General features: G+C 36.2%; 13 protein-coding genes and 1 long non-coding RNA gene across 24 annotated transcripts; 6 read left to right on the top strand and 8 right to left on the bottom strand.

Annotated features, from left to right (window-relative positions):
* The first annotated feature begins 7,436 nt into the window (after window positions 1-7,436).
* Window positions 7,437-11,543, top strand: LOC112050090 (uncharacterized). 4 transcript variants are annotated; one of them, XM_052883072.1, is made up of 5 exons: window positions 7,437-7,551; window positions 9,038-9,232; window positions 9,921-10,018; window positions 10,807-10,971; window positions 11,338-11,543. In XM_052883072.1, the coding sequence occupies exons 1-5, from the start codon at window positions 7,452-7,454 to the stop codon at window positions 11,383-11,385; spliced, it is 606 nt and encodes a 201-aa protein (XP_052739032.1). In that variant the 5' UTR covers window positions 7,437-7,451; the 3' UTR covers window positions 11,386-11,543. The 4 variants fall into 4 exon arrangements, 2 of the variants coding, with proteins under 2 accessions (XP_052739032.1, XP_052739031.1); XM_052883071.1 differs by having other exon boundaries at window positions 9,909-10,018; XR_008251038.1 differs by lacking the exon at window positions 7,437-7,551 and adding an exon at window positions 8,723-8,737.
* Window positions 11,544-12,053: 510 nt separating this feature from the next.
* LOC112050089 (glutamate receptor ionotropic, kainate 2) lies at window positions 12,054-18,500 on the bottom strand. Of its 2 annotated transcripts, XM_024088234.2 has the most exons (16): window positions 17,977-18,500; window positions 17,590-17,685; window positions 17,300-17,443; window positions 16,931-17,040; window positions 16,469-16,625; window positions 16,023-16,231; window positions 15,660-15,845; window positions 15,376-15,528; window positions 14,840-15,277; window positions 14,488-14,711; window positions 14,133-14,270; window positions 13,835-14,033; window positions 13,434-13,665; window positions 13,195-13,307; window positions 12,914-13,072; window positions 12,054-12,294 (listed from the first exon to the last, which is right to left on the bottom strand). In XM_024088234.2, the coding sequence occupies exons 1-16, from the start codon at window positions 17,981-17,983 to the stop codon at window positions 12,112-12,114; spliced, it is 2,748 nt and encodes a 915-aa protein (XP_023944002.2). In that variant the 5' UTR covers window positions 17,984-18,500; the 3' UTR covers window positions 12,054-12,111. The 2 variants fall into 2 exon arrangements, with proteins under 2 accessions (XP_023944002.2, XP_052739030.1); XM_052883070.1 differs by lacking the exons at window positions 16,931-17,040; window positions 17,977-18,500.
* A 586-nt stretch (window positions 18,501-19,086) lies between these two features.
* On the bottom strand, window positions 19,087-22,992 carry LOC112050091 (apolipoprotein D). Its single transcript, XM_024088238.2, has 6 exons — window positions 22,802-22,992; window positions 21,471-21,625; window positions 20,829-20,896; window positions 20,594-20,745; window positions 20,272-20,446; window positions 19,087-19,933 (listed from the first exon to the last, which is right to left on the bottom strand). The coding sequence occupies exons 1-6, from the start codon at window positions 22,916-22,918 to the stop codon at window positions 19,800-19,802; spliced, it is 801 nt and encodes a 266-aa protein (XP_023944006.1). The 5' UTR covers window positions 22,919-22,992; the 3' UTR covers window positions 19,087-19,799.
* A 6,129-nt stretch (window positions 22,993-29,121) lies between these two features.
* LOC112050093 (farnesol dehydrogenase) lies at window positions 29,122-38,362 on the top strand. The gene is made up of 7 exons (XM_024088242.2): window positions 29,122-29,283; window positions 31,475-31,608; window positions 34,323-34,488; window positions 35,797-35,938; window positions 37,331-37,460; window positions 37,736-37,861; window positions 38,076-38,362. The coding sequence occupies exons 2-7, from the start codon at window positions 31,477-31,479 to the stop codon at window positions 38,118-38,120; spliced, it is 741 nt and encodes a 246-aa protein (XP_023944010.2). The 5' UTR covers window positions 29,122-29,283; window positions 31,475-31,476; the 3' UTR covers window positions 38,121-38,362.
* On the bottom strand, window positions 38,129-48,813 carry LOC112050094 (uncharacterized). The gene is made up of 4 exons (XM_024088245.2): window positions 48,650-48,813; window positions 45,026-45,160; window positions 42,396-42,557; window positions 38,129-38,324 (listed from the first exon to the last, which is right to left on the bottom strand). Exons 2-4 carry the CDS (start codon window positions 45,143-45,145, stop codon window positions 38,172-38,174), a joined length of 435 nt encoding a protein of 144 aa, XP_023944013.1. The 5' UTR covers window positions 45,146-45,160; window positions 48,650-48,813; the 3' UTR covers window positions 38,129-38,171.
* On the bottom strand, window positions 38,867-42,389 carry LOC112050092 (uncharacterized). 2 transcript variants are annotated; one of them, XM_024088240.2, is made up of 7 exons: window positions 40,991-42,389; window positions 40,498-40,866; window positions 40,084-40,149; window positions 39,950-40,012; window positions 39,726-39,806; window positions 39,590-39,649; window positions 38,867-39,094 (listed from the first exon to the last, which is right to left on the bottom strand). In XM_024088240.2, the coding sequence occupies exons 1-7, from the start codon at window positions 40,994-40,996 to the stop codon at window positions 38,960-38,962; spliced, it is 780 nt and encodes a 259-aa protein (XP_023944008.2). In that variant the 5' UTR covers window positions 40,997-42,389; the 3' UTR covers window positions 38,867-38,959. The 2 variants fall into 2 exon arrangements, with proteins under 2 accessions (XP_023944008.2, XP_023944009.2); XM_024088241.2 differs by having other exon boundaries at window positions 38,976-39,094; window positions 39,586-39,649.
* An 8,097-nt stretch (window positions 48,814-56,910) lies between the features above and the next one.
* On the top strand, window positions 56,911-59,540 carry LOC112050095 (uncharacterized). The gene is made up of 3 exons (XR_002887129.2): window positions 56,911-57,752; window positions 57,934-58,098; window positions 59,413-59,540. It is a non-coding gene; the product is annotated as an uncharacterized LOC112050095 (long non-coding RNA).
* A 1,466-nt stretch (window positions 59,541-61,006) lies between these two features.
* Window positions 61,007-73,879, bottom strand: LOC112050114 (zinc finger protein 568). Of its 3 annotated transcripts, none has more exons than XM_052882824.1 (10): window positions 73,710-73,879; window positions 72,036-72,167; window positions 71,025-71,148; window positions 70,175-70,269; window positions 69,615-69,704; window positions 68,899-69,017; window positions 68,032-68,186; window positions 66,668-66,816; window positions 65,285-65,332; window positions 61,007-64,961 (listed from the first exon to the last, which is right to left on the bottom strand). In XM_052882824.1, the coding sequence occupies exons 1-10, from the start codon at window positions 73,743-73,745 to the stop codon at window positions 64,896-64,898; spliced, it is 1,014 nt and encodes a 337-aa protein (XP_052738784.1). In that variant the 5' UTR covers window positions 73,746-73,879; the 3' UTR covers window positions 61,007-64,895. The 3 variants fall into 3 exon arrangements, with proteins under 3 accessions (XP_052738784.1, XP_023944035.2, XP_023944036.2); XM_024088267.2 differs by having other exon boundaries at window positions 71,025-71,154; window positions 73,710-73,878; XM_024088268.2 differs by having other exon boundaries at window positions 71,025-71,088; window positions 73,710-73,878.
* Window positions 73,880-74,584: 705 nt separating this feature from the next.
* On the top strand, window positions 74,585-87,654 carry LOC112050078 (5'-AMP-activated protein kinase catalytic subunit alpha-2). Of its 2 annotated transcripts, none has more exons than XM_024088216.2 (7): window positions 74,585-75,101; window positions 75,274-75,579; window positions 76,173-76,472; window positions 77,689-77,884; window positions 81,977-82,103; window positions 82,680-82,799; window positions 83,558-87,654. In XM_024088216.2, the coding sequence occupies exons 1-7, from the start codon at window positions 74,844-74,846 to the stop codon at window positions 83,814-83,816; spliced, it is 1,566 nt and encodes a 521-aa protein (XP_023943984.1). In that variant the 5' UTR covers window positions 74,585-74,843; the 3' UTR covers window positions 83,817-87,654. The 2 variants fall into 2 exon arrangements, with proteins under 2 accessions (XP_023943984.1, XP_023943983.1); XM_024088215.2 differs by having other exon boundaries at window positions 76,173-76,475.
* A 345-nt stretch (window positions 87,655-87,999) lies between these two features.
* On the bottom strand, window positions 88,000-96,272 carry LOC112050072 (polymerase delta-interacting protein 2). 2 transcript variants are annotated; one of them, XM_024088205.2, is made up of 7 exons: window positions 96,094-96,272; window positions 95,729-96,008; window positions 94,511-94,555; window positions 92,215-92,392; window positions 91,226-91,389; window positions 90,460-90,665; window positions 88,000-89,483 (listed from the first exon to the last, which is right to left on the bottom strand). In XM_024088205.2, exons 1-7 carry the CDS (start codon window positions 96,180-96,182, stop codon window positions 89,366-89,368), a joined length of 1,080 nt encoding a protein of 359 aa, XP_023943973.1. In that variant the 5' UTR covers window positions 96,183-96,272; the 3' UTR covers window positions 88,000-89,365. The 2 variants fall into 2 exon arrangements, with proteins under 2 accessions (XP_023943973.1, XP_023943972.1); XM_024088204.2 differs by lacking the exon at window positions 94,511-94,555 and having other exon boundaries at window positions 96,094-96,270.
* A 769-nt stretch (window positions 96,273-97,041) lies between these two features.
* Window positions 97,042-99,904, top strand: LOC112050073 (short-chain specific acyl-CoA dehydrogenase, mitochondrial). Its single transcript, XM_024088206.2, has 5 exons — window positions 97,042-97,200; window positions 97,279-97,659; window positions 97,736-98,151; window positions 98,227-98,469; window positions 98,713-99,904. The coding sequence occupies exons 1-5, from the start codon at window positions 97,164-97,166 to the stop codon at window positions 98,854-98,856; spliced, it is 1,221 nt and encodes a 406-aa protein (XP_023943974.2). The 5' UTR covers window positions 97,042-97,163; the 3' UTR covers window positions 98,857-99,904.
* Window positions 99,766-102,003, bottom strand: LOC112050083 (actin-related protein 2/3 complex subunit 3). Of its 2 annotated transcripts, XM_024088223.2 has the most exons (6): window positions 101,845-102,003; window positions 101,670-101,765; window positions 101,405-101,578; window positions 100,795-100,987; window positions 100,472-100,533; window positions 99,766-100,011 (listed from the first exon to the last, which is right to left on the bottom strand). In XM_024088223.2, the coding sequence occupies exons 2-6, from the start codon at window positions 101,673-101,675 to the stop codon at window positions 99,916-99,918; spliced, it is 531 nt and encodes a 176-aa protein (XP_023943991.1). In that variant the 5' UTR covers window positions 101,676-101,765; window positions 101,845-102,003; the 3' UTR covers window positions 99,766-99,915. The 2 variants fall into 2 exon arrangements, with proteins under 2 accessions (XP_023943991.1, XP_052738736.1); XM_052882776.1 differs by lacking the exon at window positions 101,845-102,003 and having other exon boundaries at window positions 101,670-101,835.
* Window positions 102,004-102,160: 157 nt separating this feature from the next.
* LOC112050115 (coiled-coil domain-containing protein 86) lies at window positions 102,161-104,736 on the top strand. Its single transcript, XM_024088270.2, has 2 exons — window positions 102,161-102,471; window positions 104,356-104,736. The coding sequence occupies exons 1-2, from the start codon at window positions 102,284-102,286 to the stop codon at window positions 104,654-104,656; spliced, it is 489 nt and encodes a 162-aa protein (XP_023944038.2). The 5' UTR covers window positions 102,161-102,283; the 3' UTR covers window positions 104,657-104,736.
* A 2,533-nt stretch (window positions 104,737-107,269) lies between these two features.
* On the bottom strand, window positions 107,270-126,713 carry LOC112050099 (signal peptide peptidase-like 3). The gene is made up of 10 exons (XM_052883023.1): window positions 126,538-126,713; window positions 124,207-124,338; window positions 119,963-120,120; window positions 119,342-119,461; window positions 118,868-119,050; window positions 117,322-117,484; window positions 116,899-117,035; window positions 115,660-115,775; window positions 113,758-113,916; window positions 107,270-113,177 (listed from the first exon to the last, which is right to left on the bottom strand). Exons 2-10 carry the CDS (start codon window positions 124,275-124,277, stop codon window positions 113,100-113,102), a joined length of 1,185 nt encoding a protein of 394 aa, XP_052738983.1. The 5' UTR covers window positions 124,278-124,338; window positions 126,538-126,713; the 3' UTR covers window positions 107,270-113,099.
* Window positions 126,714-127,160: the final 447 nt, after the last annotated feature.

Here is a 127,160-nt window from a genome sequence, read left to right as displayed (position 1 = left end):
ACAGAACATGTTACCAGGTGATTTTCCTGTTTACGATCGGCTTGTTATTCTAAGCATACATGACCTACACAATTAAATAACTCATATCTTCACATAGTACCATACTAACACATATTGGAGTCGATGAAGGTAGATTTTGGGATTCACTTGAGTGCATCAAATAAGCCTAAGGTACCATTCATGCTGACCACCAAGTACGAGTATGAGCCCTCGATAACGTTGATCGCTTAGGGCAGCCAAAAAAAACTATTTCAGAAATACTCAACGAGCACGTCAGGTAAGGTTAGGTTAGCTTATAGCTAAAAAAAATTTAATAAAAAAATTCAACCGACTTCCAACTCAAAAATTAGCCTAAACTAAAAAGCAAAAAATAACATCTTACCTATGTGCTACCTTCTGATCAGTTTGAAGGCGGTGCCAAGCCAGTGATGTTTTAATTTAAGCCGTTTAAATTACAAAATTTCTGTGGTTCTTTCAGAAACGGCTTTAATTAAAACATGACACTGGATTGGCACCGCCTTCAAACTGATCAGAAGGTAGCACATAGGTAAGATGTTATTTTTTGCTTTTTAGTTTAGGCTAATTTTTGAGTTGGAAGTCGGTTGAATTTTTTTATTAAAATTTTTATTTTTTAATTTTTAGTGTTAGTACACCTACTGAGTGTAACCAAAACTGATACTAATAACCTTCGAGAAGTTCTCTTCATTGTCCTTCGTCTTCAATACCAGACCCTTAATTCAGTCACAACCCATCTAGGTGGAAAGTTCTCAGCAATACAAATTCATAAAGTCCCAATAAAGGTAGCTACTGTGAACCGTCGAGGAGTTCCCTTAACTCTCCTTCATCTTCGTAACCAGACCCTCAATACGGTCACAACCCATCTAGGTGGAAAGTTCTCATCAATACAAATAAATCTAGCCCAAACAAAAGGTACCTGCTGTAAATCGTTGACGAGTTCCATCGTCTGTTTTTCGGCTTCATCATCAGACCAACTCCAGACCTTCATAAAATTGTAGTGCTTTAAGATACCTTATGGAAACATTAACAAACGCACTAGCCGTCCCTGCGATTTTCGAAAGTTCCCCTCGATTTCTCCAGGATCCCATCATCAGATCCTGACATGAAAAAAATGGGACCACCCTGGAATCAAACCCTTCAAAACAAAAAAAGAATTTTCAAAATCAGTCCACAAATGACGGAATTATCGCTGGACATACATAAAAAAAAAAAAAAAAACCTACATACAGCCGAACGTAGAACCTCCTCCTTTTTGGAAGTCGGTTAAAAAGTGTGCCTGCCGAAAATTTGACAATTTGAGTGTATCTTATGGGAATGGTAAGTTTACAAAGTTGCAAAATAAAACCCCTGTATTTCTGTTATCTTTCAATGGTGCAGGAATAGCAACCCCGCTCTGGAAAGCACAGTGTTGCTCGTCCCCCCACTATGAGGACCGAGGATATCAAGGTGGCAGGAAGCCACTGGATGCTGGCGGCTCGAGACCATTGTGTCACGCCACGCCACGCCTGATCCGTCCACCAGCCAGACCACTGGACCAATTAAGAAAATCTCAAGCCCAGCCGGGGATCGAACCCAGAACCTCCGTTTTGTAAATTCACTGCACATACCACTGCGCCATGAAGGCCGTGATATATTATCAAAAATTATATATAAATATAATTATATCTAAGTATACTTATACATAAATATATAACCTAGGCAAAAGCTGTGATAGCCCAGTGGATTTGACCTCTGCCTTCAATTCGGAGGGAGTAAGGTTCAAATCCGGTCCGGGGCATGCACCTTCAACTTTTCAGTTACGAATATGTGCATTTTAAGAACTTAAATATCACAAGGAAAACATCGTAAGGAAATCTGCATATCAGAATTTCTTCATTTCTATATGTGTGTGAAGTCAGCTAATCCGCATTGGGTAAGCGTAGTGGACTATTGGCCTAACCCCTCTCATTCTGAGAGGAGACCCGTGCTCAACAGTGAGCCGAATACGAGTTGCTAATGATGATGAAGGTGAACCTAGGTAATAAAAACTTAATTTAGTTAGTATATAATTTTTATTATTTTAAAAATCAATACATTATGATCACTATGTCATAGGTATATACATTCGTATCTATATTCGAATCTGTGTTCGCTTGTACCTACTTACCACTTAGAACAACAAATAAATATGTATAATTCATGCCTTACCAATCTGAGATTGGGATCAATATGTATTTACAAAACCACTGTTTACCGGGTAATCAATGCATCGCCGATGTATTAATGCTACTGGGCGGAACCATTAGGAAGACAGATAAGTAGAAAGACACCTGCAAGCATAAACATTGAAAATCTATACTAATAAATAAATTTGAATTGTCCGTTTGTTCCGACTAATGAAGCGGCTGGAGTTGCAGAAGAAAAAAATGTTGGCAACTCTGCTAACATTTTTTCAAAAAAATATACCTAGTATTTTTTTAGATTAGGTACTTATGCTTAAATAAAATACAGTAGGTATAGTTTTGTATGGAATAAGCATATGGAAATTTATTTAAAATATATATATATATATATATATATTTATTCCACTCTGAAATAAGTCTTTTTCACATTTGATTTTCTTTAAATTTCTGAAAAGCAAAAGCAATTTCTTTGGAATGTTTGGAGCTCACTAAGATAGACAAGTTCGGATTGCTAGACGCTATTCATCTATCAAAAACTAATGTTTAAAGTTTAAAAATGTAAATTTTTTAATAGTAGTGAAATCTCCGTTTTATCGTCGTCGGAGGAAATCCGACTCCGGTCCGGCTGAACCAATTGAAACGGAACTTACACAGATAGATAGAGGAGGTTATTGAGCAACTAAAAAGCTACTTTTTATCCTGGAAAAATCCAAGATTCCGTGGAAATCTGAATTTCACACTAACGAAGTTGCGGGCGTCCGCTAGTTTCTTATTATTTCTGTTTGTTAGCCATGTAATTATTGAATACATACAAAACTATTACTTAAATTTCTTTCATGATGTATAGATGTAACTTATTTATTATAACTAGTTATTCAGTTCAGTCGTATGTAGATAAATAGGTACATGCTAACAGTATCCGTACCTACTTACTTACACTCAGGTAGGTATGTCATTACAAATACCATTTTTCCATCCCATAATTCCCGTAAAAGAGGATGTTGTCAATCAATATACATATTAATAAAATTGTAGTGTAGTACAAAATTGTAGTATAGTGTCTTTATACTAGCGGACGATCGCTACTTTGCCACGTGAAATTTAGTTTATTAGAAATTTCGCGGAAATCATGGTTTTTTTCGAGATAAAAGTTGCCTAGGTAAGTATATGTTCCCTCAAACTCTCTCTATCTTCACGTGAAAGTCCCGTTAAAATTGGTTCAGCCGTTCTAAAGATTAGCCCGAACAAACAGAAAGACAGACAGACAAAAATTTTAAATGTTCGGTTTGGTATCGTGTAAATGAGTATAAGCACTTGAGCAAACATAACTATCTTTATCAATTTTATTTATACATACTTAATTGTTATATTGAATGATGGTGGAATCCTTCTTTTTAGATAATGGAGACCAAGAAAGAGAAATGGCTGATTGATAAGCCGTTGGCCTATATACTGTGGGTGTCGCGGTTGTTCGGAGTTGTGCCTTTAAGCTTCCAGAGCACGGGATCCGCCATTTTTGCTTGCGTTTCCCGTCCGTTATACTTCCTTGGGTTCATATTTATAAGTGCCCTCAGTCAGTATATTTCGTATTTATACATAAAGTAGGTAAAAGTAAGTAGGGACAAAATGTTGATCATCTGCGCTAGTATCAAACCAAAGTGTGAGACGCGTACTCCGTGGTTGTCCAGTATCTGTTCTCTGCATCTACAGCAGTTCGATACCCACAGCTGGAAAATATTTATGTTTTTTTTTTTATTCTTTACAAGTTAGCCCTTGACTACAATCTCACCTGATGGTAAGTGATGATGTAGTCTAAGATGGAAGCGGGCTAACTTGTTAGGAGGAGGATGAAAATTCACACCCCTTTCGGTTTCTCCACGGCATCGTACCGGAACGCTAAATCGCTTGGCGGTACGTCTTTGTCGGTAAGGTGGTAAGTAGCCACGGCCGAAGCCTCCCACCAGCCAGACCTGGACAAATTAAGAAAATCTCAATCTGCCCAGCCGGGGATCGAACCCAGGACCTCCGTTTTGTAAATCCACCGCGCATGCCACTGCGCCACGGAGGCCGTCAAATGTGATGAACATAGGTGTGTTTAGTGTCTGGGTGTGCATTATATTATACAGTTCAATTTTAGAGAAACGAATATCTTAGCATTCCATTCACCGAGCACGTGCCGGGTCCATCGCGTGGTAGAGAGAAAAGCTCCGAGCAGAGTCCTGGACTGTGACTACAGGATGTAGGGTTAAGGAATTCCTTGACAATCGATTAACACTCCCCGCCTCCGTTCGTATTGTTCTCCCTGCGTAGCCAAATTTGGTAACATCTTATTAGAGCAGCTTTGGATACCCGTTCTTATATAGAACTTGTTGCAGTTCTAGAGAGGCCAAGGTCCTTAAACAAGTTATAGAGAGGTTTTGCTGGTGATCCTCTCGCACCTTCTTCTACGGCGTATAGATTAACTACATAGCCATCTTTAGTCAATTCATTTGTTAGGTCATGATATTTATTCACTTTTATACTGTGATCCTTCGGAATGTTAGTCTCCCACGGCACAGTAAGCTCAACATGTACTATACGCTTAGTTTGTTTGGAAAAAAGGAAAATAACTGGTTTAGATCTTGAATTAGGATTTTACAATATTTTTCATACATATCCAGTAACAAAGTCCCTTCAAAGTCCAATCAAGTGCAGAACCTAGGATTGAATAGGGTTTACAATAGGAACTGGATTTTGAGCCTGCTTTGACGAAGTTAAAGCTAATTTAATTAATTTAAGTTAAGTTATTATATGTATATGTAAAAATCAGCTATCTTAGTACCCATGTAACGTGGTAGGTCCGTCCTGCCCTTTTTGAGTCTAGACGAGCATGCCTTCGGGTTAACCATCGGCTCCTAACAGCCTCCATCGTTATAGAGGGGATTCAAATGCAGGTTGGCGAGCATTTTCGTGAGTGTCATTTAAATCTTTTATATTATATTGTAAATTGTGCTGTTTTATTAATTTCCGCATACGACTCTAAAACGGAAACAGATATCGATGATAAAAAATATGGAAATAATCGTATAATGAGCATAGTGAATCATTTTGTCACTATGATCACAACGTGGTATGGAGCCTACCGCGGCATGTCTAAAATGAAAAGTTACCTACATTGCGTTAAGGAAATTAATGAGGTACTTTATACATAGTAATACCTAGTACCGACCTACGTTACTCATGCCATATGCCGCCCACTGTTGAGCTGGAGTCTCCTCTCAGGGGGAACGATCTCCTCCAACTCTGGAGTAACCTTGTACGTGTGTAAACGTAATTTTTTTTATAAAATTAACGCCTACATAATGAAAAAAGACTGAATGTGCGTCTTTTTAGTTTCTGCAGGAGCTGTCATCGAGAAATTATAGAAATGAAATTAGTATAGTATTTAATGAAATTAGTATATATCTCTAATATAATATACCTACCTAAAACTTATAGGCAATATTGTTTATAGGTGATTAATTGCTTATTAAATAATACCTACTACTTGTTAAATATGTAACTAGCGGGCGGCCCGCGACTTCGTCCGCCCTTAGACCTCCTTGATCCGGCCGTGTCGCAAAAACCGTTCTTAACGGACATCTAGTCGCTACCTACCGCCACAGAATACATAAAAGGTACTACCGCTAAGAACGGATTTTGCCATCAATCTAATTTATTTTCATTTCAAATGAAGGGAGGGAGTTAATAGTAGAAGTCCGCTAAGAACGGATTTTATGACAGGACCAGATTCAGTGGCGTAACGTGCCTTTGAGGGGCCTTGTATCAAAATTAGTTGATACAAGGCCCAAATAAAAAGTAAAAAATTTTACAAAAGAAACATTAATGAAAAATATGACAGTGACTTACTTAATTTATGTAGGATGTTTCCAAATTTTGGGCGCATGCTTAACTCTGGAAAAAAGCTTGCTTTTTTACTTTTGTCATTTCTGAAGTGTAACTCTATAGGCAGTTTATTTTTATATGTTTTTTTTTCTGGGAAGCACCAGATTCAGTGTGATTGTGGATTACATTTTACTAATTTTTGCTTTCACACGTAAGGGGCCTCTGTAGTTCAGGGGCCCCGTATCATTGATACGGCTGATACGGCGGTAGCTAAGCCCCTGGCCGGATTAAAAGGTCTAAGGCGAAGAAATACGCAGCATCCGTAATATTTTTTTATTTCCAGATTAAAAATAGCCTCAATTACAAATACTTGGGTTCTACAGGATTGAAACAATGGCATGCCATTTTTATGATAACCATGATATTATTTGAGATTTGGATTTTGCCGCTGACAGATTTTTGGAACAACAATGATTGTATGATTACTCAAAATATTAATTACTCTTTTAATTTCAAACGAAAATATTTATGTGTAACCACCAAACGCCCGGGACTTTATTCGCGCAATTGTGTAAACTTTTACCCTGTTTTGAAATCTATTACATTTTACGTTTTCTATATAAGTAACGATAAAGACAATGTAGGTATACTACACATTTTCGTGAATAGACCTTGAAAATTTTCAAGTTTCACAAACATTTTTAATCTATACATTTACTAAACCTAAAATATAATAAATTCTATATCAAAAACAAAATATTATATTTAACTTAACCGCAGTCAAAGTATTTTTAAAAACTTGCTTGAAATAATTGATTTTTATTTGAGTGAAATTTAAAACTTTATTTAAGCATTTTTTTATATTTATCTAATAGTTCATGTATTACAGGAACTACTGGTCTGATTTGAAAAATTCTTTCAGTGTTAGTTAGCCCATTTATCGATGAAGGCTATGGTTTTTTTTATCCCCGTATTCCTGCGGGAACGGTAACCACGCGGGAGAAACCGCGCGGCGTCATGTGTTATATTTTATAATTATGATCCTATGATGGTAACAGACAGACAGACATTCTTACTTACGCATTGAGTTTGCGACATTCCGATAAAAGAAATAATTGGATAGAAGCAGGCGTTACTTTGCGGAAGTTCATCATGAATATATAATAATTTATTTATTTTGCTATTATCCGCGAAAAGCCGACGTTTTACACGTTGTAGAGTCAACATCTCCTGAGGATGCTCCGGTTTCGGGGTGAAACGTACGTAGAGAGTATTTTGTCGCATGGATTCGTCGGCTTTTCGCGGATAATAGCAAATTAAAAAAAAATATTACATATTAAAAGAAATAATTTCGTTTCAGTGTTCATCACGTTGATAGATTTCACCCTGTATGGATGTCTGGAAATAATGATGTTGCACTTTATTTCTGTCGCGTTCAATATAAACACATGCTTTGTAGCTATCAACAAATGTCTAGAGGATGCTCTAGCACAGATAAGGCGTGAATGTTAGTTACTAAATTTTAATGACTATTATTAACTATTCATATTGTTTGTATAATCTTTTTCTTATTTATTTAGGTATTTACTTAAGTATCCTTTTTTATTTTTAAAAATGTTTATAAAATACGTAAAACACTATTGAAAAATGTAAAACCCAGTGCCCAATCAATCGGTGGTCAGGGCTCCAATATGAGGAAGCTCCTCAAAATAGGCACGAGAAGAGATTTAAAAAAGGGCGAATTTGTGGGGTTGGTGTAGGCTGAAGAGTAAAGTCTAATGTGATTTCTGGAGCTGTTAAACTCTAATTATTATCTTTAACTGTAAAGTAAAAAGATGCAAAACTTGGAAATATGTTGCCTTTTCAATCGATAAGCTGCTCCTTTATTAAGAAGTATCTATATGCCGTCCTCCTTTATATACTGTATTTAATGGCGTAGCTATCAGGGGTTTAGTAGTTTAGGTTTAGGTTTAGTAGTTTACAAGTTTAGGTTTATGCTCCGGGGCCCTCAAGCTTAGGGAATCCTTGAATCCTTACGAGGAAATCGCAATAGAACTGAAAACAGCTGATGCTAAAGTAGCTTAGCATTTTTATGTATTTGAAGTATTATATTTCATATTTTACTGAATAAAACCTAACCAGTTTAGATTGTTATGGGGCCCAATTGTTTCGTTTGCACCAGGGCCCTTGTTTACCTAGCTACGTCACTGACTGTCTTTGGTATCTTTGGTCTCTGGACCCTGACTAAACAGCCCTATTCTAGACCAAATTAGACGCGGATAGTGGAACTGGATAGGTCATAGACTATGCCGAAAATATGACATCGCGATGGAATCTTTCGAATGTAACTGTAGAGAAAACAATCGATAGCGCGGTAAACCAAAAGAAACCGGTCCATATACCAAAAAGGGAAAAGCTGCCCCCTGCTTGCATCGCGCTTAAGTCAAGGATTTGATGCGCTTGGAAAAAATCGTCTTGGCTGATCGGCTCTGTGTACTTGAGGGTGTAAAGAAAGATCAGAGAGGCACACTAATTTCACATAATCAATATTTTATACGTATTAACGTTTTGTTTAACAGCAATCAACAAACGCTCAAGCCCGTTATCAAGGAATGCAATCAGTTACTCATATCTTCCAGTTACTTCCATCAACAAGGCTATCGACTTACTTGGCAATGTAAAAATAAAACAAGGTAAGGTAATTACCAAGAAAGTATTTTTATATTTTGGTGTTATAATAGATAAAGTCAATTCAGGAAATAAAGTTACGTTATAACTTCCAGGTTAAACCATATATAGTTTTCCAATCGTCTTTATGCAACTCCACTGTTTGTAATCATTCAGTAGCTTTGACATCTTCCATCTTCCCACTCCTCTTTTCCTTGCGATCTTGCCGATCATGATCATCGGCACGAGAAACCTATCCTGTCCTAGGTACAAGACCTTCCGCTTATTGATGTCTCTAACTAGCCCGCTCTCTATGTGTGTTGCAGATATAAAAATCACTCCAACGATCCGACTAGCTCGAGAAGTACGTAAGATATCGAACTGCTTCGTTCGAACATGTGACGTAGTTCGAGACCTCAACGATAATGATAACTTCTTTCTGTTGGTCCATCTCATTGTCCCTACTATTTATTTAGTAATAACTATCAATAATATGAGACACGCTTTAGTTAATGAGACAGGTTAGTCTTTTACCACTATTGTTGACCTCATGCTTGCAATATACAAACAACTGCAGCAATCGTAAGTATCTACATTTATCATCATCACCATCACCATCACCATCATTATCATCATCACCATCATCATCATCATCATCATCATCATCATCATCATCATCATCATCATCATCATCATCATCATCATCATCATTATTATTAGCCACGATGGATCTCTACTGTTAGACATAACCCATAGGCCTTTTCTATGGATTTCCAAACACCACGGTCTCGAGCCGCTAGCAGCCAGCGGCTCTCTAAAACGCGATTTAGCCCAAGGGGCAGTTTGGAGCTCTTATCCATTCAAGGTAATGCGTTATAATGACCACGCTGCGTATTTTATGGGTTGGTCGTCGCAGAGTTTGAACGGTGTCGCAGCTTCCCGACACCGGCCTGTGCCATTTGATAGTATAGCCTGTGAAAATGGTGATACCGCCATTCGTCCAGAGTCTCATCAGTAATTATTCTGAGTGCACTACTGTTTGTAGTGAAGTTGACTGTTGGGGAGGCTGAGTAGTCCTAGCCCCCCCTCCCTCCCGACTCTCTGTGCCTATTCTATGAAGCGGACCCTATATCGAATGCCTGCTTGTTCTGTACTATGTTATGTTATGATGGAACTTTTTTTATGTGTCTTAAGTAGGTAATGTTTTAGATACCGTTCAAACTGTCATGCTTGAAATTATCTGGTTTCTGTGTCACAACTATAGAGTTATACTGCTCGTGCAACCCTGCCATCGTATTAAGGAAGAGGTAAATATTATCTTACTTTGTTTTCCATATCAGTTCGTTATACCTTAACAAAGAAAATGTTATATATTATCTTATCGCAATCTCCTCAATAGCTCCATGGTAAAGGGGTAGGGCCCAACTACGTGCGGTCTTGGATTCTATTCCCGCCAGATTGACTATAGGTACGGATGATGACAAGGTTTCTATATTATAATGATTTTTATGAGACATTTGGGTAAATTAAAAGAGGTCAATATTAACTAACTAACACATTTCAACAAAACTAAGATTGTTTGGATGTTAACAAAATAGGTAAATGAGATTATAAAATTTCAAAATCAATCAATTAATGTAATTAGATGAATATTTATAAATTTTTAACTTCCTTACATTCAATGCGACATTTACCATTACATGAAGTATAAACTAAAAGCACAAGTAACAAAGATATTTGTAATTTTGTTTGAACGCCCATACATATTTAACTATCTCTCAGCGACGACATTCTTTCGAGCCATTTGCGAGTAGTCTAGCATTTTGGCAATGAGCTATTAAGCATGGCAGCGCCACAAAATTGACCCATTAAATCCCTGTAGCTTCGAATGATCGCAGATACCCTGTTACTTCAACAAAATTGCTTTTAACTATTAGCATACTCTTAAGTTAAATACAATTTTATAAAAACTGTCATCATCCCTATTGTAGCACCTCTTTAAACACAATCTTTCTGGCTTATTGTAGTTGCACGAAATTATTGGTCATAAATGTAGAGAATAAGATGCAAATACTCTTTAAAAAATATATTACAGGTATTACAAACAAAGCTATTGGTGGCTCAGATTATGTGCGAGGTAACTTGTGAGGCTGATCCACTATTTGAGGCATCGGATACTTTTCTCAAGCAATTGCTCCTCAATGACGTCTCTTTCTCAGTGATGGGAATCTGTTCAATCGGAAGACCCATAATATCCTCAGTAAGTACTAGAAGAATGGATGTAACCTTCGCTTTAAATAGTCACTTTCGAGATACCATGTTGATTTGTTCATCAATCAACAACGTCATTAATACGTGCCATTTTGTATGGGGCGTCATTCAGGGATCCGAGGCAGTGCCACAAATCTGACCCTTTAAATTCCTGTAGCTCCAAAAGTAATGATCGCAGATATCCTGTTACTTCTAGAAAAATCTTTACTATTAGCATACCTACTCGTAATTTATTTGCAATCAAAAAAACTGTCATCATCCCTATTCTTAATCTTTGTTTCGTCAAGTAATCAAAGTAAAAACATTATTTATTATGCTAAAAAGCTAAAAATGATTTTTGTATTTTGTATGACAGGTAATTGGTGGCGCTACTACACTGTACGTAGTTATGTTGGAACTGTAATTACCTAAATATCTAAAGCACAATGTTTTCAGTGATTTTTTAAAAACGCAAACCAAATGCAGATCACGTCTTTAGTATGTCTACATGATGTCTTTGGTATTTCATAAGGATATTTTTTAACACTTCAGTGTTTTGAATAAATTCCATTATGCACTAAACTGCGTTATTATTCCTTTTTTTATACCCACGATACTGCTCGTGACCCTCGAATTCCTCTTACTTAAGGGTAAAATATACAAAACCGTCGTTTATGTATACGAGTATAGGTAGACCTGCCGTAATGTATGGATTGGAATGTTGCGCGGTAAAAAGGACGTATAGTAGAAGAATGCATTGAATGAAATGCTTATGTTGAGATGGATGTGTGATGTGACAAGAATAAAAATTGAGTATATAAGAGGAAGTCTGAAAAGTGACGAAAATGTTGAAGAGTAAAAGGTTAGCTTGGTATGGATAAAAGAATGCGGAAGGATGAATATTACCAGAAGAATATTGAAATTGCAAGTGGAAAGATATGAGAGGAAGGTCAAAAAAGAGAGATTAAAAAAAAAATCTGACCCTAATTAATTGGGATAAGGTCTCAGCAGATGATGATGATGACACGGCTCGTTTCAACATTAATATAAATACGAGTAAGTAGCCCCATAGAAAGATTGCTATTACAACAATTAAAATTTAATGTATTTTTATTGAAATATTTCCTTTCTAAATTATAAAGTTAAATATCTATTTATTAAATACATCAAGATGAAATAAGTCTGCTGCTGATCTGAGAACTGACGACGCTCTCGATGCTATGTTTGAATTCGATGCCGACGATGACGACCGGTCGTGTTGCACAGGTTTCTCCGTCTCCCAGAAACTTAGAGCGAATGTGAGCTCAGCCCAAAAAGCCTCAGAAGGTGTCATCTGTGAATTATACGAAAACATGGTAAAACATGGTTTGGGACTTTAAATTAGATTTTAGACGATTTGTAGAAGGCAAGGCCACGGGGAGATAAACTGTACCTTCTACGTAAAGCAAGGTCTACTACGTTTGCAACAGTCACGCAATCTGCTCACCGGCATTGCCGGTATCAAGTTCGTTAATGTGGACGATGATGTCTACGCCGCTCATATACTCGATACGCGTTCCATGTTGAATCTGTTATAGTACAATCACCATATGAGGTGGTCGGTGGAGATGATGTTACGTCGGAGTAAAGCCGAAAAGCGTTTACGAATACAAGCTTTTTATAGTAACAAGATTTATATAGTAGGTACGACAAATAATACGGTCATACATAGACGGATTGAGTGATAGGGTAAATGATACAACTGTGGACCCGGCTTACATCTGTGAAACTTCTGAAGAATGCTCTGTGGTTTAGCTCCTTACAATAAATGTTTGTTAAACATCTAGATCATCAACATCATCTTAAATGTCAGTCTTCTATTCAGTCAGTTGGCTATTCTTTTTATAAACGCTAGCTTCTTATGGTTAGGTATGTTATATATAGAACCTTGACATAAATATAACTCATCTAACCTTTTGTTCAACAGCTACATCTCTAACATGCCAGAGAAACTCCAAGCCTCCCATAGCAGCTGCCATACCACACCCTATCCCCAGTACAACAAACACACCACCAACATTGTCCACACCCAATTCAGCGGCACTGGCACCTTCTTCGGTAGCTTCTTCTGTCTACAAAAAAAAAACAAAGTTTACAAAACCATGCTCGCACGAGTAATCTACCAGTTACATATCAATTAAGATAATGTTTTGTATATTGCATGTACAAGAAATGTTAAATGCAAATCACTTACAACACATGCTTCATCTTCTGGCACTTTCCACCAACGGTTTTTTAGTTCTACCAATTTCCCACTTTCTGCTAATTTCAATACTGCATTATCAACGGCTGTACGATATGATGATGCTAAAACAAGCCCTTAATTAAAACTCTGTAGTTATTAGTTCTATTTCATTACGAAGGATAATACTTTTGCAAAATAATTTAAAACAGCAAAAAAATTAAAATTGAAGGTCTAATAATAATACTTACAAAATGGCATAGCAATTCCAAATCCTTTAGAATCTAGAAGCCCACCGACTTGCATCAATTCACAATGCCTTTCGAGTTGATATTCGATCGCAGCGGATTCCATCAAGAACGCATAAGATCTTTTACCTTTTTGAACTCTTTCGAGTCCCTCATCATTACTTGCAACAAAAACTGACGGTCGTGCAGACTCCATTGCTGCCCACATTTTTTGAAAAGTAGAGACATTTGAACGCTGAAACGCAACTCGAAAATTATTAGTTAAATTTAATTATACACAAGATAAAATGTTTGCAATTTAAAAGAAACTAAAACTAACTAACTAAAAAGCTACATTAAACAGTGCATTTTTAGTCAAGAATAAATCAAACCCAAAGTATATAAAATAAGATATAATATCGCACCCTAAAAAACGAAGACGTAGAACCTCCTTTTAATGTACCATATTTAATTTTTGTCTGGCTAGCTAAATCTTCTACGCTCTTAATTGAGTCATCCATAGCAGCATTGGTAAGAAAAGCAGCAAGATTAGCTGTATAAGACGAACACATAATAAGTGCGAAGAACCACCACATCCCACATACCCATCTTGTAGAATAGCCCCTGCAGTGAAAATAATCATATTATTTAGGTACCTAAGTAAAATGAACACACTTTCGAAGCGGAAAAGAATTATTATAAACTTTACTGTAAAACCATTACTTTGGTAAAATATCAGATCCTTGTGTCATAATCGATCCCATAGTCAGCCAGCAACAGTTTTTGATATGCCAAATATTTTCTAGTTCTTCTGGAGATTTGTCGCAAGGATGCGGATTCTCCCAATCATTTGGCGCCAATCTGCAAATAAACATAAATACATAGTTTACTATAAATACATATTCACATAGAAATAGAACTTACTACATAGAACACTCACGATAGTTTAAATTCTGAAATAGAACTTATTATATATACTTATTACATTTAAATAGAAATAGAAGTTAAGTGAAAAGAATAAACGATAAATTTATTCGTCTAGAATGTAAATAATATGTAGATATTATATGAACATTACCTAGCTAAAATGTGTAAGAAAAGGGAAACCATCAAGTACGCGGCAGCCATGTAAATCCAAACATCTACCGAAAATGGTTTCAAGAATGAAAAGAGTTCAGGCTCTGGGGGTGCGGCCTTTGAATAGAGAATGCTAATTCCTAGCGTCATAAATGGAGTCGTGAAATCCACGGCAGCTCTTCGTTCGTAAGTTATAGTTAAGTCACAAATTGCTAGGTCAGCTTTCTGTAAAGTATGAGTAAAGAAAGCATAAATTTTATTGATAGATAGTAAGAAACTCGCTCAAATCTAATGAACTATAAGATAATTATGAAAAAAGCGCGCATGGAATCAAAAAGAGCAAACATACTTACCCTTTCTACAAGGTGACCTATTAAACCATCCCATTTTTTAGTCTCTTTATTATAAGCACCATACAAATTTCCTGGTACGATTTCAAACTCATAATTAAGATGCAATGTTTCTTTTAAAACCTCATGTATAAGATCCTTCGAGTATCCCTCGTAACGATCATTACCAACTAATACTTCGCCCTCTTTAGGAGTTCTTTCAATAAGGTACGGAGCTCCTAAACGAGATACAACTCTAAATGTTTTGTTCTGCCATTTTTCCGCTAAAAGGTCAGACACTTCACTAGGGGTTCGGGCATATTTAAAACCCTCTTCTGGATTCCATTGAGCAATTCTGTTAAACCCGCTGTTAGAAAGTTCCATTATTTCTACATTGAAATTTATTCTTTCTCCAGTTGTATTGTCGACCGATATCTGTCCAGTTATACCTGTTATTGGATTCTAGAAAAAATTAAATCATAAATAAAAAAAAATCATTTAATGACTGCCTTCAATAATTTTTTGTACAAAACTAAAGCTATATAACTCCGGATATTTACAGTTAACAAGTGGTTAATAAAATCTTCGCCAGCCTCCCATTGGGTATCAGAACCACATTCTATTGATTGGGCCTCTATTTTGAATTCATCTGGTGCACTTTCTACTGCATCTGTTATCAATCTCGCTGCATCGCTTGCCAGAGCTGCTTCCACCTAAACATTTCAAAGCTTTTTAAACTTTAAATGTCTAAAAAAATGTTTATATTGTATAACCTGAAGAATTGGCAGAGAAAATTGATTTTATAATTATCAACGATTTTATACCAACTAAATTCAAAACTTACTGTTATTTCATGAGTTTGATGTGGAATTTTTACATCAGACGTCGTTCTTGCCTTCCAATCTGCGAGGTAAGATCGTGTTCTCGCATCAGAATGATCGAATATTCTCAGACATGTGACGTTGGATAATCCATATCTTAACTCCTGAAGATCCAATGTATGTGCATCCAATGATATCAGGACATAACTCTGGATAAATAATTTACTATTTTTAGTATTACGATAGTTAGCAAATGTATGTATATACCTACCTAGTCAAAATTAATATTTTATTAAAGATATCCAAACACTTTAACCAACGGATTCAGCTATTATAGCTTATACTTGTAAATGGAAATAGATAGAATACCTAGATTAATATCTTACCATATAATCTTCAAAGAAATTTACTTCGAAAGCTTGCCGCAGGTAATGTAGGATTCTGTCAGAGGGACAGTCTATAACTACTCTGGATTCACCATAAGCTTTTAACGCCTTAAGCAATTGGCGATTGTCTTCGCCGGGCTTCAATCTACGTGCCACCCACTTTTGACTCTGATCAGCATGTTTCAAAATCTCTTGTAGTCTTATGAGCCCTTAAAAAAAGCTATCTGATAAACTATCAAGTATAAAAACAACACTTGTAAAATATACCAAATCTCACAACTCAGTTGTTCTTCCGTAAAAAGTTGTGAAATCCAATGTTGAGATACACAGCACTACCAATTGCCAGTATTATAATTTCTACAAACCACCTTTCTTTATTCTTGTTGTCGTGTTCACTTTAAATAATGGCTTGTGCAAGTTTGCAGTGCAAGATTAGGTTATCTTACCGTGATCGTCATCATAGAGTAGTGTAAATCTATCCCAATCATTGTCCTTGATAAACAAGGCGACAGCCTTCGATAGAGCAACTGCTTCCGGATACAAGTTTATGCCAGGGGGAGACGGTCTCTCTAACCCTCTAGGATGAGGCGGACGCCACACGGCCTTTAATATAAAATAGCAGAATTCGTACCAATATATGACAAGAATTTGCTAATAGCTCAAATAAGGGACATGCAAAAATATTACAATTATTAACTTAGCAATAATTATCGAAATAGCTTTACAAAGTGGGTGGGAAAGACTGACCCTTTGCCACTGATTCTTTCAATGAGTTTTTTGGCTTTGTGCAAAAAATGAGCTAGCCTTTCTGTCTTCCGGTGAGGCCTTACTAGTCGCAGTAAATTAATTCAGATAAATATTTTGTAACTGCGAAAGTTAAAATATCCAAAAGAAATACAAAGACTTACTTGAATATGAGGTACTTTTACAGACCGACATCTTGCTTCAACAGCAGAAGTCGAGACAGGATCAATAGGTCCGTAAATTGCTATCACACCGATTTCCAATAATTCGCATGCTATAAATATTGATAAATATTAGGAATTAGAAAACGGCGAAGGAAAAACATCGTGAGGAAACTTGCATACCTGAGAATTTTCTTAATTTCAATAAAGTCTCCAATCCGCATTGGGCCAGCGTGGTGGACTATTGGAATAACCCCTCTTAACCCAAGAGACTCGTGCTCAGCAGTGAGCCGAATATGGGTTGATAACGATGATTAGGAATTAGCAGATTGTAAACTTCAATATATAAGGATGCCTTATTTCTAGTTTTACCGGCTTTTGACGCTGCGAAGCTGTCTCCATAAGGAACGTACACAATTTTCATTGCAAAATTATATCGCTCACTCTCCATTGAAGCTCGTGCGAGAGCAGAAGCAAATGCTATTTCAGTTACAGTGTTTGGTGGAAGGATAACACCTGAAAATGTTATTTTATAATTTGAAGAGACTGTACCAGAAGATTTAAAAAAAACTGGTTCCAGTTTGACTGCAACTCCGTAATTTATGCAAATATTGTACCTGACCATACAATGAAATTTAGAAGTGCTAAAAATATAAGCTTACCGACATTCACGGGTATTTTAAGCGTTTCAAAGTTTCGAAATGCACAATTCACCAATCCAAAGGTAAATAATGTCGCAAAGACAGATATACGAAACCCTGAAAGAGTAATATCAATTTATATTGGTATATTTAATGAGACTAATTTGAAAAAATCTAATTAAATTGTTTGCCGAAATAATAATTTAAATACATATACAAATTAGTTTTTTTTCTTTATCTTGGAAAAGATTATTACTTAGAGTTTTTAAACGTGCTTTTATTACTGCTTGAAATTGTTCATGCTCTAATAATCTAAATTATTGTCACAGGTAAAGCCTTTCCAAAATCTACGGGCCTTAAAATTAGGCCCATAAAAAAGATCCTCATATAAAATTGACCTAAACTTACCCAACATTTTGAAAATATATACACACAGAAAAGTTGTAGCAGTTACCAAAACTTATTAATCCTTTACGTTTATGTTACAAACATGATTTGAATCAGTTATATTTTAAAACAAATTGTATTTATACAGGTGCTAGATTAGAGATCAGCTACAGACTGGGTCAACTGTTTGTGATCGTGGCCAAGCCGTCTACTCTGTCTGACGTGAGCATTAACGATGCCAAAATTTATTTAATGCTTATAAATAAACTGCAAATAAAGCACATTTAGGTGAATAATTTAGATAGATTTCGTACCCATTTTTGTATTTGGATATGCCTACACATCTTTCTTGTGTGGCGAACGAACTCTTTCGTTCGCCCACTTTAGGTTAGGCCATCTACATTCACATTCCAGATTCATTTCATATTTAGAATTCCCTCGACCGCGCATGCGTGGATATATTGTTTCGCCCATTCATTACATCTTTACCGTTTCTCCTCTCCACACCGCTTCATCTATTTGTTAACCTTTTATTTTATATCCTTTTACAATTGTTACAATCAGTAAAGTGAATAAATACCTATACCAATCAACATCGTCGTCTTCATAACTATAAACTAAAATATATAACCTCAATGGCGATATTGGTGACCCCGACGTGATATCGTTTTTTTACGTGATTTCATACTTTTATTTTTCTCGATCATAATAATCAATCTTTAAATTAATGGCTGAACTAGCATTTGGCAATAATCCAGGTCAGCTCTGTAGTTCTTTATCAACGTAAGTATTTATACTATCTAATAATTGATTACCTATCTACATTCATTAGCAATTTCTCGATATATGTTCCATGTAACTTCATTTTATTAAAAGCAAAATGTACAGCTTTACAACTGCTTGCCTTAAATTATAAGGAATTCTTATATCTAATACTAATTCTTTAGTTGATTTTACTGTAGCCTGGAAATGTAAAATAATAATGATGAAGACCAATAGTAATTGTTTATTTTTCTCCAATATCGTCTACAGCTTTATCACGATTTAAGGAAAGACATATTATAGTATACTTTAGCATACATCTCTGAATTAACTGAATAGAAATTGGACATAATAAATAATACAACCTGCTGGTATTTTAATATTTTATTGATAACCTAGTGACTTTAAAAAAACCGACATACTCAGACAATAATAAGCAACTTATGGATTTCATAGTATAAATAAAATTATATGGTTATGCATCTGTTCTTTATTATACAGGGTGATTCGGTCTTTAGTGCGGATATTTTTTTTCGTGGTTCTGTATTATTAATAGAATATAAATCTACAAACAGTTCGATACATTTAATGTAATTTTTTTTTAAATTTATGTCTCTAAAATAACAAAATAATGTACATATTATTACTAAACAAGATATATTCAGCTTAAAAGTGATCTGGTGACGTCCTTTAGGTATCAAACGAAAATAAAATAAACGCACAATAGGGTGACCCTAAAATTCTGTTCAAAAGTAAATAACTTTAGCTAACGATAATTTTGTTATTTTTGAGTTAAAAAAAAAAAGAAAAAATACGTGATCATTAAATTTTGTTTATGTACAAAATATAAAAATATCCGCACTAAAAAAAATTTCTTCCTGTATCATGTTTAATCTAAAAACCGCCTTGTAGTTATTCCTGTCTTTTGCTTTCATTTACTTAAATGAAGTTCACTAGTTATATTTCACTATATATACATAACTATTTATTTAATAAAATAAATGCTCTTGATATTTGGCACTAAAAATATCATACTTTACTTAAAGTGGTATACTAACAGTGGTACATTAATATTTGCATGTCTAAGGTAACCATTCCGCATCATTATCGTAGTTGCGAATAGGATTAGAAGGTGTTTCAGTTAGATCTTCCTTGCTGCTGGCAACTTTGTGGTACACCTTCTTGCCTGCATCCACGACATACTCAACGCCATCAGCTGAAATTTTAAACTGAATATTAATAATAGTTCCAACAACTGTTTCGTTAAGCAATTTACGATTATTAGTCACTAGTTTATTGATTTATTTTGTTCTCTCCACGAAAACCGATGAAACCAAGCGGCAACACACTCAGTACATACTTTTCACTTCAATATTCGAGCAGGAAATGTTCAATGTTGACTCTTCAAAATTCAAATATCAAAATCAAAATAAACCTTGAGGAGGAACCCTGGATTTTTCGGTAATACGTGAAGAATAATAATAACACAATAAACCAATTCATTATTTTTCATATTCATAGATGGAATGTATAACTTAGATAAATATAACCTACCAATAACTCCACCAGTTTTTCTGACAGCTTCGCCGATATTATGTGCCGAGAAAGTATTAGGATCGATATTGATATTAACTCCCTCTGTGCCGTTGGGATGCTTCGGGCACTCGCTTTGTGAAATTATAGATAAATCGTATGGATCTACTCCGAAAGAGGCTAATTTTGTGCGCATCTGAAAAATTAAACAAAGTCTTAATATATTAATCCTTTCAAACAAAAATACTATAGTCGGTACCAGTTCAATATTCTACGTTACTTAAGCAATATCAATGAAATCAAAAGTACTTTATAATTTCTCGTGTTTGTCGTAACTTCTTACCTTATCGACGTACATCTTATCCAGTTCTTTGGTTCTGGATAGTATAGTGGCCGAGCGACGATGGGCAAAAGTCAATTTTTGACAAGTGAAAACCGCAGCGTAGGTGTTATAGTCAGTCGCCATTACTGTGTAGCTTGCTGATCCAGCAACACCTGAAAAATTCGAGAACAAGTTATTAACTTCATTTTTTTTCTAATTTAAGAATCATATAAAATATAACTATAAATCTTCTTACTTAGCGGGAATCGTACTTTCATCCGAGCGGGTACTGATTGGTCAGGAACAGTTAACACACCTGTATATCTGTCAACAAGATGTTTCAGTATCATAATATTGTTATCAGTTTTCATCATCATTATCAGCCAATGAACAATCAATCAAAATTCAAAACAAACAAAGACATAAATCTCTGACAATGATCTCAAAACAACACAGTGCCGAGCTGACAGCATCCAGCGGCTCCTCGCCATCTTATATCGCTATGTCATCTTTCAACATTTCCCTATAGGGTTCGACAAACACTGTTTTTTTCGTGTTCGTATTATCAATTTATTCAAAGAATCAATACGTTTTTATTTTAGTGAAAAGAAAACCATGCTTTGGTAAGTCATCCTATTCATATGTGAAAAAATTTACATTAATTCGGTTTAAATTTTTAGAGATCTTTGATTAACAAGTGAAAAACATTAAATTTCAATACATCATCAGATACTTTTTAGGCATTAGTACTGTGGAGAGTATAGTATTGATTAAAGTTATCTAATACAAATAACTTAAAGTAAAATTGAAAAAATCTTAAAATTGATTGTAAGCAGAGTTTTCATTACTTCAACTTATTTGGTTTCAGCATTATTGGATTAAAATGGAATCACCATACCTATAATCATGTTCCAAAGGTGTCAAGCCCAATATAAAATGCTGAGATACTTGTTCCAGTTCATATACCCCTGGCTCATCAGTTCTGGTGAAGTTATATGTGATGCAGTGGGATGCTGTAGACGTCTTCTGGATAACGTACCAGACTCCCAACATCTGAAATAACGACAACGAAAAATCAGAATTCATCCTTTTGTCTCATCAATATTGAGCCAACAGACATGCGGGTTACTTGACGCAAATTGTTGAAAGACTGAATCATATCAAATCAAATACTTTTATTTCAAGTGGGTTTAGTTTACTTGTAAAAGTACCATTGAAAAGAAGTTTAACTGTTTGTAGTGACTATAGCACCGGTGAAAAAGACAAATTCATGGGAGACCAACACCCAAATCAGATCGAAGATTGCCTCAACTGTATTGGTCGATTATACTGAGACCGACATACAAATCGGTTTACCTCAACAGTTGTAGAAGATGAAATACTTTTTGCATACCTAGATAGGTGGTATTATACTACCCTAACTGTTAAATTAAGTTAAGTTACAATTAGGGTCTTGGCATCCTTGTAACTAAGTAGTTACAAGGATGCAAGCACTTAATGTATGTATGATGTGCGGATGGGACTTGATAATTATTTATTAGTTGGTATCGTCATTTTTAACACAGGAGGCAATTCTAATGAATAGGACGTCCGTTGTTCATGTTAATCCTAAATATTCCCTTTCCATGTTACCTAACCATGTAACCTATCTAATTAGGAGAGTAAGTAAACTAAACTAAACGAGTAAAGTGAAATATTTTGTATCTACAGTGAACTATTACTACTGTACTTAAAAGTAATATAACTGTTATCAGAGTCAATGTCTCAGGTCAAGTTCTTTGTTCACTGACTTTACTTCAGTACTTATAGGTATCTACTGATCGTCCATTGTCTGCTGAAAGATTTATAAAATACTACATTCTTATCAAAATTGTCATGAATATATGAGGGTCATCAAAGGTACATAAATTATGAACCTTTGTGATGATAAGATCTCACCGCAAAAATAATAAATCTTCGATGAATAAACATGATATAAATACATAATTCAAAATGTGAAAGGATACTTCGAACTGTCGATACTTTCTTCATTATTAATAACAATAATTATATTATCTGTGAATACAGATAAGTATGTAATTAAGTATACCGACATATGGACAACAATATATGTATAATGAACTAATCATTGATAAACTTTGACCTAACATACGCGCTATATCTATAGACATTTTTATTCATAATTATGTTAAAGTGAACATAACAAAACAAACAATATGTGTACATTACCTGGTTCATATCAAATCCTGGCATAGGTTCTACGATAGGACATGCTCCTAAATGATAGGTATGAGAGTAGGCACTCCCGCATACAGCAAGGAGCACCAAAATCGAGAGACGAGACATTTCGAATGCTCCAATGAGATTAATAAAATGAAATCACTGCGACCGTCGCCCACAGCACTTAACATACGACTAACTAGTTGGACGAGTTGGAGACAATTTTATGTAATTGTGAACTTCCTCACTCCTCCCAACTCCAAAGTCACCACAATGGTTTAAGTGAGTAATCGGTTTCTGAGAATTGAATATTGAAGCATAAACAATTCGTAGGAAAAGTTAACGAAATAATATTATGAATTGTTGACCTCTTGCAAAATTATTATCTTTTAAGTTTTTGGAATAACAGGTTCCACAGAAATCCTGCTATCATAATGTCTATAAATAATTTAGGTTATATTTTATCTCTGAAACTTTACAACTCTTTTAACGTAGTTGTTAAAAAAGTCACCTACGCCTATACATATATTACAGGTACTCTGGTTCGCGTAATTGATCAAAAATCAGTTAGATCGCATAAAAGCAACAGAATGCACCTTTACAATCTGTGGAAATCAAATGCAAATTGAAACAAATTAACTCTGGAGTAATAGATTCTGTAACTACATCATCCAGTAGAATCCTTATGTATTGGCTATTGTTTTTACAAACTTCAGTTATTTTTTCACCTTACCTGGTTATATCAGAAGACATATTATCAAAATCAAAAATCATTTATTTCAAGTAGGCTCAGTTTACAAGCACTTTTGACACGTCAGTTGGCTATTTGTAAAGATTCTACCACCGGTTTGGAAGGCAGGTTCTGCTGAGAAGATACCGGCAAGAAACTCAACAGTTGCTCTTTTCTCAGTTATCATATTTACAACGTAGTTTTTTATATAGTCCTTTCCTTTATAGGAGATGCCACATTCGTAATGATTCTACAATATTACATGTTACATACTTGCATCATGTCGGTAACACTTATTAGTTTATTATTTTAAACTAGCGGACGCCCGCGACTTCGTCCGCGTGAAAGTCGTTGTTAACTTTCAACTACCCCTATCCTACCCTACCCTGACCTACCTCTACCCTACCCCTACCCTACCATATCCCAACCCTACCCCTACCCTACCACTACCCTACCGCAACCGTTACACAAAAATAATCCTTAAACCATGAATTAGTATTCACGCGCGATGGCTTAGCGTATTTCATGTATAACTTTGGTGTTTCTTTACCGATTTTTATGATTCTTTTTTTATTGAATAGGTAATAATGTTAACTTTCTTATTAGGGATGAGTGATGAGTGTTATAAACATAAGAATAGACAAATATAATTAGAAAGCTCCGAACTGCTAAGCTATCGGGAGTTACACGTGTTATTGTGAGTCAACCATAAAAGATAGACATATATATGCTGTAGTGTTTTTATAGATAATTTTAAGGAAAACATTTCCGTCATACATGATTTCTATGTAGCTTTAACCATTAAGGCTGTACACGCGACGGAAGCCTAAAAAATTGAGTAACTTCTCCCGTTTTCTCAACATTTCTCTTCACTGCTCTGCTCCTATTGATCGTAGCGTAATGAAAAGTATACTATAACCTGCCCAGGAGTATGTTGAACAATTGTACCAAGTTTTGTTAAAATCCGTCCAGTAGTTTTTGTTTCTATAAAGAACATAGAGACAGACAGACAGACAGACAGACAAAAATTTTACTGATTGCATTTTTGGCATCAGTATCGATCACTAATCACCCCCTGATAGTTATTTTGGAAATATATTTCATGTACAGAATTGACCTCTCTACAGATTTATTATAAGTATAGATAAACACATACTCAGTTTATATAGATCTCGTTCCTCGTATAATTCTTATCTGTTGTAATCTCCTCTTGTGTCTCAATATGAATCAAAGTTGTTACAATAATAAATGTTATGAGTGACAATATTATTCTTCCGGCCATTTTGATTCACAACTACACATACCTACTTATACGATTTTATTTGGCTTCAAAATCTTCATCTTATTCATTGTTTTCTTTAAGGAAATCTACTAAAATATCACAATTATACTATACAGTCATGAACATGTACTTTAATGCGTTCTCGTTTGTAATTAAGTTGTGTACCTAAACTTAGTAGGTATCATCATCATCATTATCAACCTATATTCGGCTCTCTGCTGAGCACAAGTTTCCTTTCAGAATGAGAGGGGTTAGGCCAATAGTCCACCATGCTGACCCAATGCGGATTGGTAAACTAAATACAGACACAATATGACAATATGATTATATTGAATGTAGAACGACAGGGTGGCCGCTCACTGACAATTTTTAGTTGGCCGATAGTTGGACGACTTTTTATTTGTGCGTGATTTAGTTGGACAGATGGCGGGCTGTCATACATCGCTATACCTATCTGTTCTATAATCAGCCGACTAAGTCGACTAACTAAAAGTTGTAATTGAGGGTTGGCTCTAAGGGTAACCTTATTTTTGTAAGATATTGATTATTTTTAGGAAAATAGAAAAAATATTGTAGGCAAAGTTGCGGCTAAAAGTCTGGTTAAATATTAATCAGTGTGCCTACAAAAGTGACGAATGAATATAATAATATATGCTAGCGCCGTGATGAGTCATGAGCAAGCTGAATGAAATACAACGCTACAAAGAAGTAGAAGGTACAAAGATTTATGTGTGAACCATGACTCACTCTAAATAACAGTACCTCAATTTGAAAAAAGGGACAAGTGCGAGTCGGACTCACCTACTAAGGGTTCCGTAATAATTCTTCGTCATAAATCAAAAACTATACCTACGTATTCATTACTAAACGACACATGGCACGATTAACCCAATTTAAATTATGTACCGCCTTTTCTTCTAAAAAGACTCTGTGTTTTTTATGATTAAATATAAAATAACTTTTAGATTTTGCCCTATACTCGTGGTATAATATTTTATGAGATTATTACTTGCCAAATTTTATAGTTCCATAGTTGGAAAGTACCTACCCTATAAATTTTGATTCTCTTGAGAGTCATATTGTTATATCGATAAATGGGGTTTTTTTTTTATTTATGTAAACTTTTTTCAACTTGATACCTCCATGCTCCATACATCCTAGTAAAGGGTCATAACACAGCAGGGGGACAACATAGTGATCCTTAGAGAGCTTTGTTTTTTTCCTTTTGAGACAGACCCCTAAAACGGTTAAGTTCAGATAAAGTAGGACATTTCCTATTACTATAAACTACCAAGTAGCAAAAAAGCAAGTCTCAAGTCAAAACAAATCAGCTAGAAAATAATCGAGCTCGTTTTAACTCTTAAATATAGATTACCGACATTATGTTTACTGATATCACTGTGGAAAAGAATAAAGAGCTTTTTAAACTTAATAATATACGCATTAGTTAAATAAAATAGGTAAGCTAGTTTATGAATAACTGACTCATTGATTATGCAAGCTAAGTTTAATCCACAGCGCATGTATGCCATGTTACCATGTGTTCCATGTATGTAATTGACAAAGATATCTGGAGATAATCGGATCTGTTTTGTCATCAATCGAGATGTGAGAACGATATAGACAACTACAGACTGCCTGAATTTACTTTTCTTACGCTTCCTGCGTGGATAACCTAAGCTGAATAGGAAAATTTTGAATATCTTTGTAGTGGATATAGAAGAAGAAATCCACACCAACGAAAGAACAAACTCTGGCTCAAACTTTTGATATGGCAATAACAATGTCTACAATTCGTTATTGCCATAAAATTAAGGAAATACAATATCAGACGGTTCACAGCGCCAGCGTATTGGGTACTTTGCCTATGGGTGAACAATTAGATGGTGTGAATTTGTTATATTTATTTCAGTTATTTAAAATTTAGATTTTATTATTCTTTTAATTGTTAGTATTAATTTATTTGTGCTTAGAGCACAAATGTCCAATAAATTTGGAATTCACGGGCTTTCATGTCAAAGGAGTAGCGTTAGACTATTTCGGCATGGCTCTCTTAATAAAAAAGGGTATAATAAAGGAGGGGAAAGGAATAAAGGATAGAATAAAAAAGGGCTCTGGCCATTATAAATATTCCTACGCTAATCGAGCCGTCAGGAATAAGTCGGAATGATGGCAAGAGACCTGATGGATTGACGCTGGTTCCCTGGGAAATGGGGCGGGCCCTAATGTGGGACATGCGTTGACATATTAGCACCGTGTCATATCAGGGAGACAGATCAAGACCGGGAGCCGCAGCAGAAAAAGCTGAAACCGGTAAGTGGCTCAAGCATGCCTCTCTGACTGAGAGTTAAATATTTGTACCTTTTGCCGTGGAAACCCTTGGGCTATGGAGTCGCAGAGCCAAAAAATTTCACCGAATCATTTCACCGCTGCTAGTTGCCTCAACTGGTGACAGAAGGGCTGGCTCATTATTGCGCAAAGGATCAGCCTGGCTGTCCAGCGTGGAAATGCAGCCAGTATACTTGCTACCATTTCACGTGGGCATGATTTGTACAGTTATTAGGATAAGTTAGCTTAAGTTCCTTATTGTATTTGTTAAAATAAACCAATATACCTACCTACACAATTATTTATGTTTATTCTGCATAAGATCAATTTTGCAGCATATGATTTCAGGCGCAATAAACCTGCGGCTTTACGTACCTACGTAATTCCCGTTCCCGTTGGAATACAGGAATAAAATATAGCCTATGTTACACGCTGTTAATGTAGCTTCCAATTGGTGAACGATTTTGAAATATCGGATTAGATGTTTAGCCATGAAAACGTACCAAACAAACTCACTTCCACATTTAAAATTTATGTATTTCTAGGCATAATAGATTCTCACAATGTGTACTCCTAAGTCGTATTGTTATTTTTACGGTTGTCAGACTCACACGAAACTATTAAAAGATCAGTAAGTAGGTACCTATGATATACGTCTCTAACTCTTTTTTCTATTCAATGTCAAGAGAACTTGACTTCGGTCTCGCCATACAGTCTAAAATAGGAGCGAGCTTGAAGGAGATAGGAAAAATTTCATTGTATCCATAACCCTGAACTGACAGTTTCTTCGTGGTATTGTACCAGAACGTTAAATCGCTTGGCGGTAGGTACGTCTTTGTCGGTAGGATGGTAACTAGCCATGGCCGATGAGGATGACTTCCAACCGACCAAATCTGATCCATTGAGCTATCTGTTAATAAATTAGTCAGTAACGGTTACCTTTACTTATCATTTAGATCATAATGTTATATAAAATGGCCAGGATTTCAAGAGAAGCTCACATACCCTTTGAGAAAATGGGTATGAGCATCTCATATCATCTCGGTAAAAAATAATTGAGGTAAATAAATTCGGTTCGGTCTTGTTATATCTACTGTGGTTCGGTTTTAAAAGAATATTCGTAGATGTTTCTAAATATTTTAACTATTTGGTTTAGACGTAAAGTAGATATTAAATCTGACACCTACTCGTAATTCTAATACATAATCCAAAAATCGTGTCTTGGTGACGGTCGTTGAGACCGTACTCCTCCAAAACGTCTCGACCGATTTAATTATATTTCTAAATAGGTAGTACAGTGCTCTATTTAGCCGCTATTTTTAACCGACTTTAAAAAATTTATCTGAAAATCTCCATTTGATCTGTATTTTTTTATGTATGTACACCGATTACTCGAAGATGCCTGGAGCGATTTCAAAAAATTTGTTCTTCTTTTAAACTGTATACTCCCCATTTGGTTCCATTGCCATCATGTCAAGATCTAATGATGGTATCCTGGAGAAATTGAGAGGAACTTTCAAAAATTATTTAGGTACCTAGTGTGTTCGTAAATTTTTCCATTTACCTACTTTAAAGCACTACGATTTTATGAAGGTCGATCTGATAATGTAGTTGTCTTAATTTAAGCCGTTTCTGAAAGGATTACATGAAACAGCACCGTCTGCAAAATCTAAATATTTATGATAATCTTTCACAGCTTCAATTAATACATCACCGGCACCGCCTTCATACTGATCAGCAGGTAGACCATATTATAATGATGTTATATTTCGCTTTTTATTTTAATGTGGTTTTGGAGTCTGTTGTATTTTTTTTATTAAAATTTTATTATTAATCCTGATTTAGATTTCGCCTTCGCCTTCGCTTTCGCCGGGCCACCTAGTGATTATATTATTATAATATTATATTAGTTCATCTTATGGAAAAGTTCGATAGTTGCCGCTACCTCCCACTTAGTTAACTCCGATGTGAAATCAGTTGTTTTAACTTTCAACAGTTGAGTGATTGTGCACACTACACAGTGGTTCTTGAGTTACTCGTAGTGGAACATTTTAAAAGTGATTTGTGCGGATAAAACTGCGTACTTAAAGTTATTAAAAATATTTTTGTTATTACTGGATTAAGTGTTGTATCTACTACTAATATAAAAAAGTAAGAGGATTTTGTATTTTATATTTAAAATCAATTAACTTTTATTTATATATTATATTGACCAAATAGGTACACGCAACATTATCCATTTTAACCATTTTCAAATCTGACATACTTGTAGATTACATGTAAAATAATTCTGCATCCCACACCAAAAATCTGACTTAAGAAGAGAAGGTATTTAAGATACCTATACTTTTTTTTTAATTTTTAATATAATTTCAAAAAAGGGGTACAATTAATTACACTTTAGTGGGTAAACAGTAAGTGGGAACACTTTTTCATAATTTCTGTATGAAACCTACGTTACAACTTGTCTCCAAAAATAACGATTTCTCTCGATATAACCGCATATCTTGAGTTCATTAACCCCAATGCTTATCATATAAAACCTTCTAAATATCGAGCGCCTTTTTGTATAGAAGGCAATGTTCTTGATTTTGACCAATAAACAAATGATAAAACTTAAAATATATTCCATTAAACATTTAAATATTTTTTAAACTAATCCTTTCCATTACCAAAGTAGGTAGCCTACATCAGTATGCTCATTTTCGTTTATCCTACCTACTTAAGTTCCTTTTTTGGATTTTTCATTTATCAAAGAAACCAGTACATTTAAAGGTAGATTACGTTTCATAATGGATACAAAACGCTTATTCCTTTGATTGTTATCTAACAATAAAAAGCGAAAGTGGTTTTGTACAGCACTTATTTATATAATAAGTACGTACGTTATTTTTCATTGAATTTATACTTATATAGATCTAAATATAAATATTATAGGACCGGAATGTTGATATGCTTCCCCTTATTTCAAAAGTAAAGTATCCAAGGTCCTACGGGTCCTGTTAAATAGTTACATAAGTTATATTCGGAAAGCCGTCAATACGGATAAAATACAGAACGATTTAGATATACAAATAGACTCTTTAGAAATATCTTAGTTCAATATTTATTTATGATAATAATAATGCGTCGCTTTCTACTACGTAGGTACCTAGTTACATAAACTCAGTTAACTATAGAAATTGTGCTTGTATTGATTGTTTTAAGTGATATTAGAGCTATGGTCCTATCCTAGATGGTGTTTTATTTAATCAATTTCAAAAAGTAAAGTCATAGGGTCACCGAACAAATATATTTACTTACTATAAATCAGTGCCATCAATTCGAAAACTTCAAAGCTCTGCCCCTGTAACCAAGTAGCACATCGATTCTCTTTCTACGATCGCAAACGCTTCGAAAACTAGAAAAATGTATGGGAATGACAGATTTTGATCACGTGACCTATCGATAGCAAATGTCATTCCCATACGTTTTTCTAGTTTTCGAAGCGTTTGCTGTCGTAGAAAATAGAATCGACGTGCCATTTGGATAAAGGGGCTGTTTATTTCACTATGCTTGGTTTACAAAAACTTTTGAAACATACAGTTTGATTATTTTTAGAGACTATGATCGGTTCGAAAGGCACGTTCTGCTTAGTAAGGTAGGCATTAAATTCAACAGTTGTTCTATTAAAATCATCATTATTTTCAATATCTATTTTATCAATAATTAAAATTATATTAATTCTATTTCTTGTGTGAAGATGAAAGCCGATCCAATTGCCTCCAAGCATCTTTGTCATTATTAAATTCATTATGGTTGGTGCCATTATAGTAAAAGATATGTTTACTCATTGATATAACTTATTCATTGGCAGGTCCATAATATCCTTATCGTCCCATTCCCTGTAAATAAATATACCTACCTAACATATACACAGAGTGGTGCGGTGTATTTCTTATAAATACAAGGTGTTGGCAAGTCCACATCCGAACTATTTTTTTTTAAGTAACTAAAAATACTTTTTATGTTTTCATATAGAGTAATTAAAATTATTTCGACTATCCATGTAACAAACGCCATGATAATTTTTTGCATTTTAAGTTTTGTAGTGGTAAGAGTGTCGATATCGACGAGATATTGCAACTGGCTGCTGGCACTCCGCACTTAGTATAAGTTAGGTCATAATATAAGGATTTAAGATCTATTAGATCTGTAAGAAATATGTTTTTACTCGCTTTACTTTTAATATTCATTTATATGTACACAATATGTTCCTTAGACATTTTGAATTAATTTTCCCTAGTGTTATTTTCTGAGCACGCTGTATTATCTTATGGCACTTAATTGACTTTTCCAACAGATATGGAACGCTGGTCAGGCAAAGTAGCAGTAGTAACTGGAGCAAGTGTCGGCATCGGTGCTTCCCTGGCTGTGAGACTAGCGGACAAGGGAATGACAGTTGTAGGTGTAGCTCGCAGGGCACACTTAATTGATGTAAGTTAGATTTTGACAGTGGTATGTGCGCGGTGTGAGCCGTGCCCAGTGGATATGAGCTCTGCCTCCGATTCCGGAGGGTGTGGGTTCGAATCCGGTCCGGGGCATGCACCTCCAACTTTTCAGTTGGGTGCATTTTAAGAAATTAAATATCACGTGTCTCAATCGGTGAAGGAAAACATCGTGAGGAAACCTGCATACCAGAGAATTACCTTAAATCTCTGCGTGTGTGAAGTCTGCCAATCCGCATTGGGCCAGCGTGGTGGACTATTGGCCTAACCCCTCTCATTCTGAGAGGAGACTCGAGCTCAGCAGTGAGCCGAATATGGGTTGATGACGATGCGCGGTGGATTTACAAAACCGAGGTCCTGGGTTCGATCGTCGGCTGGGCCGATTGAGATTTTCTTAATTGGTCTAGGTTTGGCTGGTGGAAGGCTTCGGCAGTGGCTAGTTACCACCCTACCGGCAAAAACATACCGCCAAGCGATTTAGCGTTCCGGTACGATGCCGTGTACAACCCGAAAAGGGTGTGGGTTGTCTTCAAACTACCTTGTCTAACAAGTTAGCCCGCTACCATCTTAGATTACATAATCACTTACCATCAGGTGAGATTGTGGTCAAGGGCTAACTTGTAAAGAATAAAAAAAAAATAAGTAGTTATAGTAAAGTAATACAAATCTGCAGTGCAATCCGTTAATTATGACGTAGTTACACAACGTAGTTTGGTTTTCATATATATATTTTTTTTAACAAAGTCGGATGTAATGACTTCGCTTACAGTGACATGCCGTATTATGACCCATTTTTAATAAATTTTGTCCGTTTATATGACTGACATGATTCTTTAAACCTTCGGCAAAATTTGTCGACTCAGCACGTGGATTCTTTTGTTTTGAATCTCATTGAGGAACTAACAGTTGAATGTCACACATTGTTTTTAGTGTCATCCTATGTAAAAAAATGTTATCTGAACGTCGTAAAGCATTTACGATTGAAGAGAAAGATGCACACTAGGAAATTAATCACTCATTTAATATGCTATGTTTCTCTATTAAAATTAGTATTTACTTAAAAAAAAGTTTCTAGGCGAATGTTTTGTATGACGTCCGCGTAGAACGTGTTTGTGAATTCCCTTCGATGTCATTATAAACTGATTCCAATTTCCACGGTATATTATTATCATGTTCAAGACCTCTGCCGTGGATGAATAAAAATGTTTTGATTCTACAGCGATCTCACCTAAAGTCTTTGCTGTGTTTGCACTTTACGTCTTGCATGGTAGCCTTTTAATTCACATATAATATGTAGGTACATATTATATGTATGTGTAAATCAAGTGACTGATAAGTGAGGCCCATTTGGACTTAAAATATTATGTTCATAATTATTTTTAAATCAAGAACAATTCTTACAAATTACAATTAAAAATAGCGCGATTTATCATCATTTTATTTTATATCTTACATTGCTACTATCCATTACTTACTTTCTTTTTCAATGAAAGCGGCATATCTCCTTTCATTATTTCCCTGTGAGCCCAGTATTTTTGCCAACTTATGTGTATTCTTCTACAAATTTCTTCTATGTTGTTATTATGATGAAGTGAAACTTGTTTACCTAAGTATATGTAAGTGTCTACATATACCAGATTTGCGTAGTAAGATTTTCTAAGTAAGATACACATAGTCTTAATTAAAGCTAACCTTGTGTTATTTATAATTACAAATAGGATATAAGATCATTTAAAGAATGTGATCAATACATAAGTATAAACAATAAACATTGTTGTGTTTTGTACATATTAATAGGACACGGTTATTGAATGGAATTTACTAGGAGTGTATGAACTTCGTGATTCCAGTTACTTCTGTAACATGATTATTAAGTTATTATAAGTAATACTAATAGTAATAGTAATATAATGTGTTGTTTCGTCGATTCAGCTCGAAGAATAGGGGTATACTTACATAAACACAAAAAGCTGGGAATAACAGTATACTTACGTGTACCTATATATCATTAGACATCATTCAGCTTTTTTTTAATTGTCTACAAGTTAGCCTTTGACTACAATCTCACCTGATAGTACGTAAGTGATAATGCTATCTAACATGGAAACGGGCTGACATGTTAGGATGAAAATCCACACCCCTTTCGATTTCTACACGACATCGTACCGGAAAGCTGAATCGCTTGGCGGTACGTCTTTGCCGGTAGGGTGGCAACTAGCCACGGCCGAAGCATCCCACCAGTCAGAGATCGAACCCAGGTCTTGTAAATACACTGCGCACACCTCTGCGCCACGGAGGCCGTGTTTTAACAAAACATTTTTTAAAATCTGGACTAAATAAAAAAAACTACATGAGAAAAACATTATTTATTAATCGCTATCCTACTAATAATATAAAAGTTAGTATGGATGTTTGTTACTCTTTAACGCCGCAACTACTGAATCGATTTGTCTGAAAATTGGAATGGATTTAGATTTTATGGATTAAATTATAGGCTACTTCTCATCTCGGATAAATCCATGGTTCCCGAGGGTTTTGTGAAAAACTAAATTTCACACAAAAGAAGTCACGGGCGTCCGCTAGTCAAAATACGCGAAGCGGATGACTAGATGCGAGCATTTATTTATTTTTAACCGTCTTCCAAAAAAGGAGGAGGTTCTACGTTCGGTTATGTATGTTTTCTCAATTATTGACTTGTTACAGAACCTAAACTCGGAAGTAACGGGAACGGGCAAGATTTACTCTCGACAATGCGACCTCTCTAAAGTAGAAGAAATAGATGCAGCCTTTGACTGGGTGGAGAGTAAATTTGGCGGTACAGATGTTCTCGTGAATAACGCTGGAATATTTAAACCTGGAAAGATAACAGGTGAAAACTTTATGCTCTTAGTTTCATATTTTGTTGAACAAATTCAAAAATAAAGCATTGGCAGGTCCATAGTTTCCTTACGGACCAATAAACCTTAAGTCATCGTTTCCCAACCTGCGGTCCGCGCGCCGAGTATGTGTATGGGGATCACATACTCGGCGCGCATAAACGCTAATGTCTCGTAATCGCTACGCTTACTGCACTGGTTTGAATTTACAATTTATTAGCAACATCAACCCAAATATCACTGATTTAGTTGCAATAAACCAACACCAACCTTTACATTTATTTTATTTTCATATTTTTCATAATAAACAGTTATTTTTATCTGTAACAACTAAAATAAATACCTAATCAGATTTTTTTTGCTGTTTATATTATTTAGGGGGTCCGTGAAAACAGTGCTTGATTTCCTAGGGGTCCGTGGCTGATAAAGGTTGGGAAACGCTGCCTTAAATAAATGTCATACAACACGTATAAGCCTCATCGGAGTGATCGGAACCTCAATTACTCGAGCCATGCGATCGGCAAACTTATCTGCAAATAAACATAAATTAAATTGTCCCAAATAGTCCGGGATCCGAGGACATTTGTTACAACTGATTAATATCAAGCTAATTTTTCGTGAGCATCTTCATCTCGGTGAGAAGTTCAACTTTTTTATTTACGAAAATTCTTGATTCTGGTAGCTAACTGGAAATAACCACCAACCTTCGCTTGTCGGAGAGGCACATTAAGAAGAAGAAAAAAACAGCTGGTCAACTTTAAATAACCTCGTTATTTATACAAGTTGGGAGGAGGGTAGTTTACCAAACCAGTTGCTTGCTACGTCGTCGTTATCAAGGCTCACTGCTGACCTCGAGTCTCCTCTCAGGATGAGAGGGGGTTAGGCCAATAGTCCACCTCCGCCACCGCCACTACTTAAGCGATTTGGCTAAAATTTGTAATGGAAATGGATTTTACTCTGGATTAAAACATAGGCTACTTTTTATCCTGAAAAAATCCATGGTTTCCCGAGAATTGCGAAAACTATTGATTTTAATGATATGAATGTTTGTTACTCTTTCACGCCTCGACTACTTAGACGAATTAGCTGAAAATTGGTATTGAGATATAGCATATATAGAGCATGGATTAACACATAGCCTACTTTTTATCCCGGAAAAATCTATGGTTCCCGAGGGGTTTGTGAAAAACTAAATTCCACGCGGACGAAGTCGCGGTCGTCCACTAGTGTTCATTAATGGAACACTGCAATTGACATCTGCTTCTATCCAATATAATTTTTGTGATATGCAATCATTTCAGATGCCACAGATGGTAAGCTGAGCGATGCTGACGTACTACTTACAATGGACGTCAACTATAGAGCAATGGTCATGTGTACCAGACAAGCTGTGGCGTCAATGAGGAAGCGCAATTTCGATGGTCACATTATAAATGTTAACAGGTAAATCTTAATTGCCAGGAAAGACGGAGACAATCTAAAAAAAAAGAAAAAAAATATCTGGAAAAAATTGTCGTTACTGGCAAGGTGGAAGGAATAAAAGCCGCGGGGGCGCATAGCCTGAAATTGAAAAAAAAACAATTTCAGTTCAATTCAAATTTCAATGATACACCAAGGTACACTACATAGCTTTTCATCGTATTTTCGTTTTTGTGATTATCTAAAATTGTAATTTCGACTAAATGAGCTTGACTGCACCATTTTACATTAAGTGCTATGAAATTTCAACGAAACATGATTATTTCAACGAAATTAAATAAAACCAGATTTTCGATGAAATAACGTTACTACCTCTAACTATCCCTACTATACTAATGTCACTCTATGTAAAGTGATAATAATTGTGTGTTTTCGTTGAAAAACACACAATTATTCGACACAAAAAATCGACACATAGAATAGATTGCGGAGATATTCGTAGTTATTATATCGTTGGTATCTGGCTAGATTATCATCCGGCGTCATTGCTAAGCGCTTGCCTAAACAGAATAAAAAAAAAAGCTTTCAAATTCACGCTGACGAAGTCGCAGGTATCAGTTTGTGAAAAATAATAAATTCGTTTTGCTTAAATATAAAAAAAAAACCGGCCAAAAATAATAACAACAGAAACAGATAAGCAAATGGTTTTATCTGGTCCCTGACTTTGAATATTTTAAGTGTTTTTATTTCCAATACGAACCTGCATAAAGTACTGAATCTTATGCCCTTACACAAAAAATACCTAAAAGAAATATTGAAAGGTAGGTATTACGCGTCTGATACCTAAATTAAATTACATATTATTGATATAAGTTGAAAATGACAGATATTTCAAACAAGTTGAAAATTATGTATTTTGTTTGATCCTTTCAGTTGTAAAGATACCTACTTGTTTAGACACGTCTGCAAACGATGTTTTTTTAAACTCTACTTGTATAACGTCGCCTTTCGTAGGAGATTTTTAGCTATAAATAAAATAATTTTATGTAACATGATTTATGTATAAGCACAACTCTATCCAATCAATACAACATTCTTTCAATATTGTAATAATATTATGTGCTGATGTTTCAATTCTTTAGATATTTTAACCGAAATAGATACTTTTATAACCGAAATAATTATAATAAATGCTTAATAGATAAATAATTAGCTTAATTTGCAACTTAGGCTAGCTTATCCTTAGTATTGTTTTTATAACCACCATTTGAATTAATTTTATATTAGTCAAAGTCAAAGCTGACATAACTTACCTATATACCTACTATTTTTGTTATCATCTAGGAATATTGTTTTTTAACTGATTATTCAATATACTTTCTTTTTTTACATGCGTGTTGTTTGTTGTTATTCCAGTGTGGCCGGTCACTACATACCATTCCACTCCGACTTTAACGTATATTCGAGCACCAAGCACGCAGTCACTGCTTTCTCCGCTGCACTGCTTAACGAGATGGCCGACGCTAAAAGAAATATCAAAGTAACGGTAAGGAACTACATTCATATTGCTGCCCTACTTGTTAAAAAATTGATTGGTAGCTCAAGGGAGAAAGTTTAGTTAATTTCCAACAAGGTTAGACGGAAAAAAGACCAAACAGAAATCTGTACGATTTTTTTACTTTTTCTTCCATACTTTTTAAAGTTACCAAATATGAGTTACCGTGATATTCTTTGCATGTGTCGTTATATAGGTAAAGAAATAGACGATAATAAAGTTTAGTTTGGATCCTTATATATATTGGTTGTGGTTTATGGTTTCAGAGTATCTCCCCTGGACTAGTGCGAACTGAAATGACTGTTAGCCATGATCCCAATCAGCAAATGTTACAGCCTGGTGAAGTGGCTGATGCAATTCTTTATGTTCTCTCCACACCACCAAACGTGAATGTAAGTACTGATAGTACCGACCTAGTTGTTTGAACATAATTTATAATCATAATCTAAACAGTAACTATAATCTAGTCAGGCCTCCCACATCATAGCAGAGGGATTCAGAGCTTCAAAATATTTCAAAATATTTTACTTTATCTTCGTTAACATATTTTAGCGTCAAGAATAAATGTTGCAAATTTGAATGACCAAAATAATTTTTTGATTGCAGATCTCCGAACTCGAAATGCTATCGACGGCAGAAAAGAAATTATAAAACACATAAACCATATTCCATTTCTTTATTCATTATTATGGCACTTTAAAATTAACCGGATGAAGCAGATAATACAGACGATGAGGATGATGATGAGGCAAGTCCGAGGATAGATGTTCCGAATTGAAATATAGCTCGTAAGATGTCAAGTTTCAAAGTCCATAGAGGTGACGGCCCTTCCTCTTCAGGTGTCTTCTCTTGATTCTGTAAAACGAAAATACATATTTAAGTACATACAACAACACATGTTTTATTTTAGTTAGTAAAATAGATAGAATATTAATAGATACAAGAAAGGTCGCGTTATTTGTGATTATAAATGAAGAACAAATTATATTTGTAAGGACTAGAAAAGTAAGGAAGACAGGGAATGAATAAATGTTTTATTTTATTTTATTTAATATTTTTAGTTGTAAAAGACCATCCCCTCTGATATAAGGTACAATCCTTGCCCTTAATTAATACAGGATGGCACGCATTTTGGAACACATGATATAAAATGCTGTATTGTGTCCGGCAACTTGAGGCATAGGTGCCTCTTATATTTAAAGTAATTAAATAAACATCAACAATCCTTCAAACTGGAATACTGCTTCAGGGTAGAAATTAGCACCGTAGTGGTACTTTCCTGATCAAACCAAAACAAAGAACCGTTCCATTACTAGAACTATTACTAGAAGAAGATGCTTAAACAATAAAAAAGTGGAGTAAACATTAAAAGTAATCACTGATTAAAACCAAACAAGTAGTATAATTTAAATAAGTATAATATAAAATATATAGGTATTTTCATATTATCTAGCTTCGAGTACGATAATAATGGTTCGTTCTCAACACAATCATCTCATGGGATGCGATCCTGAACTGCTTTTTGACATGTCTCCAAGTAGACCCATTATTAAACTTAAGAAGAATCCAGCTGAATCTTTCATTCCCATATTATTTTCTTCTGAATCTGCATCGGGATCACCTCCCTAAAATTTTATATTGGTGTTAATAAATACGTAAGTAACTTTATTTATTGTTTTTTTTATTTTTTATGATTTCATTTTTTAAGTACTCAAGCGATCAACCTGAAGTTTTGCAAACACGTTGTTAAAAATAAAACTGTTTTAAATAATTTTTTTTTAGATTTACAGATTCAAAAACATGCGAGCAAAGTAGCGAGTAAATAAAACTTTCTAAAATAGCCGTGGTGTTTTTGTCACGTTATCGACAAAATGCGAATGAAAAAGTGAATAACTTTCTAATTCAACTATCTCACAACCACTTTTCTATTAATTCAAATATAACAAAACCGAACGAAAAACAAATAACTACAAGGTGTAGTAACTATTTATAGCTCAAAGAGTTTTCTATTAGGTAGGTACTTATTCGTAAATCATAAAAAAAAATTAATTGCAAAGCAATTAAAGACATAAAAGCTTTTTTAAAAACGTTAATTATTTATAAAACCGTTTATTACTCACAGCACTCGTGCCTTTTATTAATTTGCTTAGGAATTTTCCAAAGAAGGCTCCATTGTTTTGCTGAAATACGACAAAATGTTGTTATTTTCGAATTATACAATTTATATAATTTTCATGGAAAATAAACACTACACACCGCACCGCCACCAGTGATTGTATCTAATGATGTCAAAAGATAGCCAGCTAATATTTCTCCTGGATTTTCTTCGCCTTCAGACTGAAAATTATATTTAATTTAATATGTATATATATTATGATTCATAACTAAAAATGTATTAAAAATTCGTCTGCTAATACTTTGAATAAAAAAATAAACAATGATTTGTATGTACAAATCTTATCAGCCATAGTCAAACTTACCAATAAACCAACAAAAAGTCCAATTCCAGAGGCAATTAGAGCATTGAGGTCGATACCGTCGCCCTAAAATATAATAAAATTAGAACAAATTTGTCAAAAACTGTTCCATTTCAAACGATATATAAAATACTTACGCTAAGATTTGCTACAATACCACTTATTGTTGCTAGAAGTGATCCCAAATCAGATTGTCCGTCTTCCTAGAATATAAATATAGATACATTAAATTACTTAGTAAATAAAAGTACAGTATGAACTGTGTGTTAAAGAATTGTAAACAGCGAATTCGATAAATGTAAATTTAAAAAAAAAATTTAAATTACTGTAACCCAACTACAAAAAAACTCGTTTAAAATACAGGTCCTAAATGGTACAACACCTTGTTTATCAAAATGTTTAGAATAGTAGACACAACGTAGTTATGTAAATATATATACAAACATACATACACATAGACTGCTAAAAACCATAACCCTTTCTTTTGCCATTGCCGTAGTCGGGCTAACTACGATAACCTTTGGAGACAATAAATAAGTTTGAGAACTTACACCACCACTGAGCCCTGCAAGAAGACCCAAGATGCCACCACCCTGACCATCTCCTCCGCCTGGAGGTTCGTCATAATCATCATCATCATCATCATCATCACCATCGTCGTTGTCAAGTTCAATAGAATCGCCATTCGATTGATTTCTATCCTCCTCATTTTCCAAACTTTCTTCAGTTGAGCTATCTTGCTCAGATTCATTTGATTCGCTTTCAGAATTTTCGAGTTCAATGTTACTTTTATTTGGAAGCGGCTTCAAATCGTTTACGTAATCATTGCCGATTTCGTTATAATTAGTAACTTGTCTTCGAATAATAATCTTGGGTTTATTCCGTTTAACAATTTCTTTTAAGAACTTCTGAATTGTTTTCTAGAAAAAATCATTATGTAAATCTGTGTTTATTAATAAGTAATACTGGTAATATGTATATTTATTTCAATAGAATATATTGTGCCAGTTTAATTAGTAGGTATATAAAGTGATGATGACTTACCTTCATCGACACAAGTGCATCGACCTAGTAGTGTTGCAAGTGCGAATAGTTAGGTCTCACTCAAAGTTCACACACTTTCCAAGGTCGTGTTAATAAAAACGAACGTGCTCGATTACAGTGAACAGGAAAATATCTGCTATTGTCACTCAGAATAAGAAATTAATCATTTCGTGATAAAATTGGTGTGTTAAGTAAATCTTAAATTAATATTAAAAATATACAGGTATTATTATTATGTAGGTACACAACCACCTTTAAGTACGAAAATAAGGAAAAAATCATGCGCAAAAAATTGGCAATGTTTAAAATATGCACAGTAAAATCAATTGGCACACATTAAAAGCACACACACAATAATTATTGTCAACAAAATAGCGTAAGGTTGCTTAGTCACACCTCTATTATGAAATATTATCATCATTATCAACCCATATTAAACTCACTGCTGAGTCTCTTTAAGAATGAGAGGGGTTAAGCCAATAGTCAATCACGCTGGCCCAATGCGGATTGGCAAAGTTCACACACGTCTCTACGTGTGTGAACTTTTACAGTTACACAGTACATTTTAAAATGCACATAGTTGAAAAGTTAGAGGCGCATGCCCCGGACCGGATTCGGACTTACGCCCTCCGGAATCTGAGCCATTCACGGTCTATCTTCATCCACTGAGCAATCACGGCTCAATTATGTTTATTGTATAACACTGCCGAGAAGCAACTCACTCTATGGTAGGTACCACTTTAGGCAATGTTATACCTTACTTTATTTACAACTAGCAAAGGTCTGCGACTTTGGTATAGCCCACCATGTGTTTTTTTTATTATATCTGAAAGAGTCTTTCCGATACAACACAACAGTTATCTACATACCTATCTCAAGTTCTTACTAAAACTTATACTTAAATCTTTCTCATAAATCACTCCATCTATTGGTAAAAATCGCACGAAATTCGGTTCAGCGGTATTGAGTTTATCCCGAATAAATGGACTGATAGACGTAGTGGAGGACTTTGTTTTATAATATAAAACATCGATCGTAGATCGTTAGATGGGCCCTGAAGCGTCACGGAATTGTCATTGGTTTCGCAAATACTTACGAATGAAAAGTAACAAATTTCTCATTTTATTCGTGTTGCGGCTTGTGTTTTTACACTTCCAAAATTATCACGAAGGCATAATTAAGGAATTAAACGAGAAAAAACTGTAAAATATTTTTAAGTCACAGCATGCGCTTGTTGCATACTAAGTTAAGATGTGCGTCACGTCTTTGAGTAATGACATAACATTGTGAGTTCTTTAATATAGGGGGCCATCTAACGATTTATATCGATGATATAAAATATATTGACAATTTTAATGCGTGTGTGCAGTTAGCTTTGAAAGTGACAATAACAATAGAATCTTACACCGGAACTACTGCTGGATCCTGGAAGGAAAGCAGTCACTAAGTTGAGCAAGCTGAACAAGTTGCTGCCGCCGCCCGACGAGTCGTTCTGGGGGTATGTGGGGAAGTCGTCATCATCATCATCATCGATATCATTGTTATCTTTAACAACTGAATCGGTATTCTGAAATCATAAACAAAATCAATCATAAGTATAAACATTGTCATCGTTATCAGCATCATCATCATCGTCGTAATCGCTATCATCAGTATCATCATCATCGTCGTAATCGCTATCATCAGTATCATCATCATCATCATTATTATCAGCTGATGGACGTCCACTGTAGTCGTCGGTTCCACCTAGTGAGCGGGTATATCAACACTCCGCGACTATAGTGCGAGGTCGCCATGTCATGTTTACCTATTAGCTAGTATGCATTTATTCAATTCACTGTATTCTGTGGGCATAATAATCGTCTTCCGATGCATAGTAACCACAAATACTATTAGGTGATATTATGAAGAAGTAAAGAATGTGAGGTTGTAGGGGGATCTCTGGATCTAATGATAGAGACCCACGTTTTGTTTTGTGAATGTTGAAGGCTATATTTTTATCCCCGTTTTCTCACAGGAATGTGACCAAATGCGGGCAAAATCGCGTGGCTGTTAGTCTGTGTAATCTGTTAGTTATCTATAAACACAGCTATGATAATAACAACTATTTTAATCTGTAAATACCTAGTTAGACCTTTCGTAATAATACCTGCAACATAATTATTATGTTAATGTCTTTACACGCCTAATGATTTCAAGGCATGCATACATCCGGTGGCAGTATTTAGTACAATCTATTAAAATCAACCTTCCTCAGAAGCTCAATGTAAACTCATTGTAAGCTAGTAGGTAGGTACCTAAGTCCTTAATAAAATCACTATTTACTACATAGGGAGCTACTATGGAAATGTGATCCAAAAGAATACGGTTTTATTGGTTTAATATAAATTTACTCTGGTTTAACTCCGAAAGTAAAATGATACTTAGGTTGGGCAGGTAGGAACTTACCTAGAGCAAGTTATTTTTTTGTTATTGACGCAGGTTCATAAAAAGTAGTTTACGTTGGATTAAGGTCACCTTTTACAAAAAAATCTTCACGAGACATGTTTTCATTTGCTGGACGTAAGTTTAAACTTGACTGCGATGAGATAACTTTTCGTTATATGAGATAAGAAATAAAAAGGTTATTTCAAGGAAATATCGAGTCAATGCTATAAATCTCGGTGGTATGATTACCACTCGGTGGCTTATTGAATGGTTAAAATTAAAAAAATGTTAAACATAAAATTAATTAAAAACAAAACGAACTTTTGCAAAACCATCGTGTGCAACTATCCATCTTACTTAAGGGCGTAAGTAATGTTATTTCAGTAAGTGGTACGAATTGAGTGAATGAAATGGTCGATGATGTCAAAATTACTATACGAAACTATCCTGTGGTATATTTAATGACCCTCAGACATATCTATGAGAGCCATCGGTATCGGTAAATGCATTACTCGTAAGTGTTATCCACTCATAAATACCAACTTTGGGTAATTCTAGTTAACCTGCCTCGTATTGTCAGGTATACTCATAAAGAGAAAGTTACGTCCTACTTTAATATTACTTATCTACCTTTATATTTTTAAATGACACTCAGTTATACAATTTATAAAACAAGGCTAACCTATAAGTAAAACTTCTTTATTAACGAAGAATATCCGAATTGCTTTATATTTCCTGTTCGTTAATATAGTCTGTTCCGCTTTATTTTTCGAAGAGAATATCAATCGGCCTTGGTTAAACATTTTCAACAAAATAATCCTGTTTAAAACTACGGGTAATCGTTACGACAAATGCTGCAGCATATACCTACTTATAATACTATTCCGTAAATATGAACTATTTTTAAACACAGTCCGTAATACTTTTGCCTTTGGGAATAGGGGGATGAAAATACGTAGTTACACACTGCCATTGGTAAAAGATTATTTTAAATCGGAATCAAAAATTAGTGATTTAGGCGTGAAAGCAGGAGCGTAGCTACCGCCGTATCAGCCGTATCAATGATACCGGGGCCCGACCTACAGGGGCAAAAAATTGTAAAATGTACTCCACAATCTCACTTACACTGGTGCGTCCCGGGAAAAAAAAACAAAAAAACTGCGAAGCTTTCACTTCATAAATGACAAAAATAAAAAAAAAACAATTTCTTCCCGGGAGCGTGCGTCAATAAACGTTACGAACGCCGTAAAAGTTGGAAACATTCCACATAGCATAGTCGTATTTATTATAAACATTTAACATGTCTTTTTAAAACTGTACTCTATATTTTGATATACGGGGCATGCACCTCCAACTTTTCAGTTGTGTGCATTTTAAGAAATTAATTATCTCCAACGGTGACGGAAAAAGATTGTGAGGAAACCTGCATACCAGAGAACTTCCTTAATTCTCTGCGTGTGAGAAATCTGCCAATCCGCGTTGGGCCAGCGTGGTGGACTATTGGCCTAACTCCTCTCATTCTGAGAGGAGACTCGAGCACAGAAGTGAGCCGAATATGGGTTGATAATGATGATACATTTACATAAGGTAATAATATAATTCACTTACTGTTAAATCGGTAGAATCTGGCGATTGTCTTTTTATTCTTAATTCACTTGTTGGAAAACTGAACGCATTGGCTATCAAGGATAGAGCCAAGAGGGCACCAACGTAGCTTCGTCGACCCATGACTTTAACTGGCACCTACAAAATATCAATTACACAAAACCAAAGCTATTGCATTAATTTTATATATAACCTAGTTAATCACTTAATTACGTTCTTAGGAATCCGAATTTGCAATTGCTTAATTAAGTGTTCCGCAAGTAACTTACAACTAAGCACCTGCCTTATGTACCTAATTGCTTATAAATCATACTAATAGTTAGAGATTTAGTTAATTTATTAATACCCCTGCAATACTTTGATGTTACTCTGTCAGTCTTTACACGGTTATTGGTCTAACGTTAACCGCAAGTAATATCTTATAACGACACAGGGTTTCCGTCCTCAAGGTATTTATACAGGAGGTTTCAAAACCACATCATCTATACTGCTTATTTATCATGAGTAGTCTCGGTTTGGGTTGCTCAGCATTCTTTTTTTTTATTATTCTTTACAAGTTAGCCCTTGATTGCAATCTCACCAGATTGTAAGTGATGATGCAATCTAAGATGGAAGCGGGCTAACTTGTTAGGCGGAGGATGAAAATCCACACATCTTTCGGTTTCTACACGACATCGTATCGGAACGCTAAATCGCTTGGTGGTACGTTTTTGTCGGTAGGGTGGTAACTAGCCACGGCCGAAGCCTCCCACCAGCCAAAAAGTTCTTATTTAGAGCTATAGGTCATTTTTATCATCAAAAACTGATGGACGTCCACTGCCAGACATTGATTTCTAAAGAGCACGGTACCGAGCCGCCAGCATCCGGTGGTTCCCTGCAACCTACCTAATTGACGTCGTCGGACCACTAAGTCCGACGACGTCAATTAGGTAGGTCTTTCTGATGCGTGGTCACCACCTTGGCACTCCAACGTATATCGGCTTTTCGAACTACGTGCCCTTCCCATTGCCATTTACACTTTGCAACTCCTAAAGATATGTGAGTAACTTTATATTTTGTGGGGATCTCATTTTCGTTTCTGATCAAGTCACGCAGAGATACGATTCACAGCATATTTCAATAAGTTAAGCTTATTCAAGCGATTTATTATTATTTTTTTTTATTTATTTTGTACCAATATTAGTAACACACAAAAGTAAAAAGAAAAACAGTGGACAAGGAAACACTTATCTCTATAAGAGATCTCTGCCAGTGACCCTTGGCAGTGGGATTTAGCATTCCGGTAAGATGTTTTGTAGTAACCGAAAGGGTTGTGGATTTTCATCCTCCTCCTAACAAGTTAGCCCGCTTCCATCTTAGATTGCATCATCAGTTACCATCAGGTGAGATTGCAGTCAAGGGCTAACTTTTAAAGAATAAAAAAACCTACTTAATTTGTTTTACCCCTCAATACAGGCTAGTTATCGGCTTATTTTGAAACCCCACTATAAAGATGTTGAATTGATATCTATCCTCGTCCCTGATGTGTATTCGATTCTCGTTTAAAATATTGTACGTTTAAGTTTAAAAATATTTGTTTTTTGAATGAAACACACTGCCTGTATATGTGGGCGTATAGTACGAAGGTCCCTGATTATCCGTACTACGGAAGTTACAGTTGCGCCACCTGACTTGCCAAACCGACTTGTCGCTTTCCGTTCAACAAATTAACTATCACTATAAGACATCCCTTTGCATTAGCAGGTATTTCCTACGTTTGTTTGTGAAAGGCAAACGGCCACGAGGTAGATCTCTAACCAGATGGTCGGATCTTCTCAAGGAAACTGGAGCCAGCACCTTTACAGTGCCGTCCAATTGGCTAGCGACCGTACTAGATGAAGGAGCAAGGTACACCGAAAGATAACTCGCCAAGGTTCGCCATTTTTGAATTTTCGAAGCGTTAGCGATCGTAGAAAGAGAATCGACGTGCCACTTTGCTACAGGCTCCGATTTGATTTTTTTTTGTTTGATAGGGTTTGTTTTCAATTTGGTCCCATTGTAATCATGTTAGGAACTGATGATGGAATCCAGGAGAAATCGAGGGGAACGTTCGATTATTATAGAGTACACTATGTTTGTACGTTTTATACGTTTGTTAATGTTTAATAATATAAAATAAAATAATAAGTATTTTAAAGCATTACAATTCAAAGAAGTTCTGGTGTCAATCTGATGATGGAGCCGAAGCACAGACGAGGGAACTCCTCTTCGATTTACAGCAGTTACCTTTTGTTTGGAATTAATTAATTTGTATCGATGAGAACTTTACACCTAGATGAAATGTGACTGTTATTAGGGGTTTGGTGATGGAGACGAGGGACTTTTAAGGGAACTCCTCAACAGTTTACAGTTGCTATCTTGTGATTGAGCTTGATTAATTTGTATTGATGAGAATTTTACATCTAGGTGTGTTGTGCCTGTAATTTGGGGTCGGTGTTGAAGACGAAGGACTTTTGAGGGAACTCCTTAACGGGTTACAATAGCTATCCTGTCATTGAGCTTCATTAATTTGTATTGATGAGACCTTTACATCTTGATGTGTTGTGACTGTCATAAGGGGTCTAGTAATGAATACGAAAGACAGCTAAGTGAGCGCCCCAAAGGTTTACAGTGATTGGGCTTGATTAGTTTATATTGATAAGAACTTTACATCTAGATGGGTCGTCACTGTCAACACAAACAAAGAAGATTTAGAATATTCATATTTCGTTTAAACGGGGATTGATGTATACGAGTAAAGATTAAAGTAGTATTTTTAAATTTGGTTTTGTTGATTCTACGTAATAAGAAAAATAAGTGTAATCAGTGTAAGAAAATAACATCGCGGTTTTATAATCAAAATGTTTAATATTGTTTTCCACTTACTCACTATCACTAAGAAAACTAAATTTAAAAAAAAAATATTAAAAAATACACGTCATCAACCCATATTCGGCTCACTGCTGAGCTCGAGTCTCCTCTCAGAATGAGAGGGGTTAGGCCAATAGTCCACCACGCTGGCCCAATGCGGATTGGCAGACTTCACACACGCAGAGAATGAATATAATTCTCTGGTATGCAGGTTTCCTCACGATGTTTTCCTTCACCGATTGAGACACGTGATATTAAATTTCTTAAAATGCACACAACTGAAAAGTTGGAGGTGCATGCCCTGAACCGGATTCGAACCCACATCCTCCGGAATCGGAGGCAGAGGTCATATCCACTGGGCTATCACTGCTCTCAAAAATACAACCGACTTTTAAATCACAAAAATGTTTCTACTAAACTAAAAAGTGTAAAATAACTTCGTATGTTCTACCTTCTAAATAAAAAAAATCAGGCCGTCTACACTTTAAAGATTTAGGATTTTCAGGAACGGTACCGCATTCATGCTGATCAGAAGATAGCACATACGTTGTTATTTTTCACTTTTAGTTTAGTAGAAACATTTTTGTGATGTTGAAGTCGGTTGTATTTTTTATTAAATTTTTTTATTGAAGTTCTGTCATGTAGGGAAGTACCTATATAATTCTATTAAAAATCAGTTTTAAATATAAACTTTGCTCTTAAAACAACATCAAGTTCAAGTAACATTATAACACTTACCTTATGAACCTTGTATTGCAAAGCTTACGTAAGACAGGACAATCCCAAAAATTACAAACACAAAATAGGAATCGCTGTGGAATTGACACTTTAAATTATTTAACAAAAAGTATTAAATAACCAAGTACAATAATGTATGTGTCACAGTACACGAACTTGTTAGCAATAACACGAAAGTAAATCGAGTTGAGGTTTTCTTGGGTCGTTCAGTGGAGCTCAAGGTCCGAAGTGGTTTTAATTATAGCGAAATGTTATTATTTTTGCGCCTGTGATATTTACGTACCTGTACGTCACATTTTACTTAATAATGTACTAAGTGATTATTATTTATTAAAGAAATCTTACCCCCTATTCTGCAAGGGAAGTAAATTAAATAATTTGTCTATAAATTCGTTATTAGTACTTCGTAAAATCAGTTGTCAATTAACAAAGAGTTTATAAATTATTATTATCACCATTATTTTAGTAATATCTATTAATACCTGACGCTTCGAAAGTGCTTGTAAACTAAGCCTTATTCATATAAATGAATTTTGACTTTGACTTTTACAGATAAATATCTAATGCAACAATATCATTACTATACACTGTTGTAGTACTCTATATCTTTACATAGCAGAAAAAGTGTTGAATTAATATGTAGATACCTAATTAGTTTAATACCTAATAATATGGTACCTACGTTTGCTTTTCTTTGTAATAATGAATAATGATGTTGCGATTGTAAATATTGAGTCACAATTAAACAGTGGTTGTTCGTCGAAGGTACCTTTGAAGGTCAAAAATTGATATAACATTTCATGCTTGCCTTTGTATTTGATAGATCATTGATAGTCCTAGATTGCCCTTATGCGTACCTTCGTTAGGTACTTCCATGAAATAAGATAGAGCTACAGGAAAATAAAAATAGATAAGTGTAGGTATTCCTATTCCTACCCTCTTAGTGCTTCATCATAATCAGGCAAAACCAGGTAAATTCCTAGTTTTATTGATATATTTCTAGTCATCTTTAGTAGTTTTGACTTCATTACATTGTTTCTGATATTAATTATAGAAAAAAGAATTATCCAAATCAGTCCAGGCGCCTTCGAGTAATTGCGTAATATACATACAAAAAATACATACAGACGAATTGAGAACCTCCTTTTTTATAGTCGGTTAAAAAATAAATAAAACCAGACAAGTGCATCTCAAGCCACGCGCAAATTTCAGGGTTCCGTAATTGCACTTTGCAGACTTAGTGGTTTTTTGGTTGTAGGAGAAGTAGGTACCTTCGATAATAACAATATCTTCTCTAGCTTTCTAGCTGGTACTAGATACTAATCATTTTTGCGCTAAGCCGCTGTCAGAAAGACAAATGGGCATGGTGAAAATAAAACAGTTCCTTCACTACGGAACCTTAAAAAGTTGTAAAAACACAAGGCCCAATTGGCTCGTAACTAGTTTTATTAGGGACTAGCGGAAGCCCGCGACTTCGTCCGCGTGAAGGTAGATGTAAACTTTTAACTACCCCTACCCTACCCCTACCCTGCCCTACCCTACTCCTTCCCTACCCTACCCTTCCCCTACCCTACCCATTAAGGCTGCACACGCGACGGAAGCTTAAAAAATTGAGTAACTTCTTCCGTTTTCCCAACATTTCCCTTCACTGCTCTGCTCTTATTCATCGTAGCGTGATGAAAAGTATACTATAACCTGCCCAGAAGTATGAAAAATAATTGTACCAAGTTTCGTTAAAATCCGTCGAGTAGTTTTTGTTTCTATAAAGAACATACAGACAGACAGACAGACAGATAGACAGACAGACAGACCGACAGACAAAAATTTTACTGATTGCATTTTTGGCATCAGTATCGACCACTGACCCCCTGATAGTTATTTTGGAAATATGTTTCATGTACAGAATTGACCTCTCTACAGATTTATTATAAGTATAGATTACCTAGTTTAAGGGCCAGGACGTCATTGTAATTCTATACTATTTCAAATAAACATTTGTTATTCTTCTTTCTTATAATACCTATCAAAAGTTTTGCATTTTTTGCAGATCATTAGGTATGGCTCAACCTGCAAACGAGTTGTGGAAGGTTGATGGCTACCTAAAAGTAATGTTGAAAGTTTCACAATATGTCGGATTAGCACCTATTCGCTTTGAAACCACACCCTCGGGGACATTTGTTCGTCTCTCGAAAGCGCAATACTACTACGGGCTTTTTGTGATGGCTATATTGAGTAAGTTTTTTACCATGTACTTGTATATGTAATAATAACATCAGTTGCTCAAGGGATTATTGGAAAGTCTACGTAGATCTTATTTGCGATATCACTAATTATTATCTTATTTATAGCTTTTTATACTGAAACAGAATCAAATGTAGGTATATACATTTTTTGTTTAACTGCTTGTCTGTCTTTAGCTAATCTTTGGAAAGGCTGAACGTAAGCAACATATACTTAGGCTAGTTTTTATCCGGAATCAATGATTTCTGTGGGATTTGTTTGAACTGAATTTAACGTGAACGAGCGTCCGCCAGTGTGGAATAAAAGAGTATGTCACTTGAAAGATGGATTAAAAAACATTTTGTTTTCAGATATTACAAACATTCTATGGATATGTTGGCTTCCTATAGTCAGGGAATCGATACTGTTACGTTTTGGCAATCACATAGTCACAATCGCCCCTATAACACTGGCATTGTTTCGCGGTCAGTGGAGAGCTAAAAACTTCTTAAACCTAATGGATAAAGTTACAAAGGTAGATAGGATTATCTACTATTGGTATTGTTAGATGTCACGTATAATCTGTATATTAGTATTTTAGGACTGATTTACAACTTTACGAGGTTTTTTTTTACTGTAGACCTGAGATGGTTTTACATTTGAACTCGATACATCCACGCGTTTCTTGACTGACAGTTGAACAACAATGTTGTTTAACCTATAAGGGTTCGGTTTTTCTTTTGAGGTACGGAACTATGCTGGATGGATAATTCCCTACTGATGCCGCCGTGTTATAGGTTTAAATTTACGTAGTTACTTTGGTTCTTCTGTGGGTCTTCTCAGTTTTGATTCGATCACGCAAACCTATCAATAGCTCGTTCATTCGCCCGCTGTGTGAGTCTGAGCTTTCTTACAAGACCAAGTCTCGTGACTAAGTATAGGTCATCACTGACAACACGCACTGTACGAAGACTTTTGTCTTCAGGCACTGAGGAATATCGGACGAAAAGACATCGTGAAGTTTACCGAATGCGGCCCAGCCCAGTTGGATTCGGCGGTTCACCTTTTTCTCGAAATCGGACCTACCTAACTGATCATAATAATGTCCTAGGTATACCTATGTATTCGTCTACAATTTCAAGTGCAACGTTCTCAACTATTGTTAGATGGGTAGAGCTATACATAAGTATAACACATTGTTTTCGTTTTAGCCATGTTAATTTTCAGGCCTACCTGTTGAGAAACTCTGCTGATGTCATTGAGCATGGTACTAAGGCCATCCAGAGTTTCCGTGAACCGCAATTCCCCTGATCGGTCACCGAACAATTAATGTAGATTTTTCGTGACCTAATAACTCTGTGTAAGAGTAGGTAGTAAGTAATTAAATAATATTTTCAGATACAGAAAGGCCAACGCACAGATTTAGCAGTTAAATATAAGGCGATGGCGATCATATATATTTTTTGCTCTATAATGATTCTAATATTAACGACGAGGATCAAGGCTAAAATTTGTATGTATAAAAATACCTAAGTATATAATAATAATCGTATCGTAATACCTACTTATACTTTTTGTACTACGGCGAAGCGAAGGGTTAATTATGATTTTAGTATACGACCCCCCCAAATAAGTCTACCTATTTCTCATTTGTGATAGCCCATGTCTTGATAGCCCAGTGGATCCGCCCCTGCCTTCGAATCAGAGTCGGATCGGTCTCAATGTATGTCTCAAACGGTGAAGGAAAAACATCGTGAGGAATCCTTTATACCTGCATACCTGAGATTTTTCTTAATTTTCTTTTTTTTCCTGTTGAGTAAGTGCCGATGGCTCCATGTGGGACCACTACGGCGTCATCGGAGGGTTTGGGCGAGCGCAGAAGCATCGCCTGATGAGACCCGAAGGCTGAAATAAAGATAGAGGACGGAACGACTCTCTAAGGGCGTCTCCTATGAGACTCGGACCTCGGCTTAGAGGGGCATTCGAGAGGGTGTAACCGTGACCTGAGTGAATCAGTCCGGACGCCCCCGAGATTGTGAGTTAGAAAAACCCACGTCCAGGTGACGTTACATGTCGGGGACCTCGTTTTCGCCGGCGAAGACGCTGTGTTGCTTGTGATTGTGTTGTCCGGGAAGCATTGTCGGTCGTCATGTCATCGTCTGGATCGTAAAGGTGGTAGACTACAAGCCCATTGACAAAAATTACCTGTGAAATTAACCAACGTGAATAACGTTTAGAAGGCTGTTACTATGACAGAAAATAACTTCGACAATTATTTATTTAAATACAAATATTAACTAAAATTTTTGGTCGGCATAATGGGGATGATGACTAGGTTTGAATAATTGATTTTTATGATACAGTCGGGTAAATAGGGTCAATGTTAACTAATTTTTATATAAAAAGCTAAGATTGTCTGGATATTTGCAAAATAAATGAAATTATAAAATTTCAAAATCTATTAAAAATCTTTTATCCGTATTAGATGAAAATTCATACAGTTTTAGCTTCCTTACATTAAATGTGTCATTTTTTAATAAATGATCTATAAACATAAACGCACAAATAACAAATATATTATTAATTTTGTTTGAACGCACATACAAATCTAACGATCATTACATTACCTACGACGTCATTAGTTCGTGCCATTTTGTATGGGGCGTTTTTCAGGGATCCGCGGCAGCGCCGCAAATCTGACCCTTTAAATCCCTGTAGCTCCGAAAGTAATGATCGCAGATACCTACTCTGTTCCTTTTACAAAATTGCTTTACTATTAGCAAACTCTTAATTTATGTACAATTTAAAAAACTGTCATCATCCCTATTATTAAACATTATTGTCCATGTTAAATAATATTTTACAATGACCTTATATCATATGGGTGTAGGGATACGGTTGCGACCCTCGGCTTTCGACACGTGCACTAGAAACATGTACAACGTTTACGGGTAAAGTATCTGTATATGTACTTACACAAATGCCGTACAGTAATAAATAACCTATATTTCTTCTGCAATTATCGAAAATTTGCACTGACTTCTTATTTCGGCACCACCACTTTTGTACATTTAAAACAAACAAATACATCTAACAGCGTTATTCCCGTTGGTTCATTTCACAGGTTATTTTTTGTGTGTGTCTATAAATTATTATTTTAAAATTTTGTTTGTAGATTCAGCCTATGCCATATACAGACTCATAGTGTATAACATTATGCTCGTTCTGGAATTACACTTCTTTTACATGGCTGTTTCAATTAACAGCAGACACCGAAATATAAATACTAGTCTCGAAAGTATCGTAAACCAAATGAATGATGGAGGTAAGTCCTGTGCCTACAGCATGAGAGCGAGAACTTTTGACTAGATCATCGTCAATTATGATAGCTGAAAGTGTGTCAGAGTAAAGCTACGTACGTTACACTACGTTAAGGTCGCCATTGACGGTCAATTATTCTCACGTTTCTGAAAAGCAAACGGCAGTACCCACGCGGCATACTATACAAGTCATGTACGCAGTGACCAACACACGATCAATTATAGTCGTGGGTGCTACAGAAACGTAAGAATAATTGACGGTTTGTGGCTAGCATTAGGCTACACGTATCGCCTCGCCGTCTACCCGGCGTCGCCGCCCGCCGCCCATGTAGGTTAGTCGGCCGCTGAATTATGTCCTGTAGGTACCTCTTTCTACCTGCTGAAAAATTTAAAAAGAAAAAGAATGGCTGAAAAACAAAAAAAAAATATGATAAAGGTGATATAGATGTCTACAGCTTGAATTACGTATACATAGTGGCATTGGCTTGGCATCGCCACAGCTTTTTTAGTTTCCGCCAGTTGTATTTAGAAAAAATATATTTGTTAACCTGGTATCCGTATGTAATTGTTAAGAGGTTTCCCATAAAATATAACAAAAGTCCATAGTTAAATAAATAGTAGGTACTTTGTTCTTACGCAAATAACACTGCCTCATTAGTGCAATGATTATTAGCTTTTATACAGATCTTACTCGTAGTAACTTTTCTTAGAAGAAATTTTCAGTAGCCGCCCGAAGTTAGACTGTTTCACCCTTGGCCCTGTGCCTCGGTGAGCCTGAAGCACAGTTGTTTTTTATTCTTTACAAGTTAGCCCTTGACTACAGTCTCACCTGATGGTAAGTGATGATGCAGTATAAGAAGGGCTAACTTGTTAGGAAGAGGATAAAATTCACACTCCTATCGGTTTCTACACGACATTGTACCAAAACGCTAAATCGCTTGGCTAAAATAGCTACGTACAACTTTGTAAAACTTCGCTTACACTTCATTAATATATTTTTTCAGGTATAACGATCCCGTACCGTAGATTACAGGTGGCTCATAGAATTCACCAACTGTATAATTCCTATGTTGGAGTTACAAAATTGGCAAATGCACTTAACGAAAACGAAAATCACTTCCTACTGTTACACGCAGCTGGTTTTATCTCGCAAATTCTTATAATTCTTGCAAATTTTATCATCAATACCGCTGACATGCTTACTTCCACAGGTTTCGTATGTTTTATTTACCTATTACTCACAAGTAGGTATTTAATATGTTTTAGGTACCTATTTAACAAAAACAACAAACGCAAATGACGTCAAACGGTCATCGTTCCTCGTTCAGTGTCGCAATAAAAATTGTGTGTTCTCAAAAATCAGTTTTCTGAAAGAAAGAAAACTTAATGAATTTAAAATTTATGCCACTGTTTCTCTTAAAATGTATTAGATTAATACCTAATAACTACTAATAACTTAACAGCCAAGTGCGTGTCGGACCACGCGCAGTCTAGGATTCCGTAGATTAAATTAACACTGAGCCCTTATAATGCACAAAAAATTAAACAATGGTGCTGTTTCAGCCCATGTTTGCAGATCTATCCACACTGTGGATAGACTATAAAAAATCATCTATTCTTTACTTTACATGTAAGGAATCTAAGGATCCCTACCTACCTTACCTACCCCATTTTTTTCTAATATTTTTAACGTAGTTATCCCTGTTAGCTGAATTTTAGTAAATATAAAAGTTGAGTGTCTCATCAAGATAACTACTCACGGAAAATTTACTTGATAATAGGTAATCAATTGTAAAAATGGGGATGATGACTAAGTTTGAATATATTGATTTTTATGATACATTCGGGTAAATAAGGTCAATGTTAACTCATTTATACAAAAAAAGCAAAGATTGACTGGATATTTGCAAAATAAATAAGATTATAAAATTACAAAATGTATTAAATATCTTTTATCGTAATTAGATGGAAATTCATACAGTTTTAGCTTCCTTACATTAAATGTGACATTTTTAAATACATAAACACAGAAATAACAAAGATATTAGTAATTTTGTTTAAACGCCCATACAAATCTAACGATCATTAATTGCCTACGACGTCATAAGTTCGTACCATTTTGTATGGGGCGTTTTCAGGAATCCGCGGCAGCGCCGCAAATCTGACCCTTTAAATCCCTGTAGCTCCGAAAGTAATGATCGCAGATACCCTGTTACTTTTTAATTTATATACAATTTAAAAAAGTGTCATCATCCCTATTCTCCCCGGATCCCTGACTACCTACTATGTATGATAGATCGCTACTTTCATTACAGTTGTACCGCTGCCTCTACTCATAGCTTTCGTACATTTCGGATGTTTTACAGTGTACCATGTGGTAAAAATGTTAATTCTAATAGAACCTGCACATGAATATGAAGAACAAGTAAGTTACCTAGATACACGTAGGTATATGCTCATTTTCCTATCTATAAAATCCTACTTCCAACTCTTATTCATTTTTCTGATTGTCTTTCTACCGAGACCCTTTATATCAGGAATCATTAATAGGTACCTGAAAAAGTTATTGAGGCAGGTTCTTGTCCAGACCTTCATAATTTCTTATATGCAGAAATTTTGTAAACCTGAAGTTAAAAAAACTGTTTAAAAAAGTGTTTGCTTCTGCATAATATAAGAAATAGTATTCTCGTTCGCCGGGTCTTTCACCACAGCACCTGATTATTATCTGTGGATATGCATATTTTGATTTTGAACATCCCGTTGATCTCGAAAGAGCTTCGAAGATTAGTTGATTTTAACGGGCCGCAGTTTTGAAGTTCTACGAAAATGATTTAACAACCAAGACTACAAGCCCTTGAAAAAATTTTACCTGTGAAATGAACCAACGTGAATAACGCTTAGAAGGCTGTTACTATATCAGAAAATAACTCTGAGCACTATGCCGCCATCTTTGAGCGGTACAGGTGAGTACGCGAATGAATGGAATTTCTCAGGTACAGATGATGAATTACGACTAATTATTATTAATGTACGGCTTTGTTATACTTATAGTGTTAAAGATGATTAAAAATAAATGTCGAAAAACCTAGTGCCGTACTAAAGTGGTGGTGCCGGAAGTCAGTACAAATTTATAATTCGTCGACAATCGCAAAAGCAATATAGGTCATTTGTTACTGTACGTCATTTGTGTAATTCCTTTTGTACACTACAGATACTTTACTCATAAACGCCGTACATATTTCCAGCGCAGGGGTCGACACTAGGTTTTATGACATTTATTTTTAATCATCTCTAACGCTATAACAAAGCCGTACCATTAATAATTTGTCGTGATTCATCATTTGTACCTGAGAAATCACATTCACTCGCGTACTCACCTGTACTGCTAAGAAATGACGGCATAGTGCTCAGTTATTTTCTGATATACCTAGTATCAATCTTCTAGGCGTTATTCACTATATTATTGGTTCATTTCACAGGTAAAAAATTTTCATAGGCTTGTAGTCCACAAAGCCTATCTTAATCAAAAGAGATATCAACTTATATCTACCTAACATATATAGGTAGGTAATTACTTACCGTCACCGCCACCGTCCTTATAAAAACCTTAAACCTCTTTGGTAGCAATTTCTCATAGCACAAATAAAAGAGAAATGCGAAGATTAAAGTATTTGAAGTAAGAATCGTTGGCATTGGTATAGTTGTAATTGTAACTGCTATGTTTGAATATTTTATTGTTTCTAGTATAAACGAACGAGAATTCTCGTGTCTCAGATTATGGTGCACGTCACCTCCGAGGGTGATTTATTACTGGAGGGGGTTTCAAAGTTTTATGACCATCTCTATTTAAACACCTGTAAGTATTCGGCCATGGGCATTCTCACTATCGACAGATCAAGTACATGCACGGTAAATATAATCATCTATTTTTTTAACATAAAGACTAAATCTATAAATGCGATCTCACCTGATGTTATGTAACGACGCAGTTTTGAAATCTTAGATGAAACCGACAAAGATGTACCGCCAAGCGATTTATCGTTCCGGTACGATGTCGTGTAGAAACCGAAAGGGGTGTGGATTTTCATCCTCCTAACAAGTTAGCCCGCTTCCATCTTAGATCATCACTTACCATCAGGTGAGATTGTAGTCAAGGGCTAACTTGTCAAGAATAAAACAAAAATGCTCTAGCGGACTAACCCCCCGGTTAGTTTAAGGCAGTCTGCCTCGGGTACCCTGTATATTAATTTAGGCAGGTACTCTTTGGTTTGTTTGGGAATGAATGGGAATGGAAATCGAACCCAGGACGTCTGTTTTAAAAGCATTATAAACTACATCTTAAATCTATACTAATATTACAAAGCTGAAGAGTATGCTTGTTTGTATGATTGAATGCTTTAATCTCTACGAACTACTGGTGGTTGGTTGATGGAAAATTATTTTTGTGTTGAATAGTCCATTTATCCAGACTATTATAGACTATTTACCACTTCTCTCTGACTTCATTCCCCCGTATCCCTGTATCACATCAGCAAGGATGTAAGGGCCCTAAATACAGTTCGCGCGGCGAGAGTTTGGCTTTGACCTTCGGATGGAGGGGATTACTGCGCATGGGTACTGTCACGCACACAATACTTTTCCTTTTTTATGTACCAGGTTGGATATTTGAGTGGGTCAAAATTCATGTATAGTGATAATAATGCTAGAAAATAATACGAAGTAGATAAACTTCTTCATTTATTAAAACTATTGATAGTTATTTTACATATTTAAAATGTTTATACAGAGACAGCAATGAAAATTCTAAATAATTGTTTTTAATAAAATTATTTATTCCAAGATACATGTAAAATTGGTACATAAGAACAAAAGAAAACTTAAAATAATTATTAAATACAGTGTGTCCCTGGATAATCTGCAACACCAAAAGGGGGTAATATTAATATTTAACAAAAAAACTTAAACAAACAAACTCAACAAATAATAACAATCGACAACAATTAACGAAAATAGCAATTCATTTGTGAACGTGATTGTACAACAGGAGTGCGCGGTACGTCGTTTCGGTGCGAGAGGCAGGTAACGACTGGAGCGCCAATCAGAGCACCGCGCACCCGCCCCGCACCCCGCTAATGCCCGTTGATACCCAATTTCTGATTTCTGCGCAATAACGGTCAAAGCCAAACTCTCGCCGCGCGAACTGTACTTTACATTATTTTTCAGATACTGAGCGCGGCTATAGCAATAGTGGTTTTGATGGTGTAAACTCAAAACTGACTATTTTTAACCATACAAAAGATTGTCGCGTGCAAATCAATAAGTTTTACTCAAAACTGGCGTGTCCTCATTGACATTTTATACACCGAGAATAAAATCGACTACAGCACCAGCACGAGTTCAAAAGAGAAAATGAAATAAGAGCCTTCCTTCACTTAACTTTCTATGTACTAGGTATTAAGTAGTATAAATAGGTAGGTACTTAATTTAAGCACACCAACATAATGTACTAGCTGACGCCGAGCAGTTTCACCCGCGTGGTTCCCGTTCCCGTAGGAATACGAGGATAATATATATAATAAGGCTAGGAGGATAATAGCTGATTGTGAGGCTTAGCAGCACGCATGTAGGATGCTTTGTTGGGGATACATGTTTTAATAATATTAGTTATGCCGATGATATGGTGTTGCTGGGCCCTACGATTGGTTCCATACGACGTCTCCTGAATATCTGTGAGGTTTATGCCAGATCACATGGCCTACTATATAATGCCAAAAAAAGCGAGCTCCTGGTTTTCAAAGCGGGTAGCTATCGGCCAAAGTATGTGCCGCCGGTATGCTTAGGAGGTGTGAAGCTTAGGGTCGTGAAGCAATTCAGGTATTTAGGACACGTCATAAAAGAGAACTTAAGGGATGATGATGACATAGAAAGAGAACGAAGGGCTTTGTCAGTTAGGTGTAATATGCTTGCCCGCAGATTTGCTCGATGTACCAAAGAAGTTAAAATAACGCTTTTCAAAGCCTACTGTCAATCGTTCTACTCGAGTGGTTTGTGGGTGACATATTCACTTAGATCACTAAATACCCTTAGAGTTCAATACAATAATGGGTTTAGGATGTTGTTGGGGTTGCCAAGGTATTGTAGTGCAAGTGGCATGTTCTTCGATGCTCGCACTGATGGTTTCCATGCTATCATGCGCAAAAAGGCAGCTTCACTCCTACAACGTCTTCGCGATGGCCACAACAGCATCCTGGGCTCAATATTGGAGAGGTTGAGCTGCCCAATAGTGGCACGATGGATAGCTATGGCTACAGGCCGTTTTTGTAGATAGATGTTACATAGATAGATGTTACTTTTATTTTTATTTTTAATTTTAATTTTTAGGTTCACTAACAATACTAACATAGTTTAAGGTAAAAAATTGTTATTAATCTTACTAACTCATCTAGATTATTATTTATATGGTTCTTGAACTGAAATAAAAATTCATTTATTTTATTTATTTATTTAATATATAGCCTATAGCCTTCTTATGGCGTGTCTGGTCGTTAGGACCATAGATGATACATTGTTAGGACCTCTAGCGTTCACATAGACAAATATTTTAAAACTGGGTTTTTCGTGGTCTAACGCTATCGCCAGCTTTATTTTTTGGTAATAAATCAATAGTTATATTCAATGTACTAACACACAGTCGCTAGTTTCTTGTTTTAAATCACTTAGCACAGTGTTTGTGTCAATTTTTTGGTTAGATGATAAATACCTTATTACTACACAATCTTGTGCTGTTCTTTTGTGGTAAAAAAAAAATAAACTCAGCTTAATTGAAAATTGTATATTTTATTATTAAGATAAGTGTATGTTAATAGAAAAATCTCCGCCACACACTCCGCTTAACAAGGCTAGAAATATTGAAATTGTCGTCTATACAACTACTTACAACGCTTCATATCCATCCAATAACTAAACCGATACTCTGACACTCATAGGAACATTTGCACCTTATACTAATATAGCTACAAGCCTGCTATCATTACGTGTACATACACAACGGCAGCCTGTCATTGCCAGAACTGCCTCATTGTAAAAGTTGGAAGTTTGTCAGCCCACGCTTCTACCTTAAGTAAGTACGAAGCAACTGTGATGCTCTGATCATCAGGCTTCGGTAGCAGGTTTTAATAAAAAAGATAACCGTTAGCAACCGTATAGCAACTATTGCTGACCATAGTGCAAATTCCGTAAATCGCCAACTGTACTTACCTATGTTAGAAACATGAGCTGACAAATTTACAGAATAAGAAAAAGAAGCTTTTATAAAATAAGAAAGGTCTGACATTCATAGGCTGTTAGTCCAAAAAGGTTTGTCTGAACTAGTGACAAAAACAACACTTCAGAGGAATGATACGGCGGTAACTCAAGGCTAATTTCTCGAATGCTACAGATAGTTTCTAGGTATAGATTCTATTTTATGACGAGGTTTCGGGTCTGCCATGTGGCACATCGGTTCTCTTTCTACAAACGCTAACGCTTAACTGGAAAGATCCATGAAAATGACAGTTTCGATCGATAACTTGATCACGTGACCTGTATACGAGTAATTCTCATATATTAATTAATTTTTGAAGCGTTCGCAATCGTAGAAAGAAGATCGACATGCCAAATTGCTACAGGCCCTTCACTGGTTGTAGGTAAGGTGACAGGAGAAGCGCATTTCTGTGTTGTTAACTTGTGAACTGAATGAAAAGTACAGCAGTTCCTTTAATTAATAAAAAAATGCAGTGATATATACGTATAGGGCCGAAAAAACATAGGCAGGAAGAATCTTTTACTAGCATTTGAGAAATTCTCATCGCCTAACTTAGCTTTAAGGCCGCCTCATTCCTCTAAAGTTCTATGTCACATATTATGATTCAAGATGGCTATTACTGTTACTATCATGCTTTTTATATTAAAAACAAGCTTTTCATTTCATCACTTAAATACGTTATTATATATAGTTTAAAAATTAAATTGAGAAAATATCAAGTGTATACAAAATGTCCCATAATTAATAGATCAAACGCAAGCGGATACAGCAGAGATACACCACCTAATTATCTCATGAAAAAACCCGGAGTGTGACCAAGTTGCATTTTTTTCGGATTTATACGTAGGTAATATTCAACAAAAATCAGATCATTAAAATCTTAATTACAGTAGCTACAGCATTAAACCTAATTCAATGTAGAAAAATTTTAAAAATAAAAATGTAATATAATATCAAGAACATATGATTTTCAAAAGTAATCATTAGTTTTAGATAAATAGGTGGTTATTCTCAAACTTGCGTTTGATCCATAAATTACGGTACATCCTGTACATTAACTTCGAGAATCGAATATAATAAAATATCTAAACTATCTTAGATATGCAGGCGATATAATAGGTAGGTACGTGACATAAAAATATTATATTTGTACATTAAGTACGAAAGAGATAATATATCTGTAAATAAACAGGTAAAATTTTGCAAATGGCTAAAAAACAAAGGACTTATGTCTTAACATCCTGTGTCACACAATAACTTTTTTTAATTATTTATTTTATTAAAAACTTCAATTGTACAACATAAATGCAGAAATGCTATTTTTAAGTTTTAATTGGCCCAAATTCTAGAATTAAGGACATCGTCTTATCGATGATGATAATGTAGGCTTATGCCGTAATATTACATTAAGGCATCGCTGCAACTGTGTGTTGCTAAAAATGATATATATACAATATACATACATTAAAAAAATATACAACATAATACCACTGAGTGACGGGTTTTGTTATATAAATAACAACAATTTACATCAGTTCGAACCAAACATAGAAACTATCTTTAAAATAATAAATAATACTTTTCCGAGACCATACATTTTCAAGCAGACTAAATTCTATACCTTATCATAGAAACCTTAATGATCACATTAATAACAATTTTCTTGTGATATATTTTAGATCACAACATATCTGACCGATTTTAAATACAATTATACATACCTTTAAAAAACGGTGTCAAGATAGTTTCGGAGTCCAGCTCAAATCATTAAAAATAGCCTAATTTTAACAGTAACCTACTCTGTAATAGGGATATACAATATACATATATCATAACGTGGGCAATGTATCATCATCAAATGTATTTTTATACCTGGCATCAACACATCCTAGGTACTACGCCAGTATCACTCCCCCTTAACAACGAAAGACATAGCATAAATATTACTCTCTTTTGCGTTTCCTCTTTCGCATCATAACAACGAAAGACAACATACATATTACTCTCTTTTGCGTTTCCTCTTTTGTCACATAGCAACGAAAGACATAGCATAAGTAGATCTTTTGCGTTTCAGCTTTCGGCCCATAACAACGAAAGACATAGCATAAGTGTTGCTCTCTTTTGTGTTTCCTCATTCACTCCGTAACAACGAAAGCCATAGCATAAGTATTGCTCTCTTTTGCGTTTCCTCTTTCGCCCCATAGCAACGAAACACATAACATAGGTATTGCTCTCTTTTGCGTTTCCTCTTTCGCCCCATAGCAACGAAACACATAACATAGGTATTGCTCTCTTTTGCGTTTCCTCTTTCGCCCCATAGCAACGAAACACATAACATAGGTATTGCTCTCTTTTGCGTTTCCTCTTTCGCCCCATAGCAACGAAACACATAACATAGGTATTGCTCTCTTTTGCGTTTCCTCTTTCGCCCCATAGCAACGAAACACATAACATAGGTATTGCTCTCTTTTGCGTTTCCTCTTTCGCCCCATAGCAACGAAACACATAACATAGGTATTGCTCTCTTTTGCGTTTCCTCTTTCGCCCCATAGCAACGAAACACATAACATAGGTATTGCTCTCTTTTGCGTTTCCTCTTTCGCCCCATAGCAACGAAACACATAACATAGGTATTTATCTCTTTTGTGGTTCCTTTTTCGCCCCATAACAAAGCAAGACATAGCATAAATATTGTTCTCTTTTTCGATCATGTGTTGACCATAAATGGGGACTTCTTTGAGACTTGTATTTAAGTTATTTTTCGCGCGTTATCAAATGTATCGCCTGAAAGATTATTTGTCAGACGACTCGGTCGATACACAGTTACTATAGCGAGACTGATACCTAAGGAATGGTTAGACTGAGATGATTACATGATGATTGATAACAGAATCCCAACAATAAAATTTTATAACACAATATTTTGTAAACTCATAAATAATTTATTAAATTCAATAGGAAAATATTACTGTCTTTTGCACTCTGTGATGGTTAAAATATCAGAAAAATAAACATTTATAAATCCTTAAGGTCTTGTTAAACGATAATATATTTTATTGCCAGTTTCTTATTTAACTATTATTATAAATGTATAATAGGTATATATAATAATTTCTTTCTTTACAACTTATCAATAATATTTAAAAGTAAATTGCACTTATAATATTTATACTTATCACTTAAAGTTAACTATCTATATCTATCTATAGATCTCTTGAATTTTCTTGAAACACACTTTAATACTCAATTAATTATTATTATTATTATCGAATAGATATCCAATAAGTACATACATATTACAGTGGTTCATTATTTTGTTACTAAAACTGTGAAATAATGGAAATTATTTTTTTTAATTTTAATTGTTACTCTCATTGAATGTCTGCATTATATATAGCTTTTATCAATGAAACAAGCTCTGCACTTTCAACTTGGGCACATATTGTGGTTCTTCTTTAACTATTTTTACCTGTAAGATAATATTTGTTAGTATAATCACAGTCAGTTGAAATATTGATTGGATTGGATTGACTGGCGACTTCGAAAATGGTTATAATAAAAAAACTTTGTGTTGAGTTGAGTTTTTTGTGGGATTTTTAATTAGAAACAAAAAGTAACCCGTAATATACAGGATGAAGTTATTTAAAATGCGTAAATTTTTACATTTTGTACAAAAAAGGAAAAATAGTCACGAATTCTGTTATTTTTTAAACTGAAAACCTTTCGCCGTACCATGCTCTTATGTCACCTCTGGGGCCTACGATGCCCTTTGACACTATGAACCAAACTTACCTCTTCATATTCCTGGTGATCAGAGACATCTAGGGGATCTTTTAAAATCTGCAACAAAATATTTTATTATTATGATTGGTTTTGTCATACACAAGAAAATCACAATGGCGAAGAAATTATCGATAAAATAATTGTAAAAAACGTCTATTAACGTTACGTTATGTTCTTATGAACGAAACGACGAACAAAAAGTCCCCAGATTTTTCGGAAAAAGCTGATATTTTGATGCGAGAATTTTCGATGGAAAATTAGGGTGCTTTAGTGATATTAAGTTAAAATAAGGCGAAAAAATAAATATTTTTGAAAAGATAAAAACAAAAAACCAAAAACTTGATTATTTAAATTATTCACCTAAATTTTGAGGTTATGTCAAAAAATTGTAAATACAAACGTTGTAGATCTTTTTATTACCTACAACTTAGTAGTTTTGCCGGAACTCAAGATAAACCATTTTTTACCCTTAAAAACTCAAGCCCTCCCACATCCCGAACTCGGATCGACCGTAATTTATTTTTCCTTTCATTTTTATCATATTGCCCTCCTTTTATAATGGGTTTCATCCTACTGTAATTATTTTTTGTTTCAAAAATTATTGACCAGACCAGGGTTGATAATGCCCAGTAGTCTGTAGAGCAACAATGGAATGAATCTATTCATACAATTTGATAATACAATATGATATCTGTCAAATCTGACAATGGCAGAGTATGGTAGGGGTAGGGTAGGAGTAGGGTAGGGCAGGGATAGGTAAGAAGTGCGCACAAGTCAAAGCGAAGCTAAGTGTTTGCCCACCGTCCCAAAACGACCCTTAAGCCGCTCCAAACATTGCAAAACCGGTTTCTGCAACAAATCACGGGCGCACCGTAGTTTGTACGCAATAACGACCTCCACTGAGACTTAGATTTACCTTCAATAGATTTACCTGAAACAGCTCTCTCAAAACTATTTCGACAGAGCTGCTATCCATCCCAACCAACTAGTGGTTGAGGCCTGCAACTACACTCCCAACCTTAACGCTAACTTCAAGCAGAGGCGTCCCAAAAACGTCCTTTGCTATCCAAACGATGACATGACGACCGACAATGCTTCCCGGGCAACACAATCACAAGCAACACAGCGTCTTCGCCGGCGAAGACAAGGTCCCCGATATCTAACCTCTAAGCCGAGGTCCGAGTCTCATAGGAGACGCCCTTAGAGAGTCGTTCCGTCCTCTAACTTTATTTCAGCCTTCGGGTCTCATCAGGCTATGCTCCTGCGCTCGCTCAAATCCCCCCGTGACGCCGTAGTGGTGATCCCACATGGAGCCATCGGCACTTACTCAACACGAAAAAAAAAAATTAACCGGGTCTGCTGGTATTAGTATAGAGATGACTGTGTGTGTACCTTAGGCGGGCGCCCGCGCCGCGGCGGGTGCTGGGCGTGCGTGTTGGCGAGCACGCGCAGCTGGTGCGCGCGCAGCAGGTGCTCGGTGTGCTCGCGCGGCGACGACAGCCGCACGCCGCACGACGAGAACACGCACGACACGCCCCACTCTGCGAACGATGCACTCAATCAGCACCGGCCCGTATAAATTTTAAAATGGAGCGAGATCCAACTATGGCGCCTCTCCTTTTTTCCTAATAATATGGAACCTATATTAAACACAAGCTTTTAGCAAAGTCTTATTATAGTGTTAATGAGTATTTAAATGATAAAAAAGCTTGGTGTTAAACTGTATTATACGTCTGTGTGGTTAGTTTTAAATAACTTTGTAAAATGGTGGTATATAAAAAAAATAAACCTTGGCTGAGTTTGTTGTGGGACCAAGGCGCATTTGGAACCCAGTTTTTGAATGATTATTATCACCATTATCTTAAGTTAAATATTATTACCTGACGTTTCGAAAGAGCTCGTAAACTAAGCCTATTTGAAATAAATGAATTTTGACTTTGACTTTGACTATACCATGAGTGTAAAGTAAGAACTGAGAATTGAACGCGAAGTACTTGACCATACTCTGGGGTGACCAATTGAAAATCAGGCGCAGTACCGTCTACGGTTGAGTAGGATTATCATTTAGGCGCTCTCTAGGATTTGGCACCTGAAGCGACTGCTCCGTTCGCCGTATGAACGGGCCGGCCCTGCGCTCAATGATTATTATTTGTCAACTATCCGATCTGTTGGACTCACATCTCTTAAGGTAGCCTTCCGTTCTTAGCGACCGCGACCTGCAACCACTGCTTAGTATGAATTTATATAGAGCATTAAACAAAGCCCGAGACCGCGTCGCGCGACTAACTTTAACGACTTTTGTTTAGTGCTCCATATAAATTCACACTAAACAGTGGGTCGTGCGACCCTGTCACGATCGCGCGTCACGGTCGCCAAGAACGGAAGGCTACCTTTAAACCACCTAAAAAGTATGGGCTCGCTCGGTAGGGTCTTCTTATAGGTGTGCGGTTCTTCCAAAGCAGTGAAGTTTTACGATATAAATTAGGTCAATTAAAAATAAAAATATTTAAATTTTAAATTCTAATTAAAATAAGGCCATACTTACACCATTTGGTTAATTCAACAATATCAAGATAACATATGGCTAAGCCTTTATCTGTTCAATTATTGGTTTTCTGTTAATCATTACCAATTGGTGTTAAAATTTTTCGATGTGTGGATTTACCTCGTTCCCCTCAAAAAAGGACAGACTGTTGGTGAGCTTGAGTGTGAAACAAGTCCAAAGGTGATTGGTCTGAGGTGGCAGATGAACTTACTGTGTTCCTCCGGCTGCGGCTTCAGTTTGACGGAGTGCTGCGCCACGTGCTCCTGCAGGCTCTTCTCGCTGGGTAGCGACGCGGAGCACAGCTTGCACGTGTGCCGCTGACTGCTGGCGCGCGTGCCGGGACTCTTGATGTAGTGTGCCTCTCGTCTGGTGATACATCACATCATATTGATTTTCAATAAATAAATGCATGTGTTACTTCACAAGTTGATTCACCATCGCGTTATTACAGGACCAAGACTAATATATATAAATTTTTCCTCGATGGACTCTTAAACTACTTAAATAATTTAATAAAATTTGCACATCTCGAGTACATCTCAATTTATAGCCGCTTATGTTATGTCGAAACTATTATAACAGATAGCGATATCAGTAGTAAACAATCCGCCAATTCAAGAAAATTAATTAGGGTAGGAATAGAGTAGGGGTAGGTTTTACAGGTAAGGAAGAAGTCCACATAAGTCAAATCAAAAGCTTGAACGGGTACGCTAGTAGTATATATTTTACAGGGTGTCCCCTAAATATTACGACATACTCTACATAATGATAGCTGACATCGAGGTTACGGTTTACGGAACGCAATATATGTTTACGGTTTACGGAAATTTTACGGTCGTCAAGTATGTCGTACTATTTACGTGACATCCTATATACGAGAGTGTATGGAGCTTAGACCTACCAAACAACATGCAAGTTAGTGGGTAAAAATACACCAAATTTTCAACTCTGGGTTGAGAATTTTTACTGAAAATTTCTTTCAAGAAAAGCTCATCAGTCTCAAAAAATTTAGTCAAAAGTTTTCACAGCGTTTTACAAATGGCTGCCACAAAGTTATGAACGGGTTTTATGATTTTACCTGTGCATATACATGTGATTTCTTTGAGAGAATCGTTCGCCGCAAACAGTACAGTCATAGTTGGGCTCCATAGGTCGCCCGCTTATATGCCTCTTACGATGTTGGTTTAGATTTGTTACCTGGAAACAATTATTTCCTTTTATTTCCTTTTATATTATGCTTCACTCAGAGGTCACTCTTATAATAAAAGGACGCACAACCATGTAGAAAATTTCACTTAAAAACTGGCCAATTTTGCTTTGACAATTTTAGAATGATTGTTAAAGAAAATTATACAAAAAATATACATTATTATAAAGGCCTTTAAATATAGTCCAATATTCAATAATCCGAAATTTAGAGCTAATTCAACCTTAATGATTGAGTTTAAGGTTGAATTTGAAAAAGGAACTACTTGAATTTAGTGCCAAGAACTTGTGTTTGGCACTCATTGAGTGGGGACGTTTTTTGGTCGCTGATTGTGCATCCACTTTTTGTACTAAACCTTTACAATTTTGTTATAATGTTGTCTTCAGAAGTCATAATGTCTTAAGTAAATATCCTTAGATATCTAAAAATAATTATTATGTAAATAGGAAAATGTAAATGTAGGTAGAAAAATTATACAGTATAAAAAATTATCACGTAATTATTATGTAGATATAAAATATGTTACGCTTAATAATTTTTGTGTTTTGAAAAAATTTTTTATATAGCCAAATTTACTGCATTTTTACCTGTGCATATGCTTTATCACAACCAGGCTCCGGACATACAAATGGCCTCTCACCAGTATGAAGACGTACATGATTATTTAAATTTGTGACCTGAAAGATAATAATCATTATTTATTTTTCTACCATAATTAAGCATCTTAAGAATTAAATTTACTACTTATACTAGCTTATCCGGTCAAGCTTCACTTTGACTTATGTGCATTTCTCCCCTATCCCTACTCTACACTACTCTTCCCTTACCCTACCCCTTGACTTTAAAATGTTTGTATGGGAAATAGAAAATTTTTATGGTTTTCCCGGCAATCATTGTAATTTTTCTCACCTTTTAAACCTTCCCTATAACTCCACAAACATTTCAAGACCAAGATAAGGTAAATCTGTTCAGCCGTTTTCTAGAGTTCTAGCGAGTCTAACGAACAGCAATTAATATATATACATATAATAAGATATATAAGTAACAAATAGACAATTTGTGCCTTATATACTAACAGACAAATGCTGCTTCAACCATATGAAACTTGAATTTTAAATACAATACTACAAACTTCTAAAATTTGTACCTGTGTAAAAGCTTTTCCACACTCTTGACATTTATATGGTCGCTCGTTGGTGTGAATACGAAGATGCGCGCGCAAATTGTTCGACTGAGAAAAGGCTGTAAAAGTTTTATGCCATCAATAAAAAAAATCAACAACAAAACAATTATTTTACAGTTTGTATTTCAATGCAAGAAGTTTATTAATATTAATAATAATCAGGAATTTATTTTTATTTAATTTATTTTAATTTATTTATTCTCTTCCAAACTCTGTATACTTTTTCCTTTGGCTTGGCAACAATCTATACCAGGTTTAATTTTTTTTTATGTAAGCCTTGAAAAAATGCATCAACTACTGCCTTGGCTGTAGTCAATGAATTTTGTCTCTAAAAATGATATCTAAGCCTTTTGTCGTACCTTCCAGCTTTGTCATTGGACGATAATAGAACTGAGAAGTAGGATACGGAAGGAATGTTGGTTAAAAATAGGCTGATACTGCTGATGTTACCTTTATTGTTGTTTAATGTAGGTTATAAATAGGCTAATACTGCTGATGTTACCTTTATTGCTGTTTAATGTAGATTAAAAATAGGCTGATACTGCTGGTGTTACTTTTATTGCTGTTTGGTGTATTTTAAAAATAGGCTAATACTGCTGATGTTACCTTTATTGCTGTTTAGTGTATTTTAAAAATAGGCTAATACTGCTGATGTTACCTTTATTGCTGTTTAATGTAGGTTAAAAATAGACAGATACTGATGACGTTAGTTTATTGATTTTATAACGTAGATTTTAAATAGGCTGATACTGATGATATTACCTTTATTGCTGTTTAGTGTAGGTTAAAAATAGGCTGATACTGGTGATGTTACCTTTATTGCAGTAGGTGCAGACGAAGCGGCGCTCGGCGCGGTGGTTGCGCATGTGGTTCTGCAACTGCATGCTCTTGTTAAAATATTTGTTGCAGATCTCACAGTACAGCCCACTCTCGGACTCCTGCAACTGATGTCAAACACATCATATTGTAATGACTAGCAGCGGACGCAGCTATGCCCGCTTTGATTCCTATTTTATGTCATTAAAATCTGATAGAATCAACTAAATAATCTCTAAGTATCTTTTAGTTTGATACAGAATATTAATTATTTGCCAGTAAAATTAACATTGATTTTGAATGTGTCAAACACATATTATTAATTTTTTTTTGGAATGGCAATCAATTTATTTTTAAAAATAAAAATAGCCTGTGCCAATGTCACTTATAATCCCCAGTTATAGTCTTAGGTAATGTGATACTGGCAAGTGATACCTTTTAAAATGTGTTACCTTTCAAAATTAGTGCAGTCAATATTCTGAGTGTATAACTCGTGTGCATTAACTTGCACCTGGTTTCCAAACACAATCTAACAAACACAGTACAATTTAATTCACACAAGCTGAAGGAATCTTATGTTTATTTATCAAAATCTGCTATCAATATGCAGCAGAAAGAATCTTGCTGAATATTGGCATTGACAGTATAACAGTAGGCCCAACATATGACCCACAACATATCTCATGAAGACAAAAAGAGAACAAAATGAGCATCCAAACCAGAAATATAACACGCTTTCTCTTAATGAAAGAGGGAGTGATATTTTTCATTGGCTGACAAAATGTCATTTTGTCATAACAAGATATATCAGTGTTTTTATATATATAGAGATATGTTTTTATCTCCACCAGACAAAATGCATGAAAATTTCAATAGAGTGAAAGGACAACAAATGAACGAAGTAAACCTTGTGGAGTTATGAAATTATAAACTTACTTATACAAAAAATTCCTGTATAACTTCAAAAAATATGGTTTACTTAGTCATATACACATAAATAAAAACTTACTTCATCTTTCAGAGATGGCTGTAACTGGTCTTCAGTGTCTTCTTGGTTGTTGTCATCTATAGTAACTTCGGGGACCAAGGGTTGACATTTGAAACAAGCATACACACCATCTTTGCCTGTCTCAAATAATTGCTGCAGGGAGTACAAAATAAATAAATAAATTTAAAAGATAGAAATAAGTAAAGAACAATTAAAAGTATAACAGATGTCATCAGCATGTTTCCCGTTCCCTTAAGAATACAGGGATAAAATATAGCCTATAGCACTCTGGGATAGTATGAGAGTTATATATAAAACTAGCAGACACTGTCCGCCCTTAGACCTCCTCTTGATCTGGCCCTCTCCCAAAATTTATTTTTGTGAATGTCTACTACCTACAAACTACCTCCCTGAAAAATTTCAACTTTGTAAGTCAAGTGATTTTCGAGATATGATGAATGACCTTTTGCATTTATGTATAAAGATTATAACTTTTAAATGCTCTCCAGTAAAATTATCTTCCTGTTGCTTAGTAATTATTTCCCTTTCAGCAGAATTTTTAATTTAGTATTATATAGTAGACATCCAATAGTTTCACAGTTCTACTGAGATAGCCTATGACACTTTCAACTAATGTGGCTTTCTATTGGTAAAAGAATTTTCAAAATTGGTTTAGTAGATCCATAGATACATCCTAAGATACCTCCATAATATTAGTACAGATTAGCATTTATTAAGATATCTAAAGGGGCAGGGGCAGTTTCAATAATAGCTAGGGTTATGTTGAGCTAAAGCAAAAACATTTAAAGCTTGCAATACTAAAGTCTTTTAAAATTAACTACTAAAATGCATTAAATTAATTATACTAAATTCTGTAAAGCAAGATTTATTATAGTCTGCTTTGGTTTGGTGTGACAGACTAATGTGTTATTAAATTGATGAGATATACTTCATTTATTACTAGTAGATGAACATGACTTTGTCTGTGAGAATTTCAGTTCTTCACAAATCCTGTGGAGACCAAGGTTTTTTAGGGAAAAGTAGACTATATGTTGCTCAATAGCCTCCTCTATCTTTCAGTGAAAGTCCCATTACAATCGGTTAAGCCGTTCCAGAGATTAGCTTGGACAAACAAGCAGATTTTTTTTTTAACTTTCTTTATGTTTTAGTAATCATATTGAGTAGGACTATAATATAATCATAAAAGAAACAATTGTACTAAAACTGCAATAGCAGAGCTCCAACCGAGCCGGTATTCTTCCATTATTAATCTCGGACACAATAAAAAAACAATGTTCAGATTTTTAAAAGTATTACGATGAGATCGAAAACAGAAAGCTAGCATTCGAATTGGTAGAGGCGAACAGAAAAAAACAAACACAAATGTTTTTTATACGGCGCAGAGCCAGACAGTAAAAAAAACAGACCGACCGTCGAGGGAAGAAAAAAAAATAACGCGGGCAGGTTTCGAATGCAGGTTTTTTTTATTACAACTGCAGTAAGGTGCTAAATTCTTAAACACTGTAGTGAAATACAACTCAAAATTGTTTGAAGAAAAGCATTTCCAAGCTTAAACTTAGTAAAATTTCAACATCTAGCGTTATTTTTATAACAATCTCATTAAAGAAAACAAAAAAAAAATATTGACCGTATAATACGAAACAAGGACATAAACCATTAATAAGAGGTACTTACGTCTGCGGAATTTAAGCATATTCCACATTTATCCATAATTTAAAGACAGTTTTGCGGTTTTTACATAAAAACAACAGTATTTCTGTAAATATCCAATATTTTTCTCATTATACGACAGCTCGTCAGTGAAAGACGACAGACAGGTAGAAGCGGGGTGGGGCACAGTGGGGCAGGCGCACAGATGATAATTTATCACAACCTTAGATTATATCTAAAAAAACCGACTTCTACACAACACACATTTTTTCTCTTCTCTTCACTTACCCTTCAAAACTTTGACTAATAAAATATGGACCTGACTCGCTCGACTTTATCCTTCTGTCAAATTACAAGATCAACGATTTATAGCTTTTGTAAAAACTTTGCGTTTGTAGAAAGAGAATCGACGCGCCACATGGCTACAGGCCCTGTTCCTTTAAAATCGAAGTTTCACTATTGTAATCGTTTTCTTCGTGTAAAGAGCTAACCTAAAAAAGTATAATATCAACGATATAACTCGTTTATAAAAACTGTTCCATATTTCATTATTGTAATCGTTTTAGTCGTGAAAACAGCTCCCTAAAAATGCTAATTTGTGTTTTGAACGCTGTAAAAAACTGTTAATGACTTTTAGTTTACGTTTCCCATGTAAGTATTTCTCAACTTAAAAATATCAAATTTGTATTAAAACAATATCTAAAAATAATCAATTCGTCTGCCAAATATGTGACTCGCCCTCCTTAAAAAATGAAAATTTTGTTGATTAAAATTGATGTGATACAAGTCCCTATCTAATTAGTCACAGATCCAAAAATAATTTTGTAGTCTATGATCCTGATCAAAATAAACATTACGTCAGAATCCTTAGTAATCTGTGCAGACTGCAGAGTCCGAATGTCACTGTCAGTGTCAGTTTCAGCAGTTCAATTTTCCAATTTCCACACATTCGTAAAAGTTGGCTTTTGGATTTCCTTTCCTTCATAGTTTATTTATATATCGTATTATCAATAGCTATTCCTTTACTGTAGAGTTAGTGCTATTTTCGAATTTCGTACTATATTATTTACCATGTGATACAGTAGTGGAAGTGCTTGGTAATTCATCTGAAAAATATATCCTTGAACTTGGCAAAAATCTTCATCTTAAATAATAATTATGGCTGAGAAGCTAGTAGTGATATCTAGTGGCAATCAGCCTATTGTGAAGATTGGTCACTACACGTTGGGAGCAACGTTAGGAGTCGGAACTTTCGGAAAAGTAAAGATTGGTGAACATCAGTTGACCAAACACAAGGTCGCAGTAAAAATTCTAAACAGACAGAAGATCAAATCTCTCGATGTCGTTGGTAAGATTAGACGTGAGATACAAAATCTCAAGCTCTTCAGGCATCCCCATATTATTAAATTGTATCAGGTAAGATGGTTGTTTCTTAAAATTTTGAATTAATGTAGCTATGATATTTATCGTGAATATTAGCAAGCAGCAGCAACAAACAAGCAAGGCATCATACATCACATACTGTTATATTCATAGTACCCTAACATGTCCTTCATTTGTCATTGTATATAAATATTTTCATTTACAGGTAATCTCTACAGCAACAGATATATTCATGATCATGGAATATGTATCCGGAGGTGAACTCTTTGACTACATAGTGAAACGTGGAAAACTACAAGAACATGAGGCAAGACGCTTCTTCCAACAAATTATATCTGGTGTGGACTATTGTCATCGACACATGATAGTCCACAGGGACTTGAAGCCTGAGAATCTATTACTGGATCACAATATGCATGTAAAGATAGCAGACTTTGGTCTTTCTAATATGATGATGGATGGTGAGTTTTTGAGGACATCATGTGGCTCACCCAATTATGCTGCACCTGAGGTAAGGGACAAAAAAAGCCTTGTTATTAAGTTACAACGTAAATGTTCTCTATGCTAATGCTTTATAGATATAACCCAACAATACTACAGACTATAACTCTACAATACTACAGACTATAACTCTACAATACTACAGACTATAACTCTACAACAATACTACTATACTACAACCTTTCTTGATCAGTACTGTTTACCAACAAAGAAATGCAATTTCTACCTTCATTTCTGATTTATTTGTTGGTAGACAGTATTCATCCAGAAAGGCTGTAGTTTTAAATACTATCTATTGATTTTCTTCCAGACCTCATCTGGAAGAAACTTTGTACTGAGATAGATACAGACCTTAAAATAGTGCCTAAAGTGTTTTTCAGATAGCATGGGTACAGTGACAGTTGCCTTATGAAGTTTATAATAAATACATATCATGAATTGTGGCAAACTTTCAAGAGTGAAACAATCTGTCACCATACCCATGTTATCTGAAAAACACTTTAGGGTACTTTTCATTCAGATATAGCTAAGAGAATGGGATCTACATGGTTGAAGTGTTTGGTTATAATAATTATAAAACCATCCATTTTGTTTCTTTCACAGGTCATATCTGGAAAACTGTATGCTGGTCCCGAAGTGGACGTGTGGTCTTGTGGTGTAATCCTCTACGCTCTTCTTTGTGGAACATTGCCTTTCGACGACGAACACGTGCCTACGTTGTTTAGAAAAATCAAATCTGGTATATTCCCAATACCAGAATATCTAAACAAAAGTGTCGTAAGCCTGTTATGCAACATGCTTCAAGTGGATCCAATGAAAAGAGCGACAATTGAAGATGTTAAAAAACATGAATGGTTCCAAAAAGATTTGCCTGGTTATTTGTTTCCCTCACCAGTGGAGCAGGTGGTAATCACAATTATTGACTCCTACTAACTTTGCTGAAAAGGTTTTGAGGTTAACAGCGGTAACTAACAATATTAAATTATTCCTTCTCTGAAAACATCCTGGGTACATGTTGTATTTTATTTATTTTTAGATAGATTTACTTAATTTTTGGTTTTACCTGGCATGAATATTTACATAGTCCTACTTTAATCAAACCAAATAATTATTTCCTTATCAAATTATTTTTGTTTATTTGGTTGCATGCAGTATTTTTTCATTTGTTATATGAATATATAGATAGATGCTAAACTAATATCAGCAAGATGGGCAAAATAGATGTCTAACTTTTGGTTAGCTGAGATTTTTTTCAACTCTCATTTATTTATTTGTCCTTTTTTAAAATTTTTAACAATGTTAATATGAAAATACAATACAAAACACTATTAATAATTTATAAAAAAATAAACCCTCCCGCTGCGGGACATTTGACTGCCCAAGCAACCGGCGGTCAGGGCTCCAGAGTGAGGAACCTCCTCACATTACGTGCCATTTCAAGAATCACTGCCTTCTGTATCCGACTCTTGACCCAACAGATAAGTGAAAGCTTCTTAAGATGTTGGTCGAAGCTTTTCGTTATAAGACCATTGACTGAAACAACAATAGGGATGATGACTAGGTTTGAATATATTGAAATTTATGATACATTTGGGTAAATAAGGTAAATTTTAACCAATTTATACATAAAAAGCAAATATTGATTGAAATTTTTTTTTATCGTAATTAGACGAAAATAATACAGTTTTAGCTTCCTTACATTAAATGTGACTTTTTTCAATACATGAACTATAAACATAAATGCGCAAATAACAAAGATATTAGTAATTTTGTTTGAACGCCCATACAAATCTAATGATCATTACGACCTACCTACTACATTTTGTATGGGGCGCTTTTCAGTGATCCGCGGCAGCGTCGCAAACCTGACCCTTTAAATCCCTGTAGCTCCAAAAGTAATGATCGCCTATACCCTGTTACCTTTACAAATTGCTTTAAGTACTATTAGCATACTCCTAATTTATATACAATTTAAAAAACTGTCATCATCCCTATTATTTATCTCGTTGTCTTGTCTTAGCGGAGGAATATTTAATGAGTAAAATTACTTAAGCAGAAGAAAACTAAAGTTGCCTTTCGCAATGTACAGAGAGTATAGTGTAATGGTTGATGGTGGCAGGACAGCAGCGTCATAGACACAGAGGCGATATCGGAGGTGTGCGACAAGTTTGGCGTCCGCGAGCACGAGGTGCACAACGCGCTGCTGAGCGGCGACCCGCACGACCAGCTCGCCATAGCGTACCACCTCATCATAGACAACAAAAGGATCGCTGACGAGGCTGCGAAGGCTGAGATCAAAGACTTCTATGTGGCAAGTAAGTTAAGACATGCCAGTGGCATAGCATTGTGGGCGAATCTGGCCTCCACTCTCGCACTTTGAAGGGCGAAATTCAAAGGGGTTTCTTGAAGCTGCTGTCACAGATAAAATAATAACAATAATTAGGTATGATAATTTTTAATAGATTATGTAATTTAGATTTATGCCTACTAAAATTGTAAATTCAAAATAAAGTAACAAATGTGTTACGTATTTTTGGTGATTGCGAAAACATGGTAGATAGAAAGTCCATGCTATGCATGCTATTGATTAGTAGAAGGCTGAGATCAAAGACTTCTATGTGGCAAGTAAGTTAAGACATGCCAGTGGCATAGAATTGTGGGCGAATCTGGCCTCCACTCTCGCACTGTAAGGGGCGAAATTCAAAGGGGCTTCTTGAAGCTGCTGTCACAGATAAAATAATAACAATAATTAGGTATGACAATTTTTAATAGATTATGTAATTTAGGTTTATGACTACTAAAATTGTAAATTCAAATTATAGTAACAAATGTGTTAAGTATTTTTGGTGATTGCAAAAACATGGTAGAGTCCATGCTATTGCATGCTATATGTATATTGATTAGTAATGTGCCAGGTGTTCTGAATATAAAACTACACAGTACTTTGAATAACCTAGACAGTACAGTGGTAACACGACGCGGCTTCAGGTCATGAGGCTTGTGCTATTATTATAAAAGTTTTCTTTTTTCCAAGAAATTGTTGTAACAGCCCACAATTGGAAACTTGGTGCTTAATGAGCTAATGACCCCAAGTTACTTCTCATATGAACAATCAGCCACTGAGTGTTTGTTCTATGCTCAAAATCTCCTCATATAAGTCATCATCATCATCATCATCATATCAGCCGATGGACGTCCACTGCAGGACATAGGCCTTTTGTAGGGACTTCCAAACATCACGATACTGAGCCACCTGCATCCAGCGAATCCCTGCGACTCGCTTGATGTCGTCAGTCCACCTGGTGGGGGGTCGGCCAACACTGCGCTTACTAGTGCGGGGTCGCCATTCCAGCACTTTGGGACCCCAACGTCCATCGGCTCTTCGCACTATGTGCCCCGCCCATTGCCACTTCAGCTTCGCAACTCGTTGAGCTATGTCGGTGACTTTGGTTCTTCTGCGGATCTCCTCATTTCTGATTCGATCACGCAGAGATACTCCTAACATAGCTCGTTCCATCGCCCGCTGTGTGACTCTGAGCCTTCTTATGAAGCCCATAGTTAGCGACCAAGTCTCGGAACCATAGGTCATCACTGGCAACACGCACTGTTCGAAGACTTTTGTCTTCAGGCACTGAGGAATTTCGGACGAAAAGATGTCGCGAAGTTTCCCGAATGCAGCCCAGCCGAGTTGGATTCGACGGTTCACCTCTTTCTCGAAACTGGACCTACCTAACTGGATCATATGTCCTAGGTATATGTATTCGTCTACAATTTCGAGTGCAGCGTTCTCAACTATAACTGGGTGGAGCGATACATGAGCATTACACATTATTTTTGTTTTGCCCATGTTCATTTTCAAGCCCACCTGTTGAGAAACGCTGCTGAGGTCATTGAGCATGGTACTAAGGTCATCCAGAGTCTGTGCCATGATGACTACATCGTCCGCGAACCGCAGTTGAGTGATGTACTCGCCATTGATGTTGATGCCAAGTCCGCCCCAGTCCAGAAGCTTAAAGACGTCTTCCAATGCGGCGGTAAATAGCTTCGGAGAGATCACATCTCCCTGACGCACTCCTCGCTGCAACTGAATTGGCCTCGTAGTCTGATCCCGAATACGGACTGACATAGTGGCGTTTTCGTACAAGCACTTCAACGCTTGGATATACCTGTAATCAATTCGGCATCTCTGCAATGACCTTAGCACAGCCCAGGTTTCCACCGAATCGAAGGCTTTCTCATAGTCCACAAACGCTAAGCAAAGTGGCTGGTTATACTCGTGAGTCTTCTGTATAACCTGCCGCAGCGTATGGATGTGGTCTATGGTACTAAAGCCTTTTCGGAAACCGGCTTGTTCGGGAGGCTGGAAGTCGTCAAACCTATTAGCGAGACGATTCGTAATGACTCTCGAGAACAATTTGTAAACATGGCTTAGCAGCGAGATGGGTCTGTAATTCTTCAGCAAGGTGTTGTCACCTTTTTTGAAGAACAGAACCACCACGCTCCTATGCCACGCCTCAGGCGTCGTGCCCTCGTGAATGACGGAATTGAACAATCGTTGAAGGACTTTAAGTATCGGTTTTCCACCCGCTTTCATGAGTTCTGCTGTGATTCCGTCCTCACCTGGCGCCTTATTGTTCTTCAGGTGTTTGAGAGCCACACTAATCTCGTATAGGCTGACGTCCGGGATATCTTCGGTATAGTGTCGGGTCAACTTGGCTCTGGGGTCTTTAGCCAAGTTGTCAACAGGCTGCTGAGTAGTCGTGTATAGCTGTCCATAGAACTTCTCGACCTCACTTAATAATTCGGGCTTGGAAGAAATCAGATTACCGTGCTCGGTCTTCAAACGCATCAGCTGCCTCTGTCCAATAGTCAGATCTCTGGCGAAAACTTTCGAGCCGCGATTGTTTTCAATCGCATTTTTAATACGCTCGGTATTGAAGTTTCGCAAGTCGCTGGTTTGCGACTTAGAGATCTGTCTACTGATTTGTCGGTATTTTGACGCATCTGCTGAAGACTGCAATCTCATTTCTTGCCTCTCTTCCATGAGTTTAAGTGTATGGTCTGAGAACTTTTTGGTTCTTTTCGTACGGTGGGTCTTATAGAACTTAGACCCAACGGAATGGACAGTTTCCACGAACCTGTTGTTCAGATCGTCCACAGTTTCGCAATTTGCTAGGCAATCAAAGCGGTTCTGCAGTTCTAGTTGAAAGGACTCGGGGTTTTGGATATGGGCACGAGTAGGTCGGAGCGTAGACTTCACCAGTCGATACCGTTCCAGCTGAATGTTGATATTCAACGTGCCTCTAACCATTCGGTGATCGCTACCGGTTTTCACCCTATGGATCACAGAAACATCGTTGAATATTTGCCGTTTGGTAGACAAGATGAAGTCAATCTCATTTTTCGTGGAACCATCGGGGCTCATCCAGGTCCATTTCCTGTGTGGTGGCTTCTTGAAGAAGGAGTTCATCATAAAGAGGCCCTCCTTCTCCATGAAGTCAGCCAACATTTGGCCCCTATCGTTCCGTTGCCCATACCCAAATCGTCCCACTTTCAACTCTGAACCGCTACGTTCGCCCAGCTTTGCGTTAAAATCCCCCATCACAACATTGTAATAAGAGTTTGAGGCATGTATGGCTTTAGAAATATCCTCATACAATACCTCTACCTCCTCGTCGGGATGTGTCGAGGTCGGTGCGTAAACCTGTATAACCTTCAACGAATACCGTTTGGTAATTCGGAGGACCAGGAACGCTACCCTGCTCGACACACTCTCGACTTTTACAACATTGTTCACGAGGGACTTGTGAACGATAAATCCGACACCACCCTGGGACTGTTGGTCGCCCTCCCGGTAGTAGAGCATGTTGCCGGATTCAAGGATTATCGAGCCCTCCCCCTCTCTCCGGACTTCAGACAATCCTATGACATCCCAGTGCAACTTGCTCATAACTTCTTCCAGCTCGAGTCATCATCATATAAGTATGATATACAAAATAATTATATGTTTTCTCACAAATACAGCATAATAGTATCAATTATGTTACTTTTCAATTCAAATATATTTGACGGTGGCGCATGCGCAGTGGATCTACAAGACGAAAATCAGCCCGGCTGGGCTGATTGAGGTTTTCTTAATCGGTCCAGGTCTGGCTGGTGGGAGGCTTCAGCCGTGGCTAGTTACCACCCTACCGGCAAAGATATACCGAAAAGCGATTTAGTGGTACTATGCCGTGTAGAAACCGAAAGGGGTGTGGATTTTCATCCTCCTCCTAACAAGTTGGCCCGCTTCCATCTGAGATTATATCATCACTTACTGATTAAGGTGAGATTGTAGTCAAGGGCTAACTTGTAAAGAATAAAAAAATTAAAAAAAAATTACTTTTTAAATCTGTCATTTTACCCAGGCAGTTCCCCACCAACGATCACTGAAAGCGGTCGACCTCATCCTGAGCGCATTGCACCTCTCCGCGATAAGTCCACTCCAGCTGCACAACTTACACAGGATAAACAAAAGGGCACTCCCGTCAAGCGGTTAGTACAGTTGTGCTTCTTTTTCTTCTTCAAGTTCTAGTTACCATCTAACCTCTAGAACAAAGCATCTCAACGGTGCCAAAAACATTTCGAGTTGTTTGGTCTTTCGGTGATAATTACGAGTCTTTCGGTGATTATTACGAGGCTTGGCTAGGCAGGGAGAACAACACGAGCAGAGAACGGGGAGTGTTGATCGATCGTCAAGGAATTCCTTAACCCTACATCCAGTAGTCACAAGTTCAGGACTCTGCTCGAAATTCTTCTCTCTACCACGCGATGTACCCGGCACCCGCACGATGAATCCATGGAATGCTAAGATATTCGTCACAAGTAGAGAATTGCAGCGAGCGTGTAATTGGTAGATAAGTTGCTCTTTGGATAAACATTTCATTGCTCAAATTAAAACGTCAGCTGTAAAATTAACAAGTTGTAGAGTTGTTAATTGGAGAAAACTGCTAAGATAGGATCTAGTAAATGGGAAAAATTATATAGACAAATTGACACGTTTTTCTATAAAAACAAATCATCAATAAATTTTTTAACATTTAATTATTCAAGTTAAATTAAATTTTACAGGGCCAAATGGCACTTGGGCATTCGGTCTCAGAGCAAGCCAAATGATATAATGCTGGAAGTGTTCAGAGCTATGAAGGTGCTGGACTATGAATGGAAAGTCATCAACCCTTACCATGTCAGGTATTTATTTATGATAATCAGTGCTAACTTGGTGTGATAGTTGATGCCAGTCTTTAGATCCTGCACGAAGTAATGCTAGGCGGTTCCGTGCCGATCGAGGAGTTGGGGAGGTTATTTTAGTCCGTGCAAGTCGGACATGCCCTGCCTTCCGGCAGAAGTCCGAAGGGATTTTTTCCTCCCAGGAAAGAAAAAAAAAAGTCTTTAGATCCTTAAAAACTATAATAATTGGAGTTATTTATCGAAAATAAAAATCGTATAACTTTAAATCGTTATAATTCCTATATGGTTATTTCAAATGAAAAATGATAAAAGATACCTAATAATGATTTTCAAATACCTAGTCAATGTTACCTCACTTGACATAGTTTATAGACTATTTGGTTTCTTATCACAACACAGGTGCTTGGTTAATGCCATATTTTTGATTGTCATAGCATTAGTGATATTCGCGTGACAAGATGTAAGGATCAACAAAATCTCTCACATTTAGTGTCTAGAGTGCCAAAGACTGTTGTGGATCATAGCATCCGATCCTTGGATTTAAGATATTCTCAATATCATGTAAAGAATAAACAGTGACCTATTGATTTATCTTGCTATTGTCCGTGAAAAGCCGTTCCCACTCGTTCAAAGCATGGGAATGGTGTACAGTCAACATTTCTGTATGTCTCGCGCAGATTTTCTGTCTTCTCTATAATGACTTTATCACTTGAATTCGTTTAGCAAAGTAACGCCTACATATATTGAATAAATTTCAGAGTCCGAACTATAAACAAGATGACACAAAAGCACGTCAAGATGTCCCTGCAACTGTACCAAGTGGACTACAAGTCGTATCTGCTCGACTTCAAATCTCTCTCGGGAGAGAAGGAGGAAACTGACGATGACTCCGCCTCCCCCCTCATGGCGTCCCCCGTCCCGCCGCCCCCGCCGCTGATCCCCACACAACCTCAGGGGCACCACACGATGGAGTTTTTCGAAATGTGCGCGGCCTTGATTATACAGCTTGCGCGATAGTTAGACAATCGTTTTGAATAAAAAAATCTCCTTTCTTCCACACGTATTTTAGATAGAAATGTGATTTAAAACGTACTTACATGTTTTCTGTGTCTTATCCGACTTCATAGCCCATTATCCGTGAAACATTTTTACAACTGATTACTATCAAGTTAATTTCCGTGAGTAGCTTCATCTTGTTGAGCCATGAGCTCAACTTTTTTTTTACGAAAATTCTTGATTGAACTAGGTTACCAGGTAATACAAATCTCTGAGCGTCGGAACGAGATCATGTACCACGCAATTTGTAGGACGTTGTGACTGTTAAGTTGTATAACTATTAATTAAGCAACATTAAAAAAAACATCTGGTTAGTAACAACTTTTGGTAAACTCCCCTCCTCCCAACTTGTATCAATAACGAGGTTATTAAACGTTGTTACTAACCAGCTGTTTTTTATCCAGGTAACCCAGTTAGCTTACCAGAATCAAGAATTTTCGTAAATAAAAAAGTTAGCGTCTCACCTAGATTAAGCTACTCATAACTCACGAAAAATTAACTTGATAGTAATCAATTGTAAATATGTACCACGGACCCTGGGCTATCTACTACTTTGAGAAGCAGTTTCATCATTCACTTGCGAGTAGTTTTTAATAATTATGTATAACGGTGAAGCACATAATAAAATTAAAAGATGGTGAATCGAGTGAAGGAAATAATAAGCATCTAAATACTCTAAGCTTTGAATATCATCATAACATTTGGGGGATTCTATAAAAAAGGACAAAAACACTTTGGGGCTTCCATACTAGTCTGCCTTTAATATCGATAATGAGTCAGTTAATTAAAAAAATGACTAAGTTATTTTATCATCATCATCATCTATCATCATCATCCATCATCATCATCATCATATCAGGCCAAGACATAAGCCTTTTGTAGGGACTTCCAAACATCACGATGCTGAGCCGCCTGCATCCAGCAATCCCTCGATGAGCTATGACTTTGATCCTTTTGCGGATCTCCTCATTTCTGATTCGATCACGCAGAGATACTCTAAGCATAGCTGATCCATCACCCGCTGTGTGACCTTGAACCTTCTTATGAGGCCCATAGTTATCGACCAAGTCTCGGAACCATAGGTCCTCCGTTGGCAGCGGAATCTCTGCCGGAGATTCTTAACACCCCTAGCCCCACCGTTATTGTAACCGGTAACTAAGTTATATTGGTATCTCATAATGAATTAAATCGTCATAAATGTTGAATGCAATAAATATGTAACAATAAAAAATGTGAAATTAACATAAAGATAACAAACTAATTGCTTTTAATTATATTACATTGGATTGGTGTTATATAATAGGTATAGTTTAGGCCATACAAAAGCTCGCTTACTACCTTTAAGGCTTTTTTAAGGCTCTAGCGCTTATTATGAGAGAAGTCACTGACTATGCGATACTACCAAAATGAGTTAAATTAAATACTGTATTTTTGTACTGTTGTATTGATATTGGTACAGCGATGAACAAATGAAGCTTCGACTTTTGAGGTACCACACCACAGACCAAACTTAGTTTCTACTATACAGCTCGTGCGGATTACCTTGACACCTGACTCGAACGATGTTGATTACCTTGACACCTGACTCGAACGATGTTTGTACTGTGTTTGTTTGGTTGTCAAGTTAATACGCACGAGTTATACTTACAGGTGAGCAGTGGCGTGCATTTTATAGGCACAAAAATGCACTGCCTAACATGAGAACTAATCACGAGCTCGTATTGGAGAAGTAATTTTTAATTTTTCGTTAGTATTATTTGTATATATGATGCATACCCTAGTTGAAAAGTTTGTGCACGCCAGTGATGGTAGAAAAAAATTTCGAAGATTTGTTATTATACCTCAATGACAAACTATTGATGGCCGCATGGCGCAGTGGGTAGTGATGACCCTGCTCCTGATCCAAGGGTTCGATTCCCACAACTGGAAAATATTTGTGTGATGAGCTTTGGTGTTTTCCAGTGTCTGGGTGTATTTATATATTTATAGTATAAATATATATGATAAATCCGCTAACTTAGTACCCATAACACGTGCTATACGTTTACTTTGGGGCTAAGTGATGTGCGTATTAATGAAGTACATATATTTATTTATTTAAACTTTCTCCTTCTTATAGTGCCATCTCCTATAGGAGGTCAGCAATCATAAAGGCTTTAAATCCTTAATGATTTAAACTTTCAAATGTTATAAAATGAAATGCAGGCCCTAGCCCATCACTAGGCTATAGCAACAATACGCGCTGGTAGGGTATATGCAATATGGATTTGATTTGATTTAAGGCCAAATATTACCGTTTTATGTCGGGATTTTACTTTCATCAGAGTTTTGTTATGTCGAAAATATAAAGGAAAAATCATCGATCTCCTATTAAAAAGTGGATGCACAATAAGCGACCAACAACGTCCCCACTCAATGAGTGCCAAACACAACTTCTTGGCACTCAATTCAAGTAGTCGCATTTGCAAATTCAACCTTAAACTCAATCCTTAAGGTTGAATTTGCTCTGAATTTTGGATGTTATTGAATATCGGACTATATTTAAAGGCCTTTAGGTATAATTTTCTTTGCGAATAATTCTAAAACTGTCATAACAAAATTGGCCAGTTTTTAAGTGAAATTTTCTACATGATTGTGCGTCCTTTTATTATAAGAGGCCAATGGGAAAAATACATATTCACTATTGAAATGCAATCTCCTTGATGTGAAGATGCAGGAAGCAAGCTTCAATGAGTCAGAGACACGTGTGTTTGTTTTAGGTGTTCTAACTTAAAGATATTTATATAAAATAATGTTGTTAATCTAAAGTCCTTTTCATGGAAGAAGTCTCCCAGACACGGCACTAATGGCTTAATGGCGCTCATCGTCATTTGGTAATGGCGGTCTTATTGTCACTTGTGTAAGGCGCTGTCAATTTTAGTTCAGGACTTCTTTGATGGAAAGGACTCTACGCAAGAGTATTGTATAGATAGTAACGTAATAGATAAATATAATAAATAGGTATTAAATTAAGTGATGTGATCCGGTAATCGATACATAAGTGCCGTTTATGTAACCAAAGAAATAATAAAGTGCCTTTTGTGTATCGTAAGAACAGTTGTTGTGTAATCTGATTCAACAGTTAATTAATACTGTGTATTTATTATTGGAATGAAATGTTGTAAAAGACTCGATCCCTTTTTTTTATTACCAAGTCTTGATTTCATCCAAAATTAATATGAACGTCGAATGAATAAACCATACCATGAAATGGTTCTTTACATTACATTAAGTATAATATGAAGAACTATTTTTATAAACATTATAAAAGTAAAGTCTTACTTTTAATTTTTAGCGTTTTTTAAAAGACTTGAATCTCTGTGGTAGACTTGGATCTCAAAATAAATTGTTGTCTATTTTAGAACATTCATACATAGATTCATTTTGCTATTGTTCTTTCTAAATTTCGCAATTGAAAAATAAACTATTATTTACTGTTCATGATGAACTTTCGCAAAGTAATCAGCCTCCTTCTATTGCTAGAATATTAGTAGACTGAAGTCTCACTTCTTCCAAATTAGAATATAGAAGACTCGACTCTTTTTCAACATACTTCCAATAGTGTTGCAGTTGTACACATAAAATAATAGTATTATCATTAAATAACATTATATTAATTACCTACATTGTTGCTTATATATTTTTAGCAGAATGTGCTAAAAATATATCAATATTTATTTCAAAATAAAACTAAGCATAGATTGCGAATTATTTTTAAGCCACTATTAATGAGAATATTGACATTAAAATTCTAGCACTACGATGTTGTTTCAATTCCACCTTGATCCATAAGTCTCCTACATATTTTATAAATCATACACATACCATACTAATGTACCATTAAAAATTAAAAGTAGTCTGACCGCTCAGAGATTGCGTTTATGTCACCTGTCAATGTCAATGAGATATTTAAATATCTTTTATTAGAACCTTTAATAACATTAAAAATTAAATAATCATGCCAACTTATAATAAATATATTAATTTTGGGCTAAAATTATTAACAATTAATTAGTTAAAAAAATGACATTGCCAGGTGTCAGAAACGCAACCTCTGAGCGGCCGGACTTAAGGTATTAAGGATATGTATAAATAAACAACAATCAACAGAATACTGTAATTTATTAAAGATCTAAAAATTCGTTACCATAACTAGGGAATTTCTGTTTATAGTCTAAAAAGGGTCAAGTAACATACTTCAATAATAAATATTCTTGCACTATTGAATAAATTAAAAATAATGACTTTGGTGAATCTACTTCACACCATTGCTTTAATTAGGTATACTAGGTACATATTTATAAAAACTCAGCTACTCTAGCTTCATTTTATAATTGCTGAATCTGCTATTAAATTGCTGACTTTATATTCTCACTTTACTGTTGTAAATACATATTCCAATATATATCAATATTTCAATCAATATATATTTTTTTTTTCCAGAGCGATCTAATAATATTTTCAAGATGGCATGGCAAAAGTGGACCTCAACAAATACATAATACAAATGTATAGTATGTATTTGTTGAGGTAGAATTTTGAAATTCCTTCTTTCTTATTTTAAATCTTGAAGAGAACTTTTAATAATAATGGTTGAGTACTCCTTTTATACAGTAATCCTTACAGTTACAAACTAATTTTATACAATAGACACATTAAAATATAGTTTGTAAACATAATCAGGAAACCCAATTATTAAGATTTTCAACATATATAATCAAATAAGCGTATGATTGTTTTAAATTATCATTTTGGACTGTTCTCATATGGTTAATATTTTCAGTTTTCACTGATTTCAGTCAAATAAACATTTGAAGATAAAAAAAATGAGAATTAAAACGTTTGAGACAGCTACCGATATCCATACAGACAATCACAATGTGAATTGTCAAAAAATGGACATATGAAAAAAATTTATAGAAAACCAAATTAATATCAGACCTCCGTAATATCTTGCTATGTTTTGTTAGTTTTGGCTTTCAATATACACCGTGCTAGTTTCACCGTCTGTAAGCCGGCCCGACATTTACTAGTCCAATACAAGAAACTCCTTAACAATATTAAAAATGACCCAAAGCTACTCCACGCTAACGAATAAATATTTTTTTAATTTATGATAAAATTTAAACAATTAATTAAATAAAATTTAAACAATTAATTCTGGTTCGTAAGTATGAAGTAAGTGAACTTTAAAGTGAATGACGTCACCATGACGATGATGGCGATAGAATCCGCGACACGAAACAAGTCCCGCGGCACTGGGAACTTTTCACAATTCATTTATAAAATTATTCTGAACATTCATACAAATTTTTAGCTTAATAGGAATTATTGTGACCTTCAAAGTCTTATTTGACTGGATTATAATATACATTGGGTACATTATGTGGCATTTCGGTTTAAGACGAAGGAAACTTCACGGTGTATAACAAAACAATTTTAGTACTATTTGCTATGACGCGAAGTGTATCTCACGCCGCCGCGGTGGGCGCGACCGGCGTGCCCTCGTCCGGCTTGCTCTCGAGGGAGAACGGCGGAATGCGACAGTCGAACGTGTAGCCATCCTCGCGCTCCATTCGAAAAGTACCCCTGTTTCAAACAATCAATCATATGTATTAACTTTTCTAACAATAAATATAATGACAATTCACACTGAACCAAGTTTTTAGTGAATTAATGAATATTGGCGCCGTCTTATATGTGGGTGCGCACGCACACTCTGCCGCGTGTTTTTATTGTAGGCATGATCCGGCGCGCGCCATTTTTTATTTGTTGTCTATTGCAAAAACGCGTGTAGTTTGTGACGGAGAATTAGTGTTTTTTTTGTTTACGTATGACCATTTTTGTTGCGTTGAGACATGTAGTTGTAGCATACTTGACGAAGTTAAGCGCGTGTGAATTTGGATAACTAACTAACTTTTGCCGCGGTTGTGGACGATAAAATCATCTAGACATTGAAGTGCATAGTGGCGGGGTAGCGGATTGCTGTGGCCTGCAAATGGGTGAATACATATAATACACCATTCTCGACCTACACTAGACACATTATACTCTTATCGCCCGTCAGCTAGGGTCAACCAACCTAGGTCAACTCGCGACCCTTCGGCCGTAAGTAGTCATTGCCTATCTGACCAATACTTGAAGGTTTTCGTTTCGCGGTGTAGCGCCGTATTTCGACCGCCCGTCTTCCCCGTTGGGGCATCTGATGGGCCCGTGCACCCACTTGTGGAGAAGCCGGAGGTTTGCCCACACAACAGACTAGCAGACGCCACGCGCCCGCGCGGTTTCACCCGCGTTAGTTCTCGTGAGAATACGGGGATAAAACATAGAAGATCCAACATTGCCCCTCGCGAGCCCATGGTCAATGTGTATGCTCCTCACCACATGTGTCCGCTGGGCGCCTGCAGGCTCACGTGGCTGCTGTACTGGAAGGCGGGCGAGTGGCGCGCCAGCAGCGGCTCCTGCCCCACCACGCCGCGCCCGCGCACCGTCTCCAGCGTGCCGCTCAGCGAGAAGATCCGCCAGTGCCGCTCGCGAGCCCATGGTCAATGTGTATGCTCCTCACCACATATGTCCGCTGGGCGCCTGCAGGCTCACGTGGCTGCTGTACTGGAAGGCGGGCGAGTGGCGCGCCAGCAGCGGCTCCTGCCCCACCACGCCGCGCCCGCGCACCGTCTCCAGCGTGCCGCTTAGCGAGAAGATCCGCCAGTGCCGCTCGCGCAGTTGCACCGCTTGCGAGCCCATGTTCTCCAAGCGGATACAATACCGCCACTGGAACAAGCAGACGGCAAATACAGGCACATGGAAAACCGTCAAATCCCGTCGCCAGGTCGTCATGCATTGAAGGACGAGTGTTCGAGTATTCACAATCTAATTACCCCCTACATTCTATTACAAAATAGCGAGACTCGTGGGCGTAGTGAGGTAGAGGCGGGGGGAGGGGGAGGGCACCTCCGTTCGATCGTTGTAGGGGGCTAGAACGGTCGGTTACTTGAGCTCCATAGCTAACCGTTTCGTTTTGGTTGAAAACCGGCCGAAACTACAAACCGAAAACCGAAAACCAAAATTGAAGCTGAAGCTGAAATTCGTTTTCGGTTTCGGCAGAAAAACTGGTTTGGTTGGACAGTATCAATTAGTAATGTGAGAATTGTGAGATAAAATTTACGCTAAAATTTGGAATTGAGACAGATATATAGCCAGGATTAATATATGTCTAAGCTACTTTTCAACACGGAAAAATTACATATTTATTTTTCGCAGGCAACACCGCAGGGCGCAGCTAGTAATAAAATAACAAAAGAAATAAATGTAAATCTAGCGACGTTTCTCACCCAGTAAACGGCTGAATTTTGTGACTCTCGACTGCCCATGTAAAATGGTATGACTGTGACCCGCACCCCCTCGGTGGTCTCGCGGTGGACGTCGCTCAACTCGAGCCACGGGTGGTTCTTCTTTTGCCACGCGCGGAGGGTTTCTTGCGGTATAAACGGTGGGTCTGAAACGAGACAATTAACTATTTGCTACATTGTTCCATCCACTATTATATTCCACGCCACGAAACAAGTCACGTCGACGCGGCGCTATTCTTAATAGCGCTCATTGTCATTTGGTAATGTTGGTCTTATTGTCGTTTGTGTAACGCGCTGTCAATTTAATTCAGGTTTTCTTATTGGTCCAGGTCTGGCTGATAGCTGATTCTGGTAGGTACTATGTAGAAACCGAAAGGGGTGTGGATTTTCATCCTCCTCCCAACAAATTAAACCGCTTCCATCTTAGATTGCATCATCACTTACCATCAAGTGAGATTGTCAGAGGCTGACATGAATAAAAAAAAGAGATGCAATATTTCTATAAGAAGTTCGTCTAAGGTGAGCAGTGAGATCAGTGATCAGTGATCTGTGATACGAGTCGACGAATCTACAAGAGATATCATAAATGAGGATCGCTGCGCCTCTTTGTTATACACTGACCCTTTTATGAGGGATAGAATAATCGTACCGACTGATTAATTACTACATAACCGACGACATCCAGCGAATAGTTAACTACCCTTGTGGAGTTTAGATATCCCTACAAAAAGCCTATAGTTTGGCAACTTCGATCGCATCACTTTCATTGGTCCGCGCGGGCCGGGGGGCTTGTAGCGATGAATGAAAAACCCACGACTGATGCAACTCACTTCCCCGCACGCACGATTTCATACCCGCGCAGTTTTACAACCGTCGCCCACATATCATGAGGGTTTCATCAACAAACTTGCCAGACTAAAGCCTAGGGGTTTGCTGTGGATGTGTGATGATGATAATAAAATAGTAAATACCTTTATCAGGGTTGTGCATGAGGAACTTGTCAAATAGCTCGTGCTGAAGTGGCACACGCTCCACGGACGCGTACGGTATAATGTCGTCGTGTGCCACGTAGTCCAAGCCAGGTATAGCGTATAGACTGCGACTGGACTCTTGGTTGCCCAGAAATGTTACAGCTTCAGTTTGAGCCCGCTGCAACATTGCATTATTGTAATAACTAGCTGATTAGACACGAATTTAAAAAAAAAATGCCCATTTATGTTCCTTAATCCACCGCTGATTAAAACAAAACAGCAAGAAATTCAACTCAAAACAGTTCTCGAGCCAATTTAACGAACATCAATTCATCCATACATATATTATAAATAAAACAGTCAGTTTGTTGTTTGGTTTCACAGTTAAACTACTAAACTGATTTTAAAATCGTTTCGCCAATGGAAAGCTCTATTATCAATGTGCAACATTGGCGTTATTTTATCCCTGTATACCCATGGGAACAAAAATTACGCGGGTAATACCGTCTTCTAAATGGACTCATTTTCTTCTGAGTTCATTGTAAATATTATAAGTAATTTATAATATTTCAGAGAAAAAAATAATATTTCTTTATAAATGATAGAAGACAAATTTTGTATTGAAATGTTTACAACTCAATACATTCCAGTCATGCTGTTTGGATTATTTTTAAAGTGTATATTTGTATTGTGTATCCATGCATCATGATTTTAATGGTTTTGGAATGGATTTTTTATCTGATTAGTTACACTTGAATAATTAATAAACATAAAAATCTAACACATCAGCTACAAGGAAAACTGCACATTTATTCTGTGTTATATAATATAGTAATGACTTTATGTTTAGTTAAATAAAAAATTATGGACCAGAGATTTACTAAAGCTAAGCTAGCTTTTTTCTTTCGAAGGTTTGAATTTTAACAAAAGGCAAGCCTTCATATAGCTTATTTTTTAACGAATGAGTGACCATATATAATTTAAATTTCAAAAATACATAAGTAAAATTTCATTTTACAGGCGAAATTTACATTATAAATATAAATTAAAATGAGACTACAGTGTAACAGTAACAGAAATTTAATTCATTAAGGCAAAGCAAAGTTGGATCAAATTAGCAAAGGCAGTAAAATGATAATAATAATAATCACATAAATTGACAATTATTTGTAGTGAGTTATTTAATGTATATTAGAACAGTTGGTATTAATGATATTTATTTATTATTAACACAATGAACAAAAAAACATATTAACAAACTGCTTGCAAAGCATTAACAGAACCACACCATGTTAAAGTGAATCATCACTAGTACTTCATTTAATTTCAATGTTTCATTTAAAACCTATCACATGACATCCTAACTAACATTATAAAAACTAATGTATTTGTTTGTTAATGCATGTACCACTAAACTAACTTTTTTTTTTGCATAAAGCACATATTAACACTTATTATAAACATTGTAATTTTTAATAAAATATTTTTTATAATATTAGTTACTTTTTATACCATTTAACATTGCATTTTGCCATCTAGAGTTCTTTTACACAGAAATTGCTATTTGTCTTAGACAAATATAAACTGAAAAAAAGACCTACAAAACATTACCTGGCTTATAAAATAATTATCTTCAAAATAATATATAATAATAATAACGGGACACCCTATATATATTATGCTATGACTATGTGGTTAGTCTGTACGCCATAGAAGTAGGTGCGAGAGGATTACGAGCTAAGCAAGTAATAGAGAGATTTTGCTGGTGGCCAAGGCCTTTATGCAAGTTATAATAGAGATTATAACTTGCATAAAGGCCTTGGCCACTCTAGAACTGCAGTAAGTTCTATATTAGAACAGGTATCCAATGCTGCTCTAATGGGATATTACCAATTTTTCTAGGCAGGGAGAACAACATGAGTGGAGAAGGGAAGTGTTAATCAATTGTCAATTAATTCCTTAACCTTACATCCAGGAGGTTTTTGCTCTACTTTTTGTCTGCTCAGTTTTTCTCTCTGCCACTCAATGGACCCGGCACCAGCACAGAATCTATAGACTGCTAAGATATTTGTCTCTCCCAAATATAATACTTTTTGTTACTATTACTGTTACATAAGACAGATGGCTCAACATCCTCTCAAACGCATATAATAATTCTAAAGATTTGCATTATAAGAATACTAATTTGTACTAAATCAAACATTGGAAAAACTGTGAGAATTCACCATAAGATGAGTAGGTATTAGATATTTATTAATCACAACCAGTTATTAATACTTCAAACAAGTTAATATACCTTTTTCTTCCATTCAGGTCTCATATCGATGTGTGTTTGCACAGTCAAAAATAAAATCAGCTTAGTTAAAATTAAATTACAGGGACAATTTTATTATACTTTAAACAGAAAAATAACATGTTAAAAAATATAAAAATAAAAATAAATCAAGCATTTATTTGTTATAACAAATATATAGAAGCACATAAATAATAAATTTAAAAAGTGAACTACATTTTAATTACAATACAATACAATATAACATGAATAATATATAAATATTTCATGAAGATAATAGAATATTGAATGAATATTAAAAAATTCTTTTTAAACTATTAAATAAACTAACTCACTATTGTAAATCATATTTATAACACTCAAACTAACCTAAAAAATTAGTTGGTATGGTATATGTCAGTATGGTAGAGGTCAGTGTATGGTAGAGAATTGCAAATTCATCACTAAAAAGAATGTGTCACAAGATTAATAAAACTACAGAACATTGTTTTCAGCAATGCAATGTCTTATGGAAATACCCAACACAAAGTAAGCCAAGGTTAGACTTTGGTGTATCAGGCAAAATACAATGTATTTAGTAGATCTGAATTAGAATATACCCATGTGTTTAATGGATTAATATGTAAAAGTGTATTATATTAAAAAATATAGCCAAACTATCACTAATGCAAGTTAATAATAAATTATAGTTTGGAGTTTTTTAGGTGACCTATCTACACTAATATTATAGAGAGGTAAAGTTTGTTAGTATTGAAAGGAGTTATCTAAATCTACTGAACCAATTTAGAAAATTTTTTCACCACTAGAAAGCCACATTACTTGTGAGTATCATGGGCCATATTTTATCACAGTATTCCTAAAGGAATGCAGGTGAAACTATGGGGCATCGGCTAATTATTATATTTTAAACATAAGTACTCAATTTTATTTAAAACACTTTTTGTCTATTAAACAGAAGGTCATTTCAAATGTGGGATCTTAGACTAATTAGTCAGCTGGTGGATAATAACATCAGACATTTAGTAAGCAAAATTTAAAATAAATGTTCACATTCATACAAGATCATAGAAGAAAATAGTAAAGAGGTGATATGTAACAAATTGATGAGTTTCAATTGTTGGTGACATTGACAATGTATAATAATGTGACCTATAAATAGACAGCATTTATACTTTGATAGTCACATGCCAAGGTGATCATCTTTTCATTAAAGATACTTACTATGTAAGGTGCATCTCTGGTATCTATCAGAACTTGGTAAAATGTGTGAGTTCTTCCCTTAACTTCTTTGCCTACATTCGACAAAGAGTCTCTATTTGCATCGGCGGATTCTGCTGATTCCATAGTCTCTTTTTTATTCGTCGCATCTCTGTCATATACTCTTGCTAACCAAGGGAAGAGTATGACACCACGATAACCGAATACCTTGTGCAATATCAATTGTCCGGTTTCATACTTGCCCGTTGTTTTAGGCACTTCTAATTTACCTACCTCTGCCAGTCTAAAAATCAAACGAATTAAGCGATAATTTGATTCTTAGGTTAAGTACGTAATAGAACATTCACAAAGCTTTAACATAAACTTACCGTGTATAATGGGCTACATGAGTAAATATTATCCTTGATGCAGCTAACTTTAAGGGATTTGTAGGCACAAATCTTATTAAAATCTCCATTATAACATTGTAAATTAGATTTTTTTTCGCAGCAATTTTAAATGTTTTTGATATTTGTTTGAAATTGACATGACAACTGTTGACAGTTGACACTTGAGAGCTTTGACACCTTTATATAGGTGAGAGTTTGTTATTAAATCCTCCGATGACCAATTGTGGTATATTGTCTGTGGGGTACAAAAAAAAATCAAACAGGAAGAAAGCATGCATCGATAATTACTATTCTCTAACTAACTTTATTCTTTCAAAATTCTCATTATACTTTACTCCAAGGGTATAGTGGTATAGTGCGACATAAAATAGTAGAATTGGAAGTTGGAACTATTAAACTCACTGTGTGGCAGTGGCAGCACCACATTTACTGATACAATCACAAAGATCTGTCAATATATTATTATTGATAGTTGTATTGGATTAAATAGATAAAATCATAGTGGAAATTCGGACTACTACCAGACGAATAACAATAAATTTATATTGATGCGATTGATTTAAATGTATTTCAATTTTAATCATGAAATCAGCAATCTAGTACCCATAACACATGATGCTTACTTCGGGGCTATACAGTAAGTATTCTCCGAATATATATTTTATTATTTATTTAAATTAGGTAATAATATTATTTTTTAATTAGATAACATAATCTCATTTCAAATAAGATTTAAATATTGCATACGTATAGAACAAAATGTTGACATAAAATAGAAAAAAAGTGACAGCGTCATTTATTTTCTACTTTTTTGTGTCGCACTATAGTCTAGTAAGTTACGGTCTGTGGTCAATTAAGTAATAGACAAACGTACCACAGATTAGTATAACTTACATAAGCTAGAACCAATAGCCCAAAATCAGCCGTCAGTTGAATTGACACTTGACAGTTTGTAAAAAAAATCAATTTAAATTCAAAACAGGGTCCAAAGGTTTTTGTAAACTTTTTTATTTTTAGATTCTACTTTCTACATATTTTAATATAAAATAATGTTAAGCTTACTGTGTAGAACAGCTAATACAATAGGTCAGTATGTATACTATTATGAACTGTATGTAACAGTCTTTACCTGTGTATGATAATAATATAATTTACTGTTATTAGCTAAAAACAATCACCATTCAAGATGTATAGCCTCTCTTTCTGCACTTCCTGAAACGTACCAGATGTTGTATAAAACCTGTAGAGATTTCGCAGAGCAGGAACTTAAGCCAAATGCCGCGAACTTTGACCGAAACCACCTATACCCTGCTGATGCTATTAAGAAAATGGGTGAACTCGGTCTTATGGCAATAGCTACTCCTGAAGAATTCGGAGGAACTGGACTCGATTATTTAGCTTATGCCATAGCATTGGAGGAAATTTCTAGAGGTTGTGCCTCAGCTGGGGTCATCATGTCAGTCAATAATTCACTTTACTTGGGACCTGTAAATCACTGGGGCACTGAAAAACAAAAGAAAGACTTTGTGACACCTTTTTGCACTGGTAGGTATGTGACAATGAACCTTTTATAATAACCACAAGCTTAGAAAGTTTTTAATTTATTGTACCAATTGTTCAGGAGACCAAGTTGGGTGTTTTGCACTCTCGGAACCAGGAAATGGATCAGATGCAGGTGCTGCGTCAACTACTGCAAAGATTAGCGGTGACAAATGGGTTCTTAATGGCACCAAATGTTGGATTACTAATGGCTATGAAAGCAAAGCCACAGTTGTGTTTGCCACTACAGACAAAAGCCTAAAACACAAGGGCATCTCTGCATTCCTTCTTCCTAAACCTATAAAGGGGTTGGAACTTGGTAAGAAAGAAGATAAATTAGGTATCAGAGGATCCTCTACCTGCTCCCTCATATTTGAGGACTGTGAGATTCCCAAAGATGCCATTTTGGGTGAACCTGGTCTTGGTTTTAAAATTGCTATGATGACATTAGACGCAGGTAGAATTGGTATTGCATCTCAAGCATTAGGTATAGCACAGGTAAAATTATAAACAAAACTCCAAAACTGAATACAATGTTAAAAAACTATTTGATTTATCTCATCATTATTTTAGGCATCTTTAGATGTGGCAGTTGAGTATGCATCCAAAAGAATGGCATTCGGCAAGCCTATAATGAAACTACAAGCGATACAAAACAAACTGGCAGACATGGCAGTGCAACTTGAATCAGCCAGGCTTCTCACATGGCGTGCTGCATGGCTCAAAGACAACAAAAAGCCTTTTACCAAAGAGGCAGCAATGGCTAAACTAGCAGCATCTGAAGCGGCTACATTTTTATCACATCAATGTATACAGGTAACAATATGAAACTAGTGTGCAATTTCCCATTTTGTCATTGTCAGGCTATTTTTAAGGCCCACTGCTTGGTTGTACTTCTAATTCTATAAAGAAGAAAAGGACTTATACCTTGAAATTTCATATATCAGAACATGGAACCTACTCCTTTTAGGAAGTCTGTTAAAAATTAAATTTATCAGGTCTTTGTCTCATTCAACTTAGTAATCTTTAGTCGGTAAGCAATTTGTTTTCATTTTGCAGATTCTTGGTGGCATGGGCTATGTGTCAGACATGCCTGCAGAAAGACACTATCGAGATGCTAGAATTACAGAGATTTATGAAGGCACTTCAGAAATACAGAGATTAGTAATTGCTGGGCAAATCATTAAAGAATATGGTGTATAATTCTGAATATTTGCTGTATTATAACATAGACTGATTTTATATGTTACTTAAGCTCAAAATGTAAGAAAAATAATTATTATTCTGTACTGTATTTACTGTATGTACTGTATTTTTATACCTACTCATATACCTATGCACATATAATAGGCTCCAAAAGTACTGAACTGATTTTAAAAATTCTTTCACTGTTGGGAAGCTACAATATCTTTGAGTGGCATAGGCTATATTTAATCCCCATATTCTTTCTGGAAAGGTAACTATGAGGGTTAAACCACATGGCATCTGCTAGTGTATAAGAAAACAATAGATATTTACATTAAATATAATCAAAAATTAAGAAATATCAGTCACAATTTTCCCTTCCTAAAAATCTAGCTGAGTAATTCATCCATACTAATAATATAAATGTGAAAGTGTGTGTCTGTTTGTTTGTCCGTCTTTCACGGCAAAACAGAGCGATGAATTGAAATTTTTGAAGTGGAGATAGTTGAAAGGATGGAGAGTCACATAAGCTACTTTTTGTCTCTTTCTAACCTCCAACTTCCCTAAAATGGAGGGTGAAAGTTTGTATAGAGCATTCTGCAATTTTCTAGGTAAAAATTGGTATGCAGACTATTTGTGACAAAAAACACATGCATCATTTTTTTTTTGATAATCCGCTCCCAACCCCTTAATAGAGGTGAAATGAGGTGTAGAAGTAGCATTACAGGATAGGGTAGGGTGGGAGTAGGGAAGGGTAAAAAAGAAACGAATATTACTCCAAACAAAGCTTGACCGGGTCTGATGGGTCTGATAGTATTATATAAAATTGATATAAATCACATGCTTATTTTCGTATATATATAGTTATTTAATTCTACTCACTAAATGTTATTTTCTGAAAGTAAGTACCAAATAAAACAATAACTGTAGCCTGAAATGTGGAATATATTTTAAAATAACTGTTAAAAATAAACATTAACAATTTTTTATATGTATTTCCTGTGATATAATTAAAAGTTTATCTATTGTCATAAACATTGTAAAATAAATGCTATAAAAAATGGAACTGTATTTAATTTACTGGCCAGGTCCAGAAAGAGACTTGTCCATAAATTTCCTTTTAGCAAAACACAGCCACCACTTACTGGGTTTACCATCTTCTGTAGCAAATACCTGAAAAAAAAGTTAAATTAGTATAGCAGACAGAACTTTGGATTAACATTATGTACCATGTGGTCATATGTTGCATAGTGCAGTGTAGTTTTTCATTTTCCAACTGTTTTCCAGTGTCTGGGTGTGTTTATATATATAAAAATTCTTCTATCAGTGTTTGTTACCAACCAAAAATTTGTGTATGTATTGGGTAGGTTTGAGAATCAGCTAACATTTATTTTTCATACCCTTAAATCATAAGGGTGGTCCACCAAAATCCATCAAAATGTTTATAAGACAAAACAATGTTTGTGTTTATTAGTGTAGTGTGTAATAGTGTGTATAGGTGATTTTATCATAATACATTTTTATATGTAATATGATAAAATCAGCTATCCTATTACTCATAACACTGGCTACACTTATTATACTATTATATATTTACTTATATTTCTGAAAAACAAAATATAATCCAGTATACCTTTTCACAAACTCTTGTGCCAGTTTCATGCCTCAGTTGTTGCAAGTATTGCCTCATCAAGTCTGAAATCCAAATATTACTTTATAACAACGCTATCTGTAATAAATGTTCACAATTTCTTCTTGTATGCGACAGTAGTCTGACTAAAACCACACAGTCCAGACAAAATAGACACTACCAACATGGATTGACAGATCAACAAAATGATGTCACTATTAGTCCTGTATTTTGTAGTTTCTTGGGAGCTCTAATGTACCCATAATTATAAATTGACAGGACTAATAGATAGTTTTTTTCACATGGTGTAATTTTTCTTTAAATACCTGCTTCTTGAGGATTTGGTTTAGCATAGACAGAGTTGAGCGGGAATCCAGGCTCTCCTGGAATATCAAATTTTGATATTGCCAGCATATACATCTCCTGTTGTCCTTGATTCTTGTTAGAACATTTTTGGAGTCTTTTTAGACATTCAGAAATGTACAATGTTAAGTAAATGAGTACTCTGTCTGCATCAGACTGAAAGGAAAAGATAAGTTATTTATAAAAGTGACTAGCTACCCTCTGCAGCCTTACATGTATGCTATTGATACTAATAATACAATGATAAAGCCTCAATAGCTCAATGGTAAGAGCGGTCAGACTCATCACTGAGGGGTGGTGATTCGATCCCTGCCCCCATGGTCTATTATTGTACCCACTGCTAACAGTTTTTCTCCACTAATTGGAGGGGAATGGAAATATTGGTCATATTTATAAAAAAAAAGAGAGTATACTACAGGAAATCTTTATGGCGCACTCTGAGCATGCTGCCAACCAGGGCAAAAAAAAGGAGCCAGGCCTGCCTAGCTTAAAAGCTATTCCAGGCTATATCTTTTCCGAGGCTTCATGTGTGTGTGATTAAATCAAAAAGTATTTGTAACAACAGTGACAAACCTTAATTTCATAGAATCTGAAGAAAACATTTGCTTTAAAGTAATTTAAAGCTTCATCAATAACATCCAACTCTATTTTCGGGCTTGTAGGTGCTGGTCCTCTGAATGTTGTGCGTACAGGAAGAAGAGCCAAATTTCCTATCGACTGGGTGTATTCTAGAGTCGAATGATAAGCCTAAAAAATTTAATCATTTAATGGAATGCTTACGTATGAAGATACTGTTATGTTTTAAGAAAATATTGTACATATATAACAATTTACTTACTGGCATTGTAATTGAAACACTTTAATCACTTTGTTTCAGTTTAATTACAGCCTCTGTAGCTCTCGAATTGCAAATTGCAATGTTCACTTGCAGTTTCTGCAAGCAAATAACAGCACAAAAAATTATCTTCTAAGTTCCGGCTTAAAACATTTCACTAACAATTACAATTTACTACATTTGCAATATGCGATAAATGATAATCATCGACGATAATCAATAAAATGGTTATTTTATTTAAAAATATTTTAGATTAAAATTCAAATGGAATGAAAATGATTCATTCAGTAATTTTTGTGATTTTGTGCACAGATCACTATAGACATTTTGTGTTGTTTGTCAGTGTCATTGTCAAGGCGACATTACCACAGACGACAAATAAAATAAAAGACATTTTAAAAGAAAATAAGTCGACATTAATGGCTGACAAACAGCATAGAGTAAAAAATTATTAGGATTTGACAACTTACTCGGAGTTAATATTTTTAGCCGTTCGGCGTTCAGGCTCAAAAGAACTGGAACCCCGCCCCAGCAATGTTTGTATAATTTTTAAAAATAAAAATTTCAAAAATAAAAATCCGAATTCCGAATCCGAAACTTTGTTTTTTCATCTAAAAATGTCTCAAGAAACTAATGATATGGTGTTAAATATAATTAAGAACATAAATGACAGTGATGTGAAGAATCCTTCTACACAAAACCAAAATAAAGAGTTTAACAAACCTACAGAAGTTACAGAAACGAAAACAATTACCACGCGGGGTAAACCAAAATCAGGTCGATTTTGGAAATCTCAAAAAGAAAGGTAAATCCAATTTTTAGATAAGTCTTCGTTTGTTAACATTCTATAATATGGTTATGTTACACATACAAGAATTACAATAATTGAAAATAACCTATAAATACCAGTAAATATTTACAATACCAAATATAATTACTTACTATTACTCTCGTCACACCTGACATTTGTCCGGTTGTCCGGTCGTCTGTTTTTGTTTTTTCTTTAAATTACCACTTCTTAGCATATTTTATTGCAGGCTATGAAATATTGCGTTATTTTTCAAGAGATTCTCACTTAATATTCTCCCAGTCCCATTCTTTATCAGTAACATTAGAAAGTAATATATAATAGATAATTACAGCCTTTCTTGATGAGTACTGTTTACCAATAAAGAAATTAGAAATGAAGGTAGAAAACGCATATCATTTCATAACTTATGTATGATTTGTTTATAAAATATATTAACCATATTTAATTGTTCTAAGCTTATAATATTTATAATTATTATTATTATAATTATGGTGTGAAATGACTAGTGATTTATACCCTCATTTGTAATTTGTTTGTTATACATAGCTTTAGCTTAGCATGCTTCAACAATATATTATCTTGTGCAAAAAAAAATACATATTGTCAAAATAATAGCAGCAGAGTTGATATATTAAAGGAGGAAGCTCTTTTGTTGCATTGGGATATTTGTGTTTACTCTGCCATTGTTTGACATTTGCCTGTGAGACAAATATCTTAGCATTCCATGGATTCACCATGCAGGTGCTGGGTCCATCGCGTGGTAGAGAGAAAAACACCAAGCAAAGTCCAGGACTTGTGACTACTGGATGTAGGATTAAGGAATTCCTTGAGTATCGATCAAAACTCCCCTTCCTGCTCATGTTGTTCCCCCTACCTATCCAAATTTGTTTAGATCCTATTAGAGCGGCTTTGGATACTTGTTCTAATATAGAACTAGCTGCACTTCTAGAGAAGCCAAGGTCTTTAAGCAACTTATAGAGATTTTGCTGGCAATCCTCTCGCACCTACTTCTACAACATACAGACTAACTACATAGCCATTTTTAGTTCATTTGTTAGGTTATAATATTAATTCACTTTTAAACTGTGGTCCTTCAAAATGTTAGTCTCCCACGGCACAGTAAGCCCTACAATATTTCAATGATATGAGCCGTGATAGTCTAGTGGATATGACCTTTTCTTTGTTTCAGTCCAGGGCATGCATCTCCAACTTTTATGTGCATTTTAAGAAATTAAATGTCTCATTGGGCCAAAGTGGTGGACTATTGACCTAAACCCCTCTCATTCTGAGAGGAGACTCATAACAGACTGCTCAACAGTGATCCGTAAATGGGTTGCTAATGATTATACTAGATGAACATTCATACAATGTGAATGTATGATGTAACAATAGTTTAATAAAACAATAATAAATAAATAAGTAAATATACTTACACAACACTCACATCGCCACTTAGCCATAAAGTATATGTATAATCTGTGTTAAGGGTATGACTATAGCAGATTTTATCATAATTATATATTTATATACAACATTGAGAGGGTCATTCTGAGAGGAAACTTGCGCTCAACAGTGAGCACAAGTTTCCTTGGGTTGCTAATGATGATACTACATCTATATACTTATGTAATGTATAAGTGCACCCAGATACTGGAAAATACCCATGCTAATCACACAAATAGTTTCCAGTTGTGGGAATCAAACCCACTACACCACACAGCTAACAAATTTAGTGAATAAAACTTTAACTAATAAAATAATAAAACAAATCATACAAGGAATTAAATTAAATTGAGTTTGAGTGTGAAAGTTCTTTAATTAAAATCAAGAGAATTTTGAATTTTGATTGTTTATTATTAATTAATTGCTTTTTTACAGATTTTCTTCTATAGTTAAAACAAAAGGAATAAGACCAGATTTTCAAAGGAAGACTGCTCTACGTATAGAACTAAAAAGGACAAAAGAGCTATCTAAACAAATACAAGAGCAAATAAAAGAAAAAGAACAGAATAGAAAGGAACGTCGGCGCGAGAATTTGAAACGCACAGAAGAAAATAAGAAAAAGTCTGAAATTGTTCAAGTTATAACAAACACTGCAAAACTAAAGAGAATGAAGAAGAAACAGTTAAGATTTATTGAGAAAAGAGACACTAATAAGGAACCAAAATCAGTGAAATGATACAAAATATAACTTGTTACATTTTAAATAAATTATGATTGAATATATTCTATTATTTGTCTAAATTTAAGACAAAACTACTGCAGTTATTTTCATGAAGGCGTGCTTACTGTGAGCAATGCTTCGTTTTCTGCTTCAATGTAACACTTCTTCTTCTTCTTCTTCTTGATGTCGCGGCTCTGCAGGTCTCTTGAGGTCCTGTATCACGTTGACCGTTACCGATCTATTGTGATCGCCACTGACTAGATATCCCCTCCAATACTGGTTGCTGCCAGGTACAGCAGCAGTTTCTTGGCTGGGATGTGTTTCACCTCCTCTGGATCCATTGTGTAATGCCCTAAGTGGAGGTTGCGTTTATGTATTAGAGCTGGGCAATTGCATAAGATGTGCATAGGTGTTTCCTCTGCGTCTAGGCAGAGTCTGCACAGATCTGTGTCCCGGAGTTTAAGATTGAACATGTGTCTATTGAGTCCACAGTGTCCGGTAAGTGCCCGCACTAAGATACATAGGTTTTTCCTACTAAGCGCTAGTAGGTCTGAAGCAGCCTTCTTATTGAAGGATTTTACTAGCGCTTTTGAGTGATTCATTCCTGGAAGTTTTCTCCAGCGAATAAGGGTGTCGTAGTAACAGTAAGTTAACAGGGTGAGTTTGGCTAGGCTTTTAGGTATACCACAGAAGGGTTCAGGTCCTGTCTGTGGTAACCTCGCGCCTAGTTTCGCAAGTTGGTCCGCCTTTTCGTTGCCGACTATTCCTGCATGCCCTGGAACCCAGCGAAGGATAACCTGATTACGGTTGCCCAAGTTATTCAGACATTGCCAGCAGTTTTCAACAAGTCTAGAGGTAATAACCTCCGCGGACAAGGCTGAAAGAGCCGCTTGGCTGTCAGAGTGAATATAAATAGTTCTGTTAACGTAGTTGTTTTGCTGCAAGGCTTCCGCACAATCAATGATGGCGTACACCTCTGCCTGGAAGATGGAGGTATACGTTCCCAGGTTCCGGTGAATTTTCACCCTGGGCTTCTCTCCATAGGTTCCACAGCCTACGTCTTTTCCTGACTTGGAACCATCGGTGTAGCACTTTAGGCTTCCCGCTTTCCAAGTTATTTCATTTTTTAGCCACCTGTCCCGATCGGGTATCTCAACGGTGTAGTTCCTTTGGAAGTAGTAGTTTGGGGTCATATTGTCTGATGGCATCCCCAAAACTGGGATATCAAGTACTGAGTTTTGTAGGTTCCTCATAACTTGAGAAAGCCAGTTCACCTCTTTCTGGCAGATTACTCTGTACATGCCCTCTCTTGCCTCCTTTTCCAAATAGAGAAACAGGGGCGGGAGGTTAAGTAGTGCATCAAGAGCTGCTCCAGGTGAGGTGTTCATGGCTCCGGTTATAAGCAAGCAGGCAGATCTTTGAAGACTGCTAAGCTTACTTTGAGTGGTTTTCTGCATCGTTTTCCTGCACCAAACTGTTGAGGCGTAAGATACAATCGGCCTCACCACAGCTGTATAGAGCCAGAGGGTTATTTTAGGTTTCAGCCCCCATCGTGCTCCTGCCAGTCGACTGCAGATACCGAGGGCTGTTTTCGCCCTCTTAAGTGTACCATCCACGTGAGAGTTCCAAGTAAGTTTCTGGTCTAAGGTATGTAACACTTAAAGTCACAACTTTACTTTGTGACTTTAAATGTAACACTTAAAGTCACAAGTATTTTAACTGGAATTTACAAAAAACTAATGGTCATGTGCAGTGTGTTTGACTATTTGGGTCTTTAATAGTATCTCCCTTAGAAACATTCTACTTTCTGAAACATGCACAATATTTGATTTGTAAAATGCTTACTCCCAATGAATACTTTGACGGCTTCCATGGGGCAGTGGTATATGCGGTGGATTTACAAGACGGAGGTCCTGGGTTCAATCCCCGGCTGGGCCAATTGAGGTTTTCTTAATTGGTGCAGGTCTGGCTGGTATCATCGGCCGTGGCTAGTTACTACACTACCAGCAAAAGCAATTTAGAGCTCCAGTGTTATGTCGTGTTGAAACCAAAAGGGGTGTGGATTTTCATCCTCCTCCTAACAAGTTAGCCCACTTGCGTCTTAGATTGGATCATCACTTACCATCAGGTGAGATTGCAGTCAAGGGCTAACTTGTAAAGAATAAAAAAAAATATTTTTCACTGTTTTTAGCCATTCTGTAAGTTGTCATAGTTATCATACCTGTCAAGTCAATAGCTCAACTGTAAGAGCGGTTGGACTCATCACAGAGGAGTGATGGTTTGGTCCCCGCCCAGTTGGTCTATTGTCGTACCCACTCCTAACACAGTCTATCCCGACTAATTGGAGGGGAATGGGAATATTGGTCATATAAAAAAAAATGGAAAATATTTTTTTATAAAAAAAAAAGTCAAATGTAGAATTGAAGTGGCCATTCCAGCACCTTTGGAGTCCAACATTCATTGGCATTTCAACATTTCATTTCAAATCTTACCCATTGCCACATCAGCTCTGCGAACCTTCTTGTTGAGTGGTATGTGGCACAATAAACATGCTTTGTTATTTCATTAAAATTCAATGTGAATTCTTAATATAAGAATTCTTAATTAAGTTTTAAATTAAACTTCTCATTCATCTAATATTTTTATTAAGTATTGTTAATAAAAAAAATTTACACATACACATAAAAATATTAAATGCGTTTTCCTATATTTGCACGGTATTAGAATGTCATGTGTGGGCAATATTTACATTAATCTTTAGACATGTGATGAGACAGATATAGCTTGTGTTACATCAATTTTATGATTATTAGTTATGTACACAATAAAAAACTATTTTATTGAAATAAAAATATACAGATACAAAATCATTGTGGGCTCCAAACCATTTAGGAGATATATCAAAACTTCTTTGAATAATAAATAGGTTACAAAATTACTATATGTTTCCACACTTCCACAATAATTTAACTAGTTCAATTGATCACTAATATTAACCACAGATACCATTAAAACTGATGCATTGAAAATTATTTTTAAAAAATCAAGTATAAGCCTCAAATCTCATTTAAAAGTTACATAACATCACACCATTATAAAACAATACTGCTCTTTACCTAACTCTCACACAAACTGTATAATTAGTTATCAAAACAAAGTGAGGAAAATAATTACAAATAGAATAATTATGATCACACCTACTATTAACACTTACTTTTATAAAACAACTTTTTTTTTATTAAATTCCATCAAATACTTTTACAACAACATTAATTGCTGCTATATTTATAATAACATTTAGTCTAAATTCTAGTTTAGACTTATATTTTTCTATAATGAGTACAGATCACATAACAAAAGCTGACTAACAAAATGATGATGTAATCATAGCTTGGCAACTTCGTTCGTAACACTCCCAATTTTCCGCGCGGGCCGGGGGACGTGTAGCGATGAATGAAAACCCCACGACTGATGTACATCACTTCCCCGCACGCACAATTTCACACCCGCGCAGTCTTTCCCCCTGTCGCCCGCATATCATGGGAGTGTTGTCAATGAACTTGCCAGACTATAATACAGAATAATATTTTTATTTTTTAATGAAAATACTTTATGTCCAATTATCCCGGGTTGATGTAATGGCTGATGAATATTGAGTCATCAGTCAGTCTTCATGTGACTTAATTACAAGCTGATATGACAGACTTTGTGCAGTGCCATTTGTAATACAATCTGAAGTGGTGACTATCACACTAAATTACTAATTGATTTTTTTTAATTACCCAATTGTTTCTTTTTAAGTTTTTTCTCCAAAATCCACACAAAACAAATCAATATTCAAGACTAACAAATTGGTTTACTGAATTAGGAAGAATTAAAAAAATATTTTTTGAAGTTACAAGTGAACAATATAATTTTAGAGTTTAATTTACAAGTTACATTGGATGTTAACTATTACCAGATAAAATTAGCTTTATTTCAGTAAAACAATAAATAAAACACAATAATGAAAGTAGCACAAAATCTATTTAACACCCTCTATATGATTTTTAACTATCGTGAGTGTTATTTATATTTTAAATTCTTTGGTTCTTGCAACGCATCACACAATCACATCACACTCTAAACTGATCAGTCCAATGAAATCAGATAAAAGCGTGGCGCGTTGCAAAAACCAGCTCATGATTAAGGGCCCCGAATGGGTTCCAAAACTAGTCGGGCATACCCCGACGTTGTATCACGAGAATTTAAGCCGTGTTTCATAATCAGTTATATCCTCTATATGTACCATTGGTTGTGTAATTTACCAGCTTATTGGATCTGTACTTCTTCAGCTTATAGAAAAACAAACATTAGTTTTAACAATCAGGCAGTGATAACAAAATTTGTTCATCATGGTACAAGAATAAGCCCTATAGTATAAAATATGCAGTGGCATGCACAAGATTGCTAACTAGGGTAGACATTAAAACAAATAGGCCAGTTGACACTTTTTAAATCGTCTTAAATTGTTAATTTTCGTTCAACTAGAGCGATTATATTTTTTCGGGACGTGATTACTTGAAAATTTAAATTTTTAAATATTTTTTTGACAATACGTCTGTCGACCAGGATGGTCTATATTTCAACTGTTTCATGACGTCACTATAACAAATCTCTTACAAACGGAGCGTTAGGCAAAAATATAAGTTAACAATTAGTTTGACGTTTAGTACATCAAGTAACATTGTGACGTCACAAAATGGACGACAGCGTTTTTGACGTTTGAAAAATTAAAAAAAATACATTTTTTTTAAATTCAGTTTTGAAATCCCTAACTTTTATTTATTAATAACGTTATGTTTCGGACCTTTATTCCCACGAAATTAATATTTTATTACCCCAGTATTACAAAATGAGAAATTCCTTCTTCAATTTGGGTGCATGAGTTCAAAGGGTAGCCAGCGCATTTATGCGTCTATGAAGTGCACGCCACTGAGAATTTGTTAGTTTGTATGAAAATAAAACAGTAAAATACAATAATAATAATTAATAATATGACAGACATGTTGGACATTTAAAAGGATTATTAAGTATAGTAAAGGTAGTATGCGCCAAACTTGTAGTCTATTCTGACATTGCAATACAAAACTGTGCAGATGTTACAACACCACTGGGATATGTTGTATACTTTGCAGTGGCGAAGGATGGAATTTAGATGAAGGTAAGTCATCCCAAAGAAAAGGAAATTCATACAGCGTGATACAAACTTCGGTTACTCATATAATCTAGACACAGTACAAAAATATGCAATGGATTTTTAAAGGTAACCCGGCGGGAATCGGCTTGCATGAACTCTTCGCCGCTGATACTTTGAGTTTTTTTTTGGCATGCGCCTCGTGTTCAGAGAGGACACTAAGTTTGGCGCACACTTTAACAATGTTTTTTCACAAACAATCCTAAGATGTTAGTAAACTACATATCTTATAAAATACATAAGTAGTACAAAATTATTAGGTATAATAATGTAAATAATGTGACTTTGCGTATCGTTAAGAAATATATGAACTTGCACAGTCTGAAAAATGAGATTCAAAATAATGTGTAGATTATAAAACTCTTGGTACTGACACACACACAAACAAAACAAACTTGCAATAGAAAATGTCAGGCCATTTCCGTCCTCCAGCTGGCCTATTCACTAATTTGGTCTTTATTAACAACCTATTAAAATATACATCAATTCATCTGATAAATATCATCTACCTACTGTATGATATCCACGAAGGGTTGTCAGTAGGCACCGGATGACATTTGTTACATAGGATCTCGATTTCGTATATCTCAACGAACAAACGTCAAAGTTAGCGAAATAAGTGGCAATGGGGATGACGACTAGGTTTGAATATATATTAATTTTTATGAGACATTCGGGTAAATAAGGTCAATATTAATTAGCACATAAAAAACTAAAACTGACACGATGTGTGTAAAATAAATAAGATGATGAAATTTTAAAAACAATTAAAAATCTTTTAACGTAATTCGATGAAAAATCATACATTTTTAGCTTCCTTAATTGAAAAATATAAACACCTACATATTTGTAATTTCGTTTGAACGCCCATAAAAATCTAACCTCAAGCATCGATGGAGCGTCATTTTAGATGTTGCTTAGAGGGTTTACAATCGTGCATACCGTATAAGAACTACGGATTTCCAATAAATGCGGTAAATACAGCGCAGATTTTATTTAACAGAGTGCCTAGTGGGAGTTTTCCATGTTTTCATACTGTGACGATCGCGTAAACGTAATGGTGTAGTGCCACTAGATGGTGCTGTTTCAATTCCTCAGAAATTCGCATTTATGTTTACGCGATCGTCACAGTATGAAAACATTGAAAGCTCCAACTAGACACTCTGAACACGAGAAATAAAACGTAAATAGGTATTTGTCTTTTGTTCACAATTATCAGAACATTAACACCCCTATCCGCGTAGAAGCGTTTGTTTTTTTTTCTATTTTATGATTTATAAATTTTACTTCTCCTTTGTTTTTTTAAAGGAAGTTATGTTTGATTTATTATGTTTAATTTTTCGTACCTATACAATTTAAAAATAAACAACTGTCATCATCCCTATTGCTAGAGGTATTTTACTCTTCTGAGGATTGAAATGACCGCACACAATTAGTTGAACAATAGTATTTCAAGAAAAATAAATAGTCAAGCATACATAGACTTATAGTAGGGGAGCCGAAAAGGGGATTTTTGGATTAATGCGAGTACTTGCCTGTTGTTATACATATAAGAACCTCCATCAAGTATGAACTTTTAAAAATTGGTGCGAATATTTAGGGCATTCAAAAACAATTAAAAGCTGTGATAGTCCAGTGGATATGAACTCTGCCTCCGATTCCGGAGGCCGTAGGTTGGAATCCAGTTGTGTGCATTTAAAAAAAAAAATATCACGTGTCTCAAACAGTGAAGGAAAAACATCGTGAGGAAATCTGTATACCTGAGAATTTTTGCCACGAGTTCGATTTATGTTGAATAACATGAATCGCACTCGTGGTTTCGTAGTTTATTTCTGAGTAATCTACCAAAACTCATAGTTCTCTGTTCTCCGCGATGATCAGTAAATCGCAATTAACAATCATAGGCTCCCCCACTACTAGGATTTTGTATGTATATCTCTTCCGGCCAACCAGCGTCTCAACTCTCAACTTAAAGTCCACTCCAAAGACCTAATTTTTCCACAAGACAAGTAATTTATTATGCAATCATTCACTAAATTCGTTTGTTCTAAATCTTAGCGTTATCATAAGGAGTATTATAAAACATATCATAATAAATTCAAGAAAATCTTAATATATGTGCTTCAAAAAACTCATTTACTTAAAAATTACTTTTCAAAATTGTTAACATAACAAAATTATACCCTCTAACCTATAAATAAGTGCAACTTACATGTGTAATTATTTCTTAGGACATACATACATCAATGCAAAGACAATAATAAACCTATTTTAATTCATAGAAACAGCAGTTCCAAGTGATGATATTAATTTCTACTGTCATACTAAACAAATGGATCTCCACCATGGAAATATTGCTAATTCTTTACTTCAAATGGTATCAAACCAATAAAAAACTTAGTTTAAATCATACTGCTGTCTTTTTGATTAAACAACTGTATTAATAAAATTAATTTAATGTAGAGGTCTTATTCATACTTGCAAAAATTTGCTATAAAATTTTTCATATCAGTAATGAGGAGAACAATCTTACGATTAAATTGAACACAAATCATTCCAAGCGTGTGTGCGCCAAACTTCTAGTCCGTCCTGACGTTGCGAACACGCCGATTCGCAGTTTGTACTGCTATACGAACCGTGTTCAGAGCGGACACGTAGTTTGGCGCGCACTGTACTCTTATTATATGGGAGAAATATAACCAAATATGAATTTCGACATAATAATATAGAGATGTAAACTTCATAAAACATTTGAACAATGAAAAGTGTTTTACCATAGAGATCTTTATATCAAGGCCGCTCTCTGTTTCTTCGCAATACGATGAAAGAGGCAAAAAGATGATTGCATATCACTTAGGTACCATCAGGTGAGATCGTAGTCAAGAGCCAACTTGTAAATAATATTTTTTTTTTTGGCTGTTTACTTTATTTTTGTGATTTTGACGTTTTTCTCACATTTACTCCATTTGCTAACCAAGATTTATGTCATAAACCTTGCCATAAAGATGTTTATGGTGCAACCCATCCTCGCTAATAGATCTCCCTTCTCTCACGACTATAAATTCAATATCCTTACTCTTCTATAGTATCAATCTACATTATATTTTACAATTTGATTTTATCTAAAATACGCATTATAAAATAGGTAGGTAGTATCTAAAGAAGATGTACTAACTGGAGACGTCCAGTGCCGAGTGCAGTCCCGCGCGCGCCGGGGGGCAGTCACACGTCGAAGTCCGCCCCCAGCTTGCCGGCCGGCGGGGCTATGAACGGTTCGCTCCACATTCTCCGCAGGTCTCCCTGGAACAAGGTACTTATTGATCCGAACACCGCACACACACTTACGTCATGGTGACGCGTACCTGCGCGCCATACGGCGACCGGGCGCCGACTCCCCAAACGACTCAGAACCTTATTTTGAATGTAATAGAGATTACTTTAGCATGAACAAGTTTATTGTTAAATTTCCAGAGGATTTGAAAAAACACGGTCAATCTTGTTCATTATTTTAATTCAATTATGTCATCCGCTAAAAAATATCCGCTGTCAGTGTTTGTGTAACGTCTTTTTTCAAACTGTGGTAATTGACTGGATAATAAATAAAACGATAATATTGATGAAAAATAAAAATAAAATTGTTGCACACCACACTAGGTTACAAAAAATTAATAATTCTTTTAATGGCTATTGCATACGTTTTTCTAATAAATTATCATATGAAGCCACTGGACAGTGGTGGTATCAATAAGAGTTTATTTGATGTGAGCTCAGTATTTGTTAAGCAGAGTGGACACCGTCACGCTGCTAGTCGCGTTAATGATTTTAGGCAATAATATTTCGTGTTTTATTAGCAGTATAAGGTTGAAGTATGCAGTATTACCTTGACGTACGCCATGGTGAGCAGCGGCAGCAGCGTGAAGGGCACGAGGTACAGCAGCGCGGGCTGCGCCGCCTTGAACACCTCGGCCGACACCGTCGCCGTCAGCAGCCCCAGGAAGTAGCCCAGCAGCGAGCAGTGGAAGTACGTCAGCCGAGAACCCTGGACACGCGTTAGGATTTTTTTTTTAATAATTTTAAAAGAAAAGCATTGTACCAACTAGTCGGGAAAGACCATTAGGGGTACGACAATAGACCAACGGGGCAGTTGTCGCGGGTCCGACCGCTCGTACCCATACTCGGCTCACTGCTGAGCTCGAATCTACTCTCTGAATGAGAGGTGTTAAGCCAATAGTCCACCACGCTGGCCCAATGCGGATTGGCAGACTTCACACACGTAGAGGATTAAGACAATTCTCCGGTGTGCAGGTTTCCTTACAATGTTTTCCTTCACCGTTTGAGACACGTGATATTTAATTTCTTAAAATGCACACAAGTTGGAGGTGCATGCGTCGGACCGGATTCGAACCCAAACCTTCCGGTATCGGAGGCAGAGGTCATATCCACTGGGCTATCACGGCTCTGTCTATATACGGTATAGTACGATGCAAACTTTATGTCGTTTCGTAACATTGTGCGTTAAGCTGCGCAATACAAGATATTAGACAGCAGCGGTAACGTAGGGGCGCGGCGACAGGGCACCCCCCGCACGCACCTCTCTCCCCCGCAGTAGCCTCACGCGTCTTGACTGTATGTATGACCTGCCCGTAGTATTATTCTGCTGTAGTCATCGATCTCCTATTACTTAAAAAGTGGATGCACAATCAGCGACCAAAAAACGTCCCCACTCAATGAGTGCCAAACACAACTTCTTGGCACTCAAGTCAAGTAGTCGTATTTGCAAATTCAGCCTTAAACTCAACCCTTAAGGTTGAATTTGCTCTGAATTTGGAATTTTATTGAGTATTGGCCTTTAGGTATATTTTTCTTTACCAATAATTCTAAAACTGTCAAAGGCCAGGCTAGTTTTTAAGTGAAATTTTCTACATGATCGTGTGTCCTTTTATTATAAGAGGTCAATGACTGTCGTTATTACGTCAGCTACAGAAAGGGGACATGAATATGATCTGTATTTTATTGCCAAATATTATTTTATGTATTCTTTTTATTTTTTAAATTTAGTCAGCTTCATTATTATAAATTTTTGTTATTAAAAAATACACAAAATTCGCGAAAATTAAATTTAATGTACATATTATAATAATTTATACATAAACATTCGCTTTAATGATCTCCATTATAAATGTGTCACATGATGTTGTCATGATGTGAACCAATACAAAAACAGTTTTTTTTCATATTTCTAATGTCATATTACACCCTCGCATAGCACGATAAACTAAACTCTCTTTTAACTTTTGAATGGCTTAAAATACGTTTTTTTTATTCTTTACAAGTTAGCTCTTGACTATGATCTCACCTGATGGTAAGTGATGATGTAATCTAAGATGGAAGCAGGCTAACTTTATAGGAGGAGGATGAAAATCCACATCCCTTTCGGTTTCTACACAACATCACACCGAATCTTTGTAGATAGGGTGATAACTAGCGACGGCCGAAGCCCTAGTGTTTATTTTATATGAAAAATATCGTATTATATCGTATTTCAACTTATATCATAGTTTAAAAATTGATAAAAAAATATATAAAAAAGCAGTCTTTATCAAGAGTTACTTGAACATAATTTGATTATTACAATGGCATTATGCAATAATCCCCAATCACTTGAGCAAGATCTAAAAACCCAACCCATTACCAATTTTGTAATGTTTTCCGTTTTTCTTGAGACAATCAATTCGTTCTAGATTAGTTCCGCAGATTGTATCAATAGGAAGGTGAAACTTACCATAGATCTTGGGCCTGGCACTTGACCCATTTGGCAAACGAGATTGGCTTTCTTGTAGGCGTCATACCGCAAAACAAAGCACAGCAATAAGCCAGGCATGACTATGTCTCCGAGACCTTAAAAAACCAGAAATATTTTTTTTTATTAATTATATCGTTACTTATTTTATAACACATAAAGTATCAATTATTTCACCAATTTCAATATCTTAATGTATCTCATTACGCACATGTGCCGTAATATAAAACCTCTAACCTCCGTCCGTCTCATCCGTCTAATAACGAAAGGTACTTTTTGAATCTTGGCAAAGAGTTTTTATGTCAGAAAAGTGCTCAACATTTTAAGAATAAAATTAACTTTGTGAGATGAAATATAATAAAAAAACATTTAATTCTTTAATTTTAATAATTTTGACAATAAATGACAACATTTATCTGTAACAGAAACACAAAAATATTAATTTACTTTATGAATAATACTGGCTGTTTTTGGTGCATTTGCCTAAAAAAAGCGCTGGTGCTCGCACTTCGCTATCTGTGTAAAAATGTCATCATATGGAACACAGGCAAAGATGCAAATTCATTTTCAGAAAGTGTGTTTACAGTGTGACATGCGTGCTAATTACTTTGATAATTACAGCCTCTGCTTCCTTACTATAATATTTATATCATATTGTACTATAGTTATACCGACAATATATTATATCGTCGACTTAAATATATTATCGTATTTTTTTCATTATTAATAATTATTGAAACGTCCGAAAACGCTGTCCACCATGACGGTCTATAGGTTATTTGTGCCATTATGTCAAGCAAGTTTTGTTTACTAGATTCAGTTTTTTATTAAAAACTATAATTTTTAAAATATATATAGGAAAACTGTGAGTAAGAGCACTTAGATCGGCATAAAGCAAAAAATCGGACATCCTCTCGTTTGACATGTATAGGTTTACTAAGACTAGGACGTCACGAAATGGCAGACAGTGTTTTTGGTGTTTGAATTTTGGAACTAAAGTAAAGAAAATAGTAATCTTTTACTATTTTTTATATACATTGGCATATTTTGGACCCTTATTCCAAGTACTATACGAGATCACTATTGATACATTTTTGAAGAGTCCAGTATCCCATTCCTGATAATATCAGGAAAGGCCATGACTAGAGTAAAATGGTTGTTATTTTAGTCTGTGCAAGTTATTTTCCCTCCCCTGACAAAAAAAAACCAATTAGGCCATACCAAGCATGGAGAAGTGTCCCTGATGATGCATCGACGGGAACACGAGTTTAGCGGGTAGAGACAGCTTGGGCGCGTCCCGCATCGCGCCGCCCAGTTGGAGTCGACGCGCCACAACGTTCATTGGGTTTTCAGCTGGCCTGGAATATATAAATTTATTTTCTTAACCCTTAACTAAATTCGTGGGTCCACTGGAGCCATGTTGAATTTTATAATCCAAACTTCCACCCTCCAAACATCCAGGGAAATGGGGGTTAGAAAAGAGACTAAAAAGTAGCCTAGCCACTCTCCATCCTTTCTCCACTTAAAAAATCGACGCTCCGTTTTGCCGTAAAAGACAGATAAACAAACAGACAGACAGACACACACTTTCACATTTATAATATTAAGTATGGATTTAAATAGTCAACTAGGTGTAGCACTCACCTGGTAGCAACCTTGACCATGACATTGGTGGTGAAGATGTAGGAGGAGAAGAACACCCAGAACACGTCGTACAGCAGCAGGCCGGTGAGCAGCAGCGTGGACACCTTGAGCGACGGCAGCCGGATCAGCGCAATGAACGTCACGCACAGCCCCATGCCCATCGCTGCAAGCACAGACTGCGTTACTGGAGCATGTAGGGACATTATGTACTGGCACAGCGGCGTCAGCAGCACCGCGAGCGCCGCGCAAGCTATCGCAGTACACAGAGAGTGGCTGCATACCGTCCATGAGCAGCCAGTGGCCCGTGAGCACCCACACGGCGACGATGGCGGCGGCCAGCAGCGCCGCGGCCAGCTCGGGCGCGGTGTAGTGCCGCACAGCGCGCTGCGAGACGCCGCGCCGCGCACGCTATCACTGTACACAGAGAGTGGCTGCGTACCGTCCATGAGCAGCCAGTGGCCCGTGAGCACCCACACGGCGACGATTGCGGCGGCCAGCAGCGCCGCGGCCAGCTCGGGCGCGGTGTAGTGCCGCACAGCGCGCTGCGAGACGCCGCGCCGCGCACGCTATCACTGTACACAGAGAGTGGCTGCGTACCGTCCATGAGCAGCCAGTGGCCCGTGAGCACCCACACGGCGACGATTGCGGCGGCCAGCAGCGCCGCGGCCAGCTCGGGCGCGGTGTAGTGCCGCACAGCGCGCTGCGAGACGCCGCGCCGCGCACGCTATCACTGTACACAGAGAGTGGCTGCGTACCGTCCATGAGCAGCCAGTGGCCCGTGAGCACCCACACGGCGACGATGGCGGCGGCCAGCAGCGCCGCGGCCAGCTCGGGCGCGGTGTAGTGCCGCACAGCGCGCTGCGAGACGCCGCGCCGCGCACGCTATCACTGTACACAGAGAGTGGCTGCGTACCGTCCATGAGCAGCCAGTGGCCCGTGAGCACCCACACGGCGACGATTGCGGCGGTCAGCAGCGCCGCGGCCAGCTCGGGCGCGGTGTAGCGGCCGCACAGCGCGCTGCGAGACGCCGCGCCGCGCACGCTATCACTGTACACAGAGAGTGGCTGCGTACCGTCCATGAGCAGCCAGTGGCCCGTGAGCACCCACACGGCGACGATTGCGGCGGCCAGCAGCGCCGCGGCCAGCTCGGGCGCGGTGTAGTGCCGCACAGCGCGCTGCGAGACGCCGCGCCGCGCACGCTATCACTGTACACAGAGAGTGGCTGCGTACCGTCCATGAGCAGCCAGTGGCCCGTGAGCACCCACACGGCGACGATGGCGGCGGCCAGCAGCGCCGCGGCCAGCTCGGGCGCGGTGTAGTGCCGCACAGCGCGCTGCGAGACGCCGCGCCGCGCACGCTATCACTGTACACAGAGAGTGGCTGCGTACCGTCCATGAGCAGCCAGTGGCCCGTGAGCACCCACACGGCGACGATGGCGGCGGCCAGCAGCGCCGCGGCCAGCTCGGGCGCGGTGTAGTGCCGCACAGCGCGCTGCGAGACGCCGCGCCGCGCACGCTATCACTGTATACAGAGAGTGGCTGCGTACCGTCCATGAGCAGCCAGTGGCCCGTGAGCACCCACACGGCGACGATGGCGGCGGCCAGCAGCGCCGCGGCCAGCTCGGGCGCGGTGTAGCGGCCGCACAGCGCGCTGCGGGACGCCGCGCCGCCGCCCGCCACGTACTGGCACAGCGGCGTCAGCAGGAACGCGAGCGCCGCGCACGCTATTACTGCACACCACATCGAGCGTTCTTCAATACAATACTCATTATATATTTGATATAATTTATACTAATATTATAAAGAGGAAATATTGGCATTTTTGTATGTAACGAATATATTCAAAATTATTGAAAACGACATTATCAGGGACTAAATAGGCTGTATTTTATCCCCATATTCTTACGGGAACAGGAACTGCGCATGTGAATCCGCGAGGTGCTGCTAGAAGTTAACACAAATGAGAAAAAAGTATAAGCTTAATTTATTCATTTAACAAATAAGCTGTATACAAAACTTACTGGCAGTGCATATGGCGACAAGTGTCTGCATGGAGTCGAAGAAGAAGAACATGATGAGCAGCGCCACCGACGAGCCGAGCGGGAAGCAGAGCGCTTGCATCGTACTCAGTGTCTGCACGTCTGTAAGCATATTGAATATTGATCTCTTAAACTCCATCACACCTCAAGAGATAAAACTCTCCTTTGTTGAGATGGGACGAAAGGGAGAAAAATTCTGATTACTACTTTACTTTACATACTTTCTTTTTTCTTTCCTAAGTCCTGGAGTCATGCTATGATAAGAGTCGAAAACAGTTTAGTATCTTTTGTAGCTATTATAACTCACTGCTGTTACACGATGAGCTGGTGGCAGACTTTCCCTCGGTACCGAGCAGGTTGGCCTCCCCCTCGCTGCACTACCTCTCGCCTCGCGCTACATGTTTATAAAACGTAAGCTGCAGTAAGCTATTAGGAGCACAGATATGATAACTCACTGCTGTTACATGATGAGCTGGTGGTAGACTTTCCACCAGTGCCGAGCAGGCTGGTCTCCCCCTCTCTGCACAATCTCTCGCCTCGCAATTTTTGTTTAAAGCTTGGAAGCTGCTGTATGCTATAAGCAGCACAGATATGATAACTCACTGCTGTTACACGATGAGCTGGTGGTAGACTTTCCACCAGTGCCGAGCAGGCTAGCCTCCCTCTCTCTCTCCGCTCTCTCTCTCGCCTCTCGCTCCATGTTCAAAGAACGGAAGCTGCCGTACACTATTAGCAGCATAGATATAAGGCATGCTGACACTCTATAAAAGAGAAGTATTTTCATATTAATTCCCAATATACCCCAGTTTTGTTTTAAAGCTATGTCAGCTCTAGATGGTTCTGGATATTCCATGATCTGAAAAGTCAATCCAAAGATATCAGCGTTTTTCTATTAGGACATCAATTGGCGTTTAGAGTAGAGTAAGGGTACAGAATAAAATGAATCAAAGCAAAACTTGACTGTGTCCGCTATTCAAGAATAAAAATTCTGACAAAAACTCATCATTCTATCAAAATTCATTGGATTTTTTTTCAACATTCATTGGATGTTTGAGAATTTCAAAATCTTTTATTTTCCCTTGGCGTTCAATTAAATTGGAGCAATTATGTTGTCTATTAACAAGATAAATCAATTTTAACCTCCATTTTACTTAGTTCATTTCTTAAACAATTTTGTGGTTTTAAAAACCAATTAAGGTTTTAATAATAAATTTGCAGCACATATGAAATTAAAGATGCGAAACAGATATGAGGTATCAAAATAATACCCATAGCCAAATTGCGATATTATTTTCAATATCCACATCCCTACGCGTCCTGTAGACTTGACGATAAACTTGAACATCATTATTGTTAAAATCAGATCAGATTTTTTAATGTCACTTTAGCTTCAACATTATAATTATCAGCCCAATACAGAGTCGGTCTCCATCTTTATATGGGACGTCATCCCCCCCCCCCCCCTAGGACCTCTAACCACGTTATTTCTGACTGTCATGAGTTAAATTTGTCCCCGTATTCTCACGGGAACGGGAACTATGCGGGTGAAACCGCGAGGTGTCGGCTAGTATTTAGATATGAAGCTTAGACCCACCCCACCAAGAATCTCCAACGCCAGGTGGCGGGCGAATGATAATAATTTCAACAAGTGATTTCATTGTGGTGTTATACCGTTAAAAGGCACAATATACTATTGTCACAAATATATTTGCATAAATCCGTTGTAACGAGAGGCAATTGTAAAGCGAGTGTCGTTGAACCGATAGTACGTACTAACAACTATTGTTTACTTTTTTGTCCTTTCATAGAATACTCGTACCATGTTATTAACTACGATCGCGAGAACGACAAAATAGTCTAAACGCCATCTTAAGCACAATGAGAAGATACAAACATAAATACCGGAGATACAAAAATATAAAAGAGATAATCTAGACACATTAGGATTTAGGATAAGGCCTTTGTAAAATTGAGAGTAATTAAATACCTGATCTGCTTAAACCCGGTATATTTGGGTATGCAGATGATAGCACTGTAACAGAGAGATATATGTCCAGTCCCCGTGCTAGTGGGGTTGAGGTCCATGAACAACGAGAGGCTTTGGTGCAACGCATTAATTTAACCTTAAATGAGGTGTCTGAATGGGGAGATGCCAATTTGGTTAAGTTTAATGCGGAAAAAACTCAGGCATGTTTGTTCACTGCCAAAAGGAGCCCCTTCCATCTGACTCCTACTTTCCAGAATATGTCTGTAGGAATATCTGATAGCTTAGAGCTTCTTGGCGTAACCATATCGTCCAAACTCAACTTCGGACAGTTCATTGAATCTAAGGCAAAAACTGCGGGCAAAAAACTTGGCATCCTTAATAAAGTGAAACGGTACTTCACACCAGAACAGCTTCTATTGTTATATCAAGCTCAAGTTCGATCGTGTATGGAGTACTGCTCCCACTTGTGGGATGGCTCCGCCAAATACCAGCTTGCTGCTTTAGATTCAGTGGATAAACGCGCTAGAAGACTCATTGGCAATGAGGCTTTAACTGACTGTAAGCTTCAAAGCTTAGAGCATCGCCGAAAGGTTGCCTGCCTATCGGTGTTCTACAAGATATATTTCGGGGAGTGCGCTCAGGAACTGTTCGATCTTGTGCCACCTTCGCCGTTTTACCACAGGACTGCTAGGCATCGCAGAGATCTGCACCGCTACGTTGTCGAAATCCCTCGGGCGCGTACCAAGCGGTTTAGTTCCTCATTCCTTATACGCACTGCAAAGATGTGGAATGCTCTCCCAGCTTCAGTTTTCCCCACCACCTACAACATGGGTATTTTCAAGTCAAGAGTGAATAGGCATCTTCTAGGCAAGCGCGTTCCACCATAGGCTGCATCATCGCTTACCATCAGGCATGATTGCAGCTAAGCGCTTGCTTATTCAAAATAAAAAAAAAAAAAAAAAAAAAAAAACCTGTTTTAACAAAATTGTGCTCTATATTGTTGCTAAGCTAAGCTGGCCTATTAACTAACTTTGAATAACTTTAGTGGATATCATAATAATTATTAACAACCCATATACGGCTCACTGTTGAGCACGAGTCTCCTCTCAGAATGAAAGAGATTAAAACACAATCAACCAACTACCTCCTGTTAAACAATCCTAAATAACATGATTTTTTGTATTCACTACTAGCGGACGCCCGCGACTTCGTCCACGTGAAACTCGATGTAAACTTTCAACTAACCCAACCCTACCCTACCATACACTACCCCTACACTGCCCTACCCTACCCTAACTCTACCCCGTTTTCTAATTATTATTAATATGAACTTTATACAATAACAATAAAGCTCATATTGACTACGTTTTAGTTAGAAAACATTTGTATGGGAAAAAGAAAAGGCCTATTTTTATGGTTTTTCCGGCAATTTTTCGAATTTTTCTCGCCGTATAAACTATCCTAGAACTTCAACGAACATTTTAAAAAAACAATTGGCCAAATTGGTCCAGGCGTTGTTGAGTTATGCGCTTACCAACGCATTTTGCGATTCATTTTTATATTATAGATTAATTTATTTATAACTGATCAATATTACGAACCCATGTGTTTGACATTGTTTTCGTTAACAGGTTTTACAGAATACGAAAAATGCAGTGGTAATTGATCTGATGATTAATAGAGTTTAGTGAATAAACCAGCTGGTATGTATGAAAAACATGTTTCATACCTAATATGGACGCCGCGTGGCGCAGTGGGTGACCCTACTTTCTGCCTCTACGGCTGTGGGTTCGATTCCCATAACTAGAAAATATTTGCGATGAACATGGATGGCTATTTTCCATTGTCTGGGTGGTTTTAAGTACATATTTATATGTAGTTTATAAATGCATGATAAAAACAGCTATCTTAGTACCTACCCAGGCTACAGATACGCTTACTTTGGGGCTAGATAGTGATGTGTATTTTATAGAAATATATTTCATTAAGTAAAACTAACGTGATTCCGTGATAGCCCAATAGATATGAACACAGCCTTCGATTCGGAGGGCGTAGGTTCGAATGCACCTCCAACTTTTCAGTTATGTTACTTTAAGAAGTTAAATATTACGTATCTCAAATGGTGAACGAAAAATCGTGAGAAAACCTGCATACGATGAACGCTCTAATCCCAGGAGTTAGATTTGAATTGAATATTCTTTTTTGTTGGTTAGTCCATTTATGGCTGGCTACATGAATACCGTTTACCACCACAAAAATAGGAAAATATATTAAAAGCTACTGTTTCGTGCGTTGCGTAAACGGTTAAAGTAGCGCAAAAATCATAACCGAATGAAGTTAAAAAAAAATAGCGAACAAAGTGGCAGGCGTTCACTAATATACTGAAAAAACATTGATATCTTTAAATTGTCTTATCAGATCTTATACATATGTATAACAAAGAACCATCTCATAATCTGCAACACAATTGATCAATTTGTTTACAAGCTAAAACAGACAAGTAAAACTGTAATTGCAAAGCATTCAGTAATAGTGAATGTGAAAATTAAATTGTTTTTCTCTTTTTGGTGGTCACTACCTTAAGACTTATTTTAGGTACTTCTATAAAACCTACTTCAAATAATTGATTATACAAAAAATTACAGCTCCAGTGAAGCCAAAATCGCTCAATGGTAGAGGCCAAACTCAGCACTCCGAGGTAATGAGTTCAATCCCTAAAGGCTGGACTATTGATAAACACATTCCTAATACAATCTTCCTGACTAATTGGAGGGGGAAAAGGAATTGTAATTATCAGATACGGTAAATATTTAAAAAAAAGGCTTATGTAACTCATGAGACAAAAACTGGTGCAACTCACTTTGAAGAGTCCATAATTGAGTAGGCCCATTTGTACTCTTGATATTCCATGTTAGCTCCCACTTGCGCCATCTCCGAAACTGTTTGCTAGCCCTGCCAGCTATACTATGCCAGATAAAATTTTGGAGCTTGCCTACGGCAAAAACAATAAAATTCATGTTAAAAAAAATATTTTCTTAATAATACATATTTTCAAATTTTTTACCAAAACTTCAATAAAAACCAACACTTGATTGAAACTGTTTTGACCATACTTTTAAATTAATACTTTTCAGTAAAGGTATATAAAATTTTCAAGCTTGTGAATAACACTTAGAACATATACATATTTTTATTAGTTGCAGACAAGGTTGTTATGCCCGATATCATTTGAGAGACTAACATAACATACAGGGATGGTTGTGAAGTTTTCCATAACAAACCAATGTAAAATCTCTAATAATAATATTTGGCATAAGTGTGAGAGATACACTGACTGATGTATAACATGTAACCAATGATATTAAATAGTGTTAGATGTGTTACTAGCGCATGAAAAATGAGGTGCTCAAAAGAGGAAATTTATAGTCTTAATTGACATTCCTTGTTCACCACAACTAACTCAATGTTAGTTGTGGTCAAAAATTAATGAAATTTTAACAAATAATACATAAATATTGTCTATAATTAGTTGTGTGTTCAGAAAGTGTAAAAACTATAACTATGATGGTCAAGTAACAATAGGAAGATACTTAATTATGTATCTTGTTATTGTTATACATATATTATAATACATGCAATAATATTATAATTTTAAAATTCATTAAATAAACTTAAATATTGTTTTTCCTATAAAAATACAAATATTTTTATAGGAAAAATTATAAAATCAAACCTCTAGATTTTCATTATTTAATGTTAACTATAAGCTATTCACTAAGCTTCTAGCCCACAATGACATTGCAACACCCATAAGTGCACAGAATATTTGGAGTGACAAAACAATATAAAAGTAGCAGAATTCGGTTTTTTATGAATGCTGTGGGAATCGTGGATTTTCTGGGATAAAAGTAGCCTATGTGTTAATCCAGAGTAAAATCTACTTCCATTCCAAATACCAGCCACATTGCTTCAGTAGCCATAATGCAAACATACACACTTACACACACAATCTTTTGCTTTTATAGTATATAAGTGTGAAGTGTGATAGTGTGATTAGAGTGATAAGTGTGATCAAAATACAGAATGATGCCTTTTTGTTCTTATTAGTTTTCTGTTATGCCCACAATATTATGTCGTGTTGAAGTAACACAATTAAACAATTTAATTTTACAAATGCCAGATTTTTCAAATGTTCTGATAACTGGATGTAGTTTAAAGGTAAATAAAATTAAGCATTTCATGAAGAATACAAAGTATTCATGTTCTACATTTTTAATGACTATAAACATATCCCACGAATAACTACATTAAAACAATCCTCATTATGGTTAAACAGACCTTAATCAAGGATTGTGCAACAGGCTTTGTATAGAAAGAGATGAGGGAGGTGCAGACAGAGAGTGCCAGATTATTCTAGGTTAAAGATACCCCAGATTAGTAAGATTCCACTGTTTATTCTTTTTTCAGTGTATAGAATAAAGATGGTAAATTAATAATTATTAATTAAAATATTATTTAAAAAAAAACTTAAGATTAAAATTTTGTGTTTGTTTATTCTAATGTATTGTTCTGATAACAACAATCAAAAGTATGTAGCATTGTGCTTAGTTTAGAAGTCATCAATGATGCCTGCATGGGGAAAAAACTTATAAATTATAACAATGTTAAAATGGCTATTAAGGAAGAAATCAATTTTAATATTTAGTTTAATTTTACTACAAAAATTTTAAACGTTTCCATTATTTTATTTTTACTGTACCATTAATTTATTTTTACTTTACCATGATTAAAAATTAAATAATATTAAAATATCAAATAAGTCTTCAAGTAGGTCACTTATATTACACACACAAGATTGTACAAAGATTTCTATGGCCACATAAACTCACACAATTTAATCAAGTACCTAACAAGTTTGGCTAATAATATTTAAAGCGGATATTATAACAAAAGAAAAAGCATTTCAAATTAAGTAGAGCACGAAAGAACAAATTGAAGTGAAAGGAAACGGCCGTACATACGTTTGTTACAAATGATTTTATGCCTATTTCTAGATGAAAAGTCACACCAAACAAAGATGTACCACTGCATCTTATTAGTTAGATAGATGATTAAGAATAATCAGTGTATTAAATTATAGAAAGCGACAATTATGCTCACGGAAGAAAATTCACAACAATAATATACTAACCAAGGACGGAGGCCGCCCCTAATTGTTGAAACTTATTAGCCCCGTGATTCCATCATAGCTTCTTTATAATTATTCTGCAAATCTGTTTACACTAGTAAATACTTTTAGACAGAAATATTTACTAATTTAAAACTTAACACTATATAACACTAGTCGAGTAGTCGATCGACATTGGAGTTGGACTAGACCTGTGTCGATCGCGAATGATCAAATCTCCGACACCCGATCACTACTTGTGCGTGAGTAATTGGGTCGCGGACGTTAAAAACACCCGATCTTATGTGACCCGTTTGGTGACCCGCCCGGGCGCAGACTCGATTAAAAGATCGAAAGGTTTTTGTTTACCATACTAAATTGAACTTTATTTTCATTACAATAACTCTCAAATCTGTAGATCTCGTGAATAATCGGGTCGCGGACGTCTAAAACACCCGATCTTGTGATTCATATAAAAACTCGATCACTCGACCCGACCACGCTAAATTGAACTTTATTTTTAATACAATAACTCTCAAATTTGTAGTTCTCGTGAATAATCGGGTCGCGGACGACTAAAACACCCGATCTAGTGAGACCCGTTTGGTGATCCATATAATAGACTCGATCTCGCGACCCGACCACAC

The sequence above is a fragment of the Bicyclus anynana genome, chromosome 8, assembly GCF_947172395.1.
Source record: "Bicyclus anynana chromosome 8, ilBicAnyn1.1, whole genome shotgun sequence".
Classification (NCBI taxonomy): domain Eukaryota; kingdom Metazoa; phylum Arthropoda; class Insecta; order Lepidoptera; family Nymphalidae; genus Bicyclus; species Bicyclus anynana.
The sequence above is the reverse complement of the archived record's forward strand: the minus strand, read 5'-3'. Positions and strand labels throughout refer to the sequence as shown.

Coding starts and splice junctions, on each gene's coding strand:
- LOC112050093 (XM_024088242.2), top strand. CDS start 31,477: ATGGAACGCTGGTCAGGCAAAGTAGCAGTAGTAACTGGAGCAAGTGTC. Junction 37,461..37,735: donor AAAGAAATATCAAAGTAACG/GTAAGGAACTAC, acceptor TTATGGTTTCAG/AGTATCTCCCCTGGACTAGT. Junction 37,862..38,075: donor CCACACCACCAAACGTGAAT/GTAAGTACTGAT, acceptor TTTTGATTGCAG/ATCTCCGAACTCGAAATGCT.
- LOC112050078 (XM_024088215.2), top strand. CDS start 74,844: ATGGCTGAGAAGCTAGTAGTGATATCTAGTGGCAATCAGCCTATTGTG. Junction 76,476..77,688: donor CCTCACCAGTGGAGCAGGTG/GTAATCACAATT, acceptor TGATGGTGGCAG/GACAGCAGCGTCATAGACAC. Junction 77,885..81,976: donor CAAAGACTTCTATGTGGCAA/GTAAGTTAAGAC, acceptor CATTTTACCCAG/GCAGTTCCCCACCAACGATC.
- LOC112050115 (XM_024088270.2), top strand. CDS start 102,284: ATGTCTCAAGAAACTAATGATATGGTGTTAAATATAATTAAGAACATA. Junction 102,472..104,355: donor TGGAAATCTCAAAAAGAAAG/GTAAATCCAATT, acceptor GCTTTTTTACAG/ATTTTCTTCTATAGTTAAAA.
- LOC112050091 (XM_024088238.2), bottom strand. CDS start 22,918: ATGTCTCGTCTCTCGATTTTGGTGCTCCTTGCTGTATGCGGGAGTGCC. Junction 21,626..22,801: donor CAGGATTTGATATGAACCAG/GTAATGTACACA, acceptor TCGTTATTTCAG/ATGTTGGGAGTCTGGTACGT. Junction 20,746..20,828: donor GAAAGTACGATTCCCGCTAA/GTAAGAAGATTT, acceptor CGAATTTTTCAG/GTGTTGCTGGATCAGCAAGC.
- LOC112050073 (XM_024088206.2), top strand. CDS start 97,164: ATGTTAAGCTTACTGTGTAGAACAGCTAATACAATAG. Junction 97,660..97,735: donor TGTGACACCTTTTTGCACTG/GTAGGTATGTGA, acceptor CCAATTGTTCAG/GAGACCAAGTTGGGTGTTTT. Junction 98,470..98,712: donor TATCACATCAATGTATACAG/GTAACAATATGA, acceptor TTCATTTTGCAG/ATTCTTGGTGGCATGGGCTA.
- LOC112050090 (XM_052883071.1), top strand. CDS start 7,452: ATGATGTTGCACTTTATTTCTGTCGCGTTCAATATAAACACATGCTTT. Junction 10,019..10,806: donor GCCATCGTATTAAGGAAGAG/GTAAATATTATC, acceptor AATATATTACAG/GTATTACAAACAAAGCTATT. Junction 10,972..11,337: donor GAAGACCCATAATATCCTCA/GTAAGTACTAGA, acceptor TTTGTATGACAG/GTAATTGGTGGCGCTACTAC.
- LOC112050114 (XM_024088267.2), bottom strand. CDS start 73,745: ATGGATAAATGTGGAATATGCTTAAATTCCGCAGAC. Junction 69,018..69,614: donor GTGATAAAGCATATGCACAG/GTAAAAATGCAG, acceptor AATTGTTTCCAG/GTAACAAATCTAAACCAACA. Junction 68,187..68,898: donor AATCACATGTATATGCACAG/GTAAAATCATAA, acceptor ATGTATCACCAG/ACGAGAGGCACACTACATCA.
- LOC112050072 (XM_024088205.2), bottom strand. CDS start 96,182: ATGGAGATTTTAATAAGATTTGTGCCTACAAATCCCTTAAAGTTAGCT. Junction 94,556..95,728: donor CCAGAGATGCACCTTACATA/GTAAGTATCTTT, acceptor ATTTTATTTTTG/ACTGTGCAAACACACATCGA. Junction 91,390..92,214: donor CATGCACAACCCTGATAAAG/GTATTTACTATT, acceptor GTCTCGTTTCAG/ACCCACCGTTTATACCGCAA.
- LOC112050094 (XM_024088245.2), bottom strand. CDS start 45,145: ATGGGTCGACGAAGCTACGTTGGTGCCCTCTTGGCTCTATCCTTGATA. Junction 42,558..45,025: donor CAGATTCTACCGATTTAACA/GTAAGTGAATTA, acceptor TTATGATTTCAG/AATACCGATTCAGTTGTTAA. Junction 38,325..42,395: donor GATCCAGCAGTAGTTCCGGT/GTAAGATTCTAT, acceptor TTCGTTTTACAG/AATCAAGAGAAGACACCTGA.
- LOC112050083 (XM_024088223.2), bottom strand. Junction 100,988..101,404: donor TCAGATTCTATGAAATTAAG/GTTTGTCACTGT, acceptor TTTTCCTTTCAG/TCTGATGCAGACAGAGTACT. Junction 100,534..100,794: donor ACCAAATCCTCAAGAAGCAG/GTATTTAAAGAA, acceptor TTTGGATTTCAG/ACTTGATGAGGCAATACTTG.
- LOC112050089 (XM_024088234.2), bottom strand. Junction 16,232..16,468: donor ACTCTATGATGACGATCACG/GTAAGATAACCT, acceptor GCTTTTTTTAAG/GGCTCATAAGACTACAAGAG. Junction 14,271..14,487: donor TTCTTACACATTTTAGCTAG/GTAATGTTCATA, acceptor GTTTATTTGCAG/ATTGGCGCCAAATGATTGGG.
- LOC112050092 (XM_024088240.2), bottom strand. Junction 39,807..39,949: donor GACTTTTTGTTGGTTTATTG/GTAAGTTTGACT, acceptor TATAATTTTCAG/TCTGAAGGCGAAGAAAATCC. Junction 39,650..39,725: donor CAATCACTGGTGGCGGTGCG/GTGTGTAGTGTT, acceptor GTCGTATTTCAG/CAAAACAATGGAGCCTTCTT.
- LOC112050099 (XM_052883023.1), bottom strand. CDS start 124,277: ATGGCGCAAGTGGGAGCTAACATGGAATATCAAGAGTACAAATGGGCC. Junction 115,776..116,898: donor GGGACACTTCTCCATGCTTG/GTATGGCCTAAT, acceptor TGGTTTTTTAAG/GTCTCGGAGACATAGTCATG. Junction 113,178..113,757: donor TCACCATGGCGTACGTCAAG/GTAATACTGCAT, acceptor ACCTTGTTCCAG/GGAGACCTGCGGAGAATGTG.